This window comes from Heteronotia binoei, chromosome 5 (genome assembly GCF_032191835.1).
Source record: "Heteronotia binoei isolate CCM8104 ecotype False Entrance Well chromosome 5, APGP_CSIRO_Hbin_v1, whole genome shotgun sequence".
Lineage (NCBI taxonomy): Eukaryota > Metazoa > Chordata > Lepidosauria > Squamata > Gekkonidae > Heteronotia > Heteronotia binoei.
In genome coordinates, this window is record NC_083227.1 from 90,933,750 (window position 1) to 91,077,928 (window position 144,179).

General features: G+C 42.3%; 2 protein-coding genes across 3 annotated transcripts in view; both read left to right on the plus strand.

The window, feature by feature from the left end:
- Positions 1-10,153: 10,153 nt before the first annotated feature.
- SUSD3 (sushi domain containing 3) lies at positions 10,154-79,905 on the plus strand. Its single transcript, XM_060239809.1, has 5 exons — positions 10,154-10,277; positions 50,277-50,465; positions 54,350-54,497; positions 58,638-58,802; positions 79,247-79,905. The coding sequence occupies exons 1-5, from the start codon at positions 10,190-10,192 to the stop codon at positions 79,461-79,463; spliced, it is 807 nt and encodes a 268-aa protein (XP_060095792.1). The 5' UTR covers positions 10,154-10,189; the 3' UTR covers positions 79,464-79,905.
- A 19,450-nt stretch (positions 79,906-99,355) lies between these two features.
- Positions 99,356-144,179, plus strand: part of CARD19 (caspase recruitment domain family member 19) — a 57,535-nt gene continuing 12,711 nt past the window's right edge. The window contains exons 1-3 of one of the 2 annotated variants that reach the window (XM_060239811.1): positions 99,356-99,513; positions 134,753-134,895; positions 138,875-139,028. In XM_060239811.1, the coding sequence (XP_060095794.1) occupies positions 99,507-99,513; positions 134,753-134,895; positions 138,875-139,028 (304 nt within the window). In that variant the 5' untranslated portion in view covers positions 99,356-99,506. The remainder of the gene's footprint in view (positions 99,514-134,752; positions 134,896-138,874; positions 139,029-144,179) is intronic. The other variant, XM_060239810.1, reaches the window with a different exon arrangement.

A 144,179-nucleotide genomic window follows, 5' to 3' on the forward strand; every position in this document is an offset into this window, starting at 1 on the left:
TTAAAATTTGGTCTGCCCTGTGGCAGTGTTGTAAGAGTCCGAATTGTATTGAACAGTTGTGCCGGGCGCGAAGTTGCGGACGCAATCTCCGCCGCAAAGTATGTTTTCTTTGCGGCCTTGACTGCCATCTCATAGGACTTCATAAACTCTCTATAAGATGTTCGATTCGCTTCGTCTCGAGTACGCCGCCATTGCCATCTATAGACCTGTAAGCCATAATCTGGTCTACGGCAGTTCTCTTGTGTATCAGAAAGTGAGTAATTTTTCACAGCCCGCTCATACAAAATATTTCTGCACACATTAGATCTGAGAATCCCCCAAGGGGGCTACCTCTTTAGTCTGGAAAAAGCAACCATAGAAATCAGTCACAGATAACAAATTTCAGCTTCTCATTTTGTATGTGCACACAAAGTCAGCTGATCTAAGTAAACTCTGATATTTTGGGATGTGGATGAACCATGCCTATTTATCTCATAGTGCAAAACATTTATTTTAAGTCAAGGTTAAAAGAGTGGGGAGGATGTTGCTGGAGGTATATTACTCAGCATGTAGGTTTCCAAAGCTTTTTAAAAAATAAGCTACACCACTGTAGTCTTTTAAAAATCCAGAAAGTACTATTGCTGTTGTTGCTGTTGTTTTATTTGATTTATACTCACAACAACAACAACAACTATCATCATCGTCATCATCATATTTGTTCCAGTGGAGAGTGAATGTTTTTCCTGGAAAATCATGGAGGAAATCGCATTAAAGCTACTCATAATACTTAATATACAATTGCACAGAAAATCAGGGAGTGTGGAATTAGCTTATAACTAGGAGACATTTTCTGCCTGCCTCATGCACGTGTTCATAGTCTGCACCTAGTTACTCATGCTAGCTGTGCACTGTAGTAACTATGCCGTGGTGATGATCCCTGAGCATCCTTTACACGACCTTTAGAGTGATGGATCCAGATAGATGAGAGAGTCTTTAGAAAGGTCTGGTTTATTCATGGGTTGGAGCAGGAAAGGATGAGTGGTGAGCATTTGTCTTCTTTATACATACAGCACCATTTAATTCTATTTCTGTACTACCAGAAGAGAACCATTTGTATGCCAGTGATATGGGGACAGTCACATGATCCTTTTAGAAATATGCTCCCCATTCTAGAAGAAAAATGGACTGACTTTGAAAGAAGGGGAAGACATGGACTTTAATTGCCATTGGTAGACCATTTTATAAACTTAAAAATAAAGTTGGGTTTTTCTATGTGAAGATGTACTTAAGTGAAGATGTACTTAAAAAGGGCATAAAACCAGCCACTTGTTCAATGCATCAAGACACCAAGTACAAAAGAGAGGATCCTGAGGGTTAAGAGAGGATGTGTCACCTCTGCACTTCTTTGACTGCTCAAGTGAACATGAATAGACCATCTTTGGTTTGCTTTTTCAGTTAGTGGTTTACTTTCTCTGCGTGTCCTTTGATTCACAATGCTGTTCCCTTAAGATTGTGATGGGAAGTTTTGTCACATCACAGCACTGTGGAGACCCTATGGCGTATTCAAGGTAAGAGATGTTCAGAGGTGGTTTACCATTCCCTGCCTCTGCATAGCAGTCCTGGACTTCCTTGGGGGTTTCCCATCCAAATACTAACCAGAGGTGACCTGATTTAGCTTCCAAGAACTGACCAGATCAGGCTAGCCTGGGTTATCTAGGTCAGGGTTTCCTTTAAGGTAGCTTGGTATAATTTAAAATTTTCATTTAAAAACAAGAGATTGACATTCAGGAGAAAGGCTCTGATCTGTCTGTGCCTATAGGAAGTAAAGAGCTGATAACTCTGCTTGCACAGCAGAAGGGGCTGGAGCCAGTCACTAGGCAGCTGTGGACCCATTTGGTAGCTACCCAAGGCCAGCTGTTGTGAAGGGCTCTTCCCCTGGATGCTCACCTGCTGTGAGGTTCAAGGCATTCCTAGTATTGGCTCAGTGCTGAAACAGAAGCACCAGTGCTCCAGCTACTGTCTTCTGACAATTTCCGTGAAAGGCTCCAAGTTTTCTTCCACCTTCAGGAGTGATCAGTCCTCCTGGTGAAATCTTCATGAGCTTCTCCTTTTTTTTTACAAGTGAAATGACACTCTCACTCCATGTAGAAAAATATATACAATTATATTCAATATGTATCCAGTCTTTTCCAAAAAGTATCCAAAACATATCCTCTTATAAATATCTCAATGGTACAGACAAAAAACCATCTTATGCACAACACTCCTACTGTTCTAACAATACAAAATTAATTAAAGTACAATAAATCGTAAAAAGAACCAGTCCATTTCGTTTCAGGAAGAACTCTTCTTCAGGGGACCATCTTTTATATTTATGGGTTCAGTAGTGTTGTAGTGCTGTATTTCATATCCTGGCCTTCCAAATTGATATTTTATATGAAATCTCTTATTGGAACACCACTGCCAGTCTCTGTCCTGCAGCATCTCCCTGAAACGAAATTGACCAGTTCTTTTTATGATTTGTTGGACTTTAATTAATTTTATATTGTTTGGACAGTAGGAGTGATGTCCACAAAATGTTTTTTTTTGTTTGTACGATTGAGATATTTACAAGATATGTTTTGGAAAAGACTGAATACATATTGAATACAATTGTATATATTTTTTCTACATGGAGTCAGAGTGTCATTTCACAGTTTCCTTACATCCATGATCCCATTTTCCACTGACACCTTTTTTTTTTTTTTTTACAAGGACTTCAGTTGAATAAGGTTTAACGTAGGTGACTGTGCATTACCAGCACATATACCTTCATGGTTTATAATATCTAAATATCTTTGAATTCAATTTTGAGCAATCTTGTTTATCAACATCTGCATAAAACTATAGACTGTGAACTGATGTTCAATGCATTTTCAGATTTACATGTGAAAAAACAAACCTTTGATCATCAAAGAATTCAGGTTTTCACGGCTGGTAACATCATTAGGGTTTGTAGAATCTTTCGGTATCAAGTGCCGTGTTCTACTGGAGAAAGTTTTCCTTCCAGACGTTTTGTTCTCAGCTGCGGAGAACATCCTCAGTGGCATTGCAGCCGGAGCAGGCGCTCAGACCTTGGCTGCTGTGCATTGAGTGGGGCCAGGGCTGCTGGAGAGCTGCTATTTGTAGGCTGGAGGGGGTGTGATGAAAGGGCAATTGTTTTGTGGATGTGCCCATTGTTTGGTGGGGCTTCCTGGAAGGGTAGTGATAAGGAAACTGGCTGTTGAATGTGACCATTGTTCTGTGTTAATTGCTGGGAAGGTTGGAAGGGGTTTGAAGATAAGGAAGATGGTTGTTGATTGTGCTGATTGTTCTGTGGAATTTGCTGGTTGTTCTGAGACTTTCTGCAATTTATAGTCTGTAGGGTGTTTTGCAGAGCTGGGTACCAAGATTGGTGGATGAAAATGCCATCTTCCTTTCTGTTAAAATTGTGCTGGTGTTTGTAAATCTCAATAGCTTCTCTGTTCAGGCGAGTATGATAATGTGAGACCGTAGAAAGGACTTCAGTTCTTTCAAAGTGGATGACGTGGTCTCCTTCTTGAAGTGCATGTGTAGCTGAACATGCACTTCAAGAAGGAGACCACGTCATCCACTTTGAAAGAACTGAAGTCCTTTCTACGGTCTCACATTATCATACTCGCCTGAACAGAGAAGCTATTGAGATTTACAAACACCAGCACAATTTTAACAGAAAGGAAGAAGGCATTTTCATCCACCAATCTTGGTACTCAGCTCTGCAAAACACCCTACAGACTATAAATTGCAGAAAGTCTCAGAACAACCAGCAAATTCCACAGAACAATCAGCACAGTCAACAACCATCTTCCTTATCTTCAAACCCCTTCCAACCTTCCCAGCAATTAACACAGAACAATGGTCACATTCAACAGCCAGTTTCCTTATCACTACCCTTCCAGGAAGCCCCACCAAACAATGGGCACATCCACAAAACAATTGCCCTTTCATCACACCCCCTCCAGCCTACAAATAGCAGCTCTCCAGCAGCCCTGGCCCCACTCAATGCACAGCAGCCAAGAAGGTCTGAGCGCCTGCTCCGGCTGCAATGCCACTGAGGATGTTCTCCGCAGCTGAGAACGAAACGTCTGGAAGGAAAACTTTCTCCAGTAGAACACGGCACTTGATCCCGAAAGATTCTACAAACCCTAATAAACCTTTGATCAGTTGACTAGTCTTACATATTGTTCTATTTTAAAAGAATAAAGGCAAAATAGTCTCCTTTATACTGCTGACAGCAGCTCATAAACTGATGCTGATCCTTCAAGAATATTTAAAATGTCATTATTATTTGGTTGGGGGAAATGACAAAACATTTTCTTGAAACTGCTGAAATACACCACATTGTGTTTAAATCTCATGTAGCCAAAATTCTGTACCTCCAGAAAGAAGATGTGCAGCACAGTCCTGAGTACTCAATGAACTCTGCAGTAATGTACAGTGAGCCCAGATCAGCATTAATCCTTTGTAAGCAAAGAAGACTGTGGCACAGTGTGCCTGCTCCAACCTGCAGGCCAGTAACCACTGCCACCAATATAGGCATTTCCCACTGAGAGGACCAGTACTCTCAGTTCCCCTTCCAAACTCAGACACCATGCCTCAGTGTCTCTCACCAGCCCAGCACCTGGATACCATGGGGATAGATTGCCTTGTGCGCCCCTAGGGGAATAGCCAGTTGCCAACTGCTTGCCTTTCCTCTTCCTGGGATTCCCTTTTAAATTTGCATGTCAAAGACAGTGGGGGTCTATGTGGTACAGAGGACCACTACCAGAACCAAAAGTTTAAAGTATTTATTTAAAAGGCAATGTTTACGAGCATAGTTTTACACCATACCAGATTAAAACAACAAAGAACAAAATAAACTGGTAAAACACAAATCCTCTGCCCCTCTCTGTAAAATGTGCCCTAACTGGATGTTAAGAATATAACAGTCTTTTTTATGTTAGGTGTCCTAGTTCTCTAAAGACCTTTCATTACCTTAATGATTGGTCCCAGCTCTTTGGGCCAGCTACATGGTCCAAAAATGGCTGTCTGCTTTCCACCTCAGACGAGGTCTGTTCAACTCAGCATCCCAACGAAAAGAGAACACATCCTTCCCTTGCAAGGCAGTTTAACAAACCTTGTCTCCTCCCTCTTGACTCCAGTCAGCCTAGGTCAAGGCTTTTCCTGTTTTTTCCAGGAAGTCCCTTCCTGTAACCTGTCTAGCCATTAATACCTCCATCTCTATTCCCTACTTGGAGAAAGGGTGGGGGCCCATCTCATTGTCTGCAGCAAGACTCATTAACATTTCTTAAGAAATGAGCTTGGAAGGCCATGCACTAACTTCCTACCCCAATGTTCTTAGCGCTGAGAAAAACATGGTTAAAATGCATAGTCAGACCCTGCTTGCTGCCAGCCCTCCAGGAGACAATGTATTTCTTCACAGAGGCTATTGTATATAGCATGCAGTATTGGTTAGAGTGGGAGACTAAAATCTGGGAGTCTGGATTGGAATTTCTACTCTGCCCTGACACTTGCTGAGTGGCTTTGGGCCAGTCACCATAACTGACCTCACAGGCTTGTTCTGTGAGGGTGGGGGGAAGGAACAATGATGTTATAAACTACTTTGGGTCCCTACTGGGGAGAAAAGTGGAATATAAATATAATATTCTGTTGTACATAACAGCCGTGTCCTTGGTTACAATTTGGTTTGCATGATAATCATCACCTATGAAAATTTCATCTGCTAGCAGGTTCTCATTGCCAAAAATGAAACCAGTGTCACTTTTCATAAGTAATAAGGCCACACAGCTATCCTCATAACTTCATTATGTTTGTTCCACAATATTGACTGAAGGACACCCAAAATGTGGTTAAGGGGATATAGAATGTAGTCTATAAGGCCCCGCTTTTCCCCAGCCCAATCTTGTCAGAAATGCAATGTTGGTTTATTTCTTAAGCTCCTGTTTTCTTTGTTTACTCTCATTTTAAAGAGCAATATGATGACAGTTATTGGATTTGGCAATTCTAGTGTTTTTCTCAGCTGTATAGAGGAGAAAAGATGTGTTCTGGCCTGATGACTGTCATGTGTTCCAATTAAGCTAAAATACACACTGTACTTTTGTCCCCCTGGTAAAGAAAAGTTTTCGGGAAGGCCCTTAGTGCTGTATAAATTCTTCATCCTTGTGTTTGTAAAATGCACTAAATTGAATGCATCTTCCTTTTCCTTCTGTTTTATGGAGTTTCAGAAATCCTTTTCTCTAAGATCTTCATCTCTAATGTTTCCCTCCATTTTTAAAGTTAATTTATAAATATGATACATTTCCCAAATGGTATCAATTCTTGAAAACTGCCTTCAAATAAACACCTATTTCTAATTAAGAAACACATTTTAAATCACAGATTGTCTGATCTTAAGCATCCTTACTCAAAAGTAACGTAAATTTGGTGGGACTTCCAAATGCATTTCTTTAGGATTCTTTATTATGAGACCTGATTTGCATCACGAGTTTCACTGTCATTACTGTGAATGTGTCTATTAATCTGGATTCATCTAAAGTTTCACTGGGTGGCTTATGTTGGGGGCATAATGAGCAGCTCATCCTTCTTGACAGTTGCAGCTCATTACCATTACAATATTTCTGTTTCCATTAAAGTATGGCAGTATGGATCAGGTAGGCTGCTTTCTTGTCCAGGCTGCTGAATCTGTTCATTTGTTTCAATTTTTGTACCACTTTTCTTCCATTAAGGAGCAGTTTACAACAGTGTACTATTACATCAATTAAAATAGGTACAAAAATGGCACAGTAAATATCCAGTACAACCTGTATAGTCATGTGCAAAATACATAAAAACAGTCTAATCCCAAAATGGAAGCAGCACCATGCACGCACACCTGCAATTTGGGAAGAAATAGCAGTGCTCCAAGGGCTGTCATGACTGCCTTTTGCTTCCAAATACAATTCAGGGAGATGATTTTTAAACATTCAGATCTCTCTGTAGCTTCTGGCTTACAAGGCCACATCTCAGCCTACTTTCCTTTTGTCACAACAACAAGAACTGACTGAGAATGCCCCCTTGATGGTACCCATTTGTAAGCCACACCCATATGACGACAGAGCAGAAGGAGGCATTCTCTGTGTGGCTGCTCTCAATCTTTCTTGCTTTCTTCTGCTGATGATCTGCTAAAGTCTGAAAATCACATCACAGCATAAAGTTACCACAGCATAAAGCCACCTTTAAGTGCAGCATTTCCATGTAGCCATCTGGGCAGCTTCACAAAACACTTAAGCCCTCGGCTTAAATCCAGATACTCAGGTTTACTGCTATAGTAGAATCACTGATTTCATATACATACCCTGCCTGTAGGTTTCTAGCTATACCTGCTGGCTTCCTTCAAGTGTGCATATTTTCTGTCCCCCTTTCACCATTGTGTTTTTGCTGATCTGATAAGCAGTTTTTCAAGAAGAAGCAATTTCAGCTTTTTAAAACCTACTTGCACTCTTTGCTGATCAGGCTACTGTAATATAAACAGGTGATGCTGCCTAGACTTGCTTAATTTTCTGCAGCCTGTCAGTCACTAGGAAGGGATTATCATTCCAGAAAGCAGGGACTGATGACAAATTCATTAAGAGTCCACTCACCCCTTTTAATCCACTAACACTGACGGCAATCAAAGCTACTCTTATGTTCGGCTCAGCTGCTAAAAAATATAACGGGTGGTACAGCGTGATCTATGGATGATTACTCAGCAGTAAGCTCCACTGGGTACGATGGTGCTTATCGCTAACTACTGTGCAGTGGACTAAGGTCAGAATTCCACTCAGTTCTAGTGATGCCAAATAATACCCCCCCCCCCCCCCTGGGATCCGCGTACATCCAGGAACAATGCTAGAATCCAATGCTTGGATAAATGGTTGGGTGTCAGATGCCATTACTAGATTCATTTCATAAACTTGATAGAAGGGTGATATTTTCCCACTCTGCTGGAAGTACAACAATGGCCTAATGAATGGCATCTTTGAACTAAGGGTGAGCTCAATTCATGCAACTTATGCTGATTGATTTGCTCTGTTTGTTGCTTGTAGAAGGCTAAAGAGGTACATAGTCTGTAATAGATGGGAAGCCAAAAAAAAAAAAAAAAAGATTTTAATTGTAGGCCATCTCAAGCTGGATTCTCGAGAGGCAATTTAGAAATCTCCCAAATGAATAAACAAATAAATATGCTCCATTCAAATGGACTATAGAATTTTATTATTTAAAAGTGGGACTATTGTTTTGTTTTTCCTTCCCCTGCACTCATGAAAACAAGAAACTTAGGGCACGATTCAGTTCATGCTATATGCAGTGTCCATTAGTAGTCAATGAACCTGGCTAGTTCTTTCCTTTGCCTACATACACAAACACAGGAAGCATTATGGGTCCTTTAAATTAGGGGTCCCCAACCCCCAGGCCACGGACCAGTACCAGTCCATGGCCTGTTGGCAATCAGGCTGTGAGTTGTATAATTATTTCATTATATATTATAATGTAATAATAGAAATAAAGTGCACAATTGTATCATCCTGGAACCATCCCCCCACCACCACTGGTCCGTGGAAAAACTGTCTTCCACAAAACCAGTCCCTGGTGCCAAAAAGGTTGGAGATCGCTGCTTTAAATGAATGTCAGGTCATCATGATGCCACTTCCAAGACATGCTGTGATCACCTTCCATTTCTAGTCCTGCTTTCCGCTTAGTGAATTTACTCATGCGCTGGTGCATAGTTGTCTCAAGGGATGTGTGAAGGAGGACTGGATAGGGATATGAGAAGCATACACAGACCTCACACCCCTCTAATGACCTCAGCAATGCTTGCCAAGCGAGGGGTGGGGTGGACCAAATTGTGCCCTTTGTTTCTTATTTCTTTTAAAAAAAAACCCAAGTGTGACAGTCAATCTGCCCAGAACCGTATCTAGCATTTGTTATTTAAACTGTCTGGTGTATGTTCACCCATCTGAGTTTGGGAAAATGTAATCTGCCTTGTAGTTGTATGAATCCAAGCAGTGATGGGCATGCACATGATGGCAGATTCAAAGACAGAGTTTGTCCTTCTATTGCTTTCATTGCACATGGAAACTACTTTTGCTGTGACTTTCCCGTTACAGTATTTCCATGTATAAATTTTGAAAGTTGTGAAGTGGCCCTCCTGAACGGATGGAAATTGTCCATCATAAATTACAGTTCTTGATGCACACCTGAAATGCTTTAAATACATGAAGAAAAGTACATTGCAAATGGAACATGCCTTGTGTACATGAACAGTACATAGGTATGTTCACTGGCCTCAACTCCCTGCGGAGTCTATACTTGTCAGCAATTCCAGGTTTGCTTCTGCGCATGATGTGTGAAATGGCCCTGTCAGAGTCTGGATGATGTTTTCTTTACACATGCACATGCACATGGCCGGGGGCGGGGAGGGACGGTCTAGGCAATGATGCTACACAAAAGTTATTTTGTCATGTGCACAGCGTAGTCCTAGTGAGCACGGGGGTTCCGGAAAGTGAGCAAAATAAGACCGGCTCAGGCACTCTCTTCACACCTGCACTGGACGCGTTTCCTTTTACTATGAGCAGCACTGCCTGGGGGGGAGGGAGAGATGTGGGACCGGGAGCTTCAGGCAAGCGTGGCTCCAAGAGGGCTCCCCCGGGCCGCCGCGCAGGGCTGAACTAGCAAAAGAGCAGCGGATCTCTTCGTATCTGCAGCTCGGCGGCACTGCTGATCCAGCCAGAGAAGGCAGAGGGGGGGGGGGGGCGGGGAAGGCGGGGTCTTCAGGTGCTGCTCAGCGCCGCCAGTTGCTCGCCGGCAGCTCAGCGCCGGAGGAGCGGAGGCGGAGGGGAAGCAGGGGGAAGAGCGTGTCCGGCGAGGGGAGCGAGGCGATCCCGGAGTGGAGGGGACCAGGCGTCGGGGAAGGCTGGCCGGCCAGTCCCCAGCCCAGCCGGCAGCGGGAGCCCTCCAGGCGAGCCAGCCCCTCCGAGGCGGCGGTGGCGACGCGTGGATTCCCTGCGTGCGGGGAGAGGCTCGGCTGAGCTCCTGCGAGATCCTTCCTCCTCCGGGGTAGGCAGAGGCGACACCCCCTCGGCAGTGCCCCGTGGCGAGGAACTCCGAGGCTCGTGGGAAGGGTGCAGAGCCGGGCGCCATGCAAGCAGCCACTGCCTCTATTCTCGACGTCTCAAGGACGGGGGTGATCCGCGAGGACAGCGGTCCTGCCCCCACTAACTACACAGGTAAGAAAGCCGCGGGGGGAGGAGAAGTTACGGGGGTTAGGGTGGACGTGAACAAAAAATGCCCCAGCAGTTTTGGAGGGAGAGAGGTGGTGTTTATTGGTGCCTACGGGGAGAGGAGCCCTCCTCCCAAATCACTTTCTGTCATCCTCTGCCAGCTCGGAATGTCCCTTTCAGGCAACAAAAGAACTAGAGCTGAGGTACCTCCCAAGTTCCTAGAGGTGTTGTCGGTGTTACTTGGTGGTGGCCTGCTGACACTCTGTAGGGGCTCAGAAGTACTCTCTTTCATCCAGTTCTGACCCTGAAACAGGTGATGTGACCGACTCCAACCTTCCATGGTGGGAAAAGCCATTGGCCATCTCAATACATGCCTGGCAAGCACCAAGGATTCCACTTCACCTCCCCAGAGAGGATATCAGAATGCAGGACTAAAAGATCCCCTTGCTTGGAGGCCTTGGAGAGCTAGTCAGAATACAGAGACAGATTAATGGCCTCCTTCCTGTGTTTAAATTCAGCCCTGCAACTAGATCCTGGAAGAGCCTCCAAAGTGATACTGCAACATCTTTTATGCCCCCAGAGTCCCATATTTTTATCAGCTCAATGATCCATTTGTTGAGGTCAAGTGCTTTCCAATGATCATCTCATTCACAAGAACCTTATATTACAGACAGAACTCATCTGTATTTTGTGATCTGCAGTGAAGTTGAGAAACAATTAGTTGTCTTAGACGGCTTCTAAATCTATGGAAAGATTGGAACTCAGGTCTCAAAGGCATCCAAAATGTCAAGCATGACTTTTCTTGTACATAGAAATCGTTTCAATGCTGTGTGAGAGTGAGATTGTTATACTGTGTTGTTTAGTGTTTTCTACCAAAAAAAGGGGGAGGGGATTTTAGTGTAAGAAACATCGGAAATTTCCCCCACAACTGAATGTGCAGTCCCCTGAACCACATGCTGTGCACTTAAGTACTTGAGTAGCCTGTATTATCTAGATAATGAGTGACCGAGGTGCAGCATTACTTTAGAACAACTAATAAATCACTCATAGATTGTGCTAGAGCTTATCTTGTACAAAGTATCTGGAACAGGAGCTAAATTCTAAATTTAAATCCTGGTTTAAGGAGGCTTGCTTTAGTCTACCTTGAATGGCTTTTCTTTGCTCTCAGTAAAGAGGGTCTTTCAGTAACAGTCAAGGTAAGTGTACCAGCAACACAGATGAGTCTGTCATACTTGATGCTAAGCACAGCCGTGGTGATCAGGCCAAAGTTAAGCACTTTAAAATCCTGTTTATTTCAGGACAGAGAGAATTAGGCATGACCTTAACTCTGCAGTTCAAATCAGCGGAACTTAATAGTGCTTCACTTTGGCTGGGTCATGCCCATCATCTGAAAGAGAGCGCTATTGATGATACCTGTGATTGTGTGTATCGCGGAGCCTATGTGTGTCTTGACTGAATAGCTGCTGTTCATTGTGTTTTACGAGAGGTGCCAGTAAAGAGAAACCTATTCTGACTTGCTGATTTCTCTTCAGACTGACTGTGCCTCCATTTCGGTTGACTACATTTGCACTGCTAAACTTCCCTCACTCTACTGTACCACACATTTTGCTTTCTGTGGCATTCTGAGCTGGACGGAGGGCAGTGATGCCAGCCAGGGTCATGCAATAAACTGATCTCACACAGGGAGAAGATGTGTTGGCACTTGGACTTATCATGTTCATTAATGGAATGTGCTTTCTGAAACAGTGTGCTCGAGAGAGGAGTGGGGGGTGGTATGCACCAGTTTCAATTTAGGGGAAATGAAACCGAAGCTGTGGTGCAGGCCTCAGGAGAAGTCATCCATTCATGACAATAAACTTTCTTCCTCTACCTTTACTGAAAACAGAGGACACTCATTTGAGAAGTGCAGTTTAAAAGGAAAGGCTCGGTGACTGATGATTTGGCATGATTTGAAACACCCCCCCCCCACACACACACTATTTTCCTGGCTCCATTGTTATCTAGAATGCCAAATGCAATACCAAACTTGTGTGGAACATAAAAACACATGAGCATGGGATGGGAAAAACCAACCAACCCACCCAAGCCAGCAATCCCTTTGAGCAGCAACCCACTGCTACATTTTTGGTTGGACTGATAGAGTCTGTGAGGAGGCAAAATCTTTTGCAAATGAGTCTGTTCTTAATCCAACTTCAGTACTCTGGTAATCATTTCATAATAGCTTTTTTAGCAGCTGGCTTTTGTAACTGATGGTTGAAAGGGTTCATTTGTGTTGGTATAATTGTATTGAAAAGCTGTCAAGACTGTAGTCAGATGAAAGGTTATGGAGAAAGAAGGGGCTATATTGACAAAATTTAGTTAAGAAAATGGGCAGCGACGGCTTGGGACTTCTAAAGCATTTTGCTAGTTGTATCTAGTTGTTGGGGTTTCACCCCACTCCACCCCCACAAGCCCAAAATTGAATTTTCTTTAAAAGTTAAAAATATAGCACAATAAAGACCTCATGTGCCCAATGAACTAAAAATCTGCTAACTCTCTCTAGGAAGTTGAAAATATTTTCCAGTCCTTGTAAAGACAAAGTGTAAGGTAATCATGCGCTCCGCATCTTTAGCCTATACAAATTTGTAATTCAGATGTAATACAAGAAATAAAGGATGTTGCAGTGCTAATGTTTGGTCATCAGGAGTGGTAACATAATTCTTCACACATACACACACATGTAGCACAAGAACAAAACACAACACTGCATGAAAGTCACCCTCACCTCCATGTGAATAATCAAACCCACCCACACCACACAATAAACCAACTATCAGCAACCTATCAACTGTGTTCCCTCTAAGCTGAGTTAGTGTGAGCTAGCTCAGTTTTTTAGCCTCTGGCTCACACATTTTTGTCTTAGCTCAGGAAAAATGACCCCGGAGCAAACTAATGTATGCAGTAGCTCCCAACTTTAATGCCAGTAGCTCATGAAGTAGAATTTTTGCTTACAAGACTCCACGGGTAAGACTGAGTATTGCCTAACAGCACAAAAGAACACCCTCCATCCCTGTGTAAGCATAAAAAGGAATCGCCATACCAAAACAGAGCATATAAATAAACAATTCCCTTGAAATATTGTCTAGGGTTACCATATTCTGAAAAGCAAAAAAGAGGACATTTCCCAACTGAATACTTCAAACAAGTGATTTAAGATGTGGTAATTGCTACTAACTAGGAATATTCCTAACCTTCCAATTCCCCCAAAAGGATATTTTCATCAGGTTTTTTAAAAAGAGCCTAAAAGAGGATGGGCACACAAAAAAGAAGACATGTCCTCTAAAAAGAGGACATCTGGTAACCCTAGTCTGTTAAAATACAAAAGAGTTCAAATTGGTTGTATTTATGCATTTCTTGTGTGTTTCAATCTCTCCATTACAACCTTAATGTGAGCTAAGCTCCTAGATATTTTTATTTCATTGTATAAATATATTCGATGGCATCACATAAAGCCTTTTGTACCAGCAGAAGTTGACTTGCTAAGTATTCTGGTCCAGCAGGTCACTGAGTGCAGCTGTCTTCCATGACCTCTTCAATGGTATATTTTGTTGCAACACTATTAGAAAAGTAATCTACTCACATAAAGGAATGTAATCTACTCACATAAAGCCTGATTCTGTGGGCTTTACTTGACTATTTCTGGTATTGTACTGGACCACCAGGGGAGTTGCCTATTAAGAAGAACAGTCTGTTCAAGGTCAACTGTATCTATGAACCCATCCAGGGTATTGGCAGGGTGAAGGTGCAGGGTTGGACTTCTCTTACCCACATATTACATTTTTCTGTAACCCCCCTGGGGGGTCCCAATAAAGAAGTGAAATTCCTTTGTTTATGTAGAAAGTTAAAATTTTAGTGAAATTTAAGATGGATGGGCACAAATTGTTCTAGTAGGTACCGAGGGATTCATAGTGAAGCCTCTAGTTTGGGCAGAAGGCAATATGGAAGATTTCACCAGAAAGTGGCAAGATCTCATCAGTTCTTAGGCACACTGCACTAACAGTAGAATTACAGCTGCTGTGTGTGTCTCTCTCCCCACACCTCCAACAGCATTTACAATGCTATTCTGAGCAGAACTACATGCTTTTAAGTCTATTGAAGTAAATAGATGTAGGATGACACTATTAGTAAGGCTAAACACATGGCAATAAAATGTCATCTACACGAGTGACCACCACAGAAGTAATATTAAGTTTTGGTCTAATGAATGAATCTGAAGATTCACTAGTAGCCAGTGAAGGGCTTATGATGGAAGAGTATGGCACCCATGCCAGAGAACAGTGGAAATGCCAACACTGCAAGGACTACAGGCTAATGCTCCCTCTGAGCTGTGGAGTCTTGTGAGCAAAAATTCTAATGCATGAGCTACTAGCATTAAAGCTGTGAGCTACTGCATAAATTAGTTTGCTTCAGGGCCATTTTTCCTGAGCTAAGATAAAATGTGTGAGGCAGAGGCTAAAAAACTGTGAGCTAGCTCACACTAACTTAGCTTAGAGGAAACATAACAGGCTTTGGCAACTCTTTCAAGTTGAACTGCGAGTGGGTTGAAAACTTCCAAGGAAACCTACAGCTGCTCTTCTGAAAGCAAGCTCTTTATTGTTCGCAGGCCTTCCAGCAACATGGAATGAAGATCAAAACTGGACTTATTTTTGCCATTTCTAAACATAAAACTTAGAAAGATCTTTAACTTATGGTTGCCAACTTGCCACTGTGGCCAAGAGATTGAATACTGTTCCACTGCAAAACAATACCAATAAAGAGTCAGGCCCCGGCAAGCCTGATCTTGTCAGGAAGCTAAGCAGGGCCGGCTCTGGCTAGTATTTAGAAGGGCAGCCTCCAAGAAATACAATTTCTGACAATCCATTTGCCTTCAAGCCCCACTAGCAGTCACCAAAAGTCCTCTTGACTTGATGGCAAGAAAAGAAAAGAAAAAGATGAAAACTCCCAATACCAATAAAAAAATGGAAAAAGGTTCCTATCTACAGCACCACTCTTAGCTGTTTAACTAACCAAATCAAAATTGCAAGCAAGGAAGCTGAAGCTAGTAGACTCCATGTCACAGCAAGCTGAATTTATAGGGCTGTTAACCTCCCAGATTTACACCAAAGATAAGAAAATGGAGAAAATGGAGACTTTGGAAGTTGGTCTGTATGGCATTATACCCTGCTGAAGCCCCTCCCCTCCCCTCCCCTCCCCAAACCCCACCCCCCAAATATTCAGGAATTTCTCATCTGAAAGCTGGCAACCCTCCAGAAATAGTGTATCATGTTGTGGTGGAGCTGAACTGGCCTAGGACAATTCTGACATTATTTCTGCAAGACACTGACCCTTGGAGGGATATACACAGGATACAAATTAAGAGACTCCAAAGCTATGTTTGCACCACCAGTTCTATGTTGACTGGGCACAAATGGAGCAGAAGGCAGCAGGATCACAGTGGCAGGCTGCATTCCCAAACTTTGCTGTTCAGTAGATTGTCCAAACAGTCACAGTGTGGTTTACGTTGTCAGCTCCAGGCTGGGAAATACCTGGAGATTTGGGAGGGTGGAGCCTGATCAGGGAGGGGTTTGAGGAGAGGAGGGACCAGTGGAGTATAATGCCAGAGTCTACCTTCCAAAGTGAACTGATCACTGCCAGGAGATCTCCAGCCACTACCTGGAGGCTGGAAACTCTAGCGTGTGTACATACTACACATACATGTGCAGGCTCTGTGGACAAGAGTCACTGAACACTTGTTACTATGACTCCATTTCCCCATTATGTGAACATAGACCAAGGTTACTGGAAGATTGCTGTAGGGAACCAAGGTGGTAATGGTTATATCCAGGCAAGATGGCTTACTCTGTAGTTCTAGCTCTTTGGACAATTAGTTGCACAGAATCAGAAGCACAACCAAAAAGTCCTGGGTTTTTCTTTCTGCTAGTTTAATAGATGAGCTCCAAAGCAAGACTCGCTCTTAATAGTCCTGTGGGTTCATTGTGCATTCATTACATTTGTAGGGTATCTGGGGCTACTGTTGCATTTGTAGGGTATCATAACACCCTCAACCTAATTATCTCCCAGGTTTGTTGTGAGGATAAAATCGTGGAGAAGAAAATTATGTAAGCCTCTTTAGGTTTCTATTGGGAAGGAATCTGGGATAGAAATGAAGTAATTAAATCTATAATTATATGAATTAAAAAACGGGCCCCTTTCTTACACCTGCCTAAGTCCACTGAAGTAAATTGGCTTTGAAGGATGCGACTCTGCTTAAGATTGCAGTGCAACAGAGTTTGCTGGTATTTTAAAGATGAAGGGTGGAAATATCCCTTGCGAGCAGCGCTAAACTGCTCGCAAGGGATATATATCCAGAATGATACCTTTGTGGAGAAAAGAAAACCAAACCAAACAAAAAGAAATCTCCATTCTATATGGCTTTTGAAAAAGTGTTTTTCTACCTTTCTCATCTCCTCAGGCCCATGCGGCTTTGTGATTTCCTTTTGAGATCTGGATGTTAGTACCTCCAAAAGCAAGGATTTTCAAATGACTGGAACTCTTTGGAAAGAGTCATAGTCTTTTGTGGCCCTGCTTCTCAACAACATTGTCTGTTTGTTTCAGTGTTTTTAAAATTCATGATGTTACCTGTTTTGAGCCTGGACACAGGGAGAATGGGATACCAACCCAATAAAATAATAAATAAATAAATCACAATTTTTAAATTCTTTGTTTGCATTCCCTGTTTTGATTTGGGATCTAGCAATTCAGTTTTTACCTGTTGGTTTGACAGAAGACAAAAAAAAACCCATGGCGCAGTGTTAAAGCTGCAGTACTGCAGTCCTAAACTCTGCTCACGACCTGAGTTCGATCCCCGGTGGAAGCTGGGTTTTCAGGTAGCTGGCTTGAGGTTGACTCAGCCTTCCATCCTTCCAAGGTCAGTAAAATGAGTACTCAGATTGCCTGGGGGAAAGCGTAGATATCTGGGGAAGGGAATGGCAAACCACCCCGTAAAAAAGTCTGCCGTAAAAACGTTGTGAAAGCAATGTCACCCCAGAGTTGGAAACGATTGGTGCTTGCACAGGGAACCTTTCCTTTCCTTGACAGAAGACTAGAGTCATTGCAGAGTTATTTGTGAAATCTGTTTTTGGCTGCTGGGGAGGGCAGTGTTGAGAAATAAGATCACACAGCCAAAATATACAAATGGAGATCTGACCTGAAACTGTAACTTGTTCAGAAATATCAGAAGTTTTCTTAATTCAACCAAAAAGCATTTGTGAACTGCCAAAAGCTTTTTTTTAAACACCCCCCCCCCCCATATTAGCTATTTGGGCATATTTCCATCTGATTTAAGTATCCTAGATGATGGGGAGTGGAAAGGATGGGTGTAGGAAGCAGTTGCAGTAGATACATATGTAAGAGGAGTTTAATCCAACTAGAACAGTTTCTGACAAACGGAATAATTCCAGTTGATATTTTGGCCCTCAGCATCTCCATTTTCCACCACAGGGCAGCTTTGGGTTGGGAAATGATGCAGGATAGAAGACTGAACCCCTTCTCTCCCTGTGCCATAGTTCCAATCCAAATTGGACCCATCTGGCACCTGTGGAATTAGTTCCCCTGTGCTTCTCTCCGGTTGTAGGGCATGAGAATTGGGTGAGGGGAATTGACCTGACTTCTTTTTTAAATGCTGCATTTGGAACTGTTCCAGTTGCCAGCTGTTCCATTATTGGAACAGTTGCCAGATGTTCCATTCTTAGGGACTACATACATCCTAAACCCATCAGACCCATGAAATGTTTTGCTGGTGCCCACTGTAAGGCTGGTATCACCGTATGTGATGGTGAAGGCATACGTGTGATAGATAAAATATTTATGTGAATAAACCCACTACTTAATCCAGTAGCAGTAATCCTAGGCAAGCGAAGCGCAAGAGAGCTTCCATCTCTCACTCCTGTTTGGAAGGAGCTGCAGGTTTAAGTTGTAAGACCAGGTGTAAAAGAGAGGAGAAGTATGTGAGTTAATGTACCATTAACAATTTCAAAGGATAGTTTAAAGAAAGAGATATACAGTATGTGCCATCAAGTTGCAGCTGATTTCTGACAATCCCAGTAAAGGGCTTTCAAGATGAGGCGAGGTGGTTTGGCATTGCCTTCCTCTGCAAAGTCTTCCTTGGTGGTCCCCTGTCCAAATACCAACCCCACTTCTGAGATCTGATGAGATTGAGACCATTCCACACCCAGTATCAAACATTACAATGAGCCAATAAGATAAATATTTCAAATGATGACACACTCACTGTGCAACACATAAATTCACTGTGCAACACATAAATATCCTTGCTGTCTGTTTAGAAGGGTTCCAGCCTCTTGGTTTACCCAAGAGCAGTGGATTTGAAAAGGGCAGGGATGGGAGATGGCTGAATCATCATGAGTAGAAGTATGCATAGTCCATATGTAGGCCTAAGAGGTGGTAGCAAAGGTGTAAAGAAGACTTTTCTCTAGCATTGTTATTTAAGTTGGTTTGTGATTCATTGATGCCTCTAATGGTATATTAACTTCTTGTGAAACTTTTGCAAGGTTCTTTGCTGATAAAAGTCTTTTTTATCTGGTCTGATTTAGAGACACCAGCTTGAGGGTATGGCACATACTGCTCCATGACTGTCATGGCTCCATGACTTGTCAGCAGAGGTGGATTTCTAGGAGAAGCTTCTTTGCATTTTAGGCCACACCTCCCTGATGTAGCCAATTCTCCAAGAGCTTACAGGGCTTTTAGTACAGGGCCTACTGTAAGCTCTGGAAGGACTGGCTACATCAGAGGTGTGTGGCCTAATATGCAAAGGAACTCCTGTTAGAATTCCATCCCTGTCTTTTGGTATTCTATGGATTGCTTCAGATTGATCTCCCTGACTGATGTGGATGGAGCTCTGGGAGTTGTAAAGGCCACCTGCAGCAAACATGATTCTTGCCATTCCTGGCTGTAAATTCATGCCAGCAGAAAGCAAGGATGCCTCTTGCCACGACTGTAATAAATATTGTCAGTGGAGAGAATTGTCTCAAATCATTTGAAGAAGGCAGTAATTATGTCTTTGCTTAGGAAGTCCTTTGGTGAAAGGGAGTCCAGCTAATTATTAATGTGCTGTAACTTGTAACAGCCTGAATAGCTTAGTTTAGCCTAGGCTCATCTGAGCTGGGGAGCTAAGCAAAATTGCCTACTGTCCTTACTTGGATGGGAGACTACCAAGGAGAACTGGGTTGCTACACAGAGGAAAGCAATGGCAGATCATCTCTTCTGGTCCCTCACCTTGAAAATCTCTTCTATCAGGGGAGTCCATGAATTGGTTGCAACTTAATGGCACTTTCTTACACTGCCTTAAAAAAAAAGATTGACAGCATGGTGGAAGAGCACTTTCAAGTGTATGTAGATGTTGCTTTTGCCCTTCTCCACTTCAATCTGGCTTCAGGCCTGGTTTGGGGCTTGAAGCAACTTTAGTTGCTCTGGTGGACAACCTACATTAAAAGTAATGCTTCCCCTTTAATCCTTCTTGATCTATCTGTGGCCTTTGACAAGGCAGATCATTCTGCTTTGTTTGTGCATTTAGAAAACAGTGTCTTTGAGGCATTTTGATTTTAGTTTCTTTTGCTGAATCAGACTCAGAGATTTTAAAAAATTTATTCCACCTCTCCCAGGAACCTGCCCGAGGTCACTTACACAACAAAACATAATAAAAACATAAAAAATTAAAAGTTGTTAATTAAAACCCAGCATTTAAAAGCCCAGCCTGAGCCTTACAAAGTCACTGAGTAATTTAACATGCAGTAAATAGTTTTCATGCTAAGAGCGCACTATAAAAATGATGTTAAAAGATCAACCCCTTAATTAAAAACTTGAGCAAATGCAACTGTTTTGACCTGGCTGACACCTAAAGAAGTGTCAGACCAACCTCAAAGGGAGTAGCTAGAAGCCACTACTAAAAAAGCCCTGTTTCTGGTTACCTAATGCCTCACCTCTGAAAGTGAGGTAAAAAGAGAAAGGCTTGTGAGGCAGATCTTAAATGGTGGACTGGAATGCTCTGATTCTTTTCTGAACATGTGGCTTTAAGGCTGGTAGGGAACAAGCTATGCTGGGGTTGGTTTGTATCTTTGCTTGTAACATTGAAAGTCAGTGTGGTGTAGTGGTCAGAATGTCAGACTAGAATCTGGGACATCCAGGTTCTGAATCTCCACTCTGACATGGAAGCTTGCTGAGTGACGTTGGGCCAATTACACATTACCAGCCTAATCTACCTCACAGGGTTGTTGTGAGATAAAACAGAAGAGAACAATGTAAGTTAGTTTGGGTCTCCACTGGAGAGAGGTTCAGGGTATAAATGAATTGAATAAATAAATGATATAAAGTAGCTTATTGGAAAATTTTAAAGCTGAATTAAAGACAAGATGGAGGTACTGTTCATAGGTCTCTAGGAGACTGAGGCAGAGGCTCAGAGGAATGGTGTCGAGTAGGGATGGGCATGAACCAAAAAATGAACCGCAGTTGGTTTTTCCAGACAGCCTGGCACAGATTCAATCAATTCCTTGGCAACACTGGGGGTTGACTTCTGAAAACCGGTTTCTGCCTGCCACGGAGGGAACTTGAAAAGAGGTGGGGCAACTCGCCAGCCCAGGGCAGCTTGTGTGAAATCCATTAGTAGCACCATGGTAAAAGGAGCAGTGAGACCAGAACAAGGCTAGTGGGAATTGGTTCCTGACTCATCAGCTTTCTCTTTCCAGCACGAAGAGAGAAGAGTTAGATGTTGTGAAAGCTGAAACTTGGGGCTATAACTTGGACATTCCAAATCCAATCTTTGTCAAACTTGGAGGGTTGGTGGAGAAGAGCGTGCTGAAGACTCCCAGTGAGTTTGGCATCTCTAACTTGTGAGGGGGCTGTTCTATACCTAACAAACCAAACAAACCACAAAACAGTTTGGGAAATCAAATGAACCATGAACCAATACAAACCACAATTTTCCCAGTTTGTGCCAATGCCTTGTATCAAGTAACATCAGGACATCTTTTCAAGGTGTGCAACCAAAAGTCATGCCACTCTGACATGGGATGCTCTAGGATTAATTTAAAACATGAGAATCCTAGATAGGGTTACCAAGTCCATTCTCCGGTGGTCTGGTCAGTGGGTCGGTCCGACCACTGGGTATAGGCTCCTCCTCATCATCACAGGGTCGGGTCTTCCACTTGATCCGGAGGGGGGGAGTGGCCTATACCTTCCAGAACTCTCCAGTTTTTTCCCGGCCCTGCATGAAGCAGGATGGCTTTCTTCCGAGCGCCTTTGGAGAAAAGCGTGGGAGATCCGGACGAAGAGGAAGAACGAAGGCCGGGAGCATAGGGGTTGGTCCCCAACAAAACCGGCAGAGGGGCAAGCTGTCGGAGGGCTACTCGTGAGTAGACCCGATTATCAGAGATGGCAGAGCCCTCTGGAGCTCCGTTTCCTCGCTGACGCGACAGAAACAGAGCAGGAGGAAAGCGGCACAAAGCTGCGTGAGCCCAAAAACTGCAGCGCGGTGAGTCGCCCGGCAGTGGGAAAGGGCCTGGCATGGTCGGGAAGATCGACTAAAGCCCCGGGAAGAGGCATGGTACAGACAGAACTGCCTGGAGCCCAAACTGCGTTGCAGTGAGACGCATGGCAGCGGGGAGAAACCCTTCACGGGGGCCGTTAGTGGGACCGAGGGAAGGGTGGAAGATGCCTTAAGGTCCGACAGGGGGCGCAGTGAAGGCATGTTGCCTTCCATTTTAGGCTCTTCGCGCCCTTTTATTTTCTTATTGCCTCTACTTTCACTTTTGTTTCCAGTGACACAGGGAAGCAACGAAATGGCAGCTAGTTCAAAGAGCAATTCCCCCAATGAGTTCGACCTGCCTCTTCTGTCAGGAACACTGGCCTCTCAGCAAGAGGCTCAGAACCCTGATCTTTCAGGGGAGGATGCCAAGGCAAATTTGCTGCAATGGCTTAAGCAAGAAATGTTAAAGGAGTTGGGGCAGGACCTCCGTCAACACCTGGACTCCCCTGCTTCCTTGACGATGCAAAAGAAACAGGAGGGAAGGAAAAGAGGCAGAGATACCAGCCCTAGTGACTCTCTGGAATGGCGACCTAAGGGCAGGTCTCATTTAGGTTTAGATTCACCTCTTCTAAGTTCGGCTGAGGAGTCGGAGTGCTCTGATCAACAGTCAGACAGGGAGGAAGGGGAGCTTTCAGAAGAGGAGGAACAGCCTGCTACAGTGCAATCTCGGCTCTTCCCCCTCGAATATTATTCAGAATTGCTCCGTAAGGTTTTAAGGACCCTTAATTTTGTAGCAACTCCTAAAGAAAAGGAAGAACTGGATCCTGACCTTCCCACAGACTCAGGAGAAATGATGCCAAAACTGAGTAGCTCTCAAACAGGGGTTCCTTTGCCAGCTGCCTTTTTCGCTATGGTTAAGGCAGAGTGGGAACGGCCGGCTAAGCCCAAGGCCACCCAGCAAGTTTTTTCTAAGCTCTATTCCCTAATTCTGCAGGCCACTAAGAGGCTAAAGTTACCAACGGTAGATGACCCTGTAACTAGTCTTATCTCTAATTCGGTCCTGCCCATGGACGCAGATGGTTTACCCAAGGATCCATGTGATAGAAGAATAGAGCAGGCTTTGCGCAAGGAATTTGAGGCATCAGTCTGGGCCATTAAAGCAGCCACAACATCCTCATTGTTTGCCAGAGCAATGTGTACTTGGGCTAATAATTTAGCAGCAGCGGATAGTGGAGCTCCTAAGGAGTTCAAGGACGAGCTGAAAAAGATTGCCTTATCTGCTGCCTTTGTGGCAGATGGTTCATTAGATACCATGCAGCAAGCGGCTAGAGCCATGGCCTGTGGCGTGGCGGCTAGACGCAACATTTGGCTTCAAAATTGGGAGGTAGATACTTCAGCCCAGGCTAGGGTGGCAGCGGTACCCTTTAAAGGAGCCTTGTTGTTCGGAGAGGGCCTAGATAGGTATCTCATTGAGAACAGGGATAAAAAGAAGGTCCTACCCTCTAAGGGTAAGGAGGCAAAACAGAGGAAATCTTTTCTTCCTTTCGAGACTCCAAAAAGCCTTCTAGACCAGGCTCCTTTCATTCCTTTAGAGGAAAGTGGCAACAGAAGGGACGTGATTCTAAACCCTACTATTCTGGAAAGTCAGACCAGAATTCTAAACCCCTCTCAAAAAAAGGGGGTTCCCAATGACTATGCTGGTCACCAGGCGACAGGGAGAATAGGGGGTCGTCTCTCCCTGTTCGCAGACACCTGGAATCATTCTATTCAAGACCGGTGGGTACTGGAGGTGGTGGCACACGGCTACGCCTTAGAGTTTCACTCCCTCCCTCCCAACCGCTTTCGTTGGGTCCCGCAGAAGCGGGATTTGGCTGCTCACAGAGCAATGTTGTCAGCCATTCAGCATTTGGTGGATATAGGGGCTGTGGAGTTAGTCCCAACACCCCATCAGGGATTGGGAGTTTATTCAGTAATTTTTTTAGTGCCAAAGAAGAACAGGGAGTTCAGAACCATCCTGGATCTGAAATGGCTCAACAAGTTCGTACAAACGAAGCATTTCAAGATGGAGACCTTACGGTCAGTGTTGCTAGCCATTCAGCCACAGGATTTCTTGGCCTCCTTGGATCTATCTGAGGCTTATTTACATGTTCCCATTCGGGAATCACACAGAAAATTTCTGCGTTTCTCCTACGGGGGGAAACATTTTCAGTATCGGGCCCTACCATTCAGTCTGAAGTCCTCTCCCCGGGTGTTTACAAAGATCTTGGTAACGCTGGTGGTGGAGCTAAGACTGCAGGGTGTGGCCTTATTCCCATATCTGGACGACATTTGGTGAAGGCGGGGTCATACCAACAATGTCTGGAGGGCATTCAGCAGACCGTGACCATGTTACGTCGTCACGGCTTTGTAGTAAACATGGAAAAGAGCAATCTTCTTCCCTCACAGAGGCTAGTGCACCTGGGGGTAGAGATAGATACGACCATGGACAGAGTTTTCTTGACTGTAGAGAGACGGGAGAAGTTCTGCTCCCCATTACAGGGGGTTCTGCAACAACGCAGGGTATCGGTTATGTCTCTAGCGCAGTTACTAGGAATGATGGTCTCGTGTCAGGACCTGCTGTTTTGGGCCAGGTTCCACACTCGACCCCTTCAGTTGTTCCTTCGTCCTTTTCAGGGAACAAAATTCACAAACTGGTGATGTTGTCGCCAGAGGTGACAACCCAGTTACAGTGGTGGCTGGATCCAGTCCGCTTTCTTCCGGGCCATCCACTCCACGAACCCCAGAGAGTATGTGTGACCACAGACGCCAGTCTATGGGGCTGGGGGGCTCACTCGCAGGATCAAATGATTCAGGGACAATGGGAGCCCCACGAGATGAAGCGCAGTATCAACTTCTTGGAGCTCAGAGCGATTCATCTAGGGTTGTTAGGTTTGCAGGCAGTCCTGATAGGTCGCCATGTCCTAGTAAAAACGGACAACTCAACGGCCAAGGCGTATGTGAATCGACAAGGAGGAACCCGGGTAAAATCTCTTCACGCTGAGGCGACGTTTTCTGGACCAGATGGAGTGGATGCTGCACAGAGATACTTTCAGTCTGTTAGTGGACAGATACGGTCCAGTGTCGGTGGACTTGTTTGCCACAGCGGAGAATCGTCAGGTGGACAGGTTCTTCGCCAAAAACAGAGATGTAGAAGCAGAAGGGACCGATGCGCTCAGTGGCGAGTGGCCGACAGGGCTACTGTATGCCTTCCCACCCATTCCACTATTGCCCAGGGTGATTCAGAGGGTAGTGGAGTTAAGGGCAGAGATGGTGCTTGTGGCTCCTTTCTGGCCAAGACGAGCGTGGTTCCAGGAACTTCTGAGGTTGTCGGTTCAACCCCCTTGGCGACTGCCGAGGAGGGACGACCTCTTGACTCAGGGCAACATGTCACATCCTCAGCCGGACCTGTTACAGTTGACAGTTTGGAGGTTGAGCGGTTGCAGCTCGAAGGTCTAGGTTATGCCAAGAGGGTGGTGGACACTATGTTGGCGTCACGTAGATTCTCCACTAACAGAGTGTATAACACCACTTGGAAGGTTTTCTCTTCGTGGTCGGCCCAGCAGGGGTTGGATCCGCTGAAGGTGAACGTTCAAGGTGTTCTTTGTTTCCTACAGGAGGGGGCGGACAAAGGGCTTTTCACTAGTACACTTCGGCGTCAGGTGGCTGCCATCTCTGCTATCCAAGGGGTGCGGAGGTGTAAGGCTTTGTCCATGCATCCGCATATTAGGCGTTTTCTGAGGGGTACTGCACTTCTCAAACCACCACAGGTGCACAGGTTTCCTTCGTGGAAGTTGAATGTTGTGCTGAATGCCTTGTGTAGGCGTCTCTTCAAGCCTATGGCATCATGTGGGATTAAAGAACTGACTTTAAAAGCACTCTTTCTAGTGGGAATTACCACGGCATGTAGAGTGTCCGAGTTACGAGCCCTTTCTGTTGATAAGGAACTCTGTGTCTTTCATAATGATAAGGTTGTGCTTAGGCCAGACCCATCTTTCATCCCTAAGGTTAATTCTATTTTTTCATAGGTCTCAGGAGTTGGTGCTTCCAAATTTTTGTCCCAATCCTAAGTCTCCCAAGGAAAGGGAGTTGCACTGTCTAGATGTTAAGAGGGCACTTAGCTTTTTATATTGAGCGCACAAAAATCTGGAGAAAGTCTGACTCCTTGTTTGTGTCTTTCAGTAAAAGGTCACAGGGACGACAGGTTTCCACTTCCTCTCTTAGTAGATGGCTGCGGAAATGTATTGTTCTGGCCTACAAGGCCCAAGGTCAAATCCCTCCGGATGGGATCATGGCTCACTCTTTGAGGGGTGCTGCGACATCAGCAGTGTATAGGTCCTTTCCTTCTTTGGAAGCTGTGTGTAAGGCAGCAACTTGGAGGTTGGTGCATACCTTTACCAAGCACTATAAAGTAGATAAGTGGGCTTCGGTGGAGGCGGCCTTTGGGAGGCGTGTGCTGCAGCATGCACTCTAAACAGGGAAGCCGGTCCCGCCCAGGGATGTACAGCTTTGTTACGTCCCAGTAGTCGGACCGACCCACTGAGCAGACCACCGGAGAACGGAAGATTTGTATCACTTATCGTGAAGCTTCCTTCTCGGTGGACTGGCAGTGGGTCGGTCCGGCCCGCCCTTTGGTGGTTGAACGGCTTCCTGGGTTTTGGAGATGGATTCTGGAGCTGGTTCCTTCTTTTGGAATGAGTTACTGTACTGTGGTTTGCAATGCTCTAGTTCAATTATCCATTCCGTATGGTGCATTGAAGCATAATAAAATTGTTCTCCTCGTTTACTCGGTACTAGAGTATGTTTGATGGGGAGGATTTGGAAGTTATTTTCTATAGGGGGATGCGGCTTGGATACAACTGGAGAGTTCTGGGAGGTATAGGCCACTCCCCCCCCTCTGGATCAATTGGAAGACCTGACCCTGTGATGAGGAGGAGGAGCCTATACCCAGTAGTCGGACCGACCCACTGCCAGTCCACCGAGAAGGAAGCTTCACGGTAAGTGATACAAATCTTCCGATTAAAGAAATATCTGGGGACTTTGGGGGTGGAGCCAGGAGACATTGGAAGTGGAGCCAGGAACAAGGGTGTGACAAGCATAATTGAACTCCAAGGGAGTTCTGGTCATCACATTTAAAGGGACAGCACACCTTTTTAAATGTCTTCCTTCCATAGGAAATAATGAAGGATAGGGGCATCTTCTTTTGGGGCTCATAGAATTGAACCCCCTGGTCCAATCGTTTTGAAACTTGGGGGGTACTTTGGGGAGAGGCACTAGATACTATACTGAAAATTTGGTGCCTCTACCTCAGAAAACAGCTCCCCCAGAGCCCCTGAAACCTCTAGATCAATTCTTCATTATACCCTATGAGAATCGATCTCCACGTAGGGAATAATGAAGTGCTCAGCAGACGTTTTCCTCCCCCCCACCACCCCGTTTCTGGCAACTCTGAAGCAAGGGATTGGCCTCTCTACTCACGAATTGCTGCCAGCTTCTTCAAAGTAACACAGACACACCATCCAAAGAGGAAGCCTTTCAATTGGAGCCTGAAGCCTCCGGAAGTAGAAAGGCACATGGTCCTCTGGGGGCGGGGCTTCCCCCTGCCAGCCAGCTGACTGGGAGCGGGAAGGAGCCTGGGAAAGCGGAAGAACCCCCGCTGGGACCTGGGGATTGGCAAGCCTAATCCTAGAGTATCCTGTGACACCACTTTTAGTTAAGCAGCCAGAAAAGACACTGTTACATCTCAGGACACTGTTCCATCCCCCACATTCCACTTCCTGCTGCTAACTTCGGTGAGGGTGGAGATCAGAGAGTAGGTACTTGCAACAGTTAAGTTTTTCAATGATTTTCAATGCAGCCCCAGAGCATGTTAACATTTGCTTAGCCTACAGGCTATAGTGACATGGATTAGCATGGCTCCATCAGCTAAGCCGAGAAAGTATACTAGTTTGCGAGCATTGTTAGCAAGTACCTCAACATGCTTAAATAGCAAGGCCAAGTTCATAAGCATCCCACAATCCTTTACCTCATTTGCAAATGACAAAACCATTCCTCAGTGGAACAGGCTTCCTCAGGAGGTGGTGGGATCTCCTCCTTTGGATGTTTTTAAATAGATGCTAGATGGCCGTCTGACAACAATGCTGATTCTGTGAACTTAGGCAGAATTTAGAGGGGGAGGTATGAACTTAAGGTAAAGGTAGTCCCCTGTGCAAGCACCAGTCGTTTCCAACTCTGGGGTGACATTGCATCATGATGTTTTCACAGCATATTTTTTACGGGGTGGTTTGCCATTGCCTTCCCCAGTCATCTACACTTTCCCCCCAGCAAGCTGGGTACTCATTTTACTGACCTCGGAAGGATGAAAGGCTGAGTCAACCTTGAGCTGGCTACCTGAACCCAGCTTCTGCCGGGATCGAACTCAGGTTGAAAACAGAGAGTTTGGACTGCAGTACTACAGCTTTACCACTTACGGAGGAAGTATTTGTGAGTTTCATGCATTGTTCAGGAGGTGGGAGTAGATGACCCTGGAGGTCTCTTCCAACTCTATGATTCTGTTCCATCCAGTGTTGGCAAATCAATCCTTTCCATCAATTTCCCCAAAAACTAGAGTTGCCATTTATTCAGTGGGGGTGAGGGTGGGGACAACTGCTTGCATTCCTGTTTCAAGATGTCTCCAATTCCTGCAGAAACCAGATGGAGGAGGTTTGCTATAGTGATGGGTTTGCTTCTAACTGTGGGATGCCTAAAATTAATCAATTCTTGCTTGTCCTGATGCCAAGAAATGTTACCACTAGAGATATGAAGACCTAGGGAAAAAAGCCTTAAAAAATTCTGAACCCCACCTCCTTTTGCCTTTGTTTTTTTCCAAGGGCACAACCCCCTTTTCCAGTTTAGCAAAATGGGAAATGTTGGGGAATCATTGAAAAAACTACTATGAAATGCTGTTTTCTCTTTTGGAATATGTGAAATCCATTAAGATGAGGTTTCACACACTCAAATTGCATGCATTTTTCCATTAGAGAAACTGGGTAATTTAGGTCATCTGGGAAATTTTGGGGAACACTGAAAACCCTCCCTGAAAATAACTTGAAATGAGTAACATGCTTTTAAAGACAAGGGTTTATTCATTCAAAATGTATAGCAGTCTGAGGACCTTTTAAAAACTTTTCCATTGCCAAAACTGAAGGATTTGGGGAAACACTAAAAAAAAAAACCCCATGTAAAACATTTTTTCTTCCAAGTATGAAGGTAAAATATGCTAAGATAGTGTAAAGTGCAGCAGGCTGCAGCTTTCTCTCACTTGAATTTTGAGCATATCATACTGCTGGCATTCATACTACTAAATTCTATAAACATATCAATAAATAGTTTTGTATGTTCACTTATATATTACACATTTTATGTCGTTAAAGTGGCGATAGCTTTAGGTTTGTTAGGAAAGTTAGTATTGCTTATATTTCAATTTCCCTGCCCCAGTGAAGAACATTTCAAAATCTTTAGAATTTTACATGTGTAATCACTGCAGTGCAATTTTTAAAATTCAACTGTCATCTTTTTAACTACATGGAATAATTAGCAATATTTGTGCATGGAATAATGAGCAGTCAGTTGAACAGTCAATATTGGATCAAACAGTCCTTACATGCCAGTATGAACCAGATGACTCACAGCTGAATTATCCATCTGACACTGAATGCTTGACTTGAAAGGTGTAGGAGGGGGCTTTTCTGCACTCTCATTTTCCTCATTTGTAAATTCCTGTTTCTTTGGGCTGTGTGGTTTGTTCTTCATGTGTTTTGCTCCCTCTAGTGATTGATTCAATATTACACCAGCTTATGTCTGGCAGGTCTCCCTGCAGATTTAAACTGCACTGGACATTATCTGCTGGACATTATCTGTTGTAATATCAAATCAACCACTAGAGGAAGCCAAACACATTTAGATTAAAAAAAACCACCCCTATGAAAACAGGAATTTACAAGCAAGGAGAATGAGAATGTGGGAAAGCCCTGTGTGAAGGTAAAGTTAAGTTTCTTGAATGTTTCACTTGCAGTGCTTTACTTGTGACCATTAACATGGACAGGTAGTCACTTCACTGACACTGCAGTGAGACAAACTTCAGTAATGAACAAGTGGACAAGTGCCTGTGAGAATTTGTAGCTGAAAAACCTGGGGTGCGGTCACACTCACCATTAAATCCATCTGCAATGCGCCTCTATTATAATCCACACAATCAATTTTCTGATCAGACAACAGCTAGGCTCCCGTTCTATCCCATGTGGGTCCCGTCGCTGGTCGATCAGAGTGCTCTACCGGACTTCGTTTCAGGAGACGTCAATCTGCATTAGCGCAGGTGCAGTGATGCCCACTATCTGCAGCATGTTGCTTTTAAATGGGTCGGAACACTAACAGTTTTGCTAGTCCGTTGGCACTACTTTTCCAGCACGAGCACTACGCATGCAGAAAAAAACCCAGGAATTCAAATCAGTTCACATCTAGTTCACATCTACTTTCAAAAGTGAGTTTTGTTTCCAGACATAGGGGTGGGTAAACTATTTATTGAGCCAACATTCGCTTGCTCATTCATTGGCACAGTGATATCACTTGCAGGGGGCTTTGGGAGGGAAGCGGTGGTGCGCTTCCGATGAGTCGCCAACGATGGAGCATTCAAACAGAGAAATTCCGCTCAGGAACCATCAGAAGAATTTTGTTCCAGATTTAAAGCAGTATCAAATTAGTCCGCGCCCCAGTCGTCTCAACGCGGGACCCGAACGAGGTAACCACCATTCGCAGATGCTGACGTTTGGACAACCGCTTAAAATCCGACATGCTTCCGGACTCCACCCATGCCCGTAGCAGGATTTTATGAACATCTGACCTCACCCCTGGACTTCCTTATGCATGTTTCCTCAGAAAGAAAACAGCTTGAGTTTTCACTGGGTGAAGAAATACCTAAAGAAGCATGACCATAAATTCACCATCCTTTGGATTTTTTGCAGAAGAAATTAGCCATGGAAGTTAAACATGCCTTTTGAATTTGTACTGAGTAGGTAATAAAGTATGATTCTAGTTTGTCTCTCTGGTGTCTTAGGCAGACATTCTTGCTATTGCATTAAAAGGTCAGGAGCTGCTTCTGCTTTGCTGTAATAAATCAAAAGAGCAGTAAGTCTATTAGAGCTAATCTGTAACATTTAGCTTTGCCTTTCTTTTCATTACAGTAATAAACAAGCTTAATATAGTAATAAACAAGTGTGAACCCTACCATCTTCCCCTGATTCTCCATAGTTAGGGCAAATGGGGCTCCAGAACTGTACCTTTCACTACCATATGAAGGTGTGAAACTTTTTTTTGTTATTTCTACACATATTTCTGCCTTGCCAAATATTGTCTTTGCATGTTTGGGGATCTTTTCTACAATAGTGGATTTCTGATTCTTTTCCCCTACCAAGTTATGATTTTCTGAAGTAAAAAAAAAAATAGAGCCACATTCCCTGTTTAAAGACAAAACATCGGGCTGATAGAGTTCCAGATTCAAAAGCACAATAATTGAATTTAATTCAAATCTGGGTCCTGCCCCAGGAGTGAGTCTCTGGAGGTCTCTAACTGTATATTAATTCAGTTGGTTGTAGCATGTGTATGATTTTCTTATTTTATATTTCATCGTCAATGCTTTGTTTTCATCTTACTCACTGTGCTCATTCCCACCCTGTGCTTACGTGTCTTCATTCTGTAGCCTCTGATTATCAGATCCCCTCTCCTATTGAAAGGGTTGGTAATTGCACCCATTCAGTATAAATGATGCACAAAGTCAGAACATGCACATGGTATGTGTAGGTTGCTTGTCTAATTTACTGTCTTTCTTCCTCACATGTCACTTCCTTTGGGGAGATTTAATTAAAAGCACAGTGCTGTGGGGTTCACTGACAACAAAATATGGCTTATTGCAGGACAAAGCAAATTGATGAATATGGCAGGTGTTTTGCTACCATGCCAAACCAGGGAGAAAATAGACTTTTTTTTTAATCAAATCTCTTCTAGACCAAACTAGCTGTGCATATTCAGTGGATTATATGAATAAGCCATTCTTTGGTTCTGAAAGGCTGGATAATTTATGACAGCAATTTGTGCTTGAAGAAGGAATGGCAAATGGGCAAACAGCTCCATTCAAATCTCCAGTGTTCCCTGCCTTGACAGTTCTGAAGTGCGAGGTGAAAAATTGTTTTATGTACTCATTACGGCCATAGGGAGTGAGCTAGAGTCGAGGTGGCATGCAGGTTCTTGATACCACATTCAAAGTGGCTTAACAGTTTTTTAAAAAAAGAATTACAAGCTGGCCAGGAGAAGAGGAACCACAATGCCTTCTTCCTATCTATATGGCTCTTTAACCCCTCTTCATAACTGAGTTATACAGTTTGGTGTAGTGGTTACTTGCGTGGACTCTTATCTGGGAGAACCGGGTTTGATTCCCCACTCCTCCACTTGCACCTGCTGGAGTGGCCTTGGGTTAGCCATAGCTCTGGCAGAGGTTGTTCTTGAAAGGGCAGCTGCTGTGAGAGTCCTCTCAGCCCCAAACACCTCACAGGGTGTCTGTTGTGGGGGGAGAAGATATGGGAGATTGTAAGGCGCTCTGAGTCTCTGATTCAGAGAGAAGGGCGGGGTATAAATCTGCAATTCTTCTTCTTCTGCATTGCAATTTAATCTAGCATACAGAAGCAGATATTTGAACCTGCCTGTGAATCTTGACCCACCCTGAAAGACCTTCTCATTCCACTAGGCAGGGACCAAGGCCAAAAAAGCCCTGGTCCTAGTAGAGGCAAGTTGGATGTCCCTGGGGCTGGGAACCAACAAGAGATGTTCATTCACCAATCATAAAGCCCTACGGGGCTCATATGGGGAGAGGAATATACTCTTAAGATTGGGCCACTAGAGAACTAGCTAGAGTTTGATCTGCAGTGCCATTCGATATGGTTATCATAAAAGTATACTCTGATGGCTAGGATTGATTCCCACAATAGCAAAGGAATACATTGTTGTTTAAAGATATTAAGGTGTTTATACTTGTTAAACTGTGAATAATTTAATACACAACATATTTTTGTAACATGGAGAGATTATTTGTTATCCTGGATTAGACACTCTCGTGGTTCCAGTATTTGTTATTTTCTCCAGGGGAGCTGACCTCTGTCAGCTGGAGATCTTCAGACCCCACCTGGAGGCTGGTAACCCTATTTCAGTGGGGGGTGGTGGTGGAAATAACCATGTGTCTGATCCCCTAATTGAAACTTTTAAGAATTGGATCCTACAAAGGAGTTCTACTGATGGGAGGCGGTGTGTGATTTTTTGCTACTACCACTGTTTTATTGAAGATCTCCAAGCCTTCACATGTTGTTCCTGGGTTCCCCATCCCCCAGGAACAGCATTTCTAGAAACATTTGGGGTTGTAATGGGAGGGAAAGTCATGCTCCACTGACAATAATTCCTTTCATCAATGAACATTCTGAGCAAGATCCAAGCCAAACATGTTAACTCTGCCTGGATTGTGCCCAACTTTATTTCCTGGATGCTTGCTAGTCAGTAACTCCCTGTGGAAATAACACATTTTACAGATAACAAAAATGCTGTTTAATTTTATGGTATACATCACATTCTCCTTTTTACATAAGTGGAAGTTATTTAATGATGAGCTTTGTGAAGGATATCCATTTACATTTACAGTTCTTACATTTCAGGCACTGGGTCCAAGCACTAATGAAACACTTGTTGTAAAAGCTTTGTTTCTCTATTGAGACTTGATTCATACCTCAGCAAGATGTTTAGAGGGAGGATAACATTAGAATTTTTATGAGAGAATTACAAATGCCTTGCAAATGATTTTTTTTTTGCCTTTGAGTGTTGTGACACTTTTTACGGAGCTCTTTTATGATTGTTGGAAATGTCTGAACATAATCTGAACATTATCCCCAGATAATATACAAGCTTTACTCTGGGGAAGGGGAAGTTAACTTTTCTCTTCACCTCTGCTTCCATTAGAAAATATGACTTGAGGCTGGATAATGGGTCCTACATACCATTTGGCACCATATGCAGGTGTGCCATGGTTGGCTGCACACATTTTACAAAGGAAAGGTTATTCATGAGTACTGGGAGAGAATAATGATTAGGGCTAACTAAATCTTCTCCTTGTTCACTTCTTACCTCAAAAGTAACAGTTTGAGGAAGAGGAACACATCGACCCTTAAGCCTACCTTTTATTATAGCTGTTCAGAAGTAGTCAAAATCATAATTTTATTCCTCTGCTGCTGCTTCAGCATATAGCGTTATGACCCCCCCCCCCCGATGGAGTGCGGAGTTCTTTCAGAATTACAACTGATATCAAGGCTACAAATATCAGTTCCCCTGGAGAAAATGGAGGCTTTGAAGGGTGAAAACTTCCCATACATTGCCCCCAAATCAGCAGGAATTTCCCAAATTGAAGCTAGCAATTTAACTTTAACAACATTTTTTCTCTCCTTAATTCTGACTTGAATAATACAAGCCGTTTAGGGATAATGTAGCAGATGAGAAGTCAGCATGGTGATATAAAGCTGATTGGCTTTGGCTATGTGGTGATGTTTCTACAATCAACTTCTCCATATTTTGTGAGGGCTGAGCTTATCGAATGTTTGTGGGTGATGCATGCTAAGAAGATCACACTAACAATTGAACTCTATTGTAGCCCTTTCACAAACACCAGGACACGAAAATTTGCATGAAACAGTTCCTCTTCCTACGTTTGCTGCTAAGTCTACTTCCATTCCATTTATTAATTCTCATAGACCAATTAATCATAAGCAAATGAAGAAAGATACAAATCACATAACAAGTATAATATTTACATTATAGAATATTACTAAATATCATAAGCAAAAATTTAACCACAACAAAAACCACAAGGCTGATACCAGCTGCTCAGTCATAATTATGGAGAAGAGGGAAAAATCTAGATATAAAACTAAAAATCCTCCATGATCTTTCTCATGTAAGGAATATGCCAGCTGAAGAATTTTTTCAGATCTGGGAAAAAATTGGAAGCCCCCACAGGTTATGTTTGCTTGTCTGTGAACAGTTACTGTTTAATTGAATCTTATTCTAGATGTCATGCCAAGTTAAAGCTTAATTCAAAGTTTTCCAAATCCAGAAGCACTTCTGTTCTCCCTATGAATGAGAAGATGAGGGAGGGGAGAGGATTAAATCTGAAATTAATAAAAAAGTTTAAAACCTGTACATGATTATATCCAAGAAAGTAATAAAATATTAGGTTGTGGAAAGTCTTATTGAACCAGAGTCACTTTGTCATGGTCTGCCTATAGATTATGGCCTCAGAAGATATTTTTTTAAATGGATCCACTCCTAGGCAATGTAATCTTAAAAGTTGTAGTGCAGAAGCAGCAATTGAAAGCACTGAGTGTACTGATCTCAATGCCATACTGGTGGTTCTTGGCAACTGTCCTGTGCTGTATCAAGGCTTGGGCAGGGATGCTGAGGATGGAAAGGAGAAAGTGTACTGATTTTTAGGTGATAGAAATTCTGACTTGCAAAAGGGATGCATTCATAATGCCCCCTCCTTATCAGGAAGGTTATTAGGTGAGGATTTTTATGTGCGTGGAAGGGATCAGCAGGATAGGGACTCTCCTTAATATAAAAACTAGCAGATGAAGCATTAATCCTTTGGCTACCAGACAGTGGCACAAGTAGAAGAGGACAGCAGTCTCTGTCATTCTTGCTTGACAAGCTTCCAGAAGCAGGGCACAATCCATGCTGCACGGTTTGTTGATCTAATTCAGCAACATGGTTATTCGATCCATCTTATCAGGGTGGCTGAGCATTGTTTACCAGGATGTGGCTTGGAGTCTCCAGTGCAAGTTTCTGTGCATTTTGTGAGAGTCCAAACTGATTCTCAAGGGGTTGTGCTGTTACTCAGGATATATAAATATCTTATTTCCAGGATATATCACACCACAACCCATTATTAGAACCATCAAAAGGAAGCAAAACACTTGAAACCTTTTAAATGAGGCTTTTAAATACCATCTCACTTTGATTTTTTTATTTTTAAACACCAAAATCAAGCGATTCAATAAATCCTTTATTTCTATATGTTCTTTATTGTGGAATAATAGAAAGCATCTGATTTAGGACTGCCAACCTCTGGGAAAGAGGTGGTTAGAGATCTCCTGGGATTACAACTGATTCCCAGGTGACAAAGATCAGTTCACCTGGAGAAAATGGCTGCTTTGGAAAATGGACTCAATGGCATTATATCCCTTTGAGGTCCCTCCCTGGCCTAAACCCCACCCTCCTCAGGCTCCATCTCCAAAGGTTAAAAACAAAAGGAAAAATAAGAGAAAGCAGTTTACATTGCTTTGCAAATGGTGTGATATAAGAATAAGTATTGTTCTGGCAATATAAGTTGACGGTTATTTTTAGATGGAAATGACAGTGAAGATGTAACTATACAACACTTTTTATTTGTGCATTTCTTTTAATTAGATCATCTGCTTAAGTCAGTTTTTCACTGGTGTTGGCAGCTGTGTTGTTTTTTCAAAGGTTTTCATGAAAGTCTTTAAATAGGTAATTTTAAAAAAGGATCTTTGCCAGATCCATGAATGAAATCTACAATTTATTTAAGCAAAGCTGGCTTTTATGAAAATGTAGCATCCTCTCCTTAGAAACATACAACAAAGAACCTATTTATGATGATTTCATGTATTCTGAGAAAAAGAGAGACTCGGCAATAATTTCTGTTTCTATTTATCAAATTTATATCCTCCTCCGTCTCTCCTAAATGGAACTCAGGGCAGCGAACAGCATATAAAATACACCCAATAAAAGCAATACAAAAAGACAATGAATAACTAATCATTAAAATATAAAATGACTAAAAATCTCACACTCCAAAGGAGAAAAGTGATTTGTAGTTTCAATAACAAAAGCAGTTGAAGAAGCTTTTTGTTTGGTATTGGAGACTAAAAAATCCCCAATCTTAGACTGCTTCTTAGCAGGGATAGAAGATGATTCCTCTGCATCCTTCGGACGCTTGCCGGGAGCCATTGTTGTTCAAATTTCAAAGCAATAACAAAGGCAAGTGCTATTAAGATTAAATAGACCTTAGCATTATACATGCAAAAATATTCTTTGCTCCAAAACTCCTTTTCTGAGAGGAAAGATCAGCAGAAGCAGAGTAACCTTTTACAACTTGGAAAGGTTCCCAAATTTTCTGTATGGGAAAAAGCTCCACATAGAAAGTTAGCAACAACAAAAATAGACCCCCAGTTTTCAAGGCCAATTGTAAATTAGTTGGCTGTGCCTGGCCAGGTGATAGCCATGATTGGAATGCAAACAATCAACTCCTTGTTGGTACTTAAAAATAATAAAAATGCCAAGTCCTTGAAATCATCAAGTAAAACACAGAAGGGCTGAAAAAGCAGCTTAAAATATCTTGGGAGTATTTAAAACTACTTAGCGTTTATCAGAGTTATGAATACAGCCGTCTGCAGCCAACACCCGGAACCGGAACTCCAATGTTCTCTATGGGAGATTTCTTCAAGTCCCCTTTAGCGAGAGACATTATCTATGTGGGTCAAGCTCGCCGGATTCCATCCAGCATATTTTATTGAACTGGCAACTGTATACTAATCTCCGGAAGGTTCTGTTAGACAGTCTTTCCTTACCGTCCTACATTCAAGGAAATAGGATTGATTGCCATTTCCTATTAAATGATAACATAATTGATATCACAAAAGCCGTTGCCAAATTCTGGGCTGAAATTGTTAAAAATTATTCTAAGCAGGTTTTATTGTGATCTTAATCTTAGTTTAGCCTTTTATGCTTTGAACAGACATATCTGATTGTTGTTTGGTTGACAAGTCTCTGTATATCTCTTTTCGTTATGCCAATAAAGTTGTGATTGGATTAATTGGATTGGACTAGAAATCTATCCCCATTAAAATCTGTCCATTATCAAGCAGGGTAGGATGTGTGGATGGTGAAGATGCAGCTTGAAGCATACCAGCTGCCTGGTGGCTCACGATCACCCAAAGGCCACCTGTTTGAATCAGAACCCATGGAACTTTTAAAACTCAGAGAGAAGATTTTGCTCATTTCAAAGGAAAAAAATGCCTTTCTTCACATATGCTATTATGGGCCAGGAATACCTTCCTGTCCTTTAGTTGGCTGAACTGAGTATTCTTTGTGCAGGAAAATAAGTGGACATTAAAAATGGAAACACTCCAGAGATCAGTGCAGGAGCATTTCAGCCTCCCCAGGCATTCACTAATAGGCTCAATATTTCAGCGGCAGGTTTTCAAAGGAATACTGAGATGCTGCTGAGTTGGAATACAGAAGCAGCCTTGATACTATCAGACCAAGACTGAGTATGGGCTGGGAGATGATCAGTTCACTAGAGAAAGCAATTGTCCTTCCTATGAGGCATGTGTACACTATTCAGATTCATTTCACTTTTTGAGCTCATCAACAATTGGGAGTAGCCCCATAACACTGTGTTTGCTTTCTTAACTGGCTTTTGTTTTTCACATATCAGCCACACAAGAAATCTGTATGCTGCAGCTAGAACACTGAAGGTTCTGGGCTATCTGTGTAACATTTTTTACTTCTGGTATTTGCCTACTAAGAATGACACTGCATGCTTGTGACAAAGTATGTTCTGGCAAATGAAAATTTCTCTCTCAATAAAGACATGGGTTTGTCATGTTGTTTCAGCTGCAGCAGAGTAACATGAAATTCACTGTTTAGATCTTGTAAAGGTAAAATCACATACAGCAATAGAAATTTCTGATGCTACATGAAGCAAGAGTTTGAATGATCCCATTTCTTGTAGATTCCAGTTTTTTCTCAGTTGCTCTTTTTCTAGTATTTGGAATGCTGAACTCTGCTTATGCATACCCATTTTCCTCTCTTGGCTTGTGCAAATTAAATGATAATGTTTTGTTGTGTTATTCTGGCATAAAGTATTAAGTGTTTATTTGGATGAAATAGTTTGACATTTTTTTGAATTACTATTTATTGTTTTATTGTGTTGTGCCCTGAGCCTACCTATAGGATTCAAACTGAATAAAATAAATAAATAAATATTATTGATTTATCATGTGAAATTAATGTGTTTGAAAGCAACCTTATTTGTAGGCAAGGACACACTAGGAGAATGCAGAAAGAACAGGTAAACTTATAGAGTGTTAACGCCTGTAAAAGCATTCTTATTTTTTTTGTGACAAATATTAATTAATACCTGAAGCAAATTAGTTTTCAGACTAAGAATTAGTAGATATGATCAATTAAAAGTAGGAAGCACACAGTGAATTATGAGCTTTCATGAGCAAACTCATTCCATTCATTTGATAGTTTTGTCCATAATTTCTTCCTTGCCCAACTAACACTAAAAAAAAGCTGAATTGTTAGGTTAGGAAACCATAGCTGTTCTCCAATATTGTATTTGACTGAGCCCTAGTCAGAGTTGGTGAGCAGGGGAAAGAGAGGGTGTTTCGGGTTTCTATCCTATGCTGGTTTACTGATCAAAATAGCCCTGAAACTAGGAATGCAGTGTTGTTTGGAAATATGGTACAGGGGGGTGGATTAAGCATTACCCCCACCACTGCTGTTACCCCACCACTATTGGAATAATTGTGAGGGTTGCCTTTAAAAGATTTAATGTAGTTTTTTAAAAAAAGAAATCACTGACAGATCACCTGTGTAGTCACCCCCAATATCTGAATTCGAGAGATTTGCTGATGCATTTTTGATATAGCCCCAGGCAAGGAATACGATATTTGATCTAGGAAGATTTTTAGCTTAGTTTCAAGAGCAAAGAGCTGAATTCTTGAAACACATTTCAGACAGACATCTGGATCTTGAGATGCTGCTTTGAACTCTGGTATGACATCTTTTGAAAACATATTCATCACTAAGCATGTTGGTGAAGATATCTGAAATCTTTTTCGTGGCAGTGATATTATTATTAGGGCTAGAACGGCACACTAGGAGAATTTGTCCCAACTGCCTGCAGCCTCGCTGTAAGGACAGAGGGGCACATTTGCCACCCTTGGGGGAAGAGAGGAAGATTGACAGCCCAATGGGCTTGTGCTTAGGGGCGGGGCTGGCTGCAGCAGCAGCACGCCTTCCCGGCTTGTGCCAGTCTCCGTCTGGTGATCAGTCTAGGCAGGAGAGCTTTTAGCTTGCTCCTGCTTAGATCTTATCAGTTTCAGTTGTTTTTTAGGCGTTCCTTAAGTGAAGATTAGGTGGCTGGGCAGGAGCATTTTTGCTTGCTGGCTCTGGTCTTGTCAGTTTCCCTTTTCTTCCAGCTTTTGGACGTTTTAAGAAAGATTGGGGGCTGATCGAGTTGCTGATAAGGCAGGGCAGAAGCGCTTTTAGCTTGCTCCTGCTTCATATCAGTTTCCTTTGGCTTCCCAGCATTCCGGCTTTTCAGTGGAGATAAGGTCGCTGATAAAGCCTGTGAGCTTGATTTTAACTGCAGCGTGTTGCTGAGGATCAGGGCTGCTGTTAGGTCTCTGGTGAATGCGAGGACATGGATTGGATTGGCATATCTCCATTATACGGCCGGTTTAACCCTCCCTCCCCCTCTCCCCCCCCTCTTTTTAAAAAGGTGTTTCTTGGATTAGGCTTTTTGCTAGCATGGAGTACAAACTCCTCTGGGGGTCGGGTGTGGGGGCAGTATTGTGGAAGCTACTTTTTCCCTTGTTGGTATTGGATCAGGTAGTGGGTGATGTGAAAGGCCTCTACCAAAAACCGTTTTTTTGGGGTAATTTAGCTATAGTGTTGCAGCAGTCATTTTTATGTCCCCTTTGTGGCTGTCTTTTTGAATCAGAGGGCAGCCATTTTGGGAGCTGTGGAGAAGGGGCCATTTTGGCTGCAGCTTTGCTATTGTCCCTCGGGGCTTTCTTGCTGAAGAAGGCGGCAGCCATTTTAGGTGCTGTGCAGGACTGGCCATTTTAGTGGAATTTTTGGCAGTTTTTTGCTCTTAGTAGTGCAGGCCGGAATTGTTAAAATGCCTGGGGAAAAAAGGGATGGGGAAGACCAAGGGAAAACATCCCGCACCTAAGGCTTCTAGTGCCCCACCTAAGAGGTCAGCTCCCCCTTTATCATCTTCGGATGAGTGGGGTGATGAGGTGGTAAATGCTGCTATTTTGCAAAGGCTTAGGGCTCTGGAGGGGGCTTCCAGAATTCCTCCCTAACAGGGTTTAGACTTAGGCTTGGGGAAAAATTCTAAGGCTGCAGTTCAAGCAGTTATTTTAACCAGGCTGTCTATTCTCGAGGGCAGGTCTGCTGAAAACATCGCAGGAGGAGCCGGCAGTTCCGGTGGCACACAAGGGGATTCAGCTCCATTTCCTATGGATTCTGGAGCAGGATCGGCGCTGGTACTGATTGGATCTGTGGGTAAGACCGGAGACACGTCACAGTCATACACTGGGCCGGCTTGGCCGTGGGGTCCATGGGGCCCTGCTGCTCCAGCTGTTCCCAGCATTGCTACATGTGCTCAAGGTATCTCCTCCTCCCCTGCCACGAGTGCACAGCAAGCTTGGGCTTGGCCACCTGGGCAGTTTGGCCCCTATTGGCCCCTATGGCTAATAGCTGGACAGCAAGACATGTCAGGTCCCATGATGGGGGGATGGGGCTTTCCTTCCCCTTTGAGTGTCTCTTATGGGGCTGTCCCTTTCACCGACTTTCCTTTTGGGGACTTAGCACTGCCTTTAGCACAGCACGTTTGCTGCCAGCAACGAACGATAAGATTCAAAAAGGGGAATATGTGGACTCCCTCCTGTTCTGGGAGCTGGAGATGAAAGACAAAGAGGATTTGGATGATAAGAAGAAAGAAAAATTGAAGAAACGGAAAGTTGACAGGACTTGGGCCAATTGGCTGCTTGGGTTTTTCATATATGCTGGGATGATAGCACAGGCTCAGTCTAGGAGGGGTGCTTCACTTATACAGTATATGGATAATATTTATAAGGGGTTCACGATGTCTAATGGGCCCGCCTGGCTTCAATATGACCAGGAGTTCAGGATGAGGGCTGCTCTATACCCTTCCCACCAGCATATCCACCAGCAGCTTTGGCTCCAAGTCATGTCCCCTGCTCAACCAAATTTGGGCGACCACTCTGATAGTAGTCATTTGGTGGCCAGGGCATCTTCCTCTTCTTCCCGCAGTTCTGTGGGGCAGACGGTTCAACCCTGCTTGCTTTGCTGAGAGTTTGACTCCCAAGGAGTGTGTAGCAGGAAGGCTTGCCAGTACAAGCATGAATGCCTCTTGTGTGGTGGCTCTCACTCCTTTAACAACTGCTTCAGAGCCCGGCCACGTAAGGGCCAAAAGAAGCAGGGTGGGGGTAGAGGCAATCACCAAGCTGGAAAAGGGGCCCAGTCCAATAAAGATGGGACCTCTTAAGTGGTGGCTTGCCTAATATCCACACCGTGTTGATAGGGTTTACCTGTTAAAGGGTTTTATGTTTGGTTTTAGGATTCCTTTCCAGGGTCCCCGGGTTGCATTTCAGTTGGGGAACCTAAGTTCTGTTAAGGGTATGGAGCAAGTAGTTAGGGGTAAGATTGCCAAGGAGTTGGTGGAGGGCAGGATTTGGGGCCCATTTTCTACCCCGCCAGTGCCTAACCTTCGGGTTTCCCCTTGGGAGTGGTGCCAAAGAAGGCGGCTGGTGAATTTCATTTGATTCATCATCTCTCCTATCCCAGGGGTGCATCAGTAAATGATGGCATTCCTGAGCATTTATGCTCTGTCAGACACACCAGCTTTGATCAGTCTGTTAGCATTGTATGATGCTGTGGTAAGGGGGCAGAGATGGCTAAATGCAATATTAAATCTGCCTTTCGCCTTCTCCCTGTCCATCCGGCTGACTTTGAGCTCCTGGGTTTTTCCTTCGAGGGACAATTCTACATGGATAGAGCTCTGCCTATGGGTTGCTCTGTCTCATGTGTGGCTTTTGAGCACTTCAGCACGTTCCTTGAATGGGCTGTTCGTGAGACAGTGGGTTTACAGGAAGTCGTTCATTATTTGGACAACTACCTCTTTGTGGGTGCTGAAGGGACTGGGCATTGTGCAAAGTTAATGTCTGGCTTTCTTGAGGTGGAGCTGGGTGTTCCACTGGCACAGGAAAAAACAGAGGGTCCAGCCACAAGACTTACTTTTGGGGGGATCGAGCTGGACACTCTGGCACATTGTCCAGAATACCTGTTGAGAAAGTCACAGATTTGAGGGAGAGGGTTGATTCTTTCCTTCTTAAGCGGAAGGTTACTTTAGTCGAGCTTCAGCAGCTCGTAGGGCATCTCAACTTTGCTTGCAATGTTGTGGCTCCTGGACATGCCTTCTTGCGCAGGCTTTGTGATGCGATGGCTGGTCTACGACTTCCACAGCATAGAGTGCGGGTTATAAGCAGCATGAGGGCAGACCTATTGGTATGGTAGGAGTTTTTGGAGTCCTTCAATGGGATTTCATTTTGGAGGGAAGACATGAAGCTTGAAGCAGAGCTTCAGGTCATGTCTGACACTGCCGGTTCCTTAGGTTTGGGGGCCTGTTTCTGTGGACATTGGTGCGCGGATGTGTGACCAGATTCATGGGGCCAGGCGGGATTGAACAGAGATCTTATGTTTCTTTAGTTCTTTCCCATCCTGGTAGCTGTTTGGTTGTGGGGGAATTATATGGCCAATCACACTATTCATTTTTGGTGTGATAACATGGCTGTGATTCATGTCATTAATTCCCTTACATCCAAGTCACAAAGGGTTATGAAATTAGTGCGGGCCTTCACTCTGCATTGCCTGTGGCTTAACATACTGTTTTTAGCCAAGCATGTTCCTGGGGTGAATAACGGGGTGGCTGACACTCTCTCTTGTAAACAGTTGGAGATGTTTCATCAGCTGGCTCCAGAAGCCGATTGAGAGCCAACCCAAATGCACCAGGAGCTATGGGTGATTGGAGAGCTGAGGCCTGCAGAGCGATAGGCCTAGCCATTGTGCCCAGCACCAGGAAGACTTATGAACGTGCCATGCGGCAGTTTGAGGACTTTAGGTCAGAGGTAGGGTATCGCGTTGTTTGGCCCCTCCCAGTGGAGCAGTTGCTCCACTACTGTGTTGCTTTAAAAGGTAAGGGATTGACCGTGTGATCCATTAGGGGACGCCTGTCTGCTCTGGCTTTTGCTAGTAAGGCTTTGGGGTATAAGGAGGAAACCACAGATTTTTTTCTGTGAAAGATGCTGGAGGGCTGGGCTAGAGAGGCCGAGCCTAATCTTGACACTAGGAAGCCTATTTCCGCTTTGATTCTTAGGGGCTTGAAGGGGGTTTGGGGCACAGTGTGTGCATCCTATTTTGAGTCCACACTGTTCCATGCCGCTTCCTTGGTTGCCTTCTTTGGGGTCCTTAGAGTCAGTGAGCAAGTGGCACGCTCCAGAAATGATGTTTCTGATAGTGCTTTGTTACTATAGGACCTGAGGTTAGTTGAGAGTAAGGTGGTCATCACCGTTCGATGCTCCAAGACTGACCAGCATCACAAGGGAACCATTTTGGAGCTGGGCACATGTTCTGAGCTGGAGTTGTGTCCAGTTTCTGCTCTGGCTGCTATTTGGCAGTACGCGGTCCTAGGGAGGGATTTTTGTTTTGTCATGTCAATGGCAGTCCATTGACAAAACATCAGTTTTAGACTGTGGCTACTCGGGCTTTAGCTAAGCTTGGGTTGTCTGGGATGTGGTTTGGTACCCATTCCTTTAGAATTGGGGTGGCCTCTACAGCTGCCGCCCTGGGTTAGCCTTCCTTGGCCATTCAGCATCTGGGCCATTGGCACTCAGCAGCTTATAAAGCCTATGTTCGCTCCCTGCTCAGTCCCTAACTTCATGACCAGCATCACAAGGGAACCATTTTGGAGCTGGGCACATGTTCTGAGCTGGAGTTGTGTCCAGTTTCTGCTCTGGCTGCCTATTTGGCAGTACGCGTTCCTAGGGAGGGATTTTGTGGTTATTGTTGCTAGTTTGACTTTTTCTTTTTAGACGCTGTTGTTCCTGGCCAGAGGAGCCGTGTTCTCATCTGTGGACACAGTTATGTGTTTTGGGCTGCTCATCAGGCTCGGAGAACTTCAGTCGGCTCTCAGCTGGGACTCAGCCAGTGGGTTACCATTGAATGGCGGGGGCGCAGGGGCCTTCATTGGCCTGGCCTGTTGCCGTTGTTATTTCAAGGGAATGCTTGTCCTCCTCCCCAGGTCTTAGTTATACATTTGGGAGGTAATGACCTTAGGCTGATGAAGGGCACAGCTTTGGCCCTGCAGGCAGAGGAGGATTTTAGGGCTATCAAGGAGAGATGGCCTGGGACTGTTATAATTTGGTCGGCCATGATCCCCTGCCTTTTTTGGCGGGTTGTTTGAGACCCTTTGGGCATCGACAGGGCCTGCATCAAAGCTAATAAAAGAGTTCGGAGAGCCTTGGAAGACGGTTTGGGCTACTACTTGCCTCATCCGGACATTCATATTAGTTGTCCCCACTTCCATGCCACCTTAGTGGTGGCAGGTTTCTGTGGTTAATGAGCTTATGCGGCTAGGGGAGGACCAGAAAGCATCCCCCTTTGGTGGGGTTAGGTAGGGGTCTGTCAGGATCAACCTTTCTGTTTGCCAGCCTGGCATGGGAGAATGCAGACCATCCTTTGGGGCTTACCTGGAAGGTTCCTTTCATTGAGTTGCCCGGCTCGTGGTTGGACCTTCCCGGTTTGTTGCCTATTTGCTGAGGTGGCCTGGTGTGAGCTGTGGTGTACAGCTCTAGCCAGTGGCTGGGTTGCTCACCCATTAAATGGCAGGGGAGGTGTCTGTTGAGACCCCTGGCCCTGACCAGGCCGCAGGTTTTGTTTAGCCCTTGCTGTTTGTTAATAAATTAAATAAAGTGGCCCTTAGTTTAATCCAGTTATTGCATCTGACTGATTTCAACCTAGGGGGGGGGGGAATTCGTCCCAACCACCTGCAGCCTTGCCGTAAGGATGGAGGGACACATTTGCCATCCTTGGGGGAAGAGAGGAAGATTGACAGCCCAATGGGTTTGTGCTTGGGGGTGGGGCTGGCTGCAGCAGCAGCGCACCTTCCCTGCTCGTGCCAGTTTCATCTGGCGATCGACCCTTCAGCCCACCCTGATTGGTATGTAGGCATTTGCTGGTTGCCTCTTATTAGGGGGGGCGGGGTAGGAATTTTTTGATCCCCAGCTGATTGGTGGAACTGCTGGGGTGTTTTTTTGCTTACCCTACATAGCTTGTCAGTGGATTGGGAATTTGGCTATAGGGAGGTGCTGTTAAATAGGATGGTCACTTTGGTTGTGACAGGTTTCTGTGGTTAATGAGCTTATGCAGCTAGAGGAGGACCAGAAAGCATCCCCCTTTTTTGAGGGTCTGTCAGGATTGACCTTTTAGGTTTGCCGGCCTGGGGTGGGAGAATGCAGACCATCCTTTGGGGCTTACCTGGAAGGTTCCTTTCATTGAGTTGCCCGGCTTGTGGTTGGACCTTCCCAGTTTGTTGCCTATTTACTGAGCTGCCCTGGTGTGAGCTGTGGTGTACAGCTCTAGCCAGGGGCTGGGTTACTCGCCCGTTAAATTGCAGGGGAGGTGCTGTTGAGACCCCTTGCCCTGACCAGGCCGCAGGTTCTGTTTAGCCCTTGCCATTTATTAGTAAATTAAATAAAGTGGTTTAATCCAATTATTGCGTCTGACTCTTTATTTCAACCTGAGGGGGGGGGGGCAAATAGACAAAGCTGAAGGGCTACCAGCTGACTAGTCTTAAACAACTCTTGGAAGGGGTCCAAGATAAGGGAACGTTAAGAATTACATGGATCAAGAAATAAGCTGATGAGCTGAAATTTTTTTGATTCTCTGTAAATATTTTCAGAGACAACTGACAACATAAAAAAAAAATCAAACATGATACCGCATGAGCGATGTTTTCACAGTATTACATTGCTGTTTGACTAATCACAGCAATGAAATGTGGTATATTCAATTTTTTAAATAGAACTTTCAGAGGATGACTTTTTAGGGAGTGAACTTTTGCATTATTGGAAGGCAAAACAAACTTCTTATGTAATTAATAAAAGAAATTAGCTAATTATCAGATCAGAGCAATTAATTACCAAAATAAAAGAATATCAGAACTGTTGTGTCCTAGGCTCAAATGGGAGAACTGTTACTTTTGGAGGGAAGCTGAACAAGCCAAAGCTTGTACTCCACACCAGGGTTCCAGAGAAGGCCTAAGCGTGCCCAATCAGGGGAAGGATTGAAACATAAGTAGCCAATCAACATCTAGGCTCATACTGTACCCTGATAGGCCCTTAGGGCCCTGTAAATAGCCAATCCATGTACATAGTTAAGGACCAATCAGAAGGGGGCAAGAATTGTATAAAGGAGCGGGAAGTTTGAATAGAGCTCAGTCTGTGTGTGTGTTCCTGAAGTAAAGCTTGCTGAAATCACTCTCCGACTCTGGTCTCTTACTGCGCCGACCCCAGTACTTTACAAGAACAAAGGACTCTTTCGTGTTAGGATGTAATACTGCCTAGAGTGGTAGCTCTCCAGACTGCAGAAGGTGGCTCACATGTCTGAATGTTCCTCCCTACAAAACATTCTCTGCCCATTTTTAAAAAATATGGTGGAAGGATTTTAGCATCTCGGAAGGATTTTAGCATCTTCTGATCTTTTATCTGCAGGGAATTTGTTTTGTATAGAGGAACATTTCACCTGCAATCTCGTCCAGACACAGATTTACTTTCTCAGTTAAGAATAAGGCCACAAACTTCATGGAGTTCAGGTGAGGGATTAGTCAAGGAGATGAAGTAAATGGTCCAGAAAGATATAATTTGCATTAGATGGATCAAATGTTAAAAATCCAGACCATCACTCTAGCCATAGTCAAAAAGAAACAGCACAAGAGAAGCAAAAGACAAAGAACAACTCCTTTGATCTCTCCAACCTGAAGATGATTCTGGCAAAGGAGGAAATCATGGATCCGAGCTAGGAAGTCAAGTTACTTCCAATCTTCCCAGTATATTCCTGGTTTGTCTGCAGTCTGGTCAACTGAAGCTAGGGTTGCCAAGTCCAATTCAAGAAATATCTGGGGACTTTGGGGGTGGAGCCAGGAGACATTGGGGATGGAGCCAGGAGTAAGGTTGTGAGAAGCATAATTGAACCCCAAAGGGAGTTCTGGCCATCACATTTAAAGGGACTGCACACCTTTTAAATGCCTTCCCTCTATTGGAAATAATGAAGGATAGGGGCACCTTCTTTTGAGGCTCATAGAATTGGACCCCCTGGTCCAATCCTTTTGAAACTTGAAGGGTATTTTGGGGAGAGGCACTGGATGCTATGCCAAAAGATTGGTGCCTCTACCTCAAAAAATAGTCCCCCCAGAGCCCCAGATACCTGCAGATCAATTCTCCATTATACCCTATGGGAATCAGTCTCCATAAGGAATGAAGTGCCCAGCAGACATTCCCCCGCCCCCAGTTTCTGATGACCCTGAAGTGGGAGCAGGTGCTCAAAACCAGGGGATCCCCTGCCCTCACCTGGGGATTGGCAACCCTAACTGAAGCATGGTTTACATAGGCAGCAGGAAAAAACCCCTAAAAAACAATTTCTGAAGTGGTAGGGTTGCTAGCACTTTGGTCTCTCCAGGTGAAAGAGATCAGTTCACTTGGAGAAAATGGCTGATTTGGAAGGTGAACTCTATGGCATTATACCCCACTGAAGTCCATCCCCAAACCCTGCACTCCTTTGGCTCCATCCCCATTATCCAGGTATTTCCCAACCCAGAGCTAGATAATTTATGTTGTATTTTTAAATTGTTTTAAAATTTTTGTAATTGACTTTGAGTCTCTGTAAAAAAGGGAGAGTATTAATGCATCAAACAGATGAGGGATACAGTCTATTCTGTCACTTCAGTGTGCTTCTACCTCATTTCCCTTTAAATCTGCTGTTTGTGTAGATTAAGCCTTCTTGTCATGGAACTGCTCCTAAATTTTAGAGGCCTTTATTGTACCTTTCTTGATCTCTCTGTTCTGCCCAACCTGTTGTTGCCCTTTACTTTCCCCTGCTTTCGTATTGTCTACCTAAGAGTATCTGAATTGCTTCTCATCATAAATCAGATCTCTTGCTGGCACTACCCTAACTGGTACAACCTCACCTGTGATGGAGGGTTCTTCCTTAAAAATGGAGTTGGACCTGAAATGACTTATGCTGACAAACCTCTGAAAATTCAGCAACATGAGGTGACCATTTGAATATTCTGTCTAATTACTGTATATCTGGGAAATATTAGCCATTATGATCAGAGTCCATTAAAATACTTAACTTACTATAAATAGGTTGATACTTTGAATTTATAGACTAGTCCTATCGACTGGCTTTTTCTGTAGCATCTAAAACAGTCATTTGCTTTGCCATGTTGGTGAATTGTGTTCTAGGTTTCTTAAAGTGATTGCTGCCACCCACTGTGGCTGACAGTGTGCTCATAAACTGGGAGGGGGGTGGGTGGTGCAGTAAATTTATTGGCCAATGCTGTACTAGTTTCGAGTGCAAGCTGAGGTGCAATTTATAGATGATAGGAGGAGAATGCACTGGTGAAATCAGTGCTAAATTTTATTGATTATTATTATTTGTTTATTTATATTCCATCCATTCCCCCATAGGGACTCAGATAATGATAAACCTTCATAGGGTTGCCAAATCCTATAGGGTTGCCAGATTCATGTTGGGAAACTCCTGGAGATTGGAGATGGAGCCTGGAGAGAACAGGGACCTCAGTGGGGTACAATGCTATAGACGCCATCTTCCAAAGTACCCATTTTCTCCAAGGGGAACTGATCTCTGTTGTCTGGAGATAAGCTGCAATTCTGGGGGGTCCCCAGGTCCAACCTGTAGGCTGGCATCCTTACCCTTCTGCCTTGATAAAGTTGAAGTGGGAAGAGAATAACTTGTTTAAATGTAAAAATAAACCAGAAGAAGCTAAACACACATGTTTTTGAACACCTAGAACAAAATAACAGTTTCCCTGCACTGTTCCTTGTATTATGCTTGTGGTCATAACACTGTTATATTCTATTATTGTATTTTACTCTCCTTTAAGCCAAACTTGGCTCCCAAAGCAATTATAAACCAATGTAAATATCAACTAAAGTATAGTTTAAAATTGATTGAGAGAAGGGCTCCTGTTGAAAGCCTTGACCAGGCATGATGGGAGGATTCTGACACTTCCCTTTTCTCCTTCTGATGGCAGTCAGTACCTTTAGTAATATCAGAGTGGGGGAATGTTAAAGACACTACTGTTTATAGGACTTGCAGAGTTTTATTGACAACTGTGTTCCCCTATGTTTTGTTTTTTAAAAAAATAGGGCAATGCAGCCAGATATTCCCACCTCATTTTGGCACATCCCAACTAATCCATGGCAATGGCACCACCATTGGCACAGTCATGGCATTCCAGTGCTCTGCAGAACACCAGCTGATTGGACAAAGGGTTGTCACATGCATTTGGAAAGGAAATGAAACTCAGTGGACAGCTGACATCCCTGCGTGTAAGCGTAAGTATTTTTACCAAACTCTTTGAATGGTTCTTTGCTGTATACCATACCACCAGCAGAGCTGGTGTTGGTGGATGCAGTGGGGCAGAGTAAATTTTATTTCTTATTATTATAAAGAAAGGGGTTTTGTGCAGTTTCACACTGGATAAAATGTCGCTGATTATAATAAAATTACTGCATGAGCAGTTTGGGTTGTTTTTTTTTTTTTATAAAGCACACTCGATGCAATTTCTCAGGAGACTGGAGATCAGGCCAGTAAGTCTGCTCCTTTTATGTAACATATCTGTTATGAGCTTTTTTAAAAAAAAATTTAATGCCACACTTTTGAAAAATGATTGATCTGAACATTAGTGAAGTGCAATTAGGCTATTGCCTGTGGATAGCCGAGAAAAGCAGCTATCATATTGACAAATAGGGCTTGAATGGCAACAATATTAGCTGCTTCTCACTCTGTACTTTTCCTGGCAGGGAGAACCAGTTTGGTGTAGTGGTTAAGTGTGTGGACTCTTATCTGGGAGAACCGGGTTTGATTCCCCACTCCTCCACTTGCACCTGCTAGCATGGCCTTGGGTCAGCCATAGCTCTGGCAGAGGTTGTCCTTGAAAGGACAGTTGCTGTGAGAGCCCTCTCCAGCCCCACCCACCTCACAGGGTGTCTGTTGTGGGGGAGGAAAGTAAAAGAGATTGTGAGCCGCTCTGAGACTCTTCGGATTGGAGGGTGGAATATAAATCCAATATCTTCTTCTTATTATTTATTACAATCAGGGACAATAGTTGCACTGGATGGGGGAGAGAGGGAAAAGCCTCAAGCTAAACCCAAAGTGTTCAGCATGCAGCAAATCTAGAGCTCAAGGAATACTTAAGAGATGCACATCTGATTTTAAAATGAGAAGGGTTTGTAGTGGCTTGTCTACTTTTCTGAAATTGCTTGCCCAGCTGAATTATAACTGAACATATGGGTTAAAATTGTGTGTCTACCATAAGCAGCTAATAGAGAATAATTGTACATCTGCAGTCTTTAAACTCAATACAAAGATATCTTAATGAAACAAAATATTTATTTTCTGTATTAACATCTTGCCATGCAATCAAGGCTTTTTTTGCAGAAAAAGGTCCAGCAGGAACTCATTTGCATATTAGGCCACACACCCTGGTGTCAACATTGTTTTAAACAGGGCTTTTTTTGTAGAAAAAAACAAGCAGGAATTTATTTGCATATTAGACCATAACCCCTGACACCAAGTCAGCCAGAACTGCGTTCCTGTGTGTTCCTGCTAAAAAAAAGCCCTGCATGCAGTTGTTTTAGTAAATGTTGAAACAGTGATTCTTTGCTTAGTGCTTGTGTGGCACAGTTGTCAAGAGTATCACTGGAATCTCCACTCTGCCATGGAAGGCTGCTTGGTGATCATGGGCCAGTTATACACTAAGCCTAACCTTCCTTAAAGGAGTGTTGCAAGGGTACAATGGAGGAGGAGGTGAACCATGTATGCTGCTTTGGGTCCCATTTGGGGAGAAAAGCAGGAGGTAACTGAAGTAAAGCAAAACATATGTGGCTGTTGCTACTATGATACATTAAGTTGTGACATCTTTCCTGCACAGAATCACCCTTGTTTTTAAACATGTTTGTGTAAACTACAGAAGACAAAATACCCTAACAGCTTTTCAATCTGTAGTAGGGTCCCCTTCTCTTAGGAAATGGTTGTCTACTTTTTGCTAATTCTGTTCCTGGGACTTTAACAATAGTCCAGCATACAGATATTAATGGATGGGACAATAGCCTTTAGCTTCCTTTCTGCATGTCAAGCTGCTGTTGAAAGTACAGGTGAGCAAAAAAAAAAAAAAAATCACTATTTTGGGGTATATTGAACCCCCCACCCCAAAATCAGTATTTTCTGATATTCCCAAATCCCAATACTGAAATCCCAATTTTTCCCAGCTCTGTTATACCCTATGGGGACCATTATAGTAAATACAATGGGAAATTGATCTGGGCAGGCCTGGGGTGGGGGGGCTGGCTTTTGAGGTAGAGGCACCAAATTTTCAACATAGCTGCTGGTGCCTCTCCTCAACCCCCCCCCCCCAATTTCAAAAAGATTGAACCAGGGGTCCAATTCTATGGGCCCCCAAAGAAGGTTGACCATTATATTTGAAAGGAGGGGAAAGGCATTTAAAGGGATCATGGTCCCTTTAAATGCCTTCCCCATGCCACAAGTTCACTCAGAAGGCATTTAAATAGACTATGATCCCTTTAAATGCCCTTTATCTTCAGCTATCTGAATCTGAAAGATCCTGAATATTTTTAGGAATATTGGGTCTCAGCTATCTTGGAGATTAAAAAAAATTCTGATCTATGTCTGGCCGAAAGAATAGCTTTTCGGCTATTTTTTTCTGTTCAGATATAGTTGAATGTGCACCTGTACTTGAAAGCACAAGAGCCCAGCCTGCCAGAAAAAAAAATTGGCCAACACTGAACCAGTATAATTGGCTATATGATAACAGATGCTGATTAAGGTTTCTACCCTACTTCATCCTAAAGGATCAAGTGGAGCAGCTAATTGTTTAGATGAAAATATGTTACGCAAACATGCTCATACTTATTACTAGCTTAATCCTAGTTACTAAAAACTCTATAACTCCAGAGAAAATTAGTTTCCAAAATATGTTCAAACAGAGGTTTTGGTGACTTCCTTAGAGAACACTATTCATATTTGTGGAGGAGTCATCCAGAATGCCTCTTTGTATGTTCTTGATGGACCTTAGTTTATCAACTGCAGCAAATTATCTCTTGCACCCAGAGATGTTTCCCCTCCATCTGACACCTAGGTAATATGCAGAGATGTCCTTAGAAATTAGGGCATCATTATTAAGGACAGTATGTTAAGATATTAGCCCTAAACATCTCTCTGATCTCCAGTCCTGCTTGGCAAAATGCCTCTCAAACCCCAAACAACATGTCCTCTCTGTGCTTTTCAAGACAGCTTATTAGCAGACTGTGTCTTGCAGCTTACTCTGAGGCCAAGCCTGATGAACAAGCTAAACCATCTCTTTTCTATCACTGTGTCCTTTGGATTATTTTGCTCTTCACCCATCCTTTTTCTTCCATACTGTTCCTAAGCAGCATCAGCATGTCACCAAAAAAGGCACTCAACAAAGAAAACGCTTTGCATCTCCTGCTGCAAATTCAGCTGCAGGGAGTACTGCATAGCATGACATAGTGGAAAGACTGACCCTGATACTGGGTATTTGAAATGTAAACAGAAACCCATTAAATATTGCCTGCCAGGTAGGGTATTAACTTGCAGAGCCATCCAACCATTAACTCATCTAGCATTCCAGAATGCATTCTTTCTTTCTTTTTCTTGTTAAATGTAGTGCTTTGAGGTTATTGGTTTGTACCTTAGGTCTAAAAAATGCAGTTGCTGCAAAACTGAACACAGTCTTCTAACTCTTTATGGTTCTCCACAAAAGGGCTTTTTATTCTTTTAGTTTTCCCTGCCTATAAACAAGGACATCAAGATGAACAGGAAAGTTGTTGAGCACTTAGCAAAGTGCAACACACAGCAAATAAGCTGTGTTTGGTTTGGTGGTTCACCACTCAGCAATCCTAACATCCTGAGATGGTTGTCTTTCCTTGTTCTTGTCTGCGTAGAGCTGTATTAATTGTGATGCCAAGTTCCTTGTAAAGGTTTTATTGCTAATTTTTAAACAGGATACTTTAAAATAGTCTACTTTTAGATGTCTCTGGAATGACATGGAGTCAAAACAATATCAGCCAGCATCTACTTAAGTCAAAGGTTTCCTAGTTCATTATTATAACCATTATTATTGGCAGCAGGTACATTTCAGCGTGGATGTCAATCTGTATGTGTGTTTGCTTTGTTCCAGCAATATCCAAATTTGAAACCTTTGGATTTAAAGTTGCAGTGATTGCCTCCGTTGTCAGCGGTGCTATTATTCTGTTGATGTCTGTGGCATTTTTAACCTGTTGTCTTATCAAATGTGTTAAGAAAAGTGAGAGAAGAAGAGCTCAAAGGTAGGTCACGTGTCTGATAGGAAAGGTCATTTAAGATAACCAAAGGTTTTCAGGTGACATTGGTGTACAAGCCCTATGACAGGCAGATTGTTGACTCCCCCCCCTTTCTCTTTTACTGTACATTTATTTGAAAATAGGGGACATCTGGCCCAGGAAATGAGAATGACACACTGTGAAGAGATTTTCAAGAGTGCATGTTATCTCAAGATCACTTATTATAGGGTAAGAACAAAGTTCAAGTCCAGTGGTGCCTTTAAGATCCAAGGTATAAGCTTTCATGGGCACACACACTTCTTCAGATACAGTGAAATGGAAATTCCCAGTCCATAATATAAGTAGAGAGTGAGCAATAGAATACAGAATAATAAAGGTATTTAACAGATTTAAGGAACAAACAAGAATAAGAAGCTTAGTTTATATGGTTACCGTTTGTTTGGGGTTAATTCCAGGGGAGAAACATAGTGAAGGAAATAAATATGTCAGAATTGGAGACTGATGGACAGATGTACCCTTCTTAATGTGGAATGCTGAGGGTAATTAACTGAGACATTACCATTATGCTCCATTTGTCACCTCTCAAGGATGGTGGCAACCTCACAGCATCTTCTTCTTTGAAGTTGGATGATTTACTGTGCAGGGTTATCTCCTTTGTCCCCAGACCAGAGAAATTCCAGCCCACCATTACAAATTACATTACATTCTACTATTCATTACATTACATTACAATCTACTATTCTAATTACTCCGGACCATAGGACGCACCTTCCTCCGTGGGGGCAATCCGCTGTCTCCGCCTCTGATTCCCCCCACGCCTGCCTGCCTGGCTCCAGATTCTTCCAGCAAGCACTGGGATCACTCCACGCTGCCCCCACCGCAAACCCAGCGCTTCGCGAGCGCCAGCTGTGGAGAGGGCAGCGTGTTTCCTCCGTGGCTGTCTGCCTGGCTCCAGCTCTGACGCTTACAGCAAGCGCCAGGATCGCTCCCTCTGCCCTCCGATCCCAGCGCTTGCTTTAAGCATCAGAGCTGGAGCCAGGCAGACAGGCACGGAGGAAGCACCCGCCCCCTTCGCAAACCCAGCGCTTCGCGAGCGCCGGCTGTGGAGGGTGCAGCGTGCTTCCTCCGTGCCTGTCTGCCTGGCTCCAGCTCTGATGCTTAAAGCAAGCGCTGGGATCGGAGGGCGGAGGGAGCGATCCTGGTGCTTGCTGTAAGCATCAGGGGAGAGGGGAATAATGTAAGCTGTTTTGGTCTCCCCACACACACTGTGGAGAAAGACTGTCCTTTTCCTATGAAGAGGCTGCAGGGGCAGATAAAGGGAAAGAAAAAGGGTTGCCAACTCCAGGTTAGGAAATTCCTGGAGATTTAGGAGTGCAGCCTAGAGAGAGTGGGGTTTGAGGAAGGGTGGGACCTCAGACAGGTACAGTGCAATTTCCTCCTGGGGAACCAGTGTTGTCAATCTGCAGGTGAGGGCTGGAGATCACTCAGAATTGCAACTGCTTTCCAGGTGGCAGAGATCAGCTCCCCTTGAGTTTAGGGGGAATGAATGCCTTCACTTGGATGGGAGGGAAGACAGAAAGGGTGGGGAGCACTCGCCCAGAGCCTTTTTCTAGAGCCCATTATATTTTACTTCACAACGGGCCTTATTCCTAATGTAATATAATTTTGATTGGTAGCCCCACTTCAATTAAGAAGATGCTGTAAGGTCACCTCCATGCTTGAGAGGAGATGGATGGAGCATAATGGCAGGATCACAATTATTAATCTCAGCATTCCACTGTTAAGGATACATCTGATCATCAGTCTCCGATTTTGACATATTTCTTTCTTTCACTGTTCCCCCCCATAATACACCCAAATAAATGGTAACCATTTATACTTGTTATTCCTGTTTGGTCCTTGAATCTGTTAAGCATCTTCATTATGCTGTATGCTAATTTACTGCTCTCACCCTCTAGCTATATGTATGGACTGGTAATTTCCATTTCATTGTATCTGAAGAAATGTGCATGTACAAGAAAGCTAATAGCTTGAATAAAAACTTCATTGGTCTTAAAGATGTCATTGGACTCAAACTTGTTCTTCTGCTTCAGATCAACATGGCTACCCACCTGAATTTATTATAGGGTAGTTATTTTAGGATATGCACAACTGCTTTGGTTCTGCAGCTGCATGGTCTCCATATTTTAAATGGGCACTCAAAGATATCCCCAAAAAGAAAATTCAGATGTTATATACCATGTTACAGAACAACAACAGGTCTTCCCCCCCCCCCCCCCATTTTATTATTCCATTCACTTTTAAGAAGAACTTCTGTTTTATTAAGAGTAAATACTTTATATTAAGCAGTAGCTAATGTTAAATATTCCAAAAACAGGTTAAGGGCCTCTAGTGGGAGAACATAATTTGCATTTTCCACTTCAGGTAGTGAAATGCAAAATAGTAACAGATTCTAGCTCTATAGACTGAACATCTGTGTTGAAGAAAAGTCATGAAACTAAATGAATTTAATGTTTTTGCCTTGGAAAAAAAGGCTGTGACTGCAGCGCAGACAAGCAGATCAGAAAGGTTCAGCTATATTTCTCAGCTAAAATATTACCATCAACATAATTGCAGTACTTTTGCCTTTACACATCATGGGAGCTTTATTAGCCTTCTCTGAAATCAATAAGTATCAACTGATTTCAAGTGTTAGAGACTGTGGGCATAATCAGTCCTTGTCACATCCTTTCTCCTCCCAAACTGGTCAGCAGTATTTGTACATGCTGTTATAATGGTCACAGGAAGTAAGTATCAAAAGTGAAAAACTGCTTGGGTTCAAAATGAGTGGTTTGTCCTGTGGTGGTAATATTACTGTTGTTATTATGGTCATAAATATTGAAGATGAGCAGGGAATGCTCCTGAAATTGACTGCTTTTCTTATTTGAAAGATAAGTTAAATATAAAAGTTGACCATTGGTCCTGAAACTACCCCTTCCCAGTCCTCCTCCCCAAATGTGAAATGGCATATTGTGGATACAAATGACAATTCCTTCCCCTCCCCTCCCCTCCCCCCGCCTTGGCCACTGTAATGTTTTACAAGCTCTTATGTGTTTCAGAACCACTTCCAATATAACAGCAGTCATCTCATTTCTTAGCACAGGCATCCAAATATTATGGTCTCAGTTCTTAGCACAGGCACCCAAATATTATTGTCAACACACATGTTCTTTTTGTGCAGGAATGTTATACTGAAGTGGTTGTTGCTTGTGTTTGCACAAACCGCTCTTGTGTCAAGTGGACCATCTTTTAATAGTAGGGTTACCAGCTTTAGGTGAGAAATTTCCTGGAGATTCTTGGGGTGAAGCCTAGGGAGGGCAAGGTATGGGGAAGGGAGATAATTGTGTAATGCCATACAGTCCAACCCCCAAAGCAGGCATTTTCTTCAGGGGAACAGATTGCTGTAATCTGAAGACCAGTTGTAATTCTGGGAGATCTCCAGACTCCAGCTGGAGGCTGGCAACCCTACCTGATGTGAAGGGCTTTTGTGTAGAAAAAGCTCAGCTGGAACTAATTTTCATATCAGGTCACACCCTCTGATGCCACCATTGTTTCCCACAGGGCTTTTTTTGTAGAAAAAGCCCGCCAGAAACTCATTTGCATATTAGGCCACACCCTCAGACACCAAGCCAGCTGGCACTGCATTCCTGTTCAAAAAAAGCCCTGCTGATGGGTAAATATAATCAGAAGTGGTAGCTGGAAGCAGATGAAAAGTGAAGCAAGGCATTCCATACTAGGGTTTTTTTCTGCATTCTCATTTTACTATTTCTTTTTGTTTTTCCCCTGTTCTGTGTGTGGTTTGCTCCCTCTAGTAGTTGATCCAATATCACACAGATTTATGTCCAGCATAAAAACCTGCAGTTTAAATCTGTAGGGAGGTAGGCTGGAAATAAGACTGTGTGATACCAAATTGACCACTGGAGGGAGCAAAACACATATGGGACAGACCCCCTCCCCCTTGAAACAGAAACTTAACCAGCAAATAAAGTGAATATTTGACAAAACCCAGGATTTCCACACTGCTGTTTTACAAGCGCACACACCACTACAAAAATTTAGGTCACATCTCATATCTGCTAATGCTTAAAATGGTGTCTCCTTTTCCAGAGATATGCAGCTGTGGTACCAGCTCAGAACAGAAGAACTGGAAACCATTCAAGCTGCCTACTTTGGTTTTAAGGGCAGAAACAACAACAACAATAAAAAATCCAAGAAGAAATCTGGATTTGGTGATAGTTTTAACATGGCCTATGACAACCAGGGCTTCTGCAGGTAAGATCATGAAAGGAGACTGTTGGAAGCAGATTTTCAAATGCTATACAGAATTGAAAACTCTGATTTTCAGTCAAGTCTGTTAACTCTCCATCATATCATATGTACAATTATAACTGTCTAGGCTTCACCCTGCAGAATGCAAAAATACCTTTGTCATTCCAGGCATTTTCAGTACAGATGCTATGCTGCAAAATGAAACCTTTGATAATCTTCAGTGCTGTTCATTCAGCCCTTGCCTGTATGGAGTGATTCACTGGTTTAATTTAGTGATACCATTTTAGTGAATATTTTAGTGTGTATTGTGCATTATCTTTGAGTGATGCCCCCAAAGTAAAGTACAGCCTCAAGTATGTATACATTGGCACTAACTAAGTAGGGCTAGGAGGTAGCTGAATTTGGTGTACCACCAGAAAATGCATCCTTTCAGATTCAGAATCCTATCAGATTCTTCAACCAGTTGCAAGCTTATCATTTTTGTTTCCTTTCTCCTAGACTACAAGGTATATGTATTATAAGAGATGCATAATGCAGATATCCTGATAGAATCTACAGCCTTTCACTTGTATGTTCTCTTTGTCCAGGTAGTCCAAAATCACATGGGGATAAAATATTCAAGAACTATACATTTTTATCCTCTACTCATTGTGTGTGTGTGTGAGAGAGTGTCAGCTGGGCAAAGCATCTGGAAAGAATGAGCAAGCTTTCCTTCATACTTTTGTGATGCCATACCAGCTCATCTGCTAGGCAAGTTCCTTGGCTGATATTTGCACGCAGAAGCACAAACCAGCCAATGAACTATCTCTGCAGAATACCGCAACTGCTTTTTGCTTGACATCAATTATGCGCCATGTCTTCCATACCTTGATAATTAGCCAGACCAAGCTTTAGTGCCTCAGAGCAATAGCCTCAGTGGGGGTAACCTCCCTTACTTTCATTTAGTGTTTTAATATGTAGAGTCACCTTGCTGACTATTAAGATGTGTCACAAGCTGGCCCTAAACAGCAATATGTACAACTCACCAGTTTTTTTTGGGAAAGGAGACCTGTTGAGAACAGCAGGGAGCTGAGCTGTGGATCTCCCAGTAGCAGAAGCAAGGACTGATTGAGCCCTAGTACATCAGTTGTATATTTTGCTCTGCTTTCCAATTTATTACTGCTTCTTTGTGCTGCTAGCGATAAGAATAACCATAAAAATGGCAGCTGTGCATTATAGTAAAACACAGATTGAGAAATAGGTGATTCTGTAAATAAATGTGTTACTTTAGGTTAAGCTCCATATAGCTAGACATCAGAATGAGGCTAATGGTCCAATCCTATGCATCATTTCATTCCCTTCAGGCAGTTAAAATAATAGCAGTGAAGCACAGCTGTCCACATGTTTTGCCATTTACAGGAAACCCTTTAACTAAATATTCTAGTTTGTGTAAAACTTGGGCTAAGGACAAGTTAGGACTGCTTGAATAAGCAGTCCTTCAGCTGAGGCAGAAAGTGGAGCTTCCCTCATCTCATACCTGTGCCTTGGCCTCATGGGCACTACTTCTGGTTCTGCCTCTGCTAGCTCTGCCAAGAACAAAGCAGAACTTAGAATTAGTTTGTTAGTCCAGTCCATAGTCCAGCAGGAACATAACGAAATAGAAACAGTTGATTGACAGTATCTTCTTTGAGCATCCTAACCAGCCCTCCTAGACAACATTTTGGTCTTTTCCCCCAGTGATGGTGCATCATCTGTCATGCTGGCTTATGGGAAGCAGATACAGAGCCACTTTTCAGGAGCAGGAGATTGTGGGCTTTTCCACATTCTCATTTTCCTTGCTTGTGTATTCCTATTGCTTTCCCCTCCTTTTCCTCTTGTGTTTTACTCCCTCTAGTGGTCAATTTTATATTACATCTGCAGGTATTTATGCTAGACATGCATTGATGTAATATAGAATTGACCACTACAGGGAGCAAAACATGCATGGAAAAGTTAAGAAAATCTGAAGCTCAAAGACACACAAGCAAAGAAAATGAGAATGCGGAAGAGTCCTGGTGTCTCTTTTGCTCATCAGTTTTGCTCATCAGTCACGCATTGACTGGGATGAGGAAGAGAATGACTATTTTGCTCTTTGATGCCTTATAATGTCATAGATAATGTTTTCACATTTCTTAAATTTAATATATTATAATGTATGACATAATTTTCTTTGCTCATTGTCCATGCTGTATACAGTCTTTGCTGGATGTTCATTTCTTGATTTCCAATTATTTACCTTCTAGTTTATCACTAGGTTAACCAACCTTATGCTCCTAGGGGAAAAAATGAGAACAGTAAATAAAGTCTAGCAGCTATTTAATCAATTGTTGAGCTTTAAGGGATTTGAATGAGACTTATATAGCTAATTACACAGCGAATATACCCAAAGGCACTTTGTCAAAAGGATTAAGAGCCAGTTTTTAATGCTAGGCACCTGCATGCTACTGAGTGCTGACTTGGGATGAATATGCAGTCAATTTTTCTGGTATACTTTGCTTTAGTTTTCCTGCTAGTTATTTTAAATCTAAACATTAATCATGAAGTGTATCATCTAGCAAATAGTATGTCGTTATTTGTTTCCCTAAAGCTACAAAATACTTTTAAAAACTCTTCCTTGTATTATTCTCTATGCATCAGAAATGGATTGACTATTTTTACAAAGGACTATGTATCCAAGTTTAGGTGATGTTTAGTTCAATGCAGAGTTAATTTACATATGTGAATCTTTCAACAAATTAGACTATCAGATCAGTTCTTAAATGCTTATTTATCTCAGTGTGTGCAAAAATCTGGGAGTTGTTACATCAGAAAGTAAGGCAAGCTTTACTGAGGAATCAGATATATAGTGTGAGGATAATGGCATCTTCGGGGCCAAGTTATGCTCCTTCCTCTTGTTTACCTGGGCCTGTTCAATTCATCTGTGGCTCTTGTTAATTTGATCATGGTAGCTCCATATCTAGTAGCTCCATATTTGCCTTGACCTGGATGACCCCAGCTAGCCCGATCTCATCAGATTTTGGAAGCCATGCAGGATTGGATGGGAGACCACAAGAATGCCCAGGGTCACTACACAAAGGCAGGCAATGGCAAACAGGAGGAGGGGAAATCCCATCCTTCCCCTTGCTCACCCACCAGATAATTCACTAGCCTGCCTGCAGCACTGCAGCAGCTCCCCCTCTCCTGCTTCTCACCCCTCATCTTCCTCCCTTCAGCAGAAAGAGGAGGATTCATGTTGGGAGCTTTGATGGCAGAAGGAGTGATTAGTAGTAGTTCCCCTGCATCTACAGCACTGCTGCCACCTCAGAAGTGGGTGGGTGGGGAGACAGGGCAACTCCTTCTTCCCTACTCACAGAAGAGAAGCAGCAATGGCAGGTCTGTGTCAGCAGCCTCAGTGTCTGGGGGTATGGCAGCTCTCACTTCTCTCCCACTTGCCTGCCTACCCACAAAGGGGTGGCAGTGGCACCAGGGCTGGTTCCAACGGTGGACTCTCCATTCAACCAGCTTCTCCTGCTCCCAACTTCCCTGCTCTTAGGAGGTTTATGTTGTCTGTTCCTTTTTTGGCAGGGACTTAAACTCACCACAGTTTGGGATGGGAAACACATTTTTCTGCAAACCTTAGTGGTCCCCCAGTCTGCAGAAAAATTCCTCCTATCTGAGCCTGGCCCCATTTTCTGGCTGATTGATCCACATGGGAGTCAGTTTCAGAATCAGATATAAAATAGATTATATGAGTAAAAATACACTTAACTCATAATCTGTGTATTTGTGAAATGCTAGATATTTAATCATCTGATTAATTCACTAAAAGAACACCAGAAATCAACAAATCTGTTTACATAAATTCTTGCTATATTAATGCTTTATCAACTTTAGAATATTTTTTTTAAGTGACAATTTATATATAATTTGAAATAGTCATGTTCCAAAGCTAAAGCCAAAGTGCTTCTGAGCTAAGGGAGTCCCTCTTCTCTTGCAAAATATTCAGAATATGAAAAGGTAACAATGTTCCACAGCAGTAACATCAGAACTTTAGAGAAAACAATTTTATGTCCCATTAACTTCAGTTCAGAGAGTCAAACAGTAGGTCAGAATACTGTGTATGGAGCAAGATGGAATTGACTGAAGTACAAAGGGAGAGAAAAAATGTTTATCTGGAGCTCTGTAGCTCAAACTTTGAAGTAGCTCCTGTCACAGGGTTGTGGTTATTGCACTTGCTGTAATAACCTCTTCTCTTCACAGCTGGGTATTCATCCCACCAGGGGATCAGATATTGCATTATCACAGAGGCTTCTGAGGTAAATTCCTGTTGTCTAGATTGAGGAGTGTCTAGCAACTATGAAGCATAATTACATTGTTTTGGGCACTCTCTCATTTGTTTTGGGAAACAAGAGATCACTCCAGATTAGGCAAATCCCCTCTGGAGGTTTACCAGGAGCAGGAAGAAGGCTGAGGCTACATCGCAGGCAACATTGTGACATCACTTCCAGCATGTAACGGAAGTGACATCATCACATCAGCAACATCCAGGCAATGCTTTGGTGTTTGGTCAAAAACTATGATAGAAGCCGTTTTTACCATATATCAGGGGTGTCAAACTCATTGTTATGATGGATGGATCTGACATCAATGGGACTTTGTCGGGCCAGGCTATGCGTGTCATAAAATATAATGCCGTATAGTGGAGATATAAACTACACAAAGAACACAGACAAACACAATTGAAGATATTATTTTTTAAACTTAAAATACAAACATGATTAAAGCAGTAACACCCCTGTAATATTTTGTTTATTTAATAGTCTTTGATATCTGACACCTCCCAAACGTTCTTCCTGCCCTTAATAGATGGCTGCCTAAAAGGGGGAGGGGATAATGGGATTTGGCAGTGCAATTTTTAAAAATAAAACATCAAGGATTACAGCAGAAACTAAAAATATAAACTAAAGAAGTATAAAATACTCTGAGCCTAGGAAAATATGAAATGGCTGGGCATTGCAAGCTTCTTCCCCCCCCAGCCCCACCCAAACCCCAGTCTACTCAGCGTTGCAGGGTCTCAGGGTTTTTTTTTAACAGTGTGGTTTGAGATAATAATTTTGATTGTCCTCTTCAGCACTTGTTCTGCATTGGAGTCCCACATTAGAAGGGGTGTGTGTTAAAATTAATATTCTTCTGTAAAAGGAACTATTTTATAATTAAAACACATTTGAAATACATCGCAACACATAAAAAGTTGCAAAGAAAATGTAGAATGGATTTTCCACATTTTCTCTGCAACTTTTTCTGTGTTGCAGTGTATTTCAAAGTAACCCAGAGAAGCTTCTGCCAGTGAAGAGGAGCTGGGAAGCTTGGCAGCCCCAGCCTCTGCTTCCTGTGCTCAGGGCAGCTGGAGCTTGAGCTCTGAAAGGTGTAAAGTAAGCACAGACAGGGGAGTGGGCTGGGGGGTGGGGGGAGACAGAGAAGAGAGCCACAGGATGGAATAAAGCCCTGGGTGGGCTGATTTAACACCTCTGACATAGAGTTTTATGCCCAAATGCTAGAACACTTCTGGTACATGCTGGAAGTGACATTACCACATTGCTGGTGACATAGTCTTGGTCTCCTGCTCGTTAAAGTAGCCCCCCCCTCAAAAAAAAATCCCTCACCAGTTTTCAGAAGGGACCTGGCAACCCTACTCCAGAGGCCAGCAGGTAACTCCAGAGGCCTCTAGAGTTGTTTCCCATTTCCTGATGAAAGAAATACTTAATGTTGTGCCTAGGAGCAGTGGTAGGAGAATTTTTTTTTTTAAATGCAGCGTTGCATATTTACTGGAAGTGACAAAGTGTAGCTGTAGGAATTGCTGGGAACTTTATGAGAGAAGAGGGGAGAGGCAGAGCTGGCTCACCCACTAGGCAAATTAGACATTTGCCTAGGGTGCTGGGCAGGGAGGCGCTGAATTGGCCCCCCCCCATACCTAAGACAAATGCCTAATTGCCCAGGTGCAATTAGGCAGCGGGGGTGGGTGGGCCACCTCCCCCCCCCCGCCCTTGGGGCACTCAGATGCCAGCCTCCTGCTTACCAGCTTTGGTATCAAGCAGGAAAAGGCTTCGCTCCCCCCTCCCTCCCTGTTCCGGAAGGGAGGGGTGAGAGCAAAGCCTTTTCCTGCTTGATATTAACAGAAGGGTTTCTTGCGATGCCAGGCAAAGCTGGTAAGCACAAGGCTGGCGTCACTACGCTGAGCACATGGCGGGGCGGTGGCACGTAGGCCCTGGGGGGGGGGAATGGAGTGCAGGGCTGCGTTGTGGTGCTGCAGAAAAAACAGGATGGGGTCGGCCTGGGGGCATGCGGGCAGTAAGTCTGCCTGAGGCACCACGCGCTTTTGGGCTGGCCCTGAGGAGAGGATATAGTACAGAAAGAGGGAGAGAGAAGCAGTAAATAGTAAAAAGAGATCTATTAAAATTATTTGTGTGAGAGATCCTATAGAAAGCAATGCTAGATTCAAGTCTAGTAGCACCAGAGACTAATAAGATTTTGAGAGGTGTAAACTTTGGGGAGTCAAAGCTCCTTTCATTAGATACGAGTTTGAATGGAGATCTCTGAGGCTTTATGTCCCAGTCAGAAGATGGGAGGAGTGTTGCAAAGAAGGAACTCAGAAAGGATGCAGAGGTACACTGTGCATAGAGCAGAGGGGAGATGTTTTGGGGCAAAAAATTAGCTTCTGTTGTGACATAAGTATCCTAGGTCTCTATTCAGCCCGAGGGGGGCATTGCCCTACAGCCAATTATCCTCCCCTTGCTGCCTGAGTAATTCTTGGTTCCAATCCTCAAGTTTTGCCAAGGCCCCTGAATCACAAAGACTAGAGTCTGTCAGAAATAGAGCATCTTTTTCTAACTACACATGAGCAACCTATCCACTCACGAGTGGGAGAGCACCCTAGAGGCCAATGCAGTATCACAGGAGCATTAGGGCAAACTCCCATTTTCTATAAAGAGGAATGGTGTGCGTTTCTTTCGTGCTCTTTTTAGCCTTACCAGCACCAATGGAATCTGAAGGAGTTATAAAACATACTGCCCTCCCAAAGTATCCAGGCCACCAGTTAAGATCTGCCTCTCTGTGCACTTGCCTTCAAAGCTGAGATAGATAGCGGCTATTTTCTATGGTGGGACCTAGCCTCTGGACCTTTACCTTGAGACTCACCTGGTACCTATCTCCTTTACTTTCTTTTAGGCATCAGGTCAAAAAACACATATTTTTACCTTGGCTTTTAATTAGGCTTTTTAAAAAAATTCCACCAGCTTTTCAAATGCTCTGCTTCTGCTTTATGGATTGTTTTAACGCTGTTTATGTCCAGTAGCTGGTATTTAATGAATCATTTTTTATATTATGATGTAGTTTCAATTGCAAACTGTCACAAGCAGGACTCTGAAGAGGCAGCATAGAAATATCCTAAAGAAATAAATTGTGTAGATGCTCTCTCCTTTCAAAGGAGGTGTTATGTGTGCATGAGGGGGCACTGGGCTTAGAAGAAGGGGACAGAGAGGCATCTTGTCTAGCTTTCCTCCCTGCCCCAAAGCTGGAACTGGCTGCAATAAGTACTTTCCTGATGGGAGGAAAAGTTGTCTTTGAAAGTAAAAAATCCCCCACTGCAGAAAAAGCCCAGCAGGAACTCATTTGCATGTTGGACCACACCACATGACATCACCATTGTTTTGCACAGAGCTTTCTGTAGAAAAAGCCCAGGACTTCATTTGCACATTAGGACACACCTCTTGACACCAAGCCAGCTGGAACTTCATTCCTGTGCATTCCTACTATAAAAAAAAGCCCTGCCCACTGCCATCATAGTTTTTCTTCAATAAATTGGTAACCTTGTTCCTAGCCCACTATTTGGAAGCTGCTTTTCTGTCCACTGTAAGTGCAAATCATTTGCGCAAACAAAAAAGCATGGAATCTTAAGAAAGCATTTTGAATTTGAAATCCAGTTTGTTCAGCAAATAAATTTATCTTTCAGGGACAGTAACAAACCATTGAGTATTTTCTTGCTTGAGTGGTTTCAAAAGAAATGCTTCATTTTTTAAAAAATGGATATCATCTCTGTCTCAAAGGGCTAATAAGAGACATTTCCAGCTTTCCATAGACAGTTTTGTCTGGCTCAAAGGCTAGTGGAAAGAAGTGACTGGTTAGCCAATTGCTGGGGAAGGTGTTGAAAAGCCTTGTATTTGACTAGGTGTGAGAGACTGTTTTATACCTTAGCTGCAGCTGGTACATATTACCATGCAAAATCTTTTTGTAGTGATGCTAATTGGTGCTTTCCCACAGCAATGCTTGCAGGGTATTTTTAGCAGTTTGCTTTTAAAAGAATGATAGTGCAATTCTAAACAGAGTTATATCCTTTGAAGCCCCATGAAGTCAGTGGGCTTCGAAAGGTACGATTCTGCTTAGGATGGCATTGTGCAAAAGTTGATACCATGTCTTTTCTGAAATGTTAAATTAGAATGCTTTGCCAGTGTGTATACTGAACAATATACATACCAGTAAAGCACCCTAATTTAACATCTCAGAAAAGGCATGGTACATGGTGGTAGCCGTATGGGAAGCAAAGCCCTGACCTGAATAGGTTGGCTCAATCTCATCAGAGCTCAGAAGCTAAGCCGGGCTGGCCTTGGATAGTCTTTGGGTGGGAGACCATCACAGAATACCAGGGCTACTACAGAGAGACAAGCAATGGCAAATCACCTCTGAATGTCTCTTGCCTTGAAAACCCCATGGGGTCACCATAAGTTGGCTGTGATTTGATGGCACTTTCTGCCATTATGCTGGGCAAAAATGCAGCAAGCAAAGTGGTTCATTCAATCAAAATGAGCTTTCAGAAGAGCAAAATCCTGTAATAATTGGAAGGAACAGAATCATAATTGCATGCAGTGAAGCTGTCTGTTGCCCTTGAGAGCTTAAGGTCAAAACATTTGGGGAGGGACGGTGGGTCAGTGGTAAAGCATCTGCTTGGTAAGCAGAAGGTCCCAGGTTCAATCCCCGGCATCTCCAACTAAAAGGGTCCAGGCAAATAGGTGTGAAAAACCTCAGTTTGAGACCCTGGAGAGCCACTTCCAGTCTGTGTAGACAATACTGACTTTGATGGACCGAGGGTCTGATTCAGTATAAGGCAGCTTCATATGTTAAGGTGAGTTTCACAGGGGCATAGGCCTGTGTGCCTTACTGCTGCTGGTTGTGGCAATGGGACTTCCACAGGGTCCTTACCCCAGTTTCTCAGTAATGGGGCTGTCTTCCCACCCCCAGGCTACTGGAGCCAACTGCATATTGTTATCATTATAACATTATACCAATATGTATATCCATTTCTCTCAATTCACAAATTTCATTTAAAAAAATCTTTAGCCTCGGTTATTGTGGAAATATGTATTTTCCCCTTTATCTTAACAATATAAGGAACTAGAGATTAGAGAAAAACTGGGGAAACCCCAAGAGATATATGAATGCAAGTTGGATTGTCAGCCTCCAGGTGGGGCCTGGAGATCTCCAGCTTTTACAGTTGATCTCCAGATGACAGAGATCAGTTCCCCTGGAGCAAATGACTTACATGGGAGGGTGGACTGTATGGCATTGAACCATGCTGAGGTCTCCCCCACCCCCAATCCTGCCACTCCCCAAATCTCCAGGTATTTCCCACCCAGAGCTGGGGGGAAGCAGTAAAATAACCACTCCCTTACAACATTGAATCTGGAACAGATAACTTGTGTGGAAGTGGCCTAAGCAAGAAGAAATACATTTGAGGTAAAATAGGCCTTTTTACTTTTTCACAGCTTCTTTTCTGGAACAGAAGGCGATGGAGTCAGTGAATTTCTGTGCAATCCTAACTACACTGTCCTAGGAATAAGTTCCACTACATAGACCTGGGTAGAATTATAATAGACATGCTTAGGATTGCTCTCTTTGTTTCCCAATGTACAGGAGTGTATAAATTGCACCTGCAGAAGCAGGCGTTAGCCTTCAGTAGCTTATCGGCAGCAAATCTCTAACAGTTATACCCTTCTAAACCCATTGACTTTAATGAGTTTAGAAGGGTTTAACTCTGCTTAGCATTGTTCAGTTCTTTGTGTTATTCCCAAGTAACAATCATACCCCTGTGTAAGGTAATTTTAAATACTTGAATTTTAAAAATAGATCACATAATTTGAAAAAAAATAATAAATTGTCAGATAAAGCTGTAACCTTCAAGGTACATTTCTCAGACAGGTTAACTTCTGCAATTTTCTCACTTGGGGGAAATAAGGAAAAGCAAAATGAGGATCAGCATCACCAAAAGCCTCTGCCTGGTTCAATAATAGGTGCAGTCTTAAATATCATCCCATAGCATTTGAATCTTCTTGCATTTGAATGCATAATTTCTTTGATGACTGTAGATTACAAACAAAATAAACAAACAGCAAAGAAACTGAGACATACAGATTTTTAAATATATTGAAATGTTTTTTTAAACTTATGCTTTATATTATAATGGCAATGGGGTTATGTTTGCAATCTTTGCCATTTGCTTGAATGGATATTTATAATTTTCTCTGAGGATACTTTCTATTGGTTTGTTACTATTACCTTAAACTCTATGTGCCATAAAAATTTACCCTCAGGTAGGAACTCCGCGTCACTCTTCTTTTATTATCAGGAAATGAAAGTAAAGTTCCCTCAGAAAGTGGATCAGGAGAAGAAAAACACTTCTCTGGATATCTTATTTTATATTGTTTATGATCTCATCTTGAGACACAAGGAAATTGAGATGTAAATATTTTAATAAGAGTTTATATTACAGTTTTAAATACTTTTTGTAAGTTGCCTTGAAAACACTGTGGGTTAAGCAAGCAAGGTAGAAATATTTTTAAAAACTGAAACTGAGTGAACACAAAAGCTGGATCACATGATACTTTTAAAACTGATCTGATTTTTGTACATGATGAACAGTCACAGCTGCTGCTTACAGAGACTTTACACTAAATGTTTTAGTAGTAGTATTGCCAACCTCCTGGTGGGACCTGGTGATGTCCCAGATTCACATTTCATCTCCCGGAGAAAACAACTGCTTTGATAGGTGGACTCTATGGCACTGTATCCCACTGAGGTTCTTCTGCTCCCCAAACCCTGCCCTCTCCAGGCTTCACCATCAAATCTCCAGGAATTTCCCAACCTGGAATTGGCAGCCCTATAGGATATACAGTAAATATACCTATAATGCTTGAGGGAAGTGTTCCATGAGGGACCAGCCCCATTCCTCTGTTTATCATTGTTTTTGTTACATTCAAAGCAATCAGGGTTAACTCTGGGTAGTTTTTTGTGATATTTGCAAGAACCATCACACAGGCCTAATGTGATGATCAGGAAAGTGTCTTTCTTTGCCCTCAGTTTTTGCCTGAGGACTGGGTACTCTGGCAGCTTACTATTTCCCACATAAGACATTATGATGAAGAATAATTGCTATTTTCTTCTTTTAATATTCTGTTGCAAATACTGTAGTGTGTGTGTATGCTTGTTTATAAAGGAGCCATTATTGTTTCCATAATAGCTGCCTTATTACCACTGAGTGTTGTGCAGCTTAAAACAAGAGAAGATTTCTGCTCACCCTTTTTCAGAAGAAATCCCCTTGCAAAGCAAATTATAGAAGAGAATAATACTCACAATGTCTTACTGTGCCATAATGCTCTTACTGCAAGCTCTATTAACAATATTATCCCTTCTGGCAAGGAACAACACAAAGAAGAATTAACTTGATTCTTCGAAGTCCATTGGAGCTCATTTGTATCTTCCCAGTTCTTGGAAGAACTAAACTGAGATCAGAGCTACAAACAATAGTACAATCATTAAGAAGCCTTCCCACTAATTCTGCAAGCAAGAGCTGAATTTTCTGTGGATAAACAATCTGTGTGCATCAGTGATGCAAGTGCATATCATGATGTATTCCTTTCCATGTTGTGATGCTTGTCCAAGCCCTTTGGATTAGGATAGAAGCATCTTGGGAGGTGCATTCAGGATGGCCAGATATCCATGCTCGGTTAGCTGTCTGTTGATACTGCAGAATCAAGGTTTATGTTGCCAGAGGGTTGTGACAATTTCTAGATAATTACATTGCTTCTGATACTTATAGTCTGATAAAACTAAAGAATCTATCCTGTTAGTTTTTGTTAGAACATATATTGACAACAATTAAGACATCATGGCTGGTTACAGATGGGCAGTTTACAGATGGGGACAGCAGGTAAGTGGATCTAAAAAGTGGATCCAAACATGCACATCTGCCTGCTGTCCCCATCCTGTACTCATCCCATTCTGGCCTGATGGGACACCGCCTCAGAAAGGTGCTACTTCCAAAGTGGTACCTAATTTCTGGGATGGCTCCGAGGTGCCTCCCCAGCTGTCTGGGTGGCTGGGAAAGTGCCCTGGGAGCAGCAGACTGGTGCATGAGTGCTCTGGATCCTCCTCCAGGGTGCACACAGCCTGTCCCTGTTTTGGACCACACACTGTCTGGATGCTTCCAGGTGCTCCTATTTCTGCCAGCTCACTTCTGGGGCAGCTTGTTGCTATCCTGAGCCAGCGGTGTGGACCCAGCTCAGGTCTGCCAAAGTTGCACTGATTTCAATGGAAGGTAAACACATATAATTGTACCCTGGATTGTGAGGGTTATTCTTAACCCTAGTGTACCACTCGTAAAAAGAAGGAATGTAAATATTTTGGGGACGTAGTCTTTCCCTGTTTCCAAATTCCAGCATAAATAACATTAATGAATAATGAGTGGGCAAATCATATTGGATTTGTCATTTTGATTTGAACTACTGCAGTTTACCTTGGAGAACCATGGCATCAATATATCTAATTCTTCTCTTTGGTCGCAGCTGTGGATACTTAGGTACAGAAAGTGGGGCCATGGGCAGACAAAAGATATTTTTCTACAAATCTGGGGAAAGCCCTAGATTTGCAGAAAAATGTGAAATCTACAAAAATGAAAATTGGAGAGTTAAAACCTGCCAAAATTATTGAAAGAGCACCTGTAGCATTAAGAAGCAGATGCCCTCAGTGACTGTTGCTGGGCGACCACAATGGTATTGCCACCCTCAGAAAAAAAACTTGCTTTCTGCCATTAAAAGGCCAGAGGGCAGGGCCTTTTTCACAGCTGTTTTGGCCTTTGAGAGAGGACTTATTGTAGCCAGCCCTGGTGGCAACCACTGGGTGACTTGCTACCATGCAACTCAACATACCTAGGTCTAGCTACTTGCTGCTTTTTAATAGCAGCCCTTCTCCCCATGAAAGCTGGTGTGGTGTAGTGGTTTGAGCTTCAGACTAGGAAGCCACATTCAAATCCCCCCACTGCCGTGAAAGCTCACTGGGGTGACTTTGGGCCACTCACACGCTTGCAGCTCACCTTACCTCACAGGGTTGTAGTGAGGATAAAAGGGAGGAGAGGAAAAGGATGTATTCTTCTTTGGGTCTGCATTGTGGAGAAAAGTGGGATATAAATGAAGTAAATAAATAATAAACATGACTAAAGATAGAGGGGCAGATAAAAGGTATGTTGGTTGGTGGTGTGAAGGACAGAAAGACACTGCCAGGAGGCACTGCCAGGAGTTGAAAAAGAGGAAATAGTGTGGAAAAGGGATACAAGGGGAAACCAAGTGAAGGGGAGACCCCTGAATAATTAATGAATAACTCTATAAAATAATAAATGAAAATATGCTCTTGTGTTTAAAAAGCAAAAAGGGCATCTGATGTAATGTTGAAGTTGCAATGTGATAAGAAACCAGACAGCCCAAATGGGTGTGAGTCACAGATGTGTATTGATGGCAGACACGCTTCTATAAGGAAACTCCTTGTTGATAGATAAGCAGACACACTGGAAAACTACCAGGGAGAAAGGGGAGGGGGGAAGTGAATCTGATAACTATGAGGGCCAGCCCGCAGGCCTGCTTTGCTTAAAACGGATGGTTTGAGAAGTGAGCAGGGGTGCATTATTTTTGGGAGCTTTGCTGCTCAAATGAACCTTGCTATTGGTGCCAAATAGCAAAGTACCTCATTTTCAATCAGTAAGTGTGTGGCCTCGTTATTCTACTGCTACACAAGCACCCCTTAAAAGCTCTTTCAGGTTTCCTGCTGTACAACTGGGGAGAGGTTACCAAATGGAGGAAGGAGGGGAATCTAAAGACAGGGTGGCAGATACAGGTGGGTTGGTGGTGGCTGGGAAAGAGAGAAGGGAGCAGGAAAAGGTGAAAGGCTATGGGGGCTTTCAGGGAAAGGAAAAAGGAAATAGTGGGGGAGGGGAAAATGAGATGTCCCCTGCAAGTCATTGTATCTCCCCCAATATAATCCTTGGTTGTATGTAGTCAGTAGCCAGTTACTTTCAATTGCAATGTTGATCAGCTTGCTTTATTTTGCGCCCACTAAAAGAATCTTGGTATTGCTGTTTTCATGTCTAGTTTCAAATAACAATACTACTGAGGAATCAGTTATAGAAGTTGGAAAAGAAGTTACTTGTTAGAAGCACTAAGCTTAAAAAAGGTTTATATCTGAGAGGGTTTTTCTTTTGTGTTAACATTGTCCCCTGACAGAAGCCTTGAAAATATTATCATTCAGCATCTAGCAATCAGATAAAACTTGAACATACAACCACACCTTTCCCCTCAAGTAATTTCTGCCATCCTGCTTGCTTTTCTCTTGTGCTGCTATTTTTGTTTGACTTTTAACACACTCATATTATTGCCTCAAGTAATTTGAATTGTGTAAGCAGTATATACAGCAAGAGGAATATATGCCTTTGGCAATATATGGTGGTGTCCAGTACAATGTGGCCTGTAAACAGTGCAGGGCCACTGTCACCCACAAAGCTTCTTGCTTAACAAACAAAATTGCAGCTCAATAACATTTTACACTGGATACAACCTGAAAGCCCTTGATTAGAAAATCTTTATCCCTTGATTTTTGTTTGGGTACTGGATTTGTTGGGTACCTGATCTTGAGCCATATATTTTAAGCGCATTACTCTTGAGTACAAAAATAAGCTGCACAATTTCACTGGAGTTTTTGTGTGGAAATATATTTATTTCTTGTTTTGCCATACTAAGCTATATGGTTGCCAGTCTCCAAGAGGGGCATAGAGATCTCATAGAATTATAACTGATCTTTAGTCTACAGAGGTCAGTTTCTCCTGAAGAAAATGGTGGCTTTGGAGTGTAAACTCTATGACATTATGTCCCTGCTGAGCTCCACCCCTCCCCTAACTCCACCCTCCCAGATTCTACCTCCAAATCTCCAGGAATTTCCCAAGAGCTGGCAGCCCTTTTATGCTAATTGAAGAGAGAGGTGGCTGGCTGTATTGTAAAAAATATTTTCTATCAATTAATTTTGAAGATTTCTTTGTTATAAATTTCAGATTGTTGTGACATTATAAATTCTGATCTTTAAGAAATTGTGTATTGCTTCTTGCTTATAAAGGGCTTTTCAGCACATGTTATTTCATCTCTTCTGTGTCCCTATTGCATTGGGCTTTTTGTTTGTTTTTTTCAGCACATGTTTTGCTCCCTCTAATGGTCACTTTAATATTACATCTCTGTAAAAGCAGTTTATCCCTGAGCATTTGAAAGTGTGCAGAAATAAGAGCTTCTGGGTTATGTCACCTTGAGCTCAGCGTGGGTCCGCAGATCGTCTCTTCTGTGGCCCCTCTGAATCAGGCGGGTGGAGGGGTACCACCAACGTGACACCCTCAAGGAGACCCTGAAGGGCTTTTCTTTCAGCATGGGACTTTGACAAGAAGCCAGGGGTACACTGGCAGCTGTTTCTGTTCTTCTTGTATGCCCCGAAGCTCCCCCGCCATGATAGCTCTCACAGCAGGAAGAGGTGAACGCCCGACCGCTTGCTTTCTTTTCTTTCAATAAGTTTCTGATGTATCGCTTCTCTACCTCAAGTATGGCAATTCTACTTGACAAGTTAGGGTGCTTTCAATACCACTGGCTAATGGGTCATTCTACATAACAACAAGTGGCTCAGTTCAAAGGAAGGGAAAGAGGTCAATTTTGTCCTCACTTTCCCTGTGAATGAGGCTTCGAAAAGTTAAAGAACATCTTTAAGCATTGGAAATAATCTGAATTAGACTGATACCTAAATCGACCCAGACTATAATTGAATATGTGTTAAAGAGGCTATTATCTGGCAGCAATACGGTCTGAACAAAAACGAGATACATTCTAGAGAGATTTCTTTTTGTCGTCTGATTGCAGTTGGAATGGTAACATTCAAAATCACAGCTGGAGGAGATTTGGAAAGGCGGTCTAACTGGATTTCAACTTGGATTAATAGACTGAGTTTGTTGACAGAGAAAAATGGCATTGCCAAGCGAAATGTTTTATTAAAATGTTTTATTAAAAATGTTTTATTATTTTAAGTAGCATAAATTCTCTGAAGCAGGATCTTGGTTCATTAACAGAGTTGATTAAGAAACAAATGGGACCTTTTGTGCTGAAAGCTAATGAAATTTCAAATCTACATGAGCAGAGTGTTAAAGAGATCTTGGTGACGTCTGTGGAATTGGAAAGGGAGAGTGATCCGCTGGGAAAAGAATAAAAGAAAACCAAAATGGAACCTTATGGTGCAGTTAAAGAAAAAGACTGGAAATCGAGACTGCTTGAAGTTTTGTCAAGAGGAACAAATGGCATGGAATTCTTCCTACTTTACCAAGAAGGATGACTGCATTAAGGAGAGAGAAGGTGCAACTCAACCAAAAAACCAAGATGTGGAAATTTTTCAGGAAGAAGGGTTTTTGAATTGTCTCTCTCTCTCCATGGATAGTTGGATATGGAACTCTCAATAAGAACTGATATGTGATTTTAAAAGGCTAAGTGAGATTTTTGGGTTATATTAAGTTGTTTCTTCTAGAGTAATATGGATATCAAAGCTAAAGGACTGAAAATTTTTGAAAAGAATTTTATGCAAAAATAGTTAACTTAGATTAACTTTTAAGAAGGCAAACAACATAACTATTTTGTAATTTGGCAGATTTGTTTTTAATAGATAAAGATATGCTCATTTTAATGACAATATTGTTACACTAATAACCTACTCTGCATTTTTAATATGGTTGAGTTGAGCAGCAAAAATTAGGATGCAGAAATTTTTTAGGAAGAAGGATTTTTGAACTGTTGTTCCCTCTGTGGGTAATTACATATGGAATTTTTAATAAGAACTGATATGTGATTTTAAAAGGGTGAGATTTTAAGGATGGAAAAGTTTTATAAAAAATGTTATATAAAAAAATAGTTAATTTGGGTCAATTGTTAAGAAGGCAGACAGCACAATTATTTTATAATTTGGTAAATCTGCTCTTAGTATGACAGCACAATTATTTTGTAATCTGGTTTATCTGCTCTTAGTATGTTTGTTTGGAGAAACTGTCTATACTGAGATAGATAAACTACTATGCTTTATTTTTAGCTTGTTAAGGATAAAGATATTGGTTTCATATGCTTATTTTAATGATGATATTGTTAAGCTTACAAGTTAGTCTGTGCTTTCAATATGGTTAAGCTTAGCCAGCCAGTTCTGTGTTGAGATTGCTCTGACTCTTTTATACTTATATGTGTTGATGAAGAATTGTTTAGACTTGCATTTCAAGTAATAGTTTAGTAAAAAATCTATAATGAAAGATAACGCTGGTAAAATATATGGGGAGAATCTCATACTTGCAGGTAGAAAGAATTGGGTATTTTATTTGGAGATAGAATTGTAACTGGTATATTTGCATTTTTCTTTGTTTCTGTTTTTCCCACTCTGTATACATCCCTTCCCCTTTTTAATGTATCTATGCTATGTATCTATTCTTTTTGTAGTTAAAATCAATAAAAATTAGAAAATTAGAAAATGTGCAGAAATAAACTAGAGGTACAGCAATGAAGTACTTAAGCAACCGCTAGAGGGACCAAAACACACATGGAAAGGGGGAAATGCCAACACAGAATGGGCACAAAAATATGAAAAAGCCTACTAACTCTAAACCGTGATTTAGAAATATGAAAAAGCCTACTAACTCTAAACCGTTTCCAGTTCAGAAACAAACTGCAGTTTGGATATCAAAACCATTTGTGGTTCATTGCGATAAATCAGAGAGCCTTCACTCTGAGTATGACATGCAATAGGAGGGGGAAGCAAATTCCACACACAACACTTATGGAGCTTGTTGTTACCTTTAAAACTCTAAACCAGGGGTGTAAAACATGTGGCCAAATAATGCCCCTGGAAGGCTCCTATCAAGCCCCTGAGCAACTGGCTGTCATCTCCTTCCTTCTCCCTCTCTCTTTTTCCTTCTGCACAGGAAGAGCAAAGCATCTATTTTCTCCACTGGCTGAGGCTCCTCCATTGGGAAGGAAGGGGGGAAGTGAGAGCCTGCTTTGCCAGGCTTTCTCAATTGCATAGCAGGGCTACTGAGCCAAGCTTCTCTTCCTTCTATTGGCTGAGGTGCCTCCCCCTTCTAGTCCCCTGGGGTCAGAAGGAAAGAGCCAGAGCTTCCTTTGCCCAGCTTCCTGGATCATGCAGGAGAGATATAAAGAAAACAACTTTGAAATCATAAGTTCTAAGCATGTTTGTTTTTAAGTTTTAAAAAAATCTTTAAGTTATTTAAAAAATTATTTGTCTTGTGTCCTTTATAAAGTTTATACCTGGCATTACATTTTATGACACACATGGCCTGGCCTGACAAGGTCTCATTTATGTTAGATCCAACCCTCATAACAAATGAGTTCAACACCCCTGCCCTAAATGATCTTGGGCAAACAGGGCTGCCAATGGGGGTGGGGACTGGGGGGGACAAAATTCCAGGGGTCCAAGTAAGCTGGAGAGCTGCTGAAGCAGATGTCATGCTGTATTCATGGAATGGATTTTTAAAAATCTAATCAGTTCTGACTGCAGCCACTAGGGGAGCAGGGAAGGCAGAGCACAGTAAACAGCACTCAGAATTTGCTGACTGGGCCATTTAGCAAAGTTTAAAAGGAGGCTGAAGGAAACTGTTTATTGATCAAATCATATTAAGCCCATCAGCCAAGCCAGCATTGGAGCAAGACAAGTCCACCCAGGAGAAGATACTGTCAATGCCAGAATGTAGTCTCCTAACAAGGTCTATGATTTCCTTTTTCTTTTAGTTCCACACAGCTCCTGCCCAGCCAGATCATCCAAAGTTGCAACCTTGTTAATGTATTTTTTAACTTCACATTTTCCTGCAAACCTGAGGCCTTTTTCAGGTTTGTAGAAGGATTTGTCTTGCCTGTCCACAGCTTCAGACACTGGATTTAAGTATCCAGAGATTGTCCATCTTCACTATTAGAATGCAAGATGAAATACTACTTCACTATTAAACTGGCTATTTTTTTTTTCTAGAACAGTTCAGTATGGCCTGGTTCAATGTGTCTCCAGAGGGCCAGTGCGGTATAGGAAGTAGGCAAATATTATAAAACCGGGAAGGGTCAAGTTCTGGTCACAGGGAAGCCTTTGACTGGTCATTATCTCTTCCTTACAAGATTGTTGTGAAGATAAAATGGAGGATGGGAGATCCATCTATGCCTCCTGAGCTCCTTGAAGGAAAGGGATATAAAAATATGATAGATTGTTTTCAATACCCCCTTCTGTTGTTGTTCAGTTGCACAGTCGAGTCAGACTCTTTGCGACCTCATGGAAAAAGTCATGTCAGGCCCTCCTGTCATCCACCATCCTCTGAAGTCTGCTCAAATTCATGCTAGTTACATCAGTAATGCTATAGACCCACAATTAATCTGAGTATTTGTTTTCTTTTACTGTGGGGATCCTTGTACCTCCTGTCTCCTCTATAACACTTAGAGCAGTGGTCCCCAACCTTTTTGGTACCAGGGGCCGGTTTTGTGGAATACAATTTTTCCATTGACCAGGGGGCTGGGAGGAAGGCAATGGTTTTGGGATAATACAATTGTGCACTTCATTTCTATTATTACATTGTAATCAATGCTCCCTATAGGCTGTGGAGTCTTAAAGCTGTGAGCTACTGCTTAAATTAGTTTGCTCTGGGGTCAGTTTTCCTGAGCTAAGAAAAAAATGTGTGAGGCAGAGGCTAACAAAACTGTGAGCTAGCTCAACTAAATTAGAGGGAATACTGATTGTAATAAATAATGAAATAATTATATAGCTCACGGACCGGTTGCTAACAGGCCATGGACCGGTACTGGTCCCTGGCCCAGGGGTTGGGGACCCCTGACTTAGAGCACTGTTTGATACTAAGTCAATGTCATGTACAAGTAATAGCAATAATATTGCATATTATAATTTTGACAGTTTTTACTGCTCTGATGTTATTGTAAACTGCTTTATTGCTGGAGAAACTGATCCTGTTACAAAGGGTATGGTTTCTCTAAATTAATAAAAGCTCTTTTTCTTTTGGTTTTGTTTTACAGCTTCCATGAAGAATGGGCTGGAGGTATCACAGAGACTGGCTGTAGTAGAGATAATGATTTTCACAGCAAATTAACCAGAACCAGCAGTGTCCTTGGTAGACAGACAGTACCAGGAAACAATGTTGCTATACATTCTATCAGTACAATACATGTTGTCGAGGTCTATGGGACTGAAAAGGATGTGATTGGGACCTCAGATTCTCATTTACCTGGATAAGCAACCTCAGAAATGTAATTAAAGATTTGCTGGACCAAAGTCAATCCAAATGCCTGCTGAATGTGCCTTAAAAACTGCATCAAAATAAATGACTGGATCATTTCTCTGTATCCACTCCAGTAAATGTCAGAATATATAAATTAAAATGATTGCCTTCTGATGTGATTTAAATAAAACAATGCATACTGATATTTAACAGCAAGTAGCCATTTCTGCAATTTGCTTTCAAAAGTGATCATGTTAAGAAAACAATGATACCCTTCTTCATGTGTAACAAGTTTGTATTTGTTACGCCAGGCGAAATCACTGACAAGAAGTACAAATGCACAGGACTGCAAATTTATTTATCTTCTCTTTTTATAAGTAGACTAGAAAGAATAAAAATGTATTTTTGCACAATAAAATGATGGCATCACAATAAAGTTTTTTTTAATTAACAAAATATCAGAGCTTTATATGTTAACTAGGAGTAGGGCCTGTTGTGCCGAGAAGTACAATGGGCACTAGAAGGAGAATAGGCATGAGTGTCCTGTCTTCCCACGTGCCTCCCAGCTTAGGCATTTGCCCCATTCATTTGGTGCCTTGACCCCCTATGACTCGGCATTAGCTCCTCCCATCACTGTTCCTCCCAACCATTGGCATGCATTCCGTCACATCATTGGTGGTTTTCCACCCTTCAAAGTTTGGCATTATCCTCCCCCCACTTGGTTCCTTGCTGTCTTCCCACACACCCCTCCCAGCCTCCTATAACTTAGCATCAAGACCCCCACATCACTGTCTTCTGCCCCCAAACGCTTGGCATTAAACCCCCCCTCCCCAATTGCTGGCTCCTCAACCATTGGCATTAGCCCTGCACCCCTTGCTGTCTTTCCACCCCCATCCTAGCCTTTGCAAGTAGTCATTCCCATACTGTCGCCATCATCCAACCTTCTGTACTGCTGGCATTCAAACCCCCCCCCCCCCAAACCTGCCATCTTCCCACCTAGCCATTGGAAGTCCCCCCCCCTCAGCTTATTCCCAGGTGCTCCCAGCAGTTCTCATGAACTGTGTTAGCCTCACTTGTTCCACACTCACCATTGGTCATGTGGCATGCCCCCCCATGAGCACTTGTTTATATTTGAGTCAGGGCTGGGTTTTCCCTGCAGGTGCATGAGGCCTGCAGAAAGGGGATATGAGGTGCCTCCTCCTCCACTGGTAGAATCCTGTGGGCGTCTGAGTCACCCGTAGTGGCCAGGGAGAGTGTGGGATGTTTGCAGGGGCACCAATGGCTCCCAGTGCCTTGGGGAGGGTGCAGCAGGGACCCAGGGGTGGTGGTAGTTCCTGGAGTCTTTTGGAGGCCTGCAGAAAGTGGGGGGGGGTCACTGCTGGGCTATTTTGGGGGCTGTGGGAGGTGTCAGGAGAGCAGCAGTGGGAGCAGCCCTTCTGAAGGTGGCGGGAGGCATTGGTGAAGAGCACTGTCCAGCAGTTGCTGTGGATGGCTGGGCCATGTCGACAGAGGGTGGAAGAGAATGGAGGCAGCCAACCCTATGCAAGAGTAGTTGATTGATGGTTTGATGGGCCAAAGGTTGATGCACCATCAGTGGTGGACTGGATCTAAAAATATTGGTTGCCAGGAGACAAAGGGGGCCTGCCCACAACTGTAAGGCTATCATTTAATTTTTATAAGAAATACAGTGTACATATATTGTACATTTTACTGGCAGTATGCAGTAGATATTAAATGTAAATAATTAATACCTACTGTAAATTTCAGTTGCATTAATTGCATTGCAGTAATAATATTGGAACGCCTATTATATTTTCAAGCTACTAAAGGGTCATTAACATTTTTAACATATTGCCTAATGTTTAAAGGGCCCCACTTCATCAGGGGCCCACTTGCCATTGGGCAAGCTGACGCCCTGGCCAGTCCACCACTGTGCACCATAGTCCCACCCTATCAGGGTGCTCCATTTTGCCACCACGACTGGACTTTTTTATATTATTAAGGAAAGAAGATGTTTGAATGAGTTTGGGCTGTTTATTAAAATGTGCACAAGGCTTGAGATTGCAATGCAGATCTTCAGTTGAACATGACAGAACTGATATTAAGAGATGTCTAAGGGTTCGCCTTTGGAAAAATGAGGGTTGCCAGATTCTTATTTGGAGATTGCACTTGCTTTTTTAGGAGAACTAATGCAGTAGCTGCTGTGGCATAGTCTTGGCCTTAGGATATGGCAACTTTATAAAGAATATATAACACAGGCTTGCCATAACATCTTTTAAAGGAATGTTGCTGAAACAGCCAAGAATTGTGTGTCCTGCTTAGTAGGAGTTATCTCAGGACAACACCTTTGAGAAACCCACCACTAAATAATTGACAGCAGAAATCTGGTCTGTTATTCACATTAAATTGTTGCAGGCATATCTTTAGCACTAGCAGTGGGTTGTACAAGTACAGGAGTGATGTAGTGTGCTCCAAAAGCTTACAGTATTCATAAAACAAAGCATTTAGAGAGAGATTTCTAGCATTCAAGGCACTCCACATGCATTGGCCCAATAATACTGGTGTGTGTGATGCTGATGTGTGTAAAGTGCTGTCAGTTGCAACCGACTTATGGCAACTCCAAGGCAAGTGAGAAGCAGAGGTGGTTTGCCATTGCCTTCCTCTGCAGAGTCTTCTTTGGTGGGCTCCCTTCCAAGTACTGACCCCACTTAGCTTCTGAGATCTGATGAGATGAGGCTATGCTATACCCTTCCACATCCCCAATAACGCTGGTAACATAATATAATTCAGATCAGCGTTGCCTTCACCTTGCAGGCTGAGAGCTTATGACCACGAATGACAGCAGCTTGTCAGAAGCTACATGGTAAGCAGGATCTGAAGCAAGAACCACCCAACAGCAAACACTTAGGGCCACTAGATGTTCTCCATAGAGCAGAAAAAAGCGAAAGTAGAAGCCAGGGACTGACAACAGAGTAATGACAATAGGGTCGAGAAGTGTCTGGAGATAATGGAGATGCAAGCACAGGGAAACGGTAGTTAGTTTGTGGAAGTTTTGCTGAGCAAATAGGCAGGAATAATATAATAAAAAGTAGAAATTAGAAGTGATGGATAAACAGGTAACAACATGGCAGAAGGAATAGGAATAGGGACAGCCAGAAAGTGCTGACGGAGTTTGTTATCCAGATTTGTCACTCTAGATGTAAAATTTAAAGTAGAAATAATTCAGTGGGTTGAAAGATGGAGAACAGCCTATAATAGGAGGAACATTCACAGTCATGGCAAGCAATAGGAAAGACAGGTGGATTTACAAAATTAACTTTATTAGAATGCTGTGATTTATTTAAGCAATTTGGTACCATACATTGAAGATAACTATATATAGAAATTGCACTCAGAATGTTTTGTGTAGTTCTGTTCTCCAGCAAATGTTCTTGCTTTATAATAATTATGCACCTTGGAGTATTCTTTATTGCTCATGTAAAAATTATTTATCTTTTGGAGGTGGGGGAAGAATTGAAAAGATGAAAGCTGAGACTGTTAAGCAAACACATGAGACAACATGTTCATTCAATTTCCCTCTTCTGATGTTTGCCAGCAGGCAAATCTTGTGGATTTATTTGGGCTCGCTGCAATGGCACAACACAGATTTGCAGCACAGCAACTTGAGAGTGTGTGGTTGTTGACAAATGGTTCTTCTAGGAAGTATAGCTCCAGTCATGACTTGGGGCATCATTTGTGTTGAGGGGAGGAGGCAAAGACATCTTTGGGGAATTGGGCCTAGCCCCTGGATGTCAACCAGTCAGCTTTCAAGCCGCTTCTTATGGCCTGCCCCAGATGTCAGCCAGAGTAAAGCACAAATGCTCATGGTCATGAAGGCTGAAAATATCAAAATTGTACTGCACAATAAAAATATATATACAAATAAATTTTTGAATACTTTGAACATCGGGTTACAATGAAACCTCCAAGTACAAATTCCTTGCAGACTCGGCAAACTGCATTAAAGCAACAGTGTCTCTTCAACAAATTTTTGCTACTTTAGAGAACTCCCATTCCTTTCTAAAATGCTGGAATGAAGCCCCCAATAGCCACAATGTCCCTTTAAATCTGTGCAGGCTTAAAAGAACCTTACAAACTGCTTGTGTTTTGGACTCTGTGTGTTCTTTTAACGTTCAGCTGGAGGAAAGCTGCATGCACAAGGTGAGCAAGCAGAGCCATGTGGCTCTTCCTGGTGGATGAGTTGTGTGGACCATGTGAGAAAGGAGAAGCCAATACAGTCTCTCTGTTTTACGTTAGTTTCAGGAGTTGTGTTTATAGTAAAATAGAGTTAACTAGAACCTAATTATGGAATGGAGGAAAACTCCACCCCCTAGGCTGTGCTCCTTTCATTTTTTGTTAGTCTGAAAAAGTTGGTTGAAATACAGCAGATGGTTACAATCAGCAACTCCCATGAGTAAAACAGCCTCAGTGAGATCACAAAAGTGTGTGCTTGCAAACTGTTTATTTTGGCTACTTTGTGAGTGTGTATGTGTGTGTGTTCAGTTTAATTTAGTGGAAGTACAGCTATTGGGGGGCAAGAAATGAAGACTGTATTCAGGGGAACTGCACTGCTGCATTTATTTATTTATTTCAGGGAATGGGAAAGTCTCCTGGCTCCACCACCAAAGTCCCCAGCTATTTTCTGAGTTGAACCTGGCAACCCTACTCCTACCCCATGCTTGTTGGTTTCATTTTCTGTATGACTACCCATCCTTTGCTATAACTGCAGTAGGTTGCTGGTCAATAGGACTGGAAAGGAATTTTACCCAAAGCAAATTAGCTGATAAGCCTTGGGATTTTTGCCTTACCTTCCCCATAGCAAGCAACATATTTACTGTGTGTGCTGGTTTGCATTATTCAAAAGATAATAACTATCACAACTGAGTGCAGTTAGGTATTGGGTGGGGAAAATAGTGCAGGTTGTGCAGGGTGGTCTCCCTCCATATCCAAAAGGGTAGACCCCTTAAAGGGCTCTGTGGAAGTGGGGTGCAGGACAGCCAACCTCAGGGCTGACACATTGGCCACATCCTCAGGAGGAGGCTGGTGGCTAAAAATACTGAACTCTGCTATTTCCACCCCTAATACCAGACCTCTACCCTTGGGTACCCCAACGGGCAGGTTGAGAAAGGTGCTGACAGCAGATGCCATGCCAAGACCTGAGGAACCTATAATTAATAGCTGATTAATAGCTGATTAGTAGCTGATTCTCCCCAGCATGGGTGTCTTTACTTTATTTGATTTACATCCTGCCCTCCCCGCCAAAGCAGGCTCAGTCTCTGTGTCATCCTTCTCTCTCCCCTGCCCCATGAGCTGGTCCCCACTCCAGGAACAATTGTAGTGGACTGGATTTCTACTGAGGCGGTGCCATGATCAGACCACTATGCCTTCCAACCACTATGGTACTGGTAGCTGCAGGAAAGCACTTTCCCACATATTAGCCCTAGCTATTTGAGTACCAATGCTAAAGAAACCAATTCATGTGAGATCACAGAGAGGTGGACACATCCCCTTCCCACCCACTTTTCAGCCTGGCTCTGGTCTGGTAGAACACTCTTCCAGTTCAGATCCGGACCCTGTGGGACCTAATGCAGTTCCATAGGGCCTGTAAACCAGAGTTGTTCTGTTGGGCCTATGGTTGAGGACGAGTAATAGGTTCCATCTTTGACTGGTCTTCTTTCTCTCCTCCCCTTTCTAGATCAGATAGACTATACATCACTCCCTCCTGAGTTTTATGCCATATTTTATTATATTGTTAGTTTATAATATTTTATTTTATATTATTTTATGTATTGAAAAGTTTTTTATCATAAGCCTGACACTGGGAGAGCAGGATACAAATTCAGTAAGAAACAAAATAACACCTTGGATTTGAAGCATAGCTATCAGCAAGGTCTTTGTCTCAGCCACATGAAGTAGTAGTCTCAATCTACTTCAGACCACTTTTTCATTTGTTGCTATTGATGAATATCTGAGGCAACATTACTTGAATTGGACCAATAGCCTGTCCAGGTCAGTAATGTGTACTATGACATGGCAGCAGGTAATTGGCAGGGAAGTCTTTCTTAATACCTGCTAGCAGATATCCTTTAAGTCAAAATGCAATTAAATGAACCTGAAATATTCTATAGGCAATGTATGTGTTCAAGTTAGAACTGTTACATAATAAAAAGAGAACAAATGTTTGTACATTAGCGTTTAAAACCATTGTTTAAATGTTTCTTCTGCATGAAATTGTAACTGTACTGTGATCATGCTACAATGTTTTGTTACAGTGTGCTGGGCTGGAGTGCTCCTTTTAAGCATTTATGTGCTGAGGAGTTAAGTATTAGATTAGGATGTAGGAATTCTATAAAATGCATATCTGATTGTTTTCTTGAAGCACTGAAAAACAGCAGAAATCTTATTGCTTGAATTAAAGAACCAATGCAAGCAGATAAAGTTGATTTTCCTCCCTCCCATGCAAACAGTCTGCCAAGTAGCCATATATTTATTCTTTACAGAGCATAACGAAGACCTCTGCTGGCCAAAGCCTCTTACAGTAACTCTAGGACTTTAGTTTCACTTTTCACAAACTCGTCATTGAATTTCCGTTTCTGACAGCAGCTCAGGGAACCCAACTTGCCTGCTTCTGTGTTTCAGCCACAGCAGGAAAAAAAAATCTGCCATACCTATGGACAATGCTGTTCAGAAAATGTAAGTAATGCATTTCCCCCTTAAAAAATTGTTTCATACAATGAGATTCCAAAAGAAATGGAACTTTTAAAAATCTTTTCTAATAAAACAAGAGAGGCTGTAAAGGGCTTTGGAAGAAAGTTGAGTATCTACACTGGATTAATTTGCCCAGAGATTTCATGGATCTGTTTTCCATTTTAGAGGCAGGGAAATGTCATTCTTTATTTACAATCTGTTACAAAGAATCTGTACAGGGAGGTGATGCACGGAGACCAGATTTATGGTTTATTATCTCATTTCAACTTCTTTTGGGATTTATTCCTAAGTATAAAGCTTTACACTGCTGTATTTCTCACAGTACAATCCACAGCAATCCCTTTCAAACCCATTGACTTAAGTGGAGTAAAAGGCTGTAAATCTGCTTATGAATGTATTGTGACTCTGACACTATAATAATTTAATACATAAGCAATTGCATGGAATAAAACATTATGCATGTTGAGAAAGGTTTCTTCTGTCACAGTTTGAGCTTTGCTAATCATGCATAGGCATACGTGGCCCAAGCAAAGGCGAAATAAAGAATTCCTATTGACATAATTATGTCTATCAGTTAAAGTAAACAAAGGAACTTGGAAAATATACCTCCTCAGATAGGAAATTGAGGGTTGTTTCAGAGACTGGCAGTTTAAGGTTGTATCCCATATGAACAACCTTAACTTAGTTCCCTCCCTCAGTCAGGGCAAGGTATCATAGGACACTATAGCTACTTGCTTATTTGATCACAATTTTAAACACTTGTTGGTGCACATAATTTTCTGTCTGTTATACTTTGGTTATATTTTAGAGCTGGGGTGTCAAATTCATTTGTTATGAGAGCCAGATCTGACATAAATGAGACCTTGTCAGGCTGGGCCATGTGTGACATAAATTGTAATGCCAGCTAGCAGAGATAAACATTATAAACCACACATACAAACACAAAGATTTTTTTTAAAAAAAAACTTTAAATAAAACATGCTTAAAACATTAGCATTCGTGGATCTTAAAGGTGCTTTCTTTGTATCTCTCCTGTGCGATCTGGGGAACTGGGCAAAAAAAGCTCTGGCTCTTTCCTTCCCCAGGGGACAAGGAGGAGCCTCAGCCAACAGAAGGAAGAGAGGCTTGGCTCAGTAGCTCTGCTGTGCAATTGACAGCCTGGCAAAGCAAGCTATCCCCCCCTCATCCCCAAGGGAGGAGCCACAGCCAATGGGAAAAAATAGAAGCTTTGCTCTGTAGCTCCTGTACAATTGAGCAAACCTAGCAAAGCAAGCTGTTATGCAGAAGGAAGCAAGAGAGAGAGAGAGAGAGAGAGAGAGAGAGAGAGAGAGAGAGAGAAGGAAGCAGATGACAGCCAGTTATTCGGGGGCCTGATAGGAGTGCTCCATTGGCCTGATCTGGCTCCCAGGCTGCATGTTTGACACCCCTGCTTTAGAGCTTTCTCTAACACTGCAACAGCCTATGGAATCAAAAGAAAAGGTGACTGCACTAGCCATTCCTGCCCCCAATATACACCTTTTTTTACAGTTGTTTTTTTAAATTATTCTATTTAGTCTGTTACAACAAATATTTACAGCTATATACATTTTGATCTCTCCCTTCCTCCCTCCCTCCCTTTACTCTTAAGCCTTTTCACCCCACCCATGGGCACAAAGTCTTAATCTTCCACTGAATGTCTTTTCTTCCTTCTTTCAATATCCAATCTAGGTAGGTCTTCCATCTGGTCTTAATTTCATTAGCTTTCCCTTCCCATGTTTTCTCTTTGTTGATTGACGCCACGATGTCTGACTGTATAAATTCAAACAAATAGTTGTGCCAGATTTTTACTGTCCATTTACTTTTGTCTTTCCAACCCAAAGCTATAACCGCCATTCCCGCCAGTATCATAGCCTTAACGAAATTTTGAATACTCCTATCCATTGTCGGGCCTCCTATTGTACTTAACAACATTAGATTAAAATCTATAGTTAATGTTATATTGCATACTTTTCTAATAATTTCCTTCCAAAAGGTCTTTACTTCTGAACATTCCCACCACGTGTACATACCAACCTTTAGAGAGTTTACAGTGCCAGCATAACGGGCTTAACCCTGGAATCATGTTAGCTAGCTGTGCTGGTGTCTTATACCATTTTGTAAGGAATTTATATTCAAGTTCTTTAAATTTGGTTACTTTGATTTCTCCTGTTCTTTTCATAATTTTATCCGCCATCCTCTCTGATATCTGACCTTCATAGATCCATCTCCTTTGTAACTATTCTGTTATTTTATCCTTATTTATTATCATCTTTCTATATATTTTCCCTACCAAACCCTTTTTCTTCTTTGCCATTTCTTTGTATATTACTTCCATTGGTGCATCTATCCAGAGTTCTTCATTTTCACTAATCGTTTTTACTGCCTTATATAGCCCAGCTATTTTTAACCAATAGTTTACTTATCTCTTCTGTTACTTCCTGTAAGGGTTTAAGATTTCCACTTCTAAACATACTCCCCACTCTGTGATAACCTTTAAGATTTAACATTTCCCACCAATTAATTTCTTGCACTTCCTCGTTAACAGTTTCGAGGGGTGCCCATCTAGAAACTTTTCCTAACCAATAGGGTTGCCATTTCTTCCAAACTTCTAATGATGCTCTTCTAGGGTCTGTTGTTAATTTTAAGTCTTTATTCGTAACTTTAGAAAAAATGCCTAATCTACTTATATTATTATTAGTTTCATTCTCAAAGTTAACCCACTTCTGAGTCTTTTCCTCGCCTATTTCTAATAATGGTTTTAGTTGAAAAGCTTCATAATAATTGTTTAGGTCCGGGATTCCCCATCCAAATTCTGATTTATGACTATATATTATTCTTTTATGGAACCTGCATTTTTTACTGTCAAATATCCACTCTTTTAATACTCTGTTCCATTGTTCAATTTTATTTTTCATTGTTCCCAAAGGAAATAGGTACGTTAACTAAACGCCAAACATTTTACCACTCCTTATTCTAGATGATATCCCTAATGTTTTATTTTTCCATCTTTTAATGTCTCTCTATTTTTTTCCATATTTTATCATAATTATCCTTTATCATTTTATCTTTTTTTTTGCAAAACTATACCTAAATATTTAAATTTCTTAAACCCCAATCCTATGTTCGTAGTCCTGTTTATCTCTTGCCTTTCTTCTCTATTTACATTAAAATATATGATTTCTGATTTTACCATGTTGACCCCTAGCCCTGAGCACTTTTCGAAGTCTTCTAGGATAATCTTAACCTCTTTAACTCCCTCTTTAGCGTTTGCCATTATTACTATAATATCATCTGCAAATAGATTGAGCTTCATTTCTTCGTTACCTATAGCCCTCTATTTCTTCATTACCTATAGCCCTCTATTCTTCCCGAATTTCTAATCCGTTCCGCTAATTGTTCTATTGCTATTATAAATAAGAGTGGAGAAAGTGGGCAACCTTGTCTTACACCTCCTTTTATGGGAAATGCTTGTAAATGTTCATTATTTACTCTTACTTTCGTAATTCCTCCTTTATAAATCTCCTGAATTGCCTGTAAGAACCCTTTTTCTATCCCTATTTTCTTCAATATTTGCCATAAATACTCATGAGAAAGAGTGTCAAAAGCTTTATAAACATCCAATTTTAGTAACCTTATTTTCTTCTGCTGACCATGATATAAGACATTGAGAATATTTCTAATGGGGTGTGCTATATTTCTACCAATAATAAACCCATATTGATCCCCTTTTATGATTGTCAGAATGACTTTCTGTAGTCTATTTGCCAATATTTTTGCAAAGATCTTGGAATCTTGGTTTAAGAGGCTTATAGGTCTATATGAACCTACTTCTTCCGGATCCTTCTGAGGTTTTAGGATTAATATTATTTCTGTTTCCCTCCACAAATCTGGGGCATTCTTCCCTTTCAAAACTTCATTAAAGACTACCTGCATTTTGGGTGCAACAATCTCCATCATTTCTTTATAAAATTTGCCTGTGAAACCATCTAGCCCTGGCGATTTGCCTTTTTAAAATTCTTTTATTACTTCCCTTATTTCCTGAACTGTGATATCGCCCTCTAGTACTTCTCTCCCTTCTTTCTCCAAAACTAGACTAATTGTCTCCTGAAACTCTATTGTAGTCTTTTTCTTATATAGATTTTTATAAAAGTTCTCAAAGTCCTTGATGATTTCCTTGGAGCTTTGTGTTGAGTTGTTATTAATTTTTATACTTCTAACCTTCTGTTTTGCTTTTTTGATCTTCAAATAGTTTGCCAATCTTTTTGCTGTGTTAATGCTATTCCTCTGAAAGTCATTCCTTACCATAATTTCCTTTTTCCATATTGTAGCTATATCTAGTGCCTCCAGCTGTTTTTGAATCTCTTTAATTTTGCTCTGTAATATAGGGCAATATTTTACCATTTGTTCCCTTTGTAACTTCTCTAGTTCTTGGAATTTTGTTTGTCTTTTTTCGTACCATTCTCTTTTTATACTCCTTTTTCTTTCTTTATACAATGACCCCTTATTACCGCTTTGGCAGCATCCCATAGTATATTAGTGGGTAGCGTTCCTCTGTTTTCCTTAAAATATAAATTTATCTGTGTTTTCATAAATTTTCTGTCCTCTTCTTTCACCATTATTAAATTGTTATATCTCCAGGGTCTATTTGTTGTGGGTAATTTTAACTCCAATTCAATACTTATGGGAGCATGGCCAGATATCAGATTGGAAAGGTTGTAAACTCTTTTATAAATATATTATTCTTTTCCAGGATTATGTAATCTATGCATGATGCCGTTTTATGCCTACTGGATATATGTGTGGGTTTAGGTCGTGAGCTTATAAACTCGTGTGCTTCTTTCAGGCCCCATTCCCCCAACTTAATATTTTTAGTCTTTGTTATGTCCATATTGAAATTCCTTGCTACTATTATTTCTCCCTCTGAGAATTGTTGAATCTTCTTAGAAGACCTTAATTAAAAATTTCTTTTGCTTTTTGTTTGGTGTGTATATGTCCACTATAGTAATTCGTTTTCCTTCCAGTTTAAACTTAACCAATAGGTATCTACCTTCCTTATCTGTTAATTTTTCGACATCCTCCACTGTAAAGTTCTTATGGATCAAGGTTGCCACCCCCCTGGCCTTGAAAGCCCCTCTAGCTTCTGCTAAGACCCAGTTGTCTTAAAAGTTCCTTTGCCTCCTTAGGATTTTGGGCTATCAACCTCTTCCCATCTTTAAATATTATTATTGAAGATGGATACCCCCACAAGAATTTTACCTTATTATCATATAGTTTTTGCCCATAAGGTCTCATTTGATTTTTTTTCTTAACAGTTTCTTGACAAAAGTCCTCTCTTACCTAGACTTTATTATCTCTAAAGGTCAAATCCTTCTTCTTTTTCAAAATTTTATATACTTTTTATTGTATCCTTTCTCTTGCGAATTTAATGGTGACATCCCGTGGGGCTCCTCCTTCTCGTCTCCTCTGCAATCTATGGGTTCTTTCAATTTCTTGGGGTTGTACCTTAACCCCATTTTCTTCTATCCAATCTCTAAGTGTTCCTTCTAAAAGCTTATTGTTTATCTCTTCTGAGATCCCTGCAAATATAAGGTTAGCTCTCCTATTCCGATCTGATAGCACTATAAGCTGGCTAGATAGCTGTTTTAATTTTTGTTTATTTTTAGTAGCCAGCTCATTAGCTGTGGTAGCCATCTGCATTGTTTCTTTAATTTCAGCAGCTAGGTATGTAACAGCTTCCTTCACTGTTCTAATTTCCGCTCTTATCTGTTCCTGAGAAGTTGTTACAATATTTTGAAATACAGACAGTTGTTCGGAAAGCTCTTTTATAGTCTTCGCCATTTCTCCCATTATCTTCCAATTAGTCTAATGAGACCTTTGTGTTCGCCCTGGGTGTTACCGCCTTAGAAGGGTAATAAATAATTGCTTTCTTATCCTCTGAACACTCTAACAGAAATTCCTTCGTTCTCCAGAACCTCCTACATCAGTTTCCTCTTTTAATTGACCTTGAGGATGGACTAGTCACATTCTTTTTGAGCTTTTAAAATAATAGTTCTAAGGAGAGGACGGGCAAGCTGCCGGCTTCTCTCAGCGCATGTGTACAACTCCGCCCCCCAATATACACCTTAGTCAGTACATTACTCTAGTGGACAATGTCTCTAAATAACTGATTCTCATCCATCATCCTTCTTACCGTTTTTCTTCAGCTTTGCTAATTAAAGAAGAATGTAGTGTGGGAAATGCACAAAACACTCCCATATTATCTGCCTCTGTGTTATGTGAGCACAACAGAAGATTATTGTTCTCAAGAGCTATGTACTGGGCAGTAACTTATGCTTTTATCAAAGTGCCACCACAGATTGCAAGCTCCACCCAACTCCACATATATGAAGCCGTCTTTTCTCAAAATGTATATGGTCAGTTAACATAAGAAAGCTGTGGAGAAAAAGTTCTTGATGAGTTAAGGCTGTTTTGGCTTTTGCTTTTATGCAGTTTTGCATACAACAAAAATCCAGGGTTAAAATGAGTAAAAACTTTGCTTTCCCACTGTGTAAACTATTTGAAAAAATAAAGGTAGTCCCCTGTGCAAGCACCAGTCGTTTCTGACTCTGGGGTGACATCACATCACGATGTTTTCATGTGTAGACTTTTTTACAGGATGGTTTGCCATTCCCTTCCCCGGTCATCTACACTTTACCCCCAGCAAGCTAGGTACTCATTTTACTGACCTTGGAAGAATGGAAGGGTGCATCAACCCTGAGCTGGCTACCTGAACCCAGCTTCTGCTGGGATCAAACTCAGGTCATGAGCAGAGAGCTTGGACTGCAGTACTGCAGCTTTACCACTCTGCACCTCAGGGCTCCTGTGTAAACTATACAGCAGTTATTAATGGGCAGATTATCTACTTGACACAAAATTAAGTAATTATTATTATATAATTTAAGTATCACATTAACACATGCTTTGAGAACATTGTTGACATTTTGGTGTAGTTGCCGGGGTGTTGGATTTGGAGATGGGAACTTCAAGTCCAAATCCCTAATAAGATCCAAGTTATACTTCATGATGGCAACACGCATTATTGTTGTTGTTATATATCACAGTTTAATCCTACCACCCATAATCTGATTCAGCATGTTTATTTTGACCTTTATACAGTTTTAAAAGTTCCTCTTCTTGATTTAAAAGTTCCTCTTCCCAATAGCATCAATTTGAGATATTTGATTAGGAAGCAAGAACAAATTGAGTTTGGCTAAAAGTTACAATCAAACAAATCCAGTGTTTTATTTGGAGTTTATTTTATTGGATTAAATTTATAAACATTTAGACAATATAGCATGTATTTTCTGTATATTGTTTATTTTTTGAGTCAGTGAAAACTGCTGACATGCATAGAGAGCAACCTTAAGCAAGTTTACTTGGAAGTAAATCCCATTGTATTACATGAGGCTTACTCCAGAGAAAGTGTTCTGGGAATGCGGTGTAATTTTAGCATACCCAGCACACTGCGCATGATATGCTGTGGATGCAATGGTCTGTTCTTCTAGAAATGTAGTTTTCTTCCATAAAGATCACAGAGGCAACTCATCACTTGTGTTCAGGGCCTTTTTTCTGGGAAAAGAGGTGCTGGAACTCTCAAGAAGGAAATAAAGGAGAAACACGTGGGTGCCCCTCATGAACTTTTAAACATTTTTTGAGGATTTTGTTTCCATGAAGAGGTTTCACAACTCCATTCCACTGCTCCCCAGTAAAAAAGCCCTGCTTGTATTACTTAGTGATTATATTAACCATTTCACAACGTGAGAAGAGACATATATATAAGAATTTCAGCTTTGATTTTGATTTGACTTGCACAGCCAGTCAAGTGAAGTCATAACCTGATTTTTAAATTTGGATTGTTTTAAATATTTATGTTATACTTCCACCTCCATGTTTACAAAACAATAAAACAGCAATTTACTGTCTTAAAACAATTCCTTGGAATAATCACCTAAAATACATTTATTACAAACTTCAAAACTGCCAAGTTTGCCTAGTATTATATTGGCAATGGCATCCACTCACTGTTATTAAAGTCATGAAATAATTTATTTTTTAGAAATGGAACATTTTCCATAGAAAAATAAAACAATGAAAAATTTTCTGCCATCGTATCAATGTAAACAGGTGTTTATTGAAGTTTAAAGAAGACAATTCATTTATATCCAATCCTACTCCTGAGGAAATCAGGGTGCAACGCATGGGCTGTTACTACACAAAAGTTTTGCTCTACTTGGTTGCCTTACAGGAGCACAGTTTCTGGGAGCATCCATGTGACATCATCTTCTGTTTGTTCTGCTTCTCTGTTTTCCCCTGCATTCCTGTCATCTAGTTTGGTAATTTTTTTTTTGGAAAGATCACAACTCAGTCAAATCAACTCTGAACACTGTGTGGATGGGAAATTGCACATTTTTAATGTCCTAATCATGGGGACATTTTTCTTGTTTTAGGCCATGTGGTTGTCATTCCCCCTAAAACATACCCAGGAGAACAATTTTTAAACATTGTTATAGTATTATAAAAAGCAATACTCCAGCATTTTTAGTCTAGAATAATGATGCAAGCTGTACATTTTCCCTATAACCCCTGAATGAAAAGGGCTAGAGACTTTTAAATTAAAGTTGGGAAATAGTGTAGAGGAAGGAGATAATGGCCATGGGGGACAGGGGCTGAGAGAGCTAGCATGGTTTAGTGATTAAGAGCAACAGACTCTAATCTGGAGAACTGAGTTTGATCTCCCACTCCTCCACATGAAACCTGCTGGGTCAGAACTCTTTCAGCCACACCTACATCACAAGGTACCTGATTTAGGGTTGCCAGGTCCAACTCAAGAAATATCTGAGACTTGGAGGCGGGAGTGAAGCCAGGAGACTTTGGGGGTGGAGCCAGAAGCAAGGGTGTGACAAGCACAACTGAACTCTGAAAGGAGTTCACATTTAAAGGATCCACACACCTTTTAAATGCCTTCCCTCCATTTGGAAATAATGAAGGATAGGGGCACCTTCTTTGGGGGCTCAAAGAATTGCACTCCCTGATCCAATCTTTCTTGAAACTTGGGGAGTGTTTTGAAGATCGGCACCAGATGCTATGCTGAAAATTTGGTGCCTCTACTTCAAAAAGCTGCCCCCTCAGAGTCCCATATACCCACAGATCAACTCTCAATTATACCCTATGTGAATCAATCTCCATTGGATATAATGGAGTGCCCAGCAGACATTCCCCCATCTCACTTTCTGATAACCTTGGGGGAGAGCCTCCAAACTGGAGGATCCCCTGCCTCCAACTGGGGATGGGGAACCCTATGCCTGTTGTGAGGAGAGGAAGAGAATATAATTGTAAGCCACTTTGCGACTCCTTAAGGTAGAGAAAAGCAGGGCATAAAAACCTACTCTTCTTTTGAGGCATGCAAAATGCAAGGAAAACTGCTATGTGAGTAATCTACTTTCATTGTGAATCTGTCTGTATTTGGAGTAGTGACTAATGAGAGTCACACAGAGATAATCATTTCCACGTGGAAGCAACCATAGATGAGGTGGTTTCATGTTTTCACCTCTTATTATTAACTTTGGAAGGTAGATTAAACTGAGTAACAGTGGCTGGCTCAGTGTTACCCAGTGAACTTCATGGCCTAAACGGGGATCTTAATCCAGGTCTCTAGTCAAAAGTCTAGCAGTCTATCCACTATCTTCAATGGATTTCACTTTTAAGTATGTATTTCAAAACTTAATACTGATTTTCTTTTAGGCAGGTCAATGCATTTTGGGCTGAAATATCTAGCAGAAATGTCTAATATCGCGTTTCACACAAATGTATGTGCCCATGCTTGTAATTGCACCATTAAATTAAATAGTGCATACTAATAATAAATTACATATGCAAATTAGAAAAATACCATTTTTTATTTTGGACACCTAAATTGTGTGAAAAAATAAATTATGTTATGAGAAAATGTACAATTAATTACTTCTAAAAGTGGCAAATAATTTTGTAAGTCCAAATTTATATTCACAGTTAAAACTACAAAGTAAATTAAGTTTGTCACCAACTTTTATTTACAGGCATGAATTAGAATATTTCTATTGTCTAGACAATAAAGAGAACTGATAATGCTTGTAGGAGCAATATAAACCAAAGGCATCAAATTCTGTCCAAATACCTCACGTGATTAATTACCGTACTTTGCAGATTTAACTCTTTACAGCTTGAAGTATGATTCCCCCCTCCCCAAAGCCATTATTGTTATAGAAAATGTGTTTTACAGTGCAACCTTAGGCAATGTTACACCCTTCCAGGTCACTGAAGTCAATAGACCTAACTCTACTTCAGGTGGTAGTGTAAGTGACAATAGTGCACTAGTTGGTAAATAGGCTGATGTAATAGCACAACACCTCTCCACAATGCTTATCATATATGAAGAGAAGACAATATGAGGGGAGAAAACAGACTTTCAAAAAAATTTTCTTAGCAAGGACAGGGTAGGAAACTTACAGGAAAACAATTAGGTGAAGTGGTTCCAGAAATGATACCTTCCATAACATTATTGTTACATATTATTCCTTCAGATATAGATTAGAACAAGTGGGAACCAGCAAGGACTTGCAGGGGGCACCTAATTTATCCTACCTCCACTATTTCCTCTTTCTCTTTCCTGAACGTCCCACAGCCTCTCCCCTTTTCCTCCTTCCATCTCTCCTTCTAGGGTTGCCACCCTCCAGGTGGAGCCTGGAAATGTCCAGGAATCACAACACGCCTCCCAACTACAGAGATCAATGCCACCATTACGTTTGACAGCTCCAGGTTGGTAAATTCCTGCATTAATTAATTAATTGGAATTGTTAATTTGGAACCCTTAAGCAAGCTTTAGTCTTAGGGTTCAATCCAGTAGGTACACAACTGTCAGTAGGAAAATGCAGACTTCCAAGTGTTACTTTATGTATATAATAGACAAAGGAACAGCAACAACACATAGAACCAACCAAGACACATCATCTAATACGCATGGTGCTACTTCAAAACCTTCTATCACTAAATTAACATACAGTTATAAAATGTGAAGCCACCAAAAAAAATGAAGACAACCATACTGAACTTGAATGTAACTTGTTTATCATTCAAGGTGATATATCAAAAGATAAGCAGACTTAGAAAAGCTAGAACAGGGGTGGCCACATAGAATAAACATCAAATGTTTGAGAGCCATAAGATATGAACAAATATCACACAGGTCTTTATTAAAACTCTTAATACTTTCTTTGCATAGAAAGATAAAATACATATTTATGCACTTTAAGAAGACGAAGACTGCAGATTTATATCTGCCTATATCTTCTCTCCCTGCAATAGACACCCTATGAAGTGGGTGGGGCTGAGAGGGCTCTCACAGCAGCTGCCCTTTCAAGGACAATACCTGCAATAGCTATGGCTAACCCAAGGCCATTCCAACAGCTGTAAGTGGAGGAGTGGGGAATCAAACCTGGTTCTCCCATATAAGAGTTCACACACTTAACCACTACACCAAACTCAGCTATGCTAGAAAGAGACTTAAAAAAAAAAAGCTGGGAACAGTCAATAATAGTGCCTTGACACTAAGGTTAGTAAATACAGCTCTCATAAGAGCTATGAAACTAAGGGGGAACCCTGCGCCGCAGTCTTTAAATCTGTTCCTCCTTCCAGTGGCTCCCTCAGCTCTTGCTCTCTCTTTCTAGGTCTCCGGGTGATCTCTGTGATGGAGAAGAGCTGTCAAGCCTATTTTCCCCTCCTTCCCCACTTCACACATGGCAGAAATAGTCACCTACCTATGGGTCAGCACTCAGAGGCTGACTGAGGTTCCAATGCTAAGGATGTTTACTTGACAGTAAGCCTGCATTAAGTTCCTCCTTGACCTCCAGGAGCTGCACAATGTGTGAAAGAGCCGCATGTGGCTTCTGAGCCACAGTTTGGCCACCAACTGCTCTAGAATATCTTATCAGCATCTTAGAGTTGGGTCACCATGTATTGCTCTTACTGTGTCCTTAATTCTGTAAAGTATTACTTGAATCTCTGATGTTTTATCTTTCTTGATTCTGAGTAATCAAGACAAAATCTGCTTGGAAACCCATGGTAGATCTGCAACAATGGACCAGCTTCCTTTTAAAAAAGTAAACCTGTACCTCCTTCTCATATGCAGTGGGAAGAAATGTTTAGGCTGCACCATTTCCTTTACAATTTTGCAAGGAAAATGGCTAGTGATTTTTAAAAATGAAAGCTGGGAACTAGTAAGCTGTAAATAGATGTTATAATGCTATAATATAACAAATCCTGATTTTTTGGAGGAGGGGGCAACAGAAGTCATGGGTGGGGGGATGGTTGCTGCTCTGTTGCCATTGTGAACACCTGTTCACTGACAGCAGCAAATCCTGCACCAAGAATTGTTGCCGAAAGGAAGCTCTGATCTCTAGAGTTGCCAGCTTGAGGTTGGGGAATTCCTGGATATCTGGGAGTGGAATGTGGAGGGCAGAATTAGGGTAACCAGCTCTGGGTTAGGAAATTCCTGGAGTTTTGGTAGGTGTAGCCTATCGAGGGTGGGGTTTGGGGAGAGCAAAGCTGTAAGAGGAGCATAAAGTCATACAGTTCCTCTAAATTGTCGTTTTCTCCAGAACGGATTTCCCTTGTCCAGAGGCCATTTGTAACTCTGGGGTATCTCCAGGCCACACCTGTTGGTTGGCAATCCTAGCTCTGGAGTTTAGTAAGAATACTTGGAATGCATACTAAGGAAAACGTGACGCTTTGGGAAAGCAAGTCGAAGGCTAAAAAGTTTGGTCACAAAAAGGGAAAGCAAGCCGAAGGCTAATAGCAGGGACGAGTTAAGCTGGTTCTGCATGCTCGTTCGTTTATGCGAACAATACAATCTGCCACTCTCCAGTATCAGATTGCCACTGTGCTGGGGAACGGAAGACAATTTGGAGCTCCTTTTCTGTTCTTTAGACAAGTGAGAAGGAAAGCATCCCAAAGCGATCGTCAAATAGAAGACCTAGAAAGGAGAGAGTTTTGCCTCCGGCTAAGAAAGCAGCTGCGGTCGGCTCCGTGAGCAGTCGCGTGGCCGAGACCTAGCTGTAGCCTGTAACCTGAGCCACGACGCTGTCTGTTGCTCCTTCTCCCTGCCAAGGAAGGAGGGCTTACCCGTCAGCGCTTGCAGGGGCGGGACTGACAGATGTAGCGCGAGGAAGTTTCCAAGCAGCGCCAGGCCGGGTTTCCTTCACTGTTGCCTTGCCGCCATTATGCCAGGTTAGTACGCCTCTCTCTCTCTCTCTCCCTTAAAGACTAACTGCGAGAAGAGATAGCGAGCCACGCTAAAAGTTGGCTGCAGGGGGCGCACAACCTACAAGACTGTTTGGGAACCGCCTCCGGGGTAGGAAGGAGTAGGAAATGGGCTGTATCGAATGTCAGAAGGGAGGGAAGGTAACAATCCCTGTATCTTTGAGACGTCCCAGACCTGTGGGTGGGAGCGGAGTTTTGCATTCCGTTTCTTGTCAAGCCGCCTGTTCCTAGCCCTATTTCCTGGGAAGCGAGCCCCATGCTTAACAGACGTTTACTCCAAGAAAATGTGCGTAGGTTTATTCGGAAGCAGGTTTCACTCAGTTTACGTTAAAGGACTGTCCTTGGCGGATTCGTCGGGAACAAAGACCCGTTTTAGGAAAGCGGTTTTAGGATTGCAGTCTATATGCATAGCATAGGATAGCATGCAAAGAAAGGGTCCCTTGGGACAAGTTCGCTAGTACAAAACCCTTCGGGTCCAGCGCAAGACTGCACTGCAAGGCAAGGATGTGTCTTTTGTTGTTCTGGTAAACATGCCGCGATCCCGCCTCCCGCGCTTGAAATAGAGCCTTGAGTAGTTGGAAGGACGCTTCTCTTCTTTCAAAAACGCATTTGTGGATGTAGCTCAATGTCAGAAGTTATTCTTGCATTTTATCCAGCTGAATAATTCTGAAATGTCAAGCACAATATATTGCAGGATACTATGAATAATAAGAAGGGAACTCCCTTAAGTGCGGAAGTGCGTAACAGATGGAATAAATTATGTCAAGTGAGTCAGGCAGTGGGCCTGTGCGTGAGTCACTAGCACTAATGCCAGAGCCAACCTATTATTGGGCAAACGTTATTTGGAGACGCTTCGAGGCATAAAAGTTTGTTTTAAGCATTGCAAAAGGCTCTTACACATTTGCTTTTCATTTAATCTTTTTGGTCGTGCAGTTCAGGATATTTCGGGGGGGGGGGGTAGTTTAAAACTACTCAGCTTTGCAATTTAGGTAGAATGGGTACACAACTCCAAACACACCAAGGGCCACTTTTACATTTTCATTAACTTCATTCACATCTTTCTCTGTGCACACCATAATCTGACCCTCTAGCATCACTGGTCTGTTGAATCCCTTTTTAGCCATCCTTTTTTCTTTCTACACATCATAGCAGACACTCTCTGCTACTTACTCCGTTACTTCTCTCAACATCCCTGTCCCTCTTTATGTTTTTCTTCCCTGGGCCCCTTGTTTGGTTTCCTCATCTACTCTTTTGCTCATTACCTGCAGCAGGGGCAGCACACAAGGCTTTCGCTCTCCAAGCAATGATGGAAGCAGAGAATTTGGAAGGTGCAGCTTGTCATGACCTTGTATGACAAAAACCAAACCAAAGCAAAACCCCAACAACTATACTTGCCAGCAATTCCACACAACTTTTCAAATATGCCTGCAATAGGACATGCTATGGAGGCTTTCTGTGTGGAATAGATCACAGGGTTCCAAAGTATCAGAGGCTCCATAGCTAAAAACATGTACAGCTTTGCAGGATGTAGCTTTATTTGCAGAATGTGGCTTATCATTGCTTTCTATTGTACTACTTGAATGTCTTTTAGTTGTCATACAATTACAGAGGCATAGGCTGTAAACTAGCTTATCAAGATCTTTAGACTGTTTGTAAAGTTCAAAAGAATATACCAGCTGACATGTACTAGTATGCATTAAATGGCATTTGTTCTTACTGAGAGCTGCGTCAATTTCATAGACTAGATCAGAGCTACTTCCCCAAAAATAGCTGTAGGGTTTGAGTCACCCATATGATACAGATGCTTCAAATGGAAACATATTTTAAGTCTTGTACAGAAGCAATGCTTTGAGCTAAGCAGGGAGAAGACAACAGTTGTTCCAGTGAAGATCAAAGTCAAGTGCTTTTTAATGCTATTCTGATTTAATTGGATATTTTTAGTGTGCCTGGAAGTGGTTTGCTGACTTGATACTCATGGATAGTCCTTTGTTATTTCTGCATACTGACCTTCAGAGCTCCTGTTTCCTTGAGCTAATGCCTGCATGATTCACATGGCTGGTTGCCCAAGGTGGAGCCTTCCACTTCTAGGCTGTCACTTCAAATTCAGCTTAGATCACTGGAGACTAAAAATTTTATCAGCATCTGCCAGCTGTTTTCTGACGTAAAGCCATTCTAGAGCCTTGCATGATGTTGCTGTGGACACAGGTCTCCTGTTAAGAAAAGCTTCTTTTGAGGGGGATGTCGGCATAGAAAATCAAAGAAGTCAGTGAGCTATGAAAAACTATTTTGTAGCCTCAGGTGCTTCTCCCTATTTTTCATGCTTTGTTGCAAAAGGGGGGATTGTTGCTTCTTGAACAGAGAACTTAGTCCTCTGACTAGTTACTCTTTAAAGACTAACAAAATTTGTAACAGGGTATGAACTTTTGTCCTCACTTTTTCAGAAAGCTCATACCCTGCCACAAACTTCGTTAGTTTTTAAGGTGCCTCTGGATTCTTGCTCTTTTCTACTGCTACAGACAGACTAACATGGCTAGGCTATCCATCTTGATCTTGGTTCCTTGATTTTGGTTCCCCACAGAAAGTATGTGGGGGCTGCATTCTGTGGCTATCAAGGGCCATGTTCATTCAGACTCTTCAGCTGAAAAAATTCCTTCACAGCCTTTATTCCTGTCCTATTTTTATTTAAGGGACAGTTTGCCATGTGAAGGCAGGCAGAAGGTTTGCATGACTGCAGTGACTGAAAGCCCATTACTGACATTAACCACTGCACTTCACTGGCTCTCACTGTTATCCAGACATGCCCCCCTGCTGCTATTTTTAATCTCAAAATTTTCTTTATTGAAAATTCAAAAAGCTTACATAAAATCATAAAGCTTCAAAATATGATACAACTTAAATTCCACACATAGATAATAACACAAAAAATAAATATAAGTTAAATAATTAGCAAAATCAATTCTTAAAAAAGGCGACCACTTTTCCATTACAGACTTATATTAAGCTGTTATAGCATGTGACTGCACCTCATCAGTGATCTTATCAATAGCAAAATAATCCCAAACTTTGAGATACCAAGCCTGAATATTGGGAGACTGCACATCTTTCCATTTACAAGCGATGACCGCTTTAGCTGCTGTAAGTAAATTCATTATAAGCTCTCTATCTTGTTTTGAGGCAGAACCAGATTCCCATAGACATAGATGAATCACACTTGGAGAAAATGGAATCTTACCACCTATGATCTTGAAAATTTCCTTAATCACCAGTTTCCAAAAAATGATAATCGCAGGGCAAGACCAACAAGCATGAAAAAGGTTGCCCTAGAACCACAACCGTTCCAACAATGTGAGGGCAGGTCAGGGATTGAGTGCAAGAGTTGAGCAGGGGTTAGGTATCATCTAGAAATCACCTTATATGTTTGGAGCCTAATATTGAAAGCAGGTGATATGTATACAGCAATATTTCAAATACAACTCCATTGTACTTCAGATAGAGATACACCTAGATCCTTATGCCAGGCATTTTGGTAATTATGAAAAAAGACTTTTCGGACATGTCAGCAAATTATAAATTCTCTTGATTAATCCTTTGATAGGTGTTGCATCAAAATATAATATTTTTTTCAAAATCAGAGAGTAATATGCGTACTGCTGCTTCTTTGGTTGCCTCTGCTCTTTATTGTACAGAAATGGATTGCACCCAGTTTGGAGACCAGAACAATTCAGAACTCTGGGATTAGGGTTGCCAACAGACCTGGATATAGATGTCCTTTCCTGCGTGGAAAGGGGCAGCAGAAGCTTTTTGTGGCATGGAGGTAAATAGTGTATCCTGAAAAATAATATCCAATTAAGCCACTGTTAAAGGAACAGGGCATTGTTTTCTCCAAATAGTTGGCAACCCTACCAGGACATCCTCACAACAGGATCTGCATTTGTTTTCTTTGGATAGGACTAATTGCAGTGCTGGCAAGTGGGAAATGAGGAAAAAGGCAAAGTGGTCTCTAGTGTATTAATTGGACTGTGGCTTCACATAGTCACCTGGATGCGAATAGTTCTGTGCCTTATTTTTGTTGGCGTATTCGCTGGTATGCTCTGGATTTGTGAGGCTTAAGAATAGACAGCACACTGACTTGTGCTAACTATTTACATTTATTTACAAATATGCAAGTTATAGTTGGTCTGGTATACACTCGACAAAGTGCTTCACCAGACATCACGTTTGAGAGCAGAGAATACACTGTACAGGCTCTCCCCAGTTATATACACATAGCTATATACAAGCACCAATCAGCACATAGTCCTGAGTCATCCTGCATAGGCACAAGTACTCTGGACAGAACCAGTATGCACCTGCTGAGGGAAGCTGTCAGGAACTGTCACACATCACACTCTCCCCATACGAGCCCCAAAGAGCACTGAGATCAGCAGGGAAGAACAAGCTGACTATCCCTGGGCCAAAGGAGGCGAAATTACAGAACACTCGTACACGGGCCTTCTCCGTTGCAGCTCCGTGCCTGTGGAACCAGCTCCCGGAGGAGGTGCGGGCTCTGCGGAGCCTAGACCAATTCTGCAGGGCCTGCAAGACCATCCTTTTTAGGCAGGCCTTTGCAGACTGCTGACAAAGGATGGCCGAACTGATGACCCATCAAAGTGACTCTATTTAGTGATCTTTGCCATTATGCAAATAGACAGAATAGCGCCAGGAACATCACTGTTGCTGTTAAACTATGTAAACTGGAATGGTTTTTTAAGACACTGTTGATTTAAATCATTGTATAATTTTAATGTCATTTTAAAATTACTGTATATTACTGTATAACTTTTTATCTGAATATGTTGTTAGCCGCCCTGAGCCTGCCTAGGCGGGGAGGGCAGGATATAAATACAATTTATTATTATTATTATTATTAAATTGTCATAGATCATGTGCATTAGACTACAGCCTGAAGTCTTACAAGCAAGCATATACTGACACTCCCCCTAAGACTCAGGCGATGAGTCCCAGCCTTTGTTTCAGAGTTACAAATTTGTCCACACTTAAATATTTAGTGAACAGGTCTGCTACATTTACATCAGAAGAACAGTACTGTAACATAATCAAACCTCTATGTACAGTCTCCCTGACATTCTGATAACGAATGTTAATGTGTCTACTTCTTGTTTTGACACCCTGTGCATTTGCCAACTGTTGAGCAGCAGTATTGTCACAAAATGCACACATAGGTAAGTTACATTGCATGTTCAGGTCTGTTAGCAGCTTATATAATCATTCCAGCTGAACAACACAATCACTTAATAATAATAATAAATTTTATTTATACCCCGCCCTCCCCGCCGAGGCAGGCAGAATACTCTGCTTCACAAGTGCTAGTTGAGACGTGTGGTTGTTTTAAAATTTCCGTAACACAAGAGCTCCATGCACATACACAGCATAACCTGTTGTGGACCTTCCATCTCTTCTTTCTCCCCAGCTTGAATCACTGTAAGCTGTTACTTGTGCTGAAGTTGTGTCTAGTACTAATCTGTTTGCAGCAGTACCTTTTAGATACCTCAATACTCTTTTTGCAGCAGTCTAATCTTTCATAAAAGGGCATGCACACTTCTGACACAACATATGAACTGTAATGCAGTTATCTGGTCTTGACCAACATGCTTTATACCAAGGGTGGTCAATGGTAGCTCTCCAGATGTTTTTTGCCTACAAGTCCCATCAGCCCCAGCCAGCATGGCTAATGGCTGGGGCTGATGGGAGTTGTAGGCAAAAAAATATCTGGAGAGGCCAACCCTGCTATATACAGTAGGGACCCAGTTAGTGACTGATACAATGCCTTGTTTTCAAACACTTTGTCATTAGGCTCTTTTCCGTAGCTCGTGATCATTGGTATAGTAACACAGTTTGCATTTGTTATGTTGTACTCTTCAAGCAGCTTTGTTATTTTATGCTCCTGACTGAGCTCAAAACATCTATTTATGTTCTTTGTAATGTCTACACCCAAGTAATGCTGAATGCTGCCCAAATGTTTAATCTTAAACGGGTGTTGAGTTGTTTGTATAAACCATTGCAGCTGCATATCATTACGGAACAGAAAACATATATCATAACAAACAGATAGCATTTAGTTTTCCCAGTGGTTTTGCTAAACATACATGGGTCAGCAATTCCCTGTGTGAACCCAAGATCAGTTAAGGCTTTGCTCAGACATTGATTCCGCGCTCTTACACTCTGCTTTAAGCTATACAGGGCTTTGTTTAGTGGTATCAAATTGAAAATGTATACCTTTTGAACTTCTGGTAGATACTCTAGGCCAGGGTTTCCCAAACTTTTCTTTCCTGTGGCCCGGTTATTTTTACATTTCTTCTTCGTGGCCCACTAAAATTTGGGGGTGGAGCCAGGAGACTTTGGGGGTGGAGCTAGGAGACAGGAATTGTGTCATTTCCTGTGGCATCAGTTCCAGGTCAAGAGCCAAGTGATGACACTTCCGGGGCACACTGAACCAGAACTCAACATTTTCCTGTGATGTCACTTTCAGGGCACTGCCCCCAAACCTGCCTCTTTTTCTGAAATAACTTCGTTTTCAGAAAAATCTCTCTGAAACTCATGCTGAGCCAAAATGGGGGTGGAAAAAGTCTGCAACTTTTTCATACATTCCCAAGGTCCTCTCTTTCCACCCCCACACCTGCATGCACCTATCTGTTTGTATGTTCTTCTCCAGTTTGTAAGCACTCCTAATCCCCATGTTCAGTTGCTTGCACCACCTACACACCCCTTCCTCAACAGCACTGGCTAGTGTATGCAGTTGGGAGTGCAGTTGCAATTGCCATCAGGAATGCCAGCACTGTGTAGCACCCACACTGGGCCCTGGCAGCTGATCTACCTCAAAATATGCTGACACATTTAGTAGGCCCTTCCTTCAGCTGCTACTACCTGCCTCAAGCTACAACCAAGCTTCCTTGGTTTCAAGAAAATCTTTTGACAGTTATTTTTCATGCTTTTCTTTGGCTGAAACACTGGGAATTTGCTGTGAAAGGTAGAGAATTGTACTGCAATTAATGAATTAATTTCAAGTTATATGAAGTTCACACAAGCTTTTCTGTAGTTATTCCAAAAAGGATATTTATGAGGGGCTTGCAGCTTTTTACTGGCTGTGTTTCCCATGCTGTTGTGCCAGTGAACTTCTTTAATCCTTTTTAATATCTGCAGGAGGAGTTTAATTTTGGTGCCAGACAGCTGTTAAAAGCAGGACCAGTAAAATGGTGCCAGGTTCACAGTACCATCACTTCCAGTGCTGTTGAGATATACAGCAGTAATCTCCAATAATCTCTTTCTGCCCCACATCTCTCACTCTTACTCACTCATACAGAAAACTCATAGAAACGCCAGCTGGCTACAACTGGGGGTGCCAACTTTTCATTGGCAGAGCTCCTATGTCTGCAACAACAGTATGATGAACAGAAAAGTTTAATCTAGTAAAAAGGGAAGGGAAGGAAAGGGAAGGGAAGGGAAGGGAAGGGAAGGGAAGGGAAGGGAGAACATAAGAGAAGCCATGTTGGATCAGGCTAGTGGTCCATCCAGTCCAAAGTTCTCTCATACAATGCCCTCAAAGCACCAGAATATCTACCAGTGGGGCCAGGGCACTAGAAGCTCTCCCACTGTTGCTTCCTCACCCCAGCACCAAGAATACAGACAGAGCATCACTGGCAGGGAAAGAAAGAAAGAAGGGACAAAGAAAAAAAAGCCTCACTCACCATTTGATGACCCCAGCCAGCAACAATTCTGCCCAGGGGTTATTTGGTAAAAAAAAAATAGCTACTGGAATGCCCACTCCTGCCCCTCCCAACTGAAAAAAACATCCCCCTCCCTTCTTGGATGCTCAGACCTCCTGGGGAAATCTCCCCCAAAGAACATACTACAAGGCAAATGAAAGCTCATACCTTGAAGAACACTTCATGGGTCTAAAGTGCCAGTGGACTCCAGTTTTTTTCTCAAACACTGGAAGGGGGGAGAAGGAAGGAGAGGCAGCCCAGCTCTTCTCTGCACAACACAGAGATGGGGGATGGAAGGAAGCCAAAAAGAGCTCAGGCTTTGCAGCCTGTGTCAGTGTTCAAGACTAGCTTTTCTCTGCACAATAGAGAGACAAGGGAAGGAAGGAAGCAGAGCAGAGTTCATGCTTTGCTGGGGGCGGGGCTAGTTTTGACTTTTCTTGTGACCCGGTAGTGAGGCTTCCGTGGCCCGGTACTGGGTCACAACTCAGCAAATGGGAAGCACTGCTGTAGGCACCTTTTGCTCACTTTGTTCACTCTCAGAGGATTGTTGCCTGGGAGCTATCTCTTGTTTTACACTTTTGGTTTCCTCTGATAAGGGGCGTGTGACCTGCGAAGGCAATTCATTAGCATGCACTCTGTGCCAATTCTGGTCATCACAAAAATTGGCAGACTGCCCTGAGCCTGCTTCGGTGAGGAGGGCGAAATATAAACGCGATAAATAAATAAATAAATAAATAAAGCTCAGTGTTTGATGTTCATTAGCAAACCTGTATGCTTTCATTCCTGTCTGATAGCCTAGGAACAGAAGCTTTTTGGAGTGAGCTCCTCCTTTCCTTCTCTGGTTTAAAGGAACGTTCACCCAGGCCTTAGACTGCATCATATCTTGGTGCCAAAATTTCTTAAATGTCCCAAACTGGGGTTTTTGTTGTACAACACCTTGTAAGGAATGTTATCTATGGACCTAGTCCAAATCCTGTTGATTATATAGCATGCAGCCTTCAATGCTTCATCCCAGTAAGTGATAGATAAACCAGCGTCAGTAAGCATAGACTGCATCATATCTTGCAAAACTCCCCCCTTCCTTTCAGCCACATCATTCTCCTGCAGTATTGACACATTTGCCACTCTATGAGTTATACCTTGTGCTTGCAACCATCTGTTAAATTCAGAAGACATGAATTCACCTTCCATGTCAGTCTGCAAAGCACATAATTCACCTAATTGTTTCTGTACCTTGCATGCCCAATATTTTACTGTTGTGAACATCTCAGAATTCTTTTTGAGCACATACACCCATGAGAATCTGGAAAAATCATCAACTAAGATTAGTGCAAACCTTTTATTAGAGTGGCTTTTGGGGAAAGGTTCTTTTACTTCTGCATGTACTAAAGCCAACGGTTTTGCAGACACTCTATCACTTTTTCTGGCAACCAGGAATGCTTTTGATTTTCTGCGTTTGCACACTTCACAATCAAGGAACTCTTTGCATTCCTTCACTCCCTCATGCCCCACAATAGCAAGTGTTTTGCTTATAAATGTTAAAACTGGCATGCCCCAGTCTTCAGTGGAACAAATGCACAGAATTATCATGAGGTTTTGTGTTTGCTACCACCTGTGCTCTCACAGATAAATTTTCTATAATATAGACATTGTTTTGCAACCTTCCCACAGCAAACACCTGGCCACCCTTCATTATTTTGCACGAGTTGCTGTAAAAAGTCACAGTAAAGTCGGCTTTGTCCAAAGCAAGCACATTTAGTAAATTGTTTTCAAGAGCAGGAACACACAGCACTTCTTTAAATGTGTGTTGAAGTGCTGGGAATGTGACACTTCCCTGACACCATACAGCAGAGTTCCTGCCATCAGCGAGACTCACATGTTGTAATGGTGAGGAATGAATGTCATGAAGCAGGTATTCGTTTCTGCAAAAGTTCTGAGATGCTCCTGAGTCTAAAATCCACACCCCACGTGCAGCAGCCACATCTTTGACCACCAATGTGGCCTGATGGCTGTGTGAAGAGTTATGCGTTGTGCCTTTCTTCTTCCACTCCAGGCATGATCATCTCAGGTGCTTTATAGACTCACAGCAGAAGCATCTGCGTACTTTCAGAGCAACTTGAGACGCCTCTCCATGCTTTTTACTCTCTGCTCGGCCAGTCTCGCAGCTGGTCCCTTTTGCCTCCTCTGCTTTGGAATGCTGCCACGTCTCTGAGGAATGCAACTCCCTCTGCCTGTCTTCCTCTTCCAGCAGGCATCCAGTGATGTAAGCCATGGTTAATTTGTTCGCTTCTGTAGATTCTAGTGAAGTTATCAACATATTGTAATCCACGGACAGGGAACTGAGAATAATAAACACTTTATCCTCCTCTGGTACAGTTTTGCTACGCTGCTCCAGTTGCTGAAAGCATTCAGCCGAAGTGTTTAAATGAGCCCTCACAGACTCCCCCTGTCTCATTACAGTCTGGTACATGCAATGGGTAATTGCTATCAGAGACCCAGTTGTGCTTTGCACGTACACAGCCTTCAGACTGTCCCACGCTTGTTTAGCCTTTGGCTTACCAGATACGTGCACAAGCTGGTCATCTGCCACACTCAAAATGATGGTCGCAAGAGCTTTTTCATCCTTGACATCGTCATCAGCAGCTGAAGGGTCTGGGGGAGTGTCAACATACAGCCACAAACCTTCATGCTTCAGATAATGTTCCATCCGAAGAGCCCAAACATTATAATTAGTAGAAGTGAGCTTCTCCACCAGCAGAGCAGTCGGTGCCTGAGCCATGCTGTCATCTCCGTTCAGCAGCTGGTCCTCAGAATCACTCCCATTCTCTGAGCTGTTATCAGGAGCCTGGCTGACCACGTCTTCCTCCTCAGCTCCAAAAGTGGCAGCTGCAGACATCCACTCAGCCACAGGTCACCACAGCAGTTCAGCCTCATTCAGAACCTCCAGAGCACAGCACAGCGGAAGCGTGCTGGGCCCATAACCTTGTTGGCGTATTCGCTGGTATGCTCTGGATTTGTGAGGCTTAAGAATAGACAGCACACTGACTTGTGCTAACTATTAACATTTATTTACAAATATGCAAGTTATAGTTGGTCTGGTATACACTCGACAAAGTGCTTCACCAGACACCACGTTTGAGAGCAGAGAATACACTGTACAGGCTCTCCCCAGTTATATACACATAGCTATATACAAGCACCAATCAGCACACAGTGCTGAGTCATCCTGCATAGGCACAAGTACTCTGGACAGAACTGGTATGCACCTGCTGAGGGAAGCTGTCAGGAACTGTCACAAATCATGAACTGTCATAGATCATGTGCATTAGACTCCAGCCTGAAGTCTTACAAGTAAGCATACACTGACAATTTTAACATATTTGTGTTTCATAAAAACATCCAATGCCTGTATTTAGTCAGAGTCCAGCACTCTTTTCCATCAGCAGCCAACCAGATGCCCTTAGAAGTTTACTTGTGACTGGAGAGGATGGAGTTAGCCAACTGTCCATCCCTCCCATGCCTAGTATCTGATTATTTATTGCAGATAAATATGCATGAAGAGTGATTGTATGCCTCAAATGATAGAAAATGAGGCAAATAAAGCCATTACCTCTCTAAGTTTAGCATTGGAAAACCTGGTTTTTAATAGCTTAAAAAAATTCACACAATGACATCCGCTTCTGCTTTGCTGCCAGAGGCAATCAAACTTTGAAGCTATTTGCAGTCTGCAATAAACTATGGATTTGTTTGATTCTTGTCAAGAACTGAATGAATGAATGAATAAAGAGTCTTAAATTGTAAGTAGTTATCATAAAGACCAGGTCAATTAGCAATCATTGTTACTTCTATAATAGCCTGCTTTGTAGAAAGAATAGTGTCCTGTCCTTTTATGATGAGCACTTTGCTTTGTTAGTGCTATTTCTTGTTCAGTGCAGTTAAATACCTGCTTCATTTTATTTTGTATTGCTAGTTCACTTGGCAATATGATCTGCAGAAATGTGAATTGTTTTAGGATACACTATGTCTTTTGTGTGTTAAAACTGTATGCAGCAAAACAATAGCTACATAGTTCTGTTTTTACTTATATCATATTTGAGAGTATACATGTACACATCTCCAATTGAGACAGCTGTCAGAGGAAAACACATCTAGTGTGCATAAACATGTAGAGTTGCCAGTGCTGGACTTGGTAGATAAGGTTATTTTCCCCCCCAGATGGGAACAGGCTTGGTGGTTTCCTCATTGCTGCTGTGATTCTGACACAGCACACTGACAATGAGATGCACGTATGGCAGGTTTCCTGCATTTTCTTTGCCCTCAGTCTCCTGGCAGTGGCCATCCCCACCAGCATTAACACAGATTGTCCAGGGTTTACCACAATTATATATTGTTGTATAATTATAACAATATATGAAAAGAGGTTCTCTGAATTCCCAGCTTTCATTTAAAGCAAAGAAGGTCTCTAGAACCATTCACTGTGGAGATATAAGAAGAAAGGCATATCTTTGCAACAAAATGGGCTAGAGCAGGGGTGTTGAACTCATTTGTTATGAGGACCGGATCTGACATGAACGAGACCTTGTTGGGCCGAGCCATGCTGGGCCTGGTCATGTGTGTACCTTTTTAAGTTTAAGTAGCAGAGATGTAATTTTATAAAGAACACAGACAAACCCAAATATATATTTTTAAAAACTTGAAAACATAATTAAACGTTAGCACTCATTGGTTTTAAAGATGCTTTTTTTGTATTTCTCCCATGGGATCCAGGGAACTGGGCAAAGGAAGCTCTGGCTCTTTCCTTCCTTCCCCAGGGGACGGGGGAGAGGAGCCTCAGCCAACAGAAGGAAGAGAGGCTTGGCTCAGTAGCTCTGCTGTGCAATTGAGAGAGCCTGGCAAAGTAAGCTATTCCTTCCCCCTTCCTCCCCAAGGGAGGAACCTCATCCAATTGAGAAAATAGGGGTTTTGCTGTGTAGCTCCTGTGCAATTGAGCAAGCCTTATAAAGCAAGCTGTGATACAGAAGGAAGCAAGAGAGAGGGAGAAGGAAGCAGATGACAGCCAATTGCTTGGGGGCATGATAGGAGCCCTCCGGGGGCCTGATTTGGCCCTCAAACTGCATGTTCGACACCCCTGGGCTAGAGGCTTCCTTATTTTGTTGTAAAAAAAGAAAGAAAGAAAGTTGGGAATTCAGAGAGCTCAGCAACACATTGTTACAATGATATAAGAATTGTCAACTGTCTATTAAAAATAACTCCCAAAGCCCCCTGCCCGATGTGTGGAAAAAATGGTTGCCACTGGGACAGTGACAGGGGAAATGGCTGTCAAGTGGCTGGGACTAGAAAAACCCAGACTTTCCAACTATACAACAGCTGTCTAGGCTTTGCTGTAATTTCCCCCAAAACTTTGCTGTAAAGCAAGTTTGGGAAGGGTCAGAGACAAAAATGGGAAAACCCAAGGAGGTTCAGAAATGCACCAAGATGCAGTTTCCAGTTACGGCACAGTGGCAAGATGCATTTGTTGGAGCTCCGGCTGCAGTGTCTGTGCTGATTCTTTTCAGAGGGTTCTTCAGCTGGTAAGGACTTGGTAGTGCCTCTGTTGGGGGGTTCTTCAGCTGGTAAGGACTTGGTAGTGCCCCTGTTGTGGAGGAGTGTAGGGTGCTCTGTGCCAGGTTTTACTGAGCATAGAGCCCTGTTTTTCATACTACTTCAAGCCCGGATAGACCAGACGCCTAAATGGCGAATCAGCTGTGACCATTGGAGAAGGGGAAGAGGCGAAGCAGCATTTGATGATAAAATAAATAAATGGCAAGGGGGGAAAAAAGTATATTTGACCCTAAACTGGAGACATAAACGAATGCAAGAACTTACCAAGTGAGTTATTTTGCCCCTACTTTTGTGTAAAGCGTGAAGCTGGGAGGAAAGAGACTTGGTTTGGCGGGCGGATGGAAGACAGAAAGTGGAGGAGTGACGAAGGAGTGGCGGAAGACTACTTTGGTGGTGGCGGCAGAGGTTGGGAGTTGTAGACTGGTTGTGATTACAAAAGTTTATAAAGAGCATCGAGACAGAGGAGGTGAAAAAGGGGGGGGGAAGAGGCAAGAAGCAGGAGACTTCTGACAACTTAAGAGGAGACTCTGTGGACTTCTTTTCCTCTCCCTTTTCCCATATGCTCGTGCATGGCAATCTTCTTAAAGAGACAGAGATCTAAATAAAGGCTTAACGGTTGTTATAATTTACAGGGTGTGAAGAAAGTTGCTGGACCTTTGAACCGATTTGAGACTGACGGGAGACTTTTGATGTAGTATAGAGTTTCCAGGATTGCAAGGGCAGAGGTGCGGTGGAGAGGTTGGAATTTTGTTGGCAGAGATGTGGAAGAACAGGAATGGATTTTCTTGCTTTTTGAACTGATTTTTTGAACTGACTTTCTGAATTGGGTCTTTTGATTTGGTTTGATTTTTCTTTTCAGATTAAGAGACAGTGAACCATTTAAGGACAGATAAGAAATAGGAAGTAGAGATTAGATTAAGTGCATGAGAAAAGATATAGAGGGGAAGAAGAGAGAAGAAGAGAGGAGCAGAAACTGGGGGCAGACTAGCACTTCTGTTCAGGGTAGTAAAAGGCAAATTAATGCCTTCTGCCTACATTTCTCAGCTAGAGAATTGTCCAAGATATGCACAGATACTTTGAGGAGACTTACCTTGGCTGAAAGGGACTCCCGGGGGGGGGGGGAAGGGCTCCTTTGAGGGATCTCCAGAGAGAAGTTGCATATTCATTGTCTGTAGAAGTTTCCAGAGTCATCAATTTGGCATAAGCTTGACAGGATCCAAACCTTCTTTTGCAATTTTAAACATCTAATCTACAAAGGACTGGTGTTGATTTGGTTAAACTACGGAAAAAAGGTACTGATTGCTATCTCTTCATTCCGGAACTAATAAAAGTTAAACAAAACAAAAGTAAAAGGTGGGAGTTGGAAATACTGAAAGCCTGAAAGGAGAAGAAGATAAGGGGCTAAATTTGAACTTTGTAAACTTAAAAGACAGTGTTAAAAGAAGAAAGGAATTTATTGTTTAGTCTATCTGTGGTTGAGGAGGCAGCCCCATCGTTACAGATCAGCAGCGTTCACAGTCAACACAGGAAATACGTCAGATATCGTGAGATTTCTCTACCAGTGAAACGAGATTTGAAGGCAAGAAAAGCAGGAAGTATTGGAGGAAGAAGAAGGAAGTCAACAAAATAAACAGCCTACTCTAGGATTACAATACCAGAGAGAAACATCGGTGGCCATTGTTGTTGGGAGGACTAAGTTTTAACATCGTTTTTAAAGTGACTGGGACATAAAAATTGGTGGAGTTAACAGATTTGGCAATTAAAAAATTACTACTGTTGGATAGTAGATAAGAAGACTTGAACTGGTAAAAGGGAAAAAAGAATTTTTTTTAAAGTGAAGCAAAAGTTGCGACCGCCATTTCGGGAGAAATAAAAGCTTTAAACATTAATATCTGAGCCTGGGAGGCTCAGAGGACAGCGAAATTGGGTGCATTGGAAAGGGCGAGCTTCACTTTATCAAACCTGATGGTTCAAATTTAATTTGGTGAGATCAAAATTTTTGATCTTTTTTTACATGTCAGACCCGAAACAAACTCGTGCTAGGTCTGCTTCAATAGAGAAAATGCAAGCCCAATTAGATGCAATGGAAGCTAGGATAATGAAGGGGGTGAAAGAAATGATAACTGCCTCTAAAAAAGAAAAAAGAAACGATATTGAGGACTCAAAAAAAGAATTAAAAAAAGAAATAGAGAATCTCAAAAATGACACTGTGGTAATAACAAAGAAAGTACAAGAAGTGGAAGAGAGAGTGAAAACACATGACTCCACCTTGTTAAAATTACAAGAAAAAGTGACAACTCATGACTGCAAACTGATGGAAACTCAGATCTGTCTGAGAGGTGTACCTGAAGATGAAGAATCAGACCTGAAAGATTACATAATAAAAATAATTGCAGAATTTTTGGAGGAAGATCCTGAAGGGAATAGAAATATCTATGACTATATGTATAGAGTAAATTCACTCTATGCAAAAAAGAACAATCTGCCAAGAGATGTGGTCATAAGATTTATGACAAAAGAAATGGTGGGAAAGATCATGGAAAAAAAAAACTTTGAAAAGTCATTGATAGTGGGAGGCAGTAGAGTACGAATTATGAAAGAACTGCCAAGACAAGTGCTAACTGATAGAAAGGCATATAAAAAATTGACAGAAAAATTACGTGACAATGAAAGGAGATACAGATGGATAATACCAGAATTTGCACCATAATGGATTACAAATTGATATCTTGGAATGTAAATGGACTAAATTCACCACAAAAAAGAAAGGCAACGTTTCATGGGATAAAAAAACAAAATTGTAATATAGTATGTTTACAAGAAGTGCATATTAGACAAAAGGATTATAAATTTCTGTGGAATAAACAATTGGGACTAGATTTTTTTTTACATTGGCTGAACAGAAGAAGAGAGAAGTAGTCTTTTATATTAAACAAGACTTAGACCCGAAATTGGTATTTAAAGATAAAGAGGGAAGGTATATAGTGGTAGAAATTACTTTGAATGCCAAAAAAAGTTGTTGTTGGGACTTTATGCTCCAAATGGTGCTAAAGACATTTTGTTTAAAAATATTACACAACATCTTGATGAAGTGACCTATGAGCAAATTTTATTGATGGGGGACTTTAACAGAACAATTCAGAACACGATAGATAGATCTGGGAAGAAAAAAAATGATAAAGAAGGGAAATTGCCAAAGTCTTTTTTTGAATTGGTTAAACAGGAGAGTTTGGAAGATATATAGAGGAAGTTTAATCCTAAAGTACAGGCCTATACCTTCTTTTCAGCTAGACATAGCTCTTTCTCTAGAATTAACATGTTGTGGGGTACTAAAGATTTGGGACATAACAAAGAAAATAGAGATATTACCTAAAATAGGAGCTGATCATAACCCAATAATGTGGATTACAAAACTGTCGAAAAAGTCAAAACGATGGCGATTAAATGAAGATTTACTACAAAATAAAGAAATAGTGACATCTCTAGAAAATGAAACCATAGCATACTTCCAAGTAAATGACAGAGAAGGCAGTAGTGAGAGGATTACTAATAACTTTGAATAATAAAAACAAGAGAGCAAAAGATAAACAGTTGTTGGAAATTCAAAATGAAATTAAGAAAAAAAGGTGAATTAAGGAAAAGGCCAGGGAAAAAGAAAATTATAAGGGAGATTACAATATTGCAAGCACAAATGAGACATCTGTTAAATAAAGAATTGGAATGGAATTTGAAGAAATTAAAACAGAAATCTTTTGAGGGAGCGAATAAACCTGGAAAATATTTGGCCTGGCAATTGAAGAAAAAGAGAGAAAGTAAAGTTATTAATAAAATTGTGGCTGATAGAAGAGAGCTGGTAGATCAAGAAGGAATAAAGAGAGAATTTTTTAAATATTATGCTAAACTATTTAAAGGTGTTAAAGTAAAGAAGGAAAAGATGGAAGCATATTTGCAGAAGATTAAAATAGCACCCTTAACTGATTATATGGAAAAAGTTTTGAATGATCCAATTGAAAAAATAGAAATTGAAGTAGCGATTAATGCAATGAAAATTGGAAAGGCACCTGGACCAGATGGATTTACAGCTAAATTTTTTAAAACGTTTAAAGAAGAATTAATACCGAAACTTCAAAAATTAATGAATGTGATAAGAATAAATGGGAAAATACCAAATACATGGAAGGAAGCAGTAATTTCGTTGATTCCAAAGGAAGATAGAGATGTCACTAATGTAAAGAACTATAGACCAATCTCATTATTAAACAATGATTATAAGATATACACAAGAATCTTAGCAGAACGGCTTAAACAATATCTAATAAACTTTATAAAGAAAGACCAAGCGGGTTTTCTCCCTAAAAGGCAAATAAGAGACAATATTAGAACTGTTGTAAATATTGTAGAATACTATGAAGGACATCCAGAGAAGAAAGTTGCATTATTCTTTGCGGACGCAGACAAAGCTTTTGATAATTTGAATTGGGACTTGATGTTTGCAGTAATGGAGAAAATAAAGTTGAGGGAAAACTTTATAAGAATGATAAAAGCAATTTATACTGAACAACGTGCAAGGTTATGTATAAATGCAGATCTTACAGAAGAAATGACAATCAGCAAAGGTACAAGGCAAGGTTGTCCGCTTTCACCATTGTTGTTTATAATGACTCTTGAAATCGTATTGCTGCAAATACAAGATGATGAAGAAATTGAAGGAATGAGAATTAAAGGATTTTCCTATAAATATAGAGCATTTGCAGATGATATAATGTTTATAAATGAAAATCCTATGCAAGTAACACCTTTGTTGTTAGACAAAATACAAGATTTTGGAGAATTGGCGGGACTTTATGTTAATAAAGAAAAGTCAAAAATTTTGTGTAAAAATATGAAGAAGATGAAGATGAAGATATTGGATTTATATCCCGCCCTCCACTCCGAAGAGTCTCAGAGCAGCTCACAATCTCCTTTACCTTCCTCCCCCACAACAGACACCCTGTGAGGTGGGTGGGGCTGGAGAGGGCTCTCCCAGCAGCTGCCCTTTCAAGGACAACCTCTGCCAGAGCTATGGCTGACCCAAGGCCATGCTAGCAGGTGTAAGTGGAGGAGTGGGGAATCAAACCCGGTTCTCCCAGATCAGAGTCCGCACACTTAACCACTACACCAAACTGGCTCTCCACACCAAACTGGCTCTCCAAGTTAGTAAACAAAAGGAATTGCAGAGATTAATGGGATGTGAAGTTACCCCTTAAGTAAAATATTTGGGCATGGAAATAACAATGAAGAATATTGATCTGTTTAAAAACAATTATGAAAAGTTATGGCGTAAAATGGACGAAGATATGAGAAAATGGAACAAGCTTAATTTGTCATTGCTTGGTAGAATAGCTGCAATTAAGATGAACATTTTGTCAAGAGTAATGTATTTGTTTCAAACTATTCAGATTGCAAAAGACAGTAAACAATTTAATAAATGGCAAAGAAAGATTTCAGAATTTGTATGGGCCGGGAAAAAACCAAGGATTAAAATGAAAGTTTTAATAGATGCTAAAGAAAGAGGAGGATTTCAACTACCAGATTTAAGATTATATCATGAAGCAGTTTGTCTAGTGTGGATAAAAGATTGGGTGACCCTGTTGAATAAAAAACTTTTAACGTTGGAAGGTCATGGAAATAAATTCGGCTGGCACGCTTATATGTACTATGGAAAGAAAAAGTTGGATGGTTTTTTTTCTCACCATTATATAAGAAATAATCTACTAAATATTTGGATGAAGTACAAGAAATATGGCAATGAGAGAAAACCACTATGGATAGTGCCAGCAGAAGTAATAAGAATAACAGCTGAGACAGGAGAGGATAAAGGGATGTCATATAATCAATTACTAAAAATACAAAGTGGTAAAATAGAATTGAAAACTGCTGAAGAGTTCAATAATAAATGATTGGTTTCAAATGCAACAAATAAAAAGTTTGGTGGAAAGCGATGTTAAAACTGAAGGAATAAGACGAGAACAAACAGAAATGGAAAAAGTTCTGCTTGAAGATAATGAAAAATTAATTTTGAAAATCTATAAGTTATTTTTAAAATGGTCTACGGAAGATGAAGTAGTGAAATCTCAAATGATTAAGTGGGCAATTAATGTAAATAAAGAAATACAGATGGACACATGGGAATATTTGTGGAAGAACTCTATGAAACTCTCAACATGTCAGAGTATTAAAGAAAATTGTTTTAAGGTGATGTACAGATGGTATATGACTCCTGAAAAGTTGGCAAAGATGAACAATAAGATGCCAGATAGATGTTGGAAATGTAAAAAACATGAAGGTTCTTTCTACCATATGTGGTGGACTTGTGAAAGAGTGAAAAAGTATTGGCAGATGATTCGACAAGAGATTTCTAAGATCTTGGGATACAAATTTAACAAAGTTGCAGAGACTTTTCTGTTGGGATTACAAATGGAAAAATTTCCAAAAGAAGATAGAACTTTAATCTGGTACTTGCTCTCAGCTGCTAGGACATTATATGCACATTTGTGGAAGCAAGAAAAAATACCAGAGAAATGGGATCGGATTGTAAAAGTTATGACATGGAGTGAAATGGACAAGTTAACAAGAACCTTAAGAGACTATGATTTAGAAGTATTTAAGATGGAGTGGAAAAAGTTAAGAAGATATGTAGAAAAAGAGTGGAAAATAAAAGGACATTGAACAATTTTTGATAATGACTAAGTATAAGAGGGAGGAGGATATTAATTTTGGTTCTTATTAATTTAGGGTACCTTTAATATTAAGATTTTAAGTATATAACACCAGCGGGGGTCAAGTAATGGGGGGAGGGGTGGGTAGAAAGTAATATATGGGATAGATAAAAAAGTAATAATGATGTAAGAAATTGAAATTTATTACCATATGTTACTAATAAAATTGTTTGAAACAAAAGGAAGGTGATGTATGAATTTTGAGTGAAGTAGGGTGAAGTAGTGAAGCGGTGTGTTAATGCGATAAGGTGTCCTTTAGTATATGAATTGGTATTAGGGCGAATGGTGAATAGTAAGCAGAGATTTAATATATAGAAGCTCAGTAAGACCTTGGACAATAGACTAGTTTTAAGTTTAATATTGACAATATATTGGAATTAAAACTGGGTGATATATTCTAAACTAGTAACTGGTTTGGAGAAAGAAATTCATAAGTTAATAAAGGGGGGAAATAAATGAAAATAAAAATGAGTAAGCCAAACAAGTCAGACAAACCAGATAAGCTCCCACCACTGGGAGCTTCAAAATCAATAGAGGTAATGTCCTCAAATGAAGTTACAAAGGAATTACAGAATTCTATGCAATTATATTTTATGAATGCATTTAGTCAAGTGCAAACAAATTTAACAGAACAAATAGATGCGGTAAATAAGAAATTAGATGGCCTGCAAAAGCAATTGATGGAAACAAAGGAAGAGATTTTTGGTTTGACACAATCTGTAAAATCTGTGGAAGGAAAGATGGAAGGAAAGGGGAGGGACGGTGGCTCAGTGGCAGAGCATCTGCTTGGGAAGCAGAAGATCTTAGGTTCAATCCCTGGCATCTCCACTAAAAAAGGGTCCAGGCAAATGGGTGTGATAAACCTCAGCTTGAGACTAGGGATGTGCATTCGGCTCGGCCGAACCATATTTACAGCCGAATCAGTGCTGATTCGGCCGCATATGGAATAGCCTGCAGCCGACTTCCATAAGCGCCCATTATACGGCAGCCGAATAGGCTCGCTGTGTAGTTACGAATAGCTATTCGTAAGCAAACAGCTGTCAATTCAAAACAAAAGGCGGCAATTAGCATCTGGAGCTTCAAAGGCGCCTTTAGTGGCTTCTTCCCGCCTCTGCCTTAACCTCCCTGGGATCAGGGAGGGGGGGAGGGGGAAGAGGAGCCCCAGCAGCCAATCCAAAGCATGCATTTGCAAAATTCATTGCAAATGCATGCTTTGAAGGGCTTTCTAAGGAGTCTTTCCTTCCTGGCTGACTCCTCCATGCTGTGTGTGAGAGATTGCTTAAGCTGCTGCCTGCTGCAGCTCTCTCACTCAGACTTCCCTGGAAGACAAGGTAAGACGCTCTTTGGGTTCTTGTTTTTATTTATTGTTGGTAAAAGGACTTTTTTTAAAGACTTAGAGTCCCTTTACTTATCCAGATTTGGGTGGGGGGGGGTAGCTTATTTGGGGGTTTCTGCTTGGGGAGGGGGCCTGGGGTGGGGGGGTTTGCCAATTTGCCCATATCTTAATTTAGTGAGAGGACTTTTAAAAGTGCAGTGTCCTTTTACTTCTCCTGATTTGGGTGGCTTGGATTTCTTGGGGTTAGGGTGAAGGGTTTTTTTGGGGGGGAGGGGGTTGCAAAGTTCCTGTATTGTTAAAAGTTAATTTTTTACTGTTTTAAAAGTATTCAGTGTTTGATTTGTTGCTGCTGTGCTGTGTTGTGCTGCTGCTGTTACTCTTTTCTTTGGGTTCTTGGGGCGGGTGCTGTTTGGCCTAATTTCCATTGTTTAAAAGGCCACTTTTGTCCCCCTTTTCTTGTTGGTGAAAAGGCCACTTTTTTAACACTTGGCCTTTTGTGATTCTGCTGGTTTTGTTTTGGTTTTTTAAATTGCCTCTGGTTGGTGTGGGGGTTGGTGAGGGTGTGTGTGGGCTGGGTCACGTTCTTGTTTTTATAGAGTAGGTTGTGTGTTCTGTGGCAGGGAAGCTGGCACCTGGGTGAGAGACCCAGAACCAGCAGGCTTTTTGTGGTTGGCCAGCTCTCCCCTTGTTATTTGGGGCAGGGCTGGAGAGCTGGCATCTGTAGATTGTGTGTTCTGTGGCAGGGAAGCTGGCACCTGGGTGAGAGACCCAGAACCAGCAGGCTTTTTGTGGTTGGCCAGCTCTCCCCGTGTTGTTTGGGGCAGGGCTGGAGAGCTGGCATCTGGGTTTGCTGCAGCCAGGTCTGCAGAGCAGACGTTGAGCAGATTGTGTTTTGTGTGGCAGTGACGTTGGCAACTGGGTTTATATTGGTGCCAGGCCTGCAGGCCCAGGGTTCATAGATTAGATAGAGGGATGTAGTGCATTTGGGGCCTATAGAGATTCTCTGGTGTGAAGTTAGGTTTGGCTTTGGGTGCCCCAGGAATTGGACCCCCTGGTCCAATTTTTTTTGGGCCTTGTGGGTTTTGTGTGGGACAGTGCCCTGAAGCTGCACAGCAGTTTGGGGGGCTCTCCTCAAAACCTCCTGCTCCCCAGAGCCACACTTCCCATGACAATTGCAGTGAGGAAGTGGCTCTAATTGGTTTTTTCTCACCATTGGGAGCAGTGTTCCTTTTGGGGTGCCCACAGATGGGTGCTGTCTTTTGGGGCCAGGGGGGTTGCATGCTGGGGAGTCCCCTGAAGCTGCCCTGCAGTTTTGGGGCCTCTCCCTCAAACCCCCCTCTGGCCAGAGCCACTTTCCCCACAGCAATTGTAGTGGAGGAAGTGGCTAATTGGGCTTTCCCCATCATTGTTGGCAATGGGCCTTTTGGGGAGCCCAAAGACAGGGACCCCCTGGCCCAATCTTTTTGGGACTTGGGGAGGTTGGAGGGGAGAGTCCCCTGCAGGTCCCCTGCAAATTTGGGGGCTCTCCCTCAAACCCCCTCCCCTCCAGGCGGCTTCAATTATACCCTATTTGCCATTGATTTTTATGGCCCATAGGGTATAATGATGGAATAGGGGCACCCTCTTTGGGTGCCCCTGGAATGGGATCCCCTGGCCCAATCTTTTTGCGACTTGGGGGGGTTGGAGGGGAGAGTCCCCTGCAGGTCCTCTGCAAATTTGGGGGCTCTCCCTCAAACCCCCCCCTCCAGGCGGCTTCAATTATACCCTATTTGCCATTGATTTTAATGGCCCATAGGGTATAATGATGGAATAGGGGCACCCTCTTTGGGTGGCCCTGGAATGGGATCCCCTGGCCCAATCTTTTTGGGACTTGGGGGGGTTGGAGGGGAGAGTCCCCTGCAGGTCCCCTGCAAATTTGGGGGCTCTCCCTCAACCCCCCCCCTCCAGGCGGCTTCAAATATACCCTATTTGCCATTGATTTCAATGGCCCATAGGGTATAATAGGGCCGTATATTCGGTAATAGCCGTGCATCTACCGTATATGCGGCTATTCCGAATACGGTATTCAGTAGTGCATGGGGAATCCGAAATTTTTTTCCCCGTGTACTTCCGAATCCGTGTAATTCCGAATTTTTTTTTTTTGCACATCCCTACTTGAGACCCTGGAGAACCGCTGCCAGTCTGAGTAGACAATACTGACTTTGATGGACTGAGGGTCTGATTCAGTATAAGGCAGCTTCATATGTTCATATGGAAGTAGTGAATGAAAAGCCTGAGGAAATTGAAACAGTTCCAAAAAAAAGAAGGGGACAGACTAGTGAGAATTGAAATGGAGCAGGGAATGCAGAATGTTCCAGAGGATAGGCATGAAGATATAAAGGAGGTGACAGTGGAGGCCTTGACACCAGTTCTTGGAATGGAGGAAAAAGAATTGGAGAAAGATGCAGAATATGGTTACAGAGTTAGCTTTACTTACTCCAAGGAACCCTTCCTGCCGAGAGAGGTTCATATAAGGTTTATTAGGAGACAAATGAAGGAATTGGTGTGCCAGACGATGAGAGACAAATCATTAAAGTTATATCATTGGCCCATCACACCGATAAAATTGAAGAAAGTATATTCCAAACTTTCTGATTTTTGGTTGCAGGGGAAATAAGTTGATACTATGTCACTCATAAACAAAGTTATATGACTTGAAATGCCAAATGTATTTTTGGATCACAGTGTAGAAGAAATAAAGTTTTTATTGGTTTTAGATTTAGCCGAGGTATATACTCTGACGGAGATGTTAAGAGAAGAAATTGACAAACAGATAGAAGGAAAATGGAACTTACTATATGAATGGTTACAGGGGAAAAATAAGGATATAGTGTAAAAAGTGGTTAATTGTTGAATGTATGATTTGGGTCAGGATATAACAAAGGATATGTATTCTAATGATATAAGTATATAATGCATCCCGCGGTCTACATCCCTAATTTTATTTTGTGTACTTTTTTTTTGTTATATGTAATAAAAAGTTTAAACTAAAAAAAAAAAAGAAAAGAAAGAAATGCACCAAGATACTGTGGGGAAGCAAGAGGAAATCCCTCTTCCCATTTCCTGCCTTCCTACCTACATGGAACAAGGAGCAAAAAAACCATGTGGAAATGGCTTCTACCATTAAGAATTTTAAGAGAAGTAGTGGTGCCTCCCCTCTCTGATGCTAGAATGCCTTTTGGTATTTTCTGCTGCCTTTGCAGGCCAGAACTAGAATCCAGCTTGCTACAGCCAGAGCCCTTAAAGTAGGCTCATTCCCCAGGCCTGTATCTGGGAACATTTGCTGTGCATATGTTTTATAAGGCTGTGTCTATTTCTGTATTCTGTTTTAAAAGTGAGTGCATCTTGGAATACTGCTTAGGTTTTTTCCTAAGAAAAAGGGGGGTTTTATTCTGCTACAAATATCCTTGCCTTTAAAACTCTTGTCAGTCAGTTTCACTGAATTGCTACCGGACCTCTGATCTGCCTGGAGTATTATTTTCTATGTCAGTATAATAAGTGTAGCCCAAGATAAGTTGAATTCTTTTCACCATCTAGTGATTTCTGAGTTTATCATCTTCCGTGGTTACAGACTCATGTCAGAATAAAGCTAGGAATGGATTAAAAGATTATGGGTAGGATTTAAAAGGAAAACTCATTTTGTTAATGTTGCTAGATAATATTTGTCAAATCAAATCAAATAATAACTGAACTGTAGTGGGTGTTTTAACAATGCAGTCTTTTTTGGTTCTTTAGCAGACAAGGAATATTAGCAGATACACAGCTGTTCCCTCTAAACAATGCAGCACAATTGAGTTATTTTTATAATTCAAAGTTGTGGGCTTTATGTTACCATAAATAGGAGTTGAGCAGTTAAACTAGGACTGAGTTTTAAGGCCAGATCTCTTAATGGATGACCTTGGTCCAGTCACTTTATTTATGCCTAATCTACCTTGCATCCTAAGAACATAATAGAAGCCATGTTGGATCAGGCCGATGGTCTATCCAGTCCAACACTCTGTGTCACACAATGGCCAAAAAATCCAGGTGCCATCAGGAGGTCCATCCATGGGGCCAGGACACTAGAAGCCCTCCTACTGTCCCCCCCACAAGCACCAAGAATACAGAGCATCACTGCCCCAGACAGAGAGTTCCAACAGTATGTTGTGGCTAATAGCCACTGATGGACTTCTGCTCCATATGTTTATCCAATCCCCTCTTGAAGCTGTCTATGCTTGTAGCTGTCACCACCTCCTGTGGCAGTGAATCCCATGTGTTAATCACCCTTTGGATGAAGAAATACTTCTTGCTATCCATTCTAACCCAACTGCTCAGCAATTTCATTTAGTGTCCATGAGTTCTTGAATTGGGAGAAAAGTACTTCTCTACCTTCTCTATCCCATGCATAATCTTGTAAACCTCTATCATGTCACCTCTCAGTCGACGTTTCTCCAAGGTAAAGAGCCCCAAGCATTTTAACCTTTCTTCATAGGGAAAGTGTTCTAACCCTTTAATCATTTCTACTTGCCCTTTTCTGGACTTGTTCCAATATCATTCTAGTTGCCCTTTCCTGGACTTTTTCCATCTTGAAGCTTTTGAACAGGGGAGGTGAGCTTGGAAGTTGTGCAAGAGGAAAAAGTGTCTGTCTCTGTTTGCTCAAGGTTGTATGATTCCTGAACTGTCTGGGGTGTGTCTGTCTAAAAATCTCTTCCTAGCTTTTGGGGTGTGCTCTAAAATGACATGATGCTATTAGGAGGGGCTTCTGCTGAGTGAAGTGAGTCATCCCGACTGCTATTGTATAACTCCTGGGGGTGGAGCCGCAACACACACCTGTGAATTGGAAGTCAAACTCTGCAAGAGGGCCTACAGGTTTCCTGGGGAGTGGTTAGATCCAGAGCATAGAAAGCCAGCAGGGGTATGGAGATATCCAATGCCACATGTATGATTATCGATACTCTGGGCAGAAATTTGGGATTCTCTTGGCTCTCAGGGAACAGGTTAAGTCCTTTGAGGTTAGAGTTGCTGTCCTGGTGAGGAAAAAGATGTATGTGTATGAGACCTTCAGAAACCTACTAGAATAGTGCCGCTCCTATACTGACAGTTCTTTTGCTGTCATGGAGACTGAGAGTCTTGAAGTTGGAGAGTGTCAGGTTGAGGGGGAGGAAAATGATCCCTTAGATAGGGCCCCTTCCTCAGATGGTGGACCAATATCCTCTTGTACCAAGGATACTCCTTTGGAGTTGGAGTGAGTTGGGCTTTTGGTGATTTAATTATTAGGAATGTAGAGAGCAGGGTCTATAGTGGGTTTTGCTTGCATGTTGACTTGCTTGCCTGGTGTGAAAGTTGAGGACATCATGAATTGTATGGATCGACTGGGGTGGTGTCAACTTTCATGATGTACATTGGCGCAAATGAGATTGGAAATGTAGTTATGTAGAGGCAAAAATTAGGTTACAACAAGGTCAAAAGTTAAGGGCCAGGACTCAAAGCATTCTCAGAACTGCTACCATTTCCATGTGCAGGACTGGCTTGATGGGAACACAACAGGATTCTCAACACATAGATGTGCTGGTAGGAAGGGTTTTATATTTGTTAGGTACTGAGGAACTTTGAGAAAAGCTGAAGAGAGAGGCTTCACTTGAGCCAACAGGGAACCCCACTGCTGGTGCTTAAGTAGAGCAGCTTTTAAACTACTCTGAGGACGAAAGCCAACAGGAACTGAGGAGCCTTTGGTTCAGAACAATTCAGTCCAAAGGAATGATAGTAAAAATGTTCAAAGTGATATTTGTAGAAGCACAATAGAACTTAGGAATGAGAGTAGGATAGCAAAGGATGGCCATGTGTGGTGAGAAAAAGAGCCCAAAGAGGTAAAGTTTGTTGAAGAAGAAAAAATATTATAGGCATCTTATTCCAGTGCCAGAAACCTCCAAGCCAAGAGTTGGAGTGCTTGGTGCTAAATGATAATTTTGATGTAGTGGGTGCTCAGAAACATGGTTGAATTGAGAGAAATCAGTGTGATATAGTCATCCTTGAATATAAGCTCTATAGAGAAGACAAGGAGGGACATGTTGGGGAAGGTGTTGCATTGTATTTAAAAGACTGCACAGAATAAAATAAGCTAGAAAATGAGGGAATGAACTCTCCAACAGAAAATGGAGATATTGGACCCTAAAAGTGTGGGGGTACTGTTGCTTGCCTGATAAGATCCTTGAGATGGACATGGGGAAAGGAACAAGATGAGTGACTAAAAAAAGATAACGACATGATACTAGTTTGGCGTTTCCCAACGGCAGGGCCAGGACCCAGCACCAGGCCACGTCAGCCTCAGTGCCAGATTGAGGGGCCCCTGGTGACCTGCCTTCCCCCCGCGCCTCCCCCCATGGCGTCGCACCCACCTCACACCTCCTTCTCCCTCCCTTCCCCACCTCAGGTCAGTTTCAGGCTGGTTTTAGTTTTCTGCTGTGTGATCCTTGTGCTTTTTCTTGATGTTTTATTTTTAAAATTGCATTGCAAAACCCCACTATTCTCCTACCTTTCCTAAACAAAATATTGCAAGAGTTTTAGGCTTGTTTGTATATCATTTCCTGTCTCCCAGCTCTACCCCCAAAGTCTCCTGGCTCCACCCCTAAATTTTAGCGGGCCACAAAGGAGAAGTGTAAAAATAACTGAGCCTCGGGGGGGGGGGGGAGTTTGGGAAACCCTGTCTAGTTGACTTGAACTACGCTCACACTGAATGGGTAAACGTGCTCAGGACAGAGTGTAGAAATGAGATTTCTTAAACATCATCAGTGACGGTGCATAGCAGAGCCAACAGGAGAGGCACTGATCTTGTACTTGGGCTCAAGCAGGGCTCAAGACCTGGTGCAAGATGTAGATGTTGTTGCAACAGTTGGAAGCAGTGAGCACTATGCTATTAGGGTCAGCATTCATATCAGAGGTAAATTGCCCCTAAAGTCAAAAACAGTAATGTAGAGTGAGCCTAAGGCCTAAATGAGTGTTGTTTCATAGATCTTTGGCTGAACCTTTGGCTGTATGTTGTTCCTTATTTGAATAAAACTTTTGTTACCTCTTTTTGCTGTCTGGATTTTGTTTCACTGTGTGACTGTAATTGACTAGCCACACAAGTCAAAGAACCTTGATGCCCTGAGGGCGTTGCTATCAGTAATATTTGGTTTCAAAAGAGGAAACTTTACAAAAATGAGAAGGCTGAAAGGCTGAAAAAAAACACACCCAAGTCAAGGAAGCCAGAAAAGGTGAAAAGCGGAATGTGTGCCCCAATGAAGTGAACAGAAGGGAGCCCAGGGTCTGCCAAAAGAAGTTCAGGTTAGTAGTTACTCAAGAAAAAAATACATGTCCTTTTGTTATAGCAAGAGCAATTAACCGGCAACTTTTATTACCTTTTATTGGTTTTCCACGCAAATGCTATCTAGGCCATATGGTCTTTCAGTTTGTTTATTGCACTATTTCGCTATTGGATCCTAACTTTGTATCGCTTTACATTCTTAACCACTACGCACCAGCTATATGTAAGTTCTGCTCACTGTACCCCATTCCCTCGTCTGAAGAAGTATGCAAGCATATGAAAGCTTACATTCTGAACAAATCTTAAAGCTGCTACTTACTTCTTAAAGCTGCTACTTATTTCAACTTTATTCCTGCTTTAGACCAACATGGCTACCCACCTGGATCTATCAAGTAAAAAAGGAGATCAAAGAGCAGTTTGCTAAAAGCATCAAGACAAACAATAAGGATTTCTTTAAGTATATCCACATCAGGAAACAGGTCAGAGGGTCAGTTGGGCCTTTGGATGACTAAGCAATAAAGGATTGCTTAACAGAGATGAGAAAATTGCAGAGAAACTAAATGAGTTGTTTACATCTGTGTTCACTGTAGAAAGTGTGAAGCAAATAGGGAGTCTGAAGAACTGACTCAAAACTGAAGTGATGAGGGATGAAGTTCCAGGCTTATCGGGGAAATGAAAAACCATTACATCTCCATTTCCTGTTTTCTATTCATAACAGTTATGAGGTCAAAGTGGATGATGTAGGGTTGCCAAGTCCAATTAAAGAAAAATCTGGGGACTTTGGGGGAGGAGCCAGGAGACTTTGGGGGTGGAGCCAGGAGACATTGGGGGTGGAACCAGGAACAAGGATGTGACAAGCATAATTGAACTCCAAGGGAGTTCTGGCCATCACATTTAAAGGGACAGCTCACCTTTTTAAATGCCTTTCTTCCATAGGAAATAATTAAGGATAGGGGCACCATCTTTTGGGGCTCATAGAATTGGACCCTCTGGTCCAATCGTTTTGAAATTTGGGGGGTATTTTGGGGAGAGGCACTAGATGCTATACTAAAAATTTGGTGCCTCTACCTCAAAAAATAGCCCCCCCAGAGCCCCCAATACCCACGGATCAATTCCTTATTATTCCCTATGGGAATTGTTCTCCATAGGGAATAATAGAGTGCCTAGTAGACATTTCCCTCCCCCCCACACACATGCTTTCTAAAGGGGGGGGAGGGCCTCCATACCAGGGAATCCCCCCCTCCCTGGCCCCTCCCTCTCTCACACACACAAATACTTACCAGATCTTCTTCCGGAGAACTCTTGCTTTGAAAACGAAAGCAAAGAAAGGGAGGGGCCGTTCTCCGAAGCCCTTCCTGTTTCCTCCTTCCTGCCCAGCCTTAAAGGGGCAGCCATTTTACAAACTGCTCAGGAGCTCAATACCCTACAGGTATGTTCTCCCCCCCTCCACCCCCCCCGCTTCCCAATTTCTGGAGACCAGGGGATGGAGCTGCAAAACCAGAAGTCTCCCGCCAAAGCGGGGTGGTTGGGAAGCCTAGGATGATGAAGCACCATGTACACCACTCTGAGCTCCATAGAGGAAGGCTGGGACACAAATGTAGTAGTAGTAGTTGTAGTAGCAGACGAGCAAGTCAGTGAGTTCCTTTCTTCAGCCATTTGGCTCCTCCTGTTACAAACCTCCAGTCAGTACTGAGGGTGCTTGTTTTCCTCTTTTTCTTTCTGTCCCTATTTTTCTTTTGTATCTTGTATACTATATTGTAGGCAGTTATTTTGAACTGAAAACAGACATGAAGATAGTGATAGAAAGGCAGATCCCAAAGTAGTCAATAAACAAAAGCAAAGGCTTTTGATGTGACCTAGATATTCTGGCCTGGGAGATGTTGTGTTTACTACAAGTACCAAGGCTGGTTACCTTCTATAAAAATATCTTTATGTTACTGGAATTAATTAACTCTTGGAATTGTACTTATCAGAGATCTGAAAAGGCTAATCAGAGCAGTGTGGGTGGGTGGAACCTTCAAAGGCCCTTTCAAAGGAAGCTAAGGACAAAGAGAAATGTGGAGTCCTGCTTGATCCCTGCAGATAAGCAGAGCAGAGCCAAATTGAAACTGTATCCCTTGGTGAGCTGCCTGAAGAAGGATTCTCTGAAAGTGGGCAGAAGCAGCAGTCCAATTGCAGCCACACTAGTTTGGGAACTACAATCACACCTGCATTGGTGAATTGGACTTCAGGAAGTCCTACAAATGAAAAAAACACTGTATATTGCAAAATGGACTGTGAAATAATTTCAAATTAATGTGGAAATATTGTGATCTAAAATATTGCTTTCATTATATATTAGTTAAAGCTCTCATGGAGTGTTCTCCTATATACCTTACTCATACCTGTGAGCTATTTGGTTTCACATTTTCTCCATGGGAGATGATCTCTGCCAGCTGGAGATCAGTTGTAAAAGAAGAAGAAGAAGATATTGGATTTATATCCCGCCCTCCACTCCGAAGAGTCTCAGAGCGGCTCACCATCTCCTTTACCTTCCTCCCCCACAACAAACACCCTGTGAGGTGGGTGGGGCTGGAGAGGGCTCTCATAGCAGCTGCCCTTTCAAGGACAACTTCTGCCAGAGCTATGGCTGACCCAAGGCCATGCCAGCAGGTGCAAGTGGAGGAGTGGGGAATCAAACCCGGTTCTCCCAGATAAGAGTCTGCACATTTAACCACTACATCAAACTGGCTCTCAAAGCAGAAGATCTCCAGGTCCCATTCACACATAGAACCACTTAGCCATTATGAAAACACATCCACTGTAATGGCTGTACCACAGCTCATCAACACAGCAACAGACAAAAACAGTCTTTTCTCCTGTTGTGCTGGAAAGCTTTTTCCAAGCTGTAAATTTCACCTAAAAAAGCAATCATATCCTCAAACCCTTAATACATACACCCCATCATATATATCTACTCACCAGTATTAACAATTTTTTCAAAATCTTTAAACACTGCTTCACACACTCGTTCCAACACTTAATGTTGGTCCATTCAGCAAAGACAAGATGGCTCAAAGCATCGGCCCTTTATTTGCAAAGACACAACTCGAGGAAGCATGAGCTTCAGCTTGCTACAGGAACGCTTAAAATGAAACTGATCTCCACTCCATTGAAACACATGGCAGCACAGATAGAGCTGCAAGGAAATCATGGAATGAATTTTCCATTAAGGTCTCTGGGCCCTATCTCTTTGGGCACAGAGACTTTAATCGAAAATCCATTCCATGTTTTCCTTGCAGTTTTGCTTCCTGCTGCAGCTGGCGAAGACAAGGCAGAAAGAGCAGGGAATTGAAAGAGCAGGGAACTTTGTCAGCCTCAAAGCTTCAAAGGGTAAGGACAGGAGGGGAAGGAGGGGGAGAAAAGAGCTCCACAGGCTTGATTAAAGGAGAGAAGACATTTAACACCCCTGTTCTAGTAAGAGAATAATTTCCCTGACCAGTTGGAAAAGGGAGATAGCTCTGAGAAGTGGAGTGATCCATGGTGTGGTGTATGTAGAAATTGTGTTTTAAATCTCGAGGAGTCAGTTAAAACTCAAGAAGAGTACTGGTGTGTTTAGTGAAGGAGTATGGGTACTGGACGCAGTATCTTCTGGAGTCTTCTGAAAACCAAAAGAGCCCAATATGCTCAAGGAAGTATACTGGAATGTTTGAGAGTCACTGAATCAAAAGCCTCTCATTTTAAAGATTCTAAGTCACTGTGAAAAGCTTAAGAAACTCTCAGTTGTTTGACACATGTGAACTGTAGTCTATGTCTGTACTGTTTTACCTCACAATTCTTTACTGATTTACCTCAGACCTTTTACCCCTGATTACATCGGACCTCTGTGTTGAATAAAGTATTTTGTTATTTTTGAACTTTAACAAACCTCTTGAATGCCATTTCAGTAGTTAAAGGGGTGAACTCATCCCTTCCCTTAGTTCCAGGGCTGAGCCAGCAGCAAACGTCATACTGTGACAGGGTGGGACAGCCATTGTTTTTCAGAAAGGAAGAAAATAGATTTAAAGGGCTGCTCAGTCAGAAAGGGACAAAACCAGAAGGGAAATCTTGCCTCTGAGGGAGGGAAGTAGGCAAGCTGTCTATCTGTGTGGCCCTTTTCATGACAACATAAAGTGGGGTGGTTCCTGCACCAAGCTGTTAAACATTGAAAAGTAGCAAAGGCTACAGTCGAAGGAGACAGCCAATTTGAAAATAGCTGCCTAATTTATAGCATGTAGTAATTTTTCTGAGTATAATTTTTGACCTGCCTCTAATTCTGTTTACTTTCCCTCTCTTATCTTGGCTTGATACAAAAGAGGACTATGTGGTGTTTCAGTTGGAAAGGAATGATAGAAGGCAGTACTCTGGACAGTGCTGAAACAATGCATTGCTTTTAGAAACATTAAGTTTATGGGATGAATTATACCAAACGGATGGAAATCTTATTGAATTTACACAGTTGCAAAGCTTGTGCAATATTGCTCCCTCCGCCCCCACCTCCATTTTATTGCAGATGATTCTTGAAGAGCCATTACTCAGAATGAAGATTATGGGGGAGCTCATTATGAATACTTTTCTGTTCCTGTTTAAAATTACTTTTAAAAACCCAAGGATATAAAATTAAAAGGCAGTGAACTGAAAGCAACACAACAAAACAGTCCTCTGTTATAACCACAATACTGTTTTTTATTGCAGAATTTCAGATTTTGAAGCACCAACTGACAAAAAAGCTTCATAGTTGGCTGTGCAGCAATAGAAATGCTGGTTAAAATTGGTTTGAGATATCTGATTAGAGCATCATTTCTTGCCGTTGCTAGATCTGAAGTATGTATAATATGGGCACCTCAATCTAAAAACAAAAACTACTTAGGTTTAGTGCAATTATGTCATCATCCATTCCTTCTGCAACTTTCTCCCTTCCTTCTCCCTCCCATTTATTTTCAGTTCTAAGTCTGCACTGGTGTTTTTACTATCCACCACTGCTTTGAACTGTAGTTTATGAAGCTGCTTCTAATTGTGGTTAGAAAGTATACAGGTATAATGCAAACAGTGGTTACCTCTGAAAAATGAAGAAGAGAGGAGTAGGAGGATGTGAGCCTAAGGTAATACCACTCTCCTAACTATGAACAATAGTCCTGACTGCTGGAACTTCTGTAGATATGAGGCATGTTTCCTTAATTAAAAAACACCAAAACAATCTATTCTGGAGTTAAACATTTAACCTACAAATCTATATTTATGTGTTACATTTTGTTTCCTGATTGAATCATTCCTATTAAAATTATTTCATTTTCAACAATATTTTATATCAATTGTTTAAACATGATATAAAGGAATTAATTGAGAATACTAGTGATAAAAATGGATAGAAAAAGATGACAAAATATGAAAAAGAACAAGAAAGGAGAGAAGACATATTTGTATCACCTAGACTAGTTTCAAACCTTGTTTTTCAGTCTGTCTTCAATGGAGAGCGGGGGAGTACCTATTTTGCAGGAGAGGCTTTAGGATTACAATTTATTTATTTACATTATTTATAGTCAACCTTTCTTACATGGACTCAAGGTAGATTACACGTAGTGAATCAGTACAATCAACAAAATGGGACATTCAATAGCTAATGCGTTATGATATTAGAAGACTGGAACCACCAAAAAGAACAGGAGCATAGTATAAGTATTAAAATAACACATTAAGCAATACAAAAACTACACAATAGAATCCTGTTTTCAGTATGTTATATAGCAGCAAAGACCACAAGTCCCAATCATTTAGCCAAATAAGTTTGTGAAACCATTTTCTACTCTGCAACCTTATTACCTGTGCAGAAAAGCCCTCTTGAATAGTTCAGTTTTGCATAGTTTGCAGGAGACCAAGGGAGTGGGCTTTTGCTTGACCTCTTCATGCAGGCCATTCCACAAGGTGGGAGCCACCATGGAGAAAGCATACGCAGTTGTTGGTTTTAGCCCATTTGCAGATTGGGTACCAGATTGTTATTACAGAGCATAGAGAGATAAATGGTCCCATAAATATGAAATGCCAAGACTACAAAGGGTCTTATGATAGGCAATACCTCAATGAACTCAGTAACAAATGGGCAACCAATGGAGGGTTTTGCAGAATGGGTATGTGTGCTCCGCCTAGCTCCTACTAATAGTTGAGCCATGGCATTCTGGACAATCACTTCGAACATGTGAAGTATGCTGCATAAATGCAAACAATTTGTTATTATTTATATTATTACTTCATGACTGCTTGCATTTAAGGTTGCATTTTACAGCACATATTTTTTCATTTGTTTATTTCTGAACTCATAAAGTGTGAATTATATACCATAGACAGCAAAGTTGTAGAACCTGACCAGAGTCCATTTGTGATGTTCTTACATGTTTTTCTTTTGTTTTTGTAGATCAGTCTTACTGTGATCGTTTACAACAAGACATGGCTTTTCTAACAAGTAATGGCAGACTCAGTGAGCAGTTGGTTGACAGAATTATCCTTCAGTTAAACAGAGTTTATCCTCAAATTCTTACCAATAAAGAAGCAGAAAAGGTAACTGAAACTGCAGTATTGCTAGATATTATTTTCCCCCTGTAGCTAATGAATGTATGAGACAATTGACTGGTTTGTGATTACAGTTGCCAGTTTCTTTTAATGTAAAAAGAAAATTGATGCCTGAATGAGACCAGAGGAAGCTGAGCCCAGCAGGTCTGAAGTATGTGCAGAAGTATGAAGTATGTGCAGAAGCTCACTCCATAAAGTCTCACGCCATATTGGAGACAATATGTGAACCTGAGGCTCCGTGCCTGTCTTCGGAGTGTGTCCTGGATGGTTTCAATACTCTCAGCCTGGAGGAAGTTGACAGGATCGTCTTGTCTGCACGCCCTACAATTTGTAATCTGGACCCCTGCCCCTCCTGGCTTATTAAAGCTTGCCAGAGGGAGCTTAGATATCCTGTACGGGATATCATAAATAGATCCCCGATGGAAGGGCATTTTCCAGCACCTCTTAAAGAAGTGGTGGTCTGCCCTCTACTGAAAAAACCAACGTTAGATCTGGCCGAATTGGCACACTATCGGCCGGTCTCAAATTTACCCTTTTTGGGTAAACTCATTGAGAGGGCAGTGGCATTGCAGTTGCAGAGTTTTCTGGAGGATGCTTCTGTTCTCGATCCCCATCAGTCCAGCTTTCGTCCGGGTCATGGGACGGAGACAGTGCTGGTTGCTCTGATGGATGATCTCCAGCGGCATCTGGATCGAGGCGGCTCGGCAGTGCTGATGTTGTTAGACCTATCGGCAGCGTTCGATACAGTCGACCATCGGTTGCTGACTTGCCGTCTTGCCGAAGCGGGGATTCAGGGGTTGGCCCTACAATGGCTCTCCTCTTTCCTTGATGGTCGGGGACAAAGGGTGGCGATTGGGGGTGAGTTGTCCCGGAGGCACACGCTTGACTGCGGGGTGCCTCAGGGGGCAGTTCTTTCCCCCTACATCTACATGCGCCCCCTTGCCCAGATTGCCCGGAGGTATGGGCTGGGTTGCCACCAGTACGCTGATGACACCCAGCTCTATCTACTCATGGACGGACGGCTTTACTGTCCCAGAAAACCTGGACCTGGCATTACAAGCTGTGGATAGATGGCTTAGGCTGAGTAGGTTGAAACTAAATCCAGCAAAGACAGAGGTCCTTTGCTTGGGTCGCCGTGGTCCGGGAAGGGAAATTCCCCTACCAGCTTTTGATGGTGTGCCACTGACAATGGCGCACAGGGTCAAGAGCTTGGGAGAGCCGGTTTGGTGTAGTGGTTAAGTGTGCGGACTCTTATCTGGGAGAACTGGGTTTGATTCCACACTCCTCCACTTGCACCTGCTAGCATGGCCTTGGGTCAGCCATAGCTCTGGCAGAGGTTGTCCTTGAAAGGGCAGCTGCTGCGAAAGCCCTCTCCAGCCCCACCCACCTCGCAGGGTGTCTGTTGTGGGGGAGGAAGGTAAAGGAGATTGTGAGCCGCTCTGAGACTCTTCGGAGTGGAGGGCGGGATATAAATCCAATATCTTCTTCTTCTTCTACTATTGGAGCCTGCCTTAACTATGGAGGCCCAAATAGCAGTCACTGCTAAGTCCGCATTTTTTCCTCTTAGGCGGGCAAGGCAGTTGGCTCCTTTCCTGGAGCAGGACAATCTGGCAACATTGATCCATGCAACGGTCACATCAAGGTTGGATTACTGTAATGCCCTCTACATGGGGCTTCCCCTGTGCCGAACCCGGAAGTTGCAGCTAGTGCAGAATGCCGTCGCTTGGCTGTTATTAGGGCTCCCTAGACGGGAGCACATTCAGCCGGGGCTCCGGGGACTGCACTGGCTGCCAATAATATATCGAGTGCGGTACAAGGTGCTGATTATTACCTTTAAAGCCCTATATGGCCTAGGACCTGCCTACCTTAGGGACTGTCTCTTCCCATATGTTCCCCAGAGAGTGCTGCGATCCGGCTCTTAAAATCTGCTTGTAATCCCTGGGCCAAAGGAGGCCTGGTTGAAGTCAACTAGGGACAGGGCCTTCTCGATCACAACCCCTTGCTTGTGGAACCAGCTACCGGAAGAGGTCAGGGCCCTACGGGACTTTGGACAGTTCCGCAGGGCCTGTAAGACAGTCCTCTTCCAGTTGGCTTATAACTGATCGGCATTGAAATATTCTGAAGGAAGACAATAAGATAGCAACTGACATTGACTGATACATTGATATACTGGTTGTTTTTAATTATGTAAATTATTATTGTATTTTAATTTTTTAAACCTTATTGTTAGAATTGTTATGTTGTGAGCCGCCCTGTCCTTTAGGCATTGCTAATGCGCCCAATAGAACCAGTAAAAAGCCTGTCTACTGCCCATGCTGATGTGGCTACTGCACTATTGGAGGCAGGTGAAGAACCATTAAAAGCTATCCTCGAAATGGCCACCCCAGGTTATCCACAAAATGGCCGCTCTTCTCCCCAGCAACAGGGACGAAGAATTCAACAGCTCCAATAAAATGGTCGCCCAGTTGATGGCTGCTCTTCTCTCCGGCAACAGGGACGAAGAATCCAACAGCTAAAATGGCCACCCAGTTGAAACCCAAGGATTAGCTAAGGCCTCTCTCAAAGCTGAACTGTCTAGAGCAACAGCCCTGCAAAATGGGAAGTAAACAATTCACTCTCCAAGAAAATTAAAGAAACGGCGGGGGGGGGGGAGGTTCCTGCCACTGGCTTAACAAAAGTGCTGCGGCAGACCCCGACCGCACCCAGCGGGAGCAAGCAAAGCAGGAGCGCAAGGGGGGGGCACCAAACAGCGCCCGAAAGAGCTGCGGCTGGTGACAACCACCACACCAACTACAAACCCTCGGCTCTAATGACTGAAGGAAGAGGCACCGCGAGCTGAAAAGGAAGGGGAATCACAAAACACTAGCTGCGCAAAAATGCCGCGGCCAGCGACAAACCGCCGCATCAAAACGCTGCTGCTGACACTCTTGGTCTCTGATGCTCCTCCGGTTGAAGCACTAACAAGCGACCATGTCGGGAGGAGAGGTGAGCCTTCCGAACGCGGAGCCACAGGCCTTGTGCCGGGAAAGAGCTACGGTGCCTAGATCCGCTTTCCCCGACCACGAGGCAAAGAATGAGAGGCGGGAGCAGAGCCAGCCATTAGGGCGTGCCTGCTCCGCCCCTCTCCCCCAATGATGCCCTGCCCGCTCCTTCTCCTTGCGAGGAGGCAAAACAGCCCCCCAGATGCAAGGCTATTCAGCCTGCCTCTGGATGGGAGCCCCAATGTGGGTCTTCCTGTTTTCCTAATGCCTTCAATCTTCCTGTCATTATTATCTTTTTACAGTGAGTCTTATCTTCTAATGATGCAACCAAAGCCAAATAATCTCAGTTCAAGAGTGGAGCCCCATTTATGCTCCATTTATAAAAGATTCCATTTATATGCAATACATGCAAGCGAAGTCTTGATGGCTGCTTTTTGTAATGATGAACACAAATATGTTTGGAACCCAGTGTGGAGAAAATCAGCGTGGTGGGGGCAATTTGTAGTGGACAGCAAGAAAGGATTAAGAACCGCTTCTCATTATACATCTGCTCACAGTTGCTTTTCTTTACAAAAAGGAGCCTTCACGGCTTTTTAAAAATATGTGGTTTGCATTTAATGGAAATTTTGCTGCTAATTCTAAGAATCTGAATTCCTCTTTAGTGCTGAATTTTTACTCTTTCAGTTCTTTATTGTTACAGACACTGAAAAGATGACCTCTGCTGCTTGTTTTCCCTATGGATCCCTGACAGATGATAAAGTCTGTTACGATAAAGTCCACAACAGCCATTTGTCACATCAGTAGAGTATCACCGCCTGTTCATGTGGAATCATATGTAGCTGTGTTTAGCAAAAATGCAGAGTTAGCTGTGTCCTCTTTCACATATTGTAGAAACAAGATAGAGATTGCTTTCATTGTATCTGTTGTGCTGCAAACCAGGGTTCAGCTTCTCTCTAAGCTCTCTAATCAATACTTTTTGCCTGCAGTTTCGAAACCCAAAAGCTTCCCTTCATGGTCGGTTATTGAGTCTGATAGCTTACTTGCAGAAGAAAGGTGACAAGCCCTGTCAAGAGTTTTACCGTGCTTTACAAATCAATGCTGAACAGCTGTATAACAACTTGCCAAGCAGGAAAATCCTAAGTAAGTTGGAACTTCAGTAGCTCTCTCCAGTTCCTGTGTGACAAAACTGCCTTCCCTTTTCATATGTTCTGACTAACTTCTTTTCAGGAACCAAGTACAACTTTTTACATGCTGTTTCCAATCAACTTTCAATAATATGGGGTCCTGATATTTATCTGGCCATGTAACAGCTCTGTTTCTGCACTTGGTAGTTTTAAATCTCTTTTTAAACAGAAAAAAGATCTGGCAAGAGATCCATAATGTACATTCTTTATGCATCTCCAAAACTAGGTTTTGGATTACTACAATTTACATAGTTTTATTTTGAAAGCACTAAGGTGATGGAGTTAGTAATTTAGGATAGATGAAAGAAAATACTTCTAATTCATAATTGGCTTCTGGAACTTGTTTCTGCAGAATGGGGTTAAGGGTCCTGTCATAGTTGGCTTTAAAAGGAGGTTTAACAGAGTTGTCAATGGATAGCACTGATGGCTAACAAAAAATGCCATATTGATGGCCAAAATGATGGCTAACAAAAAATGCCAGTGTGATGGACAAGAAGCTGCCTTGCTTCTGAAGGAGAAAACAGCCATTAATTTGAGTTTATGGGAGTGCTGCTGCACAGGGGCAGCTCTAGGTTACGCAGTGCCCAAGACAAGGCCCCGCCTCACTGCTGCCCCACCCCCCAAAGGTGCATATGGTGGAGGAGGGCAGGGAGGATGCACGCAGCTGCCACGTGACAGCCTGGCAAACCTTTGAACACTGCAGAGGTTGCACGCCGCCTGGGGGCTGTCGCTCTGCTCCCTTCTGGAAGTTCTGTACATTGCTGACGGGTGCTTACTAAAAGTGCCTCCTAGAAAGGCACCAGGTTTGCTGTCAGGAAAATATGACCCAAGCCCCACTGCTAGAGAGCCTCTTTTCTTGTCATTTGGCTCAATTGTTAGCTTACTGCACAGTGTCTTAGATTCAGATGGGTTGCTGTGTTGGTCTGAAGCGATAGAACAAAGCAATAGAATGAAGTTGAAAGAAGTGTGCATGCACACAACAGCAAAACCAAAATTAAACTTTGGGGTCTTAAATGTGCTACTGGATTCAAACTTTGTTCTAATACATAATGTCTTGTTGTCCCCACTCCCCAGTTCTCTACCTTATGCTTCATGCAAATCAGAAATACTGCTATGTGGAGTATGTGACCAAGTGATCTCTTTGCTTCTGGGGACTACTGGTCTAAATTTTTTGATACAAATTAGCTTCCAAGGTTGTATTGGAAACCACCTTTGGTTCCCTTCTGGTCCCAACATACACAACCCAACTCAGCAAAGTTTCATGTATGTCAGATCTGGCCCTCATAACAAATGAGTTCAACACCTCTGGTTCCTCAAAAAACATAAGAGGCCTTGTGGGTCCCCTCAGAACCATCCTGTCACAGCCAGCATGGCTCAGAATACTAGTTGTTGGGGGCAACAACAAGGGACAAGGTTGGACTCTATATCTTTGTCTGTGCACCTCCTGGGGTGTCTGGTCTGGGGGAAACGGAATGTTAACATAGGTGGGCTGCTTCTCTGCTCCAACATGACCTTTTTAATGTTCTTATTTATTCAGAAACAAAACAAATCAGGTTTTGAGTGTTCGTGGTCTTCCAAATCTTTTTCTACCTTTTGCACAGAACTGAAATCAGACAAAAGCAGAGCAGGGACTGATTCAGAGTTTATTATAGAGGAAAACACAGTAGGTAACTTGTCTTCCATCATGAAGGAGAACTAAATATTTTAGGTTCTGTGTTTATCCATTAATATTTCTTCTAAAGGCAAATTAATTTACAGGAACCCAGGTAGGGCATTTATCCTTTTCCATACTTTTTGACAGGAAGTACAAATAAGAAAATTCTGTTCATCTATGGAGAAAAAGAGTAAATTGTGATGAGCTAGAGATATACCTGCTTCAGACAAGCCTGGAATCTGTTTATTTAGGAAGATTTCCACTAAAAAAATTTCCCATCTGAGAGATCCCAAGCAAAGCTGCATCCTTCTACCCCTGTTTACTTCAGTTGACTTAGAAGAGTGTAACTCTGCTTAGCATTGCACTATAATACTTCCAGAATCAGATTTTCTCCCCACTTCTAATTGTGTGTCCACTAGCCTTCCCAACCCTCCCGCTCTGGCGGGGGATGCCAGGTTTTCCACCCTCTTCCCCCGCTCCCCCAAAAAACAGAAGCGGGGGGAGGGGGGAAACGGCGGGCACCCCATCCCAGAGTGAGTGACGCTGCCGCGCTGCTGCCGCCCCCTCCCTCCCCGCAGCTGCTCCTCCGAGATGGGCCCAGGCTGAGCCCATCTCGGAGGAGCAGCCAAAGCAGAGAAGGGGAGGGTGGAGGCGGGCCAGGAGCATGGCGAGCCGCGAATCCGGGCCCTTCTAGGACCCGGACTCGCGGCTCGCCACACTCCTGGCCCGCCTCCACCCCCCCCATTCCAACCCAGAGGCTGAGCGGAGCGCGCGACGCTGCCGCGCCGCCCCCCCCCCCTCCCGGCAGCTGCTTCTCCGAGATGGGCCCAGCCTGAGCCCATCTCGGAGGAGCAGCCAAATCAGAGAAGGGGAGGGTGGAGGCAGGCCAGGAGCATGGCGAGCCGTGAATCCGGGCCCCTCTAGGACCCGGACTCGCGGCTCGCCACGCTCCTGGCCCGCCTCCACCCCCCCCCCATTCCAATGCAGAGGCGGAGCGCGCGACGCCGCCGCGACGCCCCCCCCCTGGCAGCTGCTCCTCCAAGATGGGCCCAGCCTGAGCCCATCTCGGAGGAGCAGCCACGGCAGCGCAGCGACGCTCCCCGGCGCCGTTTCCCCCCCTCCCCCAGCTCCACCCCAGTGTCTCCTGGCTCCACCCCCAAAGTCTCCTGGCTCCACCCCCAAAGTCCCCAGATATTTTAAAAATGGGACTTGGCAACCCTAGTGTCCACCCATCTGGAGAATGCCAGAGAAGTAACATGTGTGTTGTTAGCGGTGTTATTGCAGATGATCTGTAAAGTCTGAATTGCCTTGTGGTAGGATTTTAAGTCTGAATTGCCTTGTGGTAGGATTTTAAGTGCCTAATACATGGTTAAGTGATTGGTTTGAATGCGTGATCATCCCTCTCTGCTCAGCCAAGTGCAGATATTTTCTCTGGTAGAAGCCTTCCTTCCTTCTGCTGGAGAAAAGCCCAGTATCTAGTAGAACTAATTAGTGAGATTCTTTTTTCATTTGAGTTTATAACTATTGAATATATACCTCATTTTTATCCAGCATCTTGGTTCTATTCCTCCCCATGAGGAACTTAGGCTGAAAAAGAGTCCCAAGCTTCACATCTGCCTGCTCTTAGTCTGACAGTCTTGCAGTGACTAACTGCATCAAGGCAATTCAGGTACTTGGTTTTTATAAAGGCATTAAATAATTTGTTATCTCGGCTTGCCTAATTTAACCTGCTTAAGGTCACAGGGCAGATGTTCTTTTCTGCAGTGAGTCTGTGACCAATTGACAATATGAGCTTTTGAAGGCAGGGCTGGGAAAATGAGGTCAGATGCTGAGATGCCAGTGTCACGGTATTAGGTGTTATCCCTGCATTGAGATGGAAAATAATTTTCATTGCCTTGCAGCAGGTATGCAGTTTTTTTGCAGCTGCCATTTCCTACCCATGGGTATTCTGAAGATTGGTAGGATTTGCGTGCTGTTCCTGTCAAAAACTTTTAAAAGCCTTGCTGTTCCTTGTTACAAGTCTAACATCTAAATCAGTCAAACAAGAAACATGATTTGCAACTGTTATCAGACCTCAACTGTTCAGTAATTTCATTACTGCAATACTGAGAGGGTGGAGGAAAGGAAACAAACAGCCAGGCCACTGAAATAAACCTATTTTTTGTTTTCATCAAGCTTACTTAGTGATTCCTTCAACCCTATAATCCTGTCACAGTAGTTCAAGTGAATTCTGGGCAGCATCCTGAGACCAAGTATTGTCCTTATTGGGGACTAGAAGAATAAGTGGTTCCAAAAACTTCAACTATGTATATGAAAAAATCAAAGTTAAAAATGTAACAAAAACAAAATATGTTTATAGGGTAGGAAATTTAAGTCTCTTATTTCTAGGTCCAGAGATGGAGTGTCATCATAGGCAGCTGCTCTAGCCTCCCCATTTGCATTAGCAATGCAATCAATTTGATCTGGAGTGCACTTGATGCCATTGGATTGTTCATTCAGATTAATCATTTTTTGGCGGGGGAGGTAGCTGTGTAACGCAGAACAAAATTTAGGTCCAGTAGTGTAATAGCAATACCTGTTACAATTTCAATTTCCTGTTCTCACAATGGGCCACTACGTTCTTTTTCTTACTTTGAACATAAGAAAATACCCCTTTTTTTTGTTTTTAGCATCTCTCATTAGCCTAAGCTCATACTGAGTTTAGCTTTCCTAATAAGCACTGGTTATTTGTTTATATTCATCTTTGGTTTTAAGACCCTCCTTCCATTTTCAAAATGAGTCTTTTTTAATTTCTCAAGTCTTTAGAGATCTGTTTATGGAGCCACTTTTGCTTCTTTAGGTTCCTCCCATTCTTTCTTCTCATAGGAATTGTTTGTGATTATAGTTACAGTGAGAACCCTTGTTAATGTTAATCATTAGTGGGAGTTCAGGCAACTTTTCAGCCAACATCATTCTTGAGCTCCGTCTGGCCACAGGAGGGAAAGTATATCCATATTTATCTGGGTTCTTGGCTTTCATTATATCTGTAATTATTGAAAAGGAAAACTAAGCTGAATTCAAGGTAAGGTTGTTGTAACAAACACACTGTATGTTTTAGAAATTAGTCATTGCTGCACTATTATCTGCTTAAAATTTGTGATTTTTCAGTCCTAGTATATGTGTCAATGCCCTTATCATCTCCCTCCTTTGATTTGATATGCACTCTTTTCTTGTGGTGGCTGTGATAAAACTTGCATTGAATAGGCATAGTTCCTTGGCTCCAAGGAGTAGCATCAAGTTACTCTTCTGAGTTGCTAGAAGGGCAGCAAAAATCTTACCAATTTATACCCTTCGTGGTGTGTTTTTTCTAGGCTTCCCAAACCTCCCGCTCTGGCGGGAGACTTCTGGGTTCGCAGCCTCATCTCCTGCTCTTCAAAACTCTGGAAGCGGGGGTGGGGGGGGAGAACATACCTT

Bases quoted from the DNA above. Each gene is read 5' to 3' on its own strand.
- SUSD3 (XM_060239809.1), top strand. From the start codon at position 10,190: ATGCAAGCAGCCACTGCCTCTATTCTCGACGTCTCAAGGACGGGGGTG. The intron at 50,466-54,349 runs GTAAGTATTTTT...GCTTTGTTCCAG, and splicing joins TGACATCCCTGCGTGTAAGC to CAATATCCAAATTTGAAACC. The intron at 58,803-79,246 runs GTAAGATCATGA...TTTGTTTTACAG, and splicing joins GACAACCAGGGCTTCTGCAG to CTTCCATGAAGAATGGGCTG.